The 136,703-nt window shown below is 51.4% G+C and overlaps 11 protein-coding genes and 1 long non-coding RNA gene across 16 annotated transcripts; 8 read left to right on the top strand and 4 right to left on the bottom strand.

Moving 5' to 3' along the window:
* Nucleotides 1-17,860: 17,860 nt before the first annotated feature.
* CAMK1G (calcium/calmodulin dependent protein kinase IG) lies at nt 17,861-28,267 on the top strand. The gene is made up of 12 exons (XM_068419481.1): nt 17,861-17,952; nt 20,087-20,215; nt 20,733-20,807; nt 21,584-21,722; nt 21,865-21,988; nt 22,560-22,635; nt 23,196-23,308; nt 24,360-24,438; nt 24,864-24,951; nt 25,720-26,150; nt 26,675-26,805; nt 27,830-28,267. Exons 1-11 carry the CDS (start codon nt 17,861-17,863, stop codon nt 26,766-26,768), a joined length of 1,440 nt encoding a protein of 479 aa, XP_068275582.1. The 3' UTR covers nt 26,769-26,805; nt 27,830-28,267.
* Nucleotides 28,268-28,927: 660 nt separating this feature from the next.
* Nucleotides 28,928-53,180, bottom strand: LAMB3 (laminin subunit beta 3). 3 transcript variants are annotated; one of them, XM_068419479.1, is made up of 23 exons: nt 53,058-53,180; nt 52,217-52,281; nt 51,582-51,736; nt 43,550-43,664; nt 43,301-43,374; nt 42,701-42,883; nt 42,254-42,317; nt 41,730-41,917; nt 40,984-41,107; nt 40,422-40,610; nt 40,173-40,328; nt 39,478-39,674; nt 38,457-38,568; nt 37,616-37,988; nt 36,966-37,126; nt 35,713-35,921; nt 34,408-34,611; nt 33,577-33,721; nt 32,114-32,321; nt 30,961-31,102; nt 30,407-30,583; nt 29,819-29,972; nt 28,928-29,340 (listed from the first exon to the last, which is right to left on the bottom strand). In XM_068419479.1, the coding sequence occupies exons 2-23, from the start codon at nt 52,263-52,265 to the stop codon at nt 29,204-29,206; spliced, it is 3,516 nt and encodes a 1,171-aa protein (XP_068275580.1). In that variant the 5' UTR covers nt 52,266-52,281; nt 53,058-53,180; the 3' UTR covers nt 28,928-29,203. The 3 variants fall into 3 exon arrangements, with proteins under 3 accessions (XP_068275580.1, XP_068275578.1, XP_068275579.1); XM_068419477.1 differs by having other exon boundaries at nt 40,984-41,104; nt 53,058-53,122; XM_068419478.1 differs by lacking the exons at nt 51,582-51,736; nt 52,217-52,281; nt 53,058-53,180 and adding an exon at nt 46,199-46,446.
* LOC137674252 (uncharacterized) lies at nt 45,815-49,010 on the top strand. The gene is made up of 2 exons (XR_011049808.1): nt 45,815-45,895; nt 48,427-49,010. It is a non-coding gene; the product is annotated as an uncharacterized lncRNA (long non-coding RNA).
* A 7,073-nt stretch (nt 53,181-60,253) lies between the features above and the next one.
* On the top strand, nt 60,254-61,330 carry G0S2 (G0/G1 switch 2). Its single transcript, XM_068419375.1, has 2 exons — nt 60,254-60,392; nt 60,706-61,330. The coding sequence occupies exon 2, from the start codon at nt 60,745-60,747 to the stop codon at nt 61,048-61,050; it is 306 nt and encodes a 101-aa protein (XP_068275476.1). The 5' UTR covers nt 60,254-60,392; nt 60,706-60,744; the 3' UTR covers nt 61,051-61,330.
* Nucleotides 61,331-67,476: 6,146 nt separating this feature from the next.
* On the top strand, nt 67,477-71,851 carry LOC137674118 (11-beta-hydroxysteroid dehydrogenase 1-like). The gene is made up of 6 exons (XM_068419288.1): nt 67,477-67,564; nt 68,171-68,301; nt 68,874-68,985; nt 69,631-69,816; nt 70,625-70,768; nt 71,342-71,851. The coding sequence occupies exons 1-6, from the start codon at nt 67,477-67,479 to the stop codon at nt 71,560-71,562; spliced, it is 882 nt and encodes a 293-aa protein (XP_068275389.1). The 3' UTR covers nt 71,563-71,851.
* Nucleotides 71,852-73,068: 1,217 nt separating this feature from the next.
* Nucleotides 73,069-76,122, top strand: LOC137674271 (11-beta-hydroxysteroid dehydrogenase 1-like). The gene is made up of 6 exons (XM_068419515.1): nt 73,069-73,156; nt 73,633-73,763; nt 74,350-74,461; nt 74,576-74,761; nt 75,302-75,445; nt 75,887-76,122. Exons 1-6 carry the CDS (start codon nt 73,069-73,071, stop codon nt 76,120-76,122), a joined length of 897 nt encoding a protein of 298 aa, XP_068275616.1.
* Nucleotides 76,123-76,981: 859 nt separating this feature from the next.
* TRAF3IP3 (TRAF3 interacting protein 3) lies at nt 76,982-90,907 on the top strand. 3 transcript variants are annotated; one of them, XM_068419231.1, is made up of 17 exons: nt 76,982-77,211; nt 77,393-77,518; nt 77,835-78,193; nt 79,441-79,555; nt 80,099-80,156; nt 80,374-80,398; nt 80,818-80,847; nt 81,108-81,203; nt 85,079-85,150; nt 85,417-85,557; nt 86,265-86,402; nt 86,654-86,789; nt 87,555-87,617; nt 87,697-87,756; nt 88,293-88,468; nt 89,755-89,868; nt 90,047-90,907. In XM_068419231.1, the coding sequence occupies exons 3-17, from the start codon at nt 77,891-77,893 to the stop codon at nt 90,128-90,130; spliced, it is 1,611 nt and encodes a 536-aa protein (XP_068275332.1). In that variant the 5' UTR covers nt 76,982-77,211; nt 77,393-77,518; nt 77,835-77,890; the 3' UTR covers nt 90,131-90,907. The 3 variants fall into 3 exon arrangements, with proteins under 3 accessions (XP_068275332.1, XP_068275331.1, XP_068275333.1); XM_068419230.1 differs by lacking the exon at nt 77,393-77,518; XM_068419232.1 differs by lacking the exons at nt 76,982-77,211; nt 77,393-77,518; nt 80,374-80,398 and having other exon boundaries at nt 78,104-78,193.
* An 87-nt stretch (nt 90,908-90,994) lies between these two features.
* Nucleotides 90,995-92,051, bottom strand: C27H1orf74 (chromosome 27 C1orf74 homolog). The gene has a single exon (XM_068419514.1). It carries the CDS (start codon nt 92,049-92,051, stop codon nt 91,236-91,238), a length of 816 nt encoding a protein of 271 aa, XP_068275615.1. The 3' UTR covers nt 90,995-91,235.
* Nucleotides 92,052-92,805: 754 nt separating this feature from the next.
* IRF6 (interferon regulatory factor 6) lies at nt 92,806-96,585 on the bottom strand. Its single transcript, XM_068419390.1, has 7 exons — nt 96,412-96,585; nt 95,288-95,492; nt 94,715-94,837; nt 94,483-94,629; nt 93,874-94,266; nt 93,340-93,458; nt 92,806-93,027 (listed from the first exon to the last, which is right to left on the bottom strand). The coding sequence occupies exons 1-7, from the start codon at nt 96,583-96,585 to the stop codon at nt 92,806-92,808; spliced, it is 1,383 nt and encodes a 460-aa protein (XP_068275491.1).
* Nucleotides 96,586-104,735: 8,150 nt separating this feature from the next.
* Nucleotides 104,736-108,223, top strand: GUCA1B (guanylate cyclase activator 1B). The gene is made up of 4 exons (XM_068419362.1): nt 104,736-104,939; nt 105,778-105,927; nt 107,363-107,477; nt 108,096-108,223. The coding sequence occupies exons 1-4, from the start codon at nt 104,736-104,738 to the stop codon at nt 108,221-108,223; spliced, it is 597 nt and encodes a 198-aa protein (XP_068275463.1).
* Nucleotides 108,224-112,294: 4,071 nt separating this feature from the next.
* GUCA1A (guanylate cyclase activator 1A) lies at nt 112,295-114,869 on the bottom strand. Its single transcript, XM_068419389.1, has 4 exons — nt 114,672-114,869; nt 113,490-113,639; nt 112,853-112,943; nt 112,295-112,455 (listed from the first exon to the last, which is right to left on the bottom strand). The coding sequence occupies exons 1-4, from the start codon at nt 114,867-114,869 to the stop codon at nt 112,295-112,297; spliced, it is 600 nt and encodes a 199-aa protein (XP_068275490.1).
* A 7,715-nt stretch (nt 114,870-122,584) lies between these two features.
* Nucleotides 122,585-135,100, top strand: C27H6orf132 (chromosome 27 C6orf132 homolog). The gene is made up of 5 exons (XM_068419480.1): nt 122,585-122,729; nt 126,877-126,992; nt 131,346-131,421; nt 131,767-134,635; nt 134,995-135,100. The coding sequence occupies exons 1-5, from the start codon at nt 122,585-122,587 to the stop codon at nt 135,098-135,100; spliced, it is 3,312 nt and encodes a 1,103-aa protein (XP_068275581.1).
* The last annotated feature ends 1,603 nt before the right edge of the window (nt 135,101-136,703 follow it).

Here is a 136,703-nt window from a genome sequence, read left to right as displayed (position 1 = left end):
ACATATAGAAAACTCTTCTCCCCTACCATATTCCCAAGAGGACTCACCTCACACTATTTCTTCCTGGTAGCGCAAGAAAAATAATTGTGCATTTCGCCTGTTTCTTTGTATAATGAAAGAACAAACATTTCCATAAGAAATCATTTAATGTCCCAAAACATCATTCCTCATTGAAATGAAACTTCACATAAGGGCAATTCTTCACTGTGGAAAAAACACTAACACTAGTGCAGGGTCTCTCTTCGCTACCATCTGCACAATATTAAAGATAATATATTGGCTTGGATCAATACTTCCCTGACTTCACCATCCATCAGCCCCCCCTTCGCTTGATAAAAGTCCTTCCATGTCACGTTCTCCCAGACTGATGAGATCACAGCGCCTCTTTCCAGCATGACTGATGGTGTGTAGATGTATAATTGCCCAATAAATCACACCCTCTGGATCAAAGATCTGAGATCCTCTGAGTACCAAGGAGGCACACCAAACATCATAAAATACAATAAGTTAATTAATTAAAGCAAGATTTTTACCACCTTTAGACAGGTTGAGTATTACTTGTCACATACAGATAATCCTGAAAGATTCAGCCAAAACCACCTCACTACAGAATCAGGGCCTGAAATTATAAACATTTCAGGGAAAGGACTGTGGCAGCAATATGGGCAAAGGGCTCCAGCACCCTACTGCAACACCAAGTCCCAAGAACAACAACAAAGACCGAAGCATCACTGTTATTCCATGCCCACACAGTGACTGCTTGAGGACTTCAAGCAGGGCTTCTAGCTGTTACGCATCTCAGGAATTCCATCACAAGAACAGACTGGGCAAGGCCAGGAAGAACAAGGCTGCAAGAGGTACATCTTGTCCAGTGTCTGATTTCCATTAATTGCCACGAATACCTGCTGGAGTCACCCTTTCCCTGGTGTAACCTCCCTGCACACAGCCCCGGAGCAAGCTGGGATTCCCAAGGTGCCTCTTCCTTTCTGCTGACCCTCACACTTGAGCTGCTCAGCATCCCAGCACTATGGAAACAAGTGTTCCAGTTTGTCACAGTGATGGTAAAAAAAAAAATGTGTTTCTGGCTGCTGTCTAGTGGACCTTGTGCAGGTGCTGTGGGCAGCAGTCACGGCACTGGGGCCCTTCTGGCCTCAGGTCACAGCAGTTTGCAGGGATAGGTGCTGATAAGATGCATGCCCTGCGCCCACACCCCAACAAAGCTTCCTAACACAGCAGCAAGGCTGTTTAGAAAACACATTAATTGAAAGATCACATTTCATAGCCACAAGGTGCAGGCATTATTTCAACTATTTCCGATAGAATTTGATACCATCAAAGCTTGAAGGAATTAAGACCTTCCTGGCAGTTCCCACCCTTGGCCCAAGCGCAAGCCATGATTCTCCGTATGCTCCAACTCAGGCTCGCACCAACAAGCACGTTCATCCGAGCAAGCGAAGCTGCAATCTGCTAACTTGAGCTCAGGAAAAACAGTAGTGCCCAGAACCCTCTGTTTTACAGGCATTTTATACCACAACTTTCTGTCAGCCCGGCAAGAGCAGGTATTAACATCTCTGTAACCTCTTGTACTAATTAAGATAGCAGATCTTTGGTATTCACCTCTACACTGGCTTCAAAGCCGAGCACTGACAGGTTGCTGAAGTGTTTGTGCATTTCAGTGAGTGGCCCTTGTAAAACAGAAATTATAATGAACACACCACAGGAAGCTTTAATAAAAGTGTGCAGTCACTACAAAGTGACTGGAACTAAAAAACCTGATCTAAGCTTTGGAAAGTAACAGGTGGGAACCTTGGTGCTATGGAAAGTAGCCACTGTTCCCAAACGCTCTGCAGGCACTTGTTAGAGACCTGGACACCCTGTCCAGGACCTGTCCTTTCTACAGAGCCACATTTAAATGGCCCCAGACCTTTTGCTTCTCCAGAGTCCACATCATATCACAAACAACCTTAAACACAGCAGTGGCTTCCCATAGACTCTGAAAAGAGAAGCCAAAGCAGTTTAAGGTAAACACATGAGCAGAGAGTCCATCTTCTCTGAGCTAAAGTGATTTTTAGAAGTACTTCAGACATGCAGACACATCCCCCATGTTTCAGTACCTAGCACATTTCTTCGCAAGTCCAGCCCAGACTTCTGCAGCAGGGAGAGATTTTTCCACTCCATAAGATCACAGGCTCCCCTCCTCTGCCAGCGACCCCTCCTCGCCCACACACCTGGAACAGGGCTGCACAGGCAGGAGCTAAACCCCCAACACAGCCCAAGGCTTTTGGATTCAGGCAACACTAACCAGGTCAGGAAGGTTTGACCCAGCCGTAGATGAGGTTTGAGCTGAAGGCACAGCCCAGCATACAGGATTGAGTAAAGTTTAAATCCTGAAAGCTGCTTAAGACTTAGCATTGCTATTTTTTGCTTGTCTGTACCTGGACATACTGTACCGATGAGAGACTAAGCACTTTCTGAACTTGCAGTTTGAGACACCACGGAGTTACAGGGAAAGGGAACTAAAAAAGATGTTTTCTATAGAAATATCACCAACTCTCTGCACAAGCAGCATAGGACACAGACAGGACACAGCTAAGGCAACAAGAAACATTTGTAAAGAGACAGAGAAACAAAGAGTGGGTTAAACTGGCAGGAACTGGAATGACTGAGGATCTCAGTGAACAAAGAGAAACCTCATTGCTTTGCAGTTTCTTTGGTTACATAAAACAAGTTTGGTAAACAGGTCCCTGTCTCATAGCCCCAAGACCAAGCACAAAAGGAAAGAGTTCCTGACTTCATCCCTTCTTCAGCTTTAAACAGAGAAGTTAATGAACATGAAAAATGTTGTGATTTAGAGAAAAACAATCCTCTCTTCCTCCAATTACTCACTCCAACAAAAAGGTTAAAGCATATTTCTTCCAAACTTCCCTAACTACACATTATATCTGTGTAGCAACCAGACACCCAGAGATAATGAAAAGGCAAGAAAACAAGAATAAAAAAGAAAATGAAAACACCAAATACCTTTTCATGTCCAACTTTTTCAGTCTTCCAAAGCCCTGAACTTCTCTTTCTCTTCTGCTACCCCACCACAGTCCTTGCTAAATAGGGTTTGCTGCACATGTCACTGGTGGAGCCTCGTCATTTTGATGCAATTCACCTTTCTCTCGTGATTCTGCATCTCCTTCACCTGCTGGGTCTCAGCCAGGCCAACCCTGCCCCAGAGCAGCTGAGTTCAATACAACTAATTTGGCCATAGAGGTTCATGTATTTGTACCTGCTGTCCCTGCTCTGCCCTTGGCAGAGATGCAGAATTAAAAAAAAACAAAACAAAAACAACACCAAACCCCCAAAAAATCATGGTGGGGGGTAAAAATCATTCAATTGGAAATTTCATTACTTTTCTAAACATCTCTACTGGATTTCACTTCATGCTAGTCTCTCCTAACTTAACAGCATACTTGGCCAACTTAACCTTTGAGAAGGTTTTTTTATTGATTGAGTGTTACACAGACATTTACATTTCTTGGAGGGAGGAAGAGGCAGGGAAGAAAATTAAATTACTTTGCTTAGTGATCTTAATTATCTGAAATAATTACCTTCAGTCAATTCTCAAACAAGAACTCTCTGGAGAACAGTGTAGTTTGGATAAAGAAAAAGGAATTGAGTCCAAAGGAATACATTTTGTAACTTATTTAGATATACCTAATTAACCATCTGAGTGAGGAATCCAATCAAAGCTTCTCCATTACACTTAATTATTAAAAGCCATTTGGGGGGGAAAAAACAAAAGGAGGGGTCTAAAACCACAAGGAGGGGTCTAAAAGAGCTCTCTATGACTCAAAGGATAATTTGAGCAAAGAACTGAACAAATGGGTGAAAGGAGAGCAGAAGTAAAGTATTTTTAATAAAAGCTGTTCATTTTCTAGCCAGGCCCCAGGAGAGGGACTTGGTAACTCTCATATTTTGTATACAGCTCTACACTGGAATAAGCACAAAGATTTTTAGGCTTCCCAGAAATGGGCAGAGCTTTATTAAGACCTTTTCGGGGGAATGCAAGGGAGACACTTTGTTCTCTATGCAGCAGTGGCTGACAGCTTGCAGAGACGTTGGCCGATTAAAAGAAATTATCCCTGTTATATTCATTACAGAAAGCATTAAAAAGTCCTCCAAAGAGTTTTCACATGGATTTGTGCATCCTTCTGCGTACCTCCCAGCCCGGAGAGCTGCTGAATGCTGATGAATTCATAAGGCAGAGGACAGTATTACTTCATTTATACGTGAATATATTTAGCAGGAGTAACCCCTTCCAAACATGTAATAGACTCCAGCACAGCGGGATATTCTAATTTTGATGCAGAAATTCCTTGTCTGCATCCCTGTGCTCCAGCAGCTCTGTCTCACCGTCCCATCGCCTCTCTCCACCTCCGCAGGAAGGGGCTGCGCTTGGGATAGCACGTGGGCGCCAGGGTGGATTCGTGGCTGGGCTGCAGCTGGCCACTGGCCACAGGAACATTTTTAATCCACGGGGTTTATTAGGTTAGCAAGGCCAACAGTCCACTGCCAACGCACCTAATGTCTCCTACAAATAACGGCGCTGGAAGATTCAAAAGTCTGAAAAGCACAGAGGAAGGATAAATTTATCTTACTTATGTTTTTTTCCTTCTAAATTGCAAGGAAATTCTTGCTGTTTATGCCTCTCCTGGTTCAGACAAAAGAAATTAGAAGGTTTGTATATAACTGTTGCTTTCCCAGAAAAAATTGTGCGTGCAGGATCATGCAAACAGGGGTGACGTGCCTGTCTCAAGGCCATTGGATGCATTTCTATGTCTTTTGTCAGATTCATGGAGAACTAAGACTGAAGACGACCTTACACACTCATCCAGCCCTTGCTGAGGTGGCATTAGTCTCTGCTGTTTTCCTTTCTGTAAAATAAAACTAATAACTCACTGCTCAGTGTGCCAGTTAATAGTTATAACATACTCCAGGTCCCCTACATGAAGAGTAAAACATTGGTTTTATGCAGCCAGGATAGTTCCTCATCACAGGTAGTTTCTCTCCTGAATTTCCTTGTGTGGAGAAGTTCAGCCTTGCTTGTTAGCCCCCAAGGTAATTCAAGGACTTCAAAGCAGGGTACTGTTTAAGGGTTCAATCAAAGCAAACAAACTGCTAAAAATAAATTGGCATTCCATCTGTTGCCAGGCAGGGAATTTAGTCTCAACAGTCAGGGGACGGGATGAAAGGCTGTAATAAACACCTTGAAATGGATATCTGAGAAATTCTATGGCCTCAGGAAAATGGTCTGGTTTTCTCTTCCTTCTCTTGCACAAAAAGTTTTGAAATTTATTTTTCCTAAGGCAGAGAAGGGAGCGTGGGCTTCTGCAGTATGGGGAGGGAAGCAAACACGTATCGAGCCTCGAAAATTAATAATGTTCAAATGAACTACTGCTGATAAACATGATTTCATTGGCAGAACGTGAAGCCCAGCCTGCCGGACTGTGCCTGCTCCCGGCAGCCGCTCGCCAAGCAGCGGGGTGAAATCTTATTCCTTAGCGTCCCGGGAAACTATCCCACATTCTGCTCTCTCCCAGCAGCAAAAGCCATTCTGTGGCAAAACCTTTGCTCAAGGAGTAAATATTTTGCAGATCTACAGCACGCTGATGGACTATAACATCTGCTATTGCTGCAGCAAAACATACGGTCCCTGGGACAGTCCGTTTGCAGGGGCAGAGGCAGAGCAGCAGCACCCTGCCCTGTGCCTCAGGTAAAGGGTACCAGAGAGCGGTTTGCAGAGAATCATCACTATTTGCTACAGGTACATCCAAAATACATTAAAAAGAGGAAAGGACAGCAATTAAAGTCATCTAAACTGAACCGTGTCATCCTGCCCGCAGCGGTGTCAAGAGCAGCTGCTCAGCAGGACCGAAACGCCAGTAAAACCTGTCCATCCCGTGTGTGGCCTGTGACTGCACCCCAGTGCCGCCAACATGGTTCATTTGGGGCTGATAAATCAAGTACAAAGTGGTTTGTGCTGAACAAGAGCACAAAGTAAAAACATGATGGATGAAGAAACAGTTTTCCTACTGCCTGGGCCTACCATTTTGGGATATCTCTGCAAATTCATTAGTAAGTTCTGGAAACTATCTTCCTTTTGGCAAGTGTCCCTCTTGTCCCCTGAGGAGCTGGCAGCCGCATCCTCCGGGATACTCACTGTTTGGCTCCTTACGCTGGCAGCGATCTGAACTAATATATCATATGTGATGGGATATATTTTTTTAAGCTGAGTAGGAAGGCAACAGAAAATAATAAGGAGAAAATGCTTTGCTAGGAAGTATCTGGTAGATGGGTCTCTGCTGTTCATCTGCTTCTCTACTAATTATCTACAGAGAATATTAACATTTTAATTCCACGAAACACCACGTGAGAATGATTTCAAGTCTGCATTTGCATGTACAGAGGCCTTTCTCTTCCAGAAGGACCACCTTTTCCTAAGAAGCCTGATTTGCCTGGCTCTGAATCCTGTGCCTCCTTCCAGCTCCCATCCTGTGTCCTTTCGCCTTTCTTTTTTGCCAAATCTGGTTTTACACTGTAACTCAAGAGAAGGCAGCACTCATCAAATCACCCACGTGCACACAAGAAGTACAAAATGTGATGCTGTAACCATGAAGCTTTCATATTAAATCCACCTTCACCTTGTGTGCCGGCAGCGCTGGTGTGCTATCACCACCACATACTTAAACTCTTTCTGTGATTTCCCCCCACGTCCCTATGAGAGATGCTTACAGCTTTTGCTGCGAGTTGAGCTGTGAGATTATTGTGAACCACAAGTTTGAAGTGAAGCTTTAAGGTGCAAAACAAAAAGGATCACAGCCAAGAAACCTATTTACCAAGCAAAAACAAAACAGCTGTTTAAACTCAGAAGAACCTCACAGACCAAGATCAGTGGAGCTCAAAACACACAGACTGGCTTAAGCAGAAAGAAAAAAAAAGTACTAAGTCCTCTCCAGGTCTAGAGCTGTTTGTGAGCACACGGGTGGTGGTAAGCAGGACGTGCATCTCCCCGCAGCGCGTGGTACTCGGCGTGCCAGCACGGCAGCCCCGAGCAGCATCTCACAAACAAATAACACTTTCATTCCTCGTTTTGCTCCTTCTAAGGCAGCCTCAGGGCAGTTTCTCTTTTACGTCTTGCACGCTGGTAGGGATGCTCGGAATACCCTGCGTTCCTCTCTGCCAATGCCAACCTGAAAACAGACACCTGACACCTATTTCTATTTCTTCACAATATAAATAATTAATGGTTTCATACCGGGAGGAATCAAATGGCACCAGATGACTCTGGTAATAAATCAGGAGAAAGGCAGGTGGTTTCTTGTCTGGCATCTCAAAGCTGATGTGCAGCTTTATGAGGAGGGAGGTGGCTCTGGTACAAAACCCATCAATATAAATCTCAGACGTTAGAAGCTATAGCACTTTTCATACCGGTTTTAAGCATTGTCATAATTCTGGTTTTATATGAAAAATCCTTGGCAAAGGGCTAGGCTAAGGAACACACCTGCACCACCCTGACTTGGGGGTTTATGTTCATCACTGTACCCTAAATCAAACTTTATGGCATTCATTGGGGGACAACTCACTTGTTGCCAGCCTGGCTAAAGAAAATTCTAGTAAATTGGATATTTGGGATTGGGAAAAATTGATCTAAAAATCACCTTCTTCCGGCTGGCTGCTAGGTAGCTTGGCTTGCTTTTAGACCTTAATAATAAGTAATAATTTTCACCACATTAATAGCTAAGCAGCTCTTTCATCACCGCCGTGCAGTCCACCCTGTCCACACATGTGTGCCCACGCGGGACGAGGGGACCCGTGGGGTGCCAGAGCAGGAACGTCCCCGCTGCAGGCACTGTGCTTCTGCGGTGGTGTGGGGAGCAAAGACTGCGAGTTTGGAAACCGCCCCTGCCCGAAACAACCGTGAAAAGGGTTTAGCTAAATAAAGGCTGCAAACGGGGGCTGCGCCCATCCGTCTGCCGACAGCTAGCAGCTCCCCGGGCACGTCGGCTCTATTCCCTCACCACCTTCTGCCGTTTTCCTTCCTGGCATGCAAAATCCCAGGGACATTCAGCACATATTTAAGTAATTTATCCATGTCTTTACCCAGCTGTTCTAGCCTTATTCTCTAACGTGCTTAGAAAACTTTTACTTCTGAGGCAGGGGGGGACGGGAAGAGACTCTGTCACCGTCTCGATTACCCACTTAGCTGAGACAGAGCGGCAGGTCACCTGAGCAGGAAACCATTATCTGCCGTGTAGACTGTCAAGCTTCATAGGAAAGAGGTGGGAAGGTTCCTTCTGACAAGAAGTGGTTTTGATTTAGTGCTGCTATAACAAACTGCATGGTGTGTCTAAAGATGACAGAATACCTGGAAGGCAGGCTGTTTACCCGTAAGGATACCGACCAACTCTTTGAACAGAACAGAGAAAAGATTATTTAACTAGGTCTGGATATATTCCCTGTGTCATAGCAGACACGTTAGCTGCCAGCAGCCATCCCACAGCTATTTCCAAATGGTCAGAAAACAGATATTCTGAATAATTACATCTAGCAGGATCCAGGCAGATAAAAATTTCTCAAACATCACCAACCAGGGTAATGGCCCCTTACGAGTAACAGCACCTCGGGAAATTACACTAAACCATATCTCTGGTCATCTTATATGCAGGTGAGTAAAGCAAACCCTTCCAAGTGCTGATGGTCAGCCAGGTCTCGTGGGAAACATGAGGACAATGTTACAGAGCTCCAACCAAGGGTACTAAAGTGCAGTTTGCGATTTCAGGCAAAGCCGGGTTTTATCAGTACTCCCACATGCCGAGAGATGGACTCTGTGACTGCTTATGAAATGTTTTGTCATCTAGCTTCCACTTTTCAGCAAGCTGATGAAAAAAAAGCATAAATCCATCAGACATGTTGTCTTACCAACTCCTGATATGTTTTGGCTACTTAGAGAGTAAGAGAAGTCTTTGGAACAGATGTGAAATTCAGATCTTGTTTGCTCACTTGTCATCACTCAAAAAGCAAAACAAACACTCCTGCTCCTGCAAAAATTAGCCCTCGTGTCCCGCGGCTCTGCCTCACCGAGCTGCGTGCTCACTCCATCTCCCCCGTGGATGATGGTTCCTTTCGGTCCATAGCCCGGTCCAAAGTTCTTTAAAACCTGCTGTGAAGCACCAGAGCAGCAGCGATAGCGAGCCCAGGAAATGTGTAAATCAGTCTATATCGCAATTGTGCTGAAGACATGACTTGTAAAAAAATATCTAAAATAACATCATACCGCACCAGGGAGCGAAAGGTAATCTAGAGACAGGCATGAAAAATGATTTTACTAACAACTTCCTATACACTGATGTCCCGCCAGTGTGTTTGTCAGTATTTTCACTGAAGTTCCTCTGCCTTGAGAGGGGTATTTGGCAGGTAGATGGAGCCACCTGCAAACTCTGGATAAACTGATATCCTGGCTGCTTTTGTGTTATTACAAATGCCCATTTTCTTTCTGATGCTTTAAAGCGCTCTCCAAACTTCATGATGTTTCTCCTGTGATACCACGGCCCCGGTCCCCAGCCGAAGCGCCCGGGGCGATCACCAGAGCGAGCCCAAGGTCAAGGAGCAGCAGCAGGGAGGGAGCCCAGATCACCAGGCGAGGCGGCCACGGGACCAGCCCTCGATGCATCCTCAGCACTTCTGTGGGAAGAGCATGGGAAATAAACCGAGACACGGACCCGGGCTGTCCTCGTCTGCGCTTTGCATTGGTTATCTCCATCTTTGCAGCGAGAGACAGTCGCTCCCTCTGCAGCTCTTCAAAGAGACGAGCGGTCACGGCCGTGGTGGGAAGGGGTGAACTCCTCAAGGCTTCACACGCATCACCAGCCAGCAGTCACTGTGATTTCCTGAGCCTCTCCTCCTCAGATGCACAAAATTAAGTTTTGCTTTTTATGGATGCATAATTAACCCCTCGAGTAAACATCTATTCAAACCTACATAATTAGTACTTAATTTTTCAAAAAGCTAACGAAAGGCCCTTTTAGGTTCCTAATTGGCTGCTACTTCCTATTAGCCTACTCTGAGTATGAACTATTAACATGGGAAATGCACTATATGGCAGGAACTGTGCAGACAGGGAACGCGAGGCTGAAAGCCGCCAAGCAGGATGGCCGAGCATCTGGGTGCACGATCACGTGTACCTCACGTGGCCTGTCCTCGTGCCATGCAGACTAAACGTGGTTCAAAAGTAGCCGTTCTTCAGTTGAAGAAACTCAGGTTCAAACCCAAACCCACAATGTTTTATCTTTAGGTCACAGGGTGGTTGTAAATTTTGGGATGGTCGTTTGTATAGCGGGTCAGGACTTGTCCCTGAAAGGCAGTTTTCTATGAAAATAATGGAAACGAGAGACGTGCTGGATAGAATTATTTAGGGGGAGATAATCAAGATGCAGAGTAAATATACCACTGTACAGCTTAATTGACAGCACATGCCTATCAGGAGATAATTGCATGATTCTTTAGCATTTTAAAATTAATGGTTACCACTTAGCTCCCAGGACCATAATTGCCAGGTTAAGAAGAATGTGCAAAACCTGCGCTAAGTTCTTTGGATAACGCAGTTACCAATTTAACCACTTCAGTTATAAAAATAAAGCCAGTACAAAAGAGCAACTCTTTCCAACAGAGAGAGCACAGATTCCAAGCAGCGGCATCTACTTCCACATCAACTCATTCCCAATCACACTATAAATAAAGGAACCTCCTTCTTTACACTCAGTGTCTGTTGTAAGGCAACAAAGGAAAGCAAATAACGCTTACAGATTCCACTTGAGAGGAAAACATTATTGAATTGCACATTACTTCAAGGAGCTCACCTAGAATAACACCTTCCCCCGACCCCCGCTCAGAATCCCAGCTGCGTTGCTTATAAAAGTCCCTATTTCTGTATTTTTCTCGCAGGCCCGGCGCTGGGCTGTGCTGCAGTGCTCTCTGCTGGCACCAGCCGGGGAGCTCCCGGGATGCTGCAGCTGAGCGAAGGCAGCGACGAGGCTGTCACCCCCGGAGCGGGTCCAGCACCTCTGGTGCTGCCAGGCCCAAGGAATTACGGTCCATGAGTCAAGCTCCTGGAAAACCCCAAGATTAACACCACCGGCTCTTTGTGTTTGCTTTCCCAGTTTATATTCACATTCAGGGTGTCACGTCTCAAAACTTCTCTGCTTGAAACCCCCTGTGCACTCACCTCCGCAGTGATGGCCCTGCTGCCCTCTTTGCCCTCTCACTGATGATATCCAGGAGATAATTTTTTCTCACTTCTTTGCAAAAGCTCACAGAAGTGTTCCATGTCCCTTCTCACCAGCGGATACCTGAGCTAAGCCCCACCGTTTTATTCATTTCCAAGGCAAAGGTCTGATGAACAACACCCAGGACCAGGATCAGTGATCTGACATGATTTTCTTTAAAATCTCCTTCGCACGTTGGTACCGGCCCCGCAGGGACGGGGCCAACGGCGCCTTTCAAACTCCTCTGCAAACGGGGGGAATTTGCACATTGTGCTGTTGGTTTCCATCACACCTCCTCACTTCTGATTCATGCCGTTAAAAACTAGATTGTTGCTTGCTCTGACTGTCTTTGGTTCATAACTGCTATTTTAACTCGAGCCCGGTGAGAGCTCAGCAAGAGTCCCTGCACTGAATTGCCTGTTGTCCTAGATTTCTGTCAGGCAAGGTCGAGAGTCACCATCTCGGCTGATTCTTTCCACAGCCAAGCACACAAGGGAACCTCTCCCTCTCGCTCCCACTGTTGGTGTTTTTCTCACTGTGTTTCTGAAGGCCAAACTCCAACACTGACGATGGGGGAACGTTGCTGCTCTCGCTTACTGAAGAGCCCTGCTCTGCTTTCTGTTTTTTCAGGCAAGTTTCTTCCTACTCCGAACTGGCGGCTGTTCCCAGCATCGCCCTGCTGCAGTCACGCTGCTCTTGTAGCACTTGCTGTAAAGGTGTTATAAGTCTTACAGAAAGAGCGTGACTGCCTTCCTCCTCTGCCCCTCTCACACACGTCCACCGGCCACCTCACCAGCGCTTTGGGGGGCACTGGGCTCTGCTGCGCGTACGGAGGTCCTTTCAACTGAATCTATCTTAAAATGCCCTCCCTGGTCCAGGCTGTCCTTCACTTCAAGATCAGATCAATGCAAATTCCACCAAAACCTAGCACTAAAAAAACCCTTAGCGTTCAAATCCACATCCAGAAATCCTGACCAAAATCCCCAACTCTATGGAGTTCACTGTGATGGAGTCCGGCCAACAAAGAAATGAAGAATATCAAACAGCCTCCGCCTTGGAACTAAGCTGCTGAAGAAAAAAATACTAAAGAAAAATAATGTGATTTTGTAGTATTGCCTCAGGGTTGATTTATTCCTGATATAAAACTAAACTTTGCAACGATGGGTACCTTTTTCATGCGTTATTCTAGATGGCAGTGTAAATCAACTGAGAGTACAGTCAGTAAAGCTGTTATTGCCATCTCTAAAAATCCTACACTATAGAAAAGATTCAAAGAATTATTAATATTTCCTACATTCATATGTGCTGTGCTTCTTGGGAAGGCACACACGCAGAGGTTTTGAAAGTCAAAACAGAGCCATTGTATGGTTTAAAATAGTCCAAAACTCTGGTGATGGAAATTAATCTCTGCTGTAATGATTTTTCTCCATGGTTTTGTGCCATCTAAAAATGGTGGCGAGCATCTCCCTCCCAGTGCTGGAGACGAGCGGGCTGGGGTGCCGGAGCACCCCGGTGGGAAGCGCTGTCCTGGTCCAGTCCCGCTCCGCGCCGTGTAGCCCTGCAGAACTCCCAACATCAGGCAAAAGAAAATGGGGCATTTTTTTTAATACCGAGAACTCATTTGTGTGATTAAGGCAAATTATATTTGCATTCCACGCAGGAATAGTTCCATACCGAACTGGGTCCTGGCGAGGAGCGGCTGCTGCACGCCGTGCCCCGCTTCCCCCAGCAGCAGAGCCGCGGCGTCGATTCCTGCCGGCGGAGCGCGGGGTTCCCGTGCCCGCGCCCCCAGGTACCGCCGCCGTTATTGACAGCGACGCGCACGCACACGCACGCCCACGGGCAGCTCCTGCTCGTGGCGATTTACTCCCGTGAAGCGCTGCCTGGTTACCATCACGGCGGAGCCATCTCCTCCTCCCCGCTGCCGGTGAGCGCCCAGGCAGGCTCTAATCCCCGCAGACCGTGGGAGCCGAGACGAGGAGCTGCAGACAGGAGTTGCTTTGTGCTGACTTGGGTAAGCAAAATATTATTTCCTTAAGAGCCATTTGCTTTTCCTGCCCATTCTGTGCAGTGAAGCAGGTGGGATTCTGGCTAACCTGTTTTGGTTTTTTTTAAATGAATTTTATCTGGTAACAGGAAAATACTGGAGGACCTCTCTGCACAGACTGTTAGTCTAGTGTCCTACAGCACTCATTATATCTAGCAATTTCATAGAGAGCTGCCTTCTGACATTTTACTTCAAAAGTATTTTAAGGAATCTGAAATATTTGCAATGAAATATGTGATTTTGCAAGTGTTCATCAAGGACTAAGTTAACACACTGCCTTTGAATCGATGGAGCAGTGGGATGAATACAAGATGTTTAATGTGGATTTGTTTTCAATGGCGAGCTCATGTTTTCATTTTCTGGTTCTTTTGTCCCTGAACACAGAGGCTGTCCTGGCAGTTCATTCATTCACATGCCAATTGCTTGTTTTGGTGTATTTTTTAAAGCAAAGCCCTTTGACTTTGTATTCTCCTTGTTTTCCGTAAACTTCTTTCTAATTCTAAAGGCAAAATCATGAAAGCAGCGTGTATCTCCCCCCTCCACATGTAACTTTGTCACAAGACTATTAATCATGTCTTACAATAATTTTGCTAATGCAGTACATCCATTCAGAAGCAGAGGGTCTGTCTGCAGATGGATTTGTTACTGTGAGATATGAAAGCGGAACAAATTTCTTCAGGAAATATTTAAGCAAGGTCATAATAACACTCATTACATTCTAAGCAATGATGTGTCCTTTGCTGGATCAGAGTATAGCTGCAGTCACGTTTATTGACTTAGTCTGTAGGAGAGCCCAAAGGTTAGACATTAATATTGAAACTACTTACTACTGTCAGCGTGTACTCGTCAGATTGAAGTCCTGCATATTGCTTGATTTGTTACGATGGGAGAGAGGGAGCTAAACGAATTAAAGCAATGTTATGTACTTCATTTTAATCTCCAAAGGTCTTTACCTACATTAATTAATGAGCATTTCCATTTTATTATACAATCTTAACTCACTACTGTTCTTGCACTGTCAAAAGGTGAATGGGCAAAGGGCGACCACAGACCCGACTCTAGATGAGGTGTTTAAAATAACGCATTTTTCAAGTGCGTATTGGTGTACCCTACCCCATTCTCCAGCCATGCATCCCTCTGCTGTGGCTGGAAAACGTGCCCACCCAGGCAGGGGATGGTGCACACGTGAATGGGGTGTCAGGAGGGATCTGAAAGTGTGTCAGGAGTGTCACGGAGCTGCGCAGACGGACACATCGTATGGCAGGAAAACCTGCCAGTCCGAGCTCAAAGCCTATTTGCCCAACTTCTGTTATGATGTTCTCTATTCCTGTGGAAAGGAAAGCTGCTTCAACTCAGCGAGCAGGTCCATTAAACCCTGCTTACCCAGATGCTGTGTACTAGCACTGAGCAAGGTCAGGACACTGAATAAACAGCAAAAACCAGACAACAAATCTATCGAACGTTGCATTCTCGCAAACTGCTGCGAAGTGCAACAAGTGGCTTACCCAGGTTGAAAGACAAAGCACAGACAAGTTCCCAGAGCCTGCACCAGGAAAGTCGCAGGTCCCATAACCCCGGCTGGACCGAGAGGTGTCTGCGTCCTGCACCAGCCCCTTCGCAAATACTTGCCCATGTACCAAAAGAGGAAAAAGTACTGAGAATAACGTGATCCAGAGTGAGGAAGGGGGAAGGTGGGCAAGTATTTCATCACCCGAGCACATATGCAGCTTTACATTTCAGGCAACTCAAATATTTCACTATTTTGCTCTCAGAATAGCAGCACTTACTCCCCTTCCTCGCAGAAAGGCGAGGGGAGGCAGGAAATGACTTGCTCGTGATGGCACAGAAGAACTGAGAAAGCAGGAAATCAAATACACGTGTAGGGAGTGAGAGATATTCATCCAGCCTTCCCTCCAGATACCAGCAAAGCCAAATGCCGTACACAGAGTGACAGAAGGAGGAACTGTAAGATGAACAGATGATTCACAGGAGACTAAAGAAAACACAATATACCTTCCTTTAGAAGCAAAATCCATTTTAAAAAGAAACTTGATGAATTCGTAAGGAATTAAACATGAGAATGCTCAGGGAGCCCAGCTTAAACGAGCAAACGTTGGGCAAATCTGACACTCGTGCTCGAATGGGCCAAATGCACAGAAGTGAGCGTACACGGCTCCGCTGTCACCTCCCGCCCGGGGGGACACGGCCACCTCTGCCCTGGTGCCTGTGCCATGGTCCAGCCTCCCCAGGAGGGACTCCTGCACCGCGCTGCTCTGGGGCTGCCCCCAAAGAGCTTGTGCCCACTGGGCTGTGCTTCAGCGCGGGGGCTGCGCAGGAACGGAGGCTGAAATACTGTTTGTCCCTGAGGCCAGGCTGACCTACTTCTGGTTTTTATTTCATATTCTTTGTTTGAGAGTAGGCTGGGAAAGAAACAGAGAGGTCATCTGAATTTTACCCGTCATTCGACATCACACTGGCATCATGCATTTGGTATTTGTATAAAGTGGATAAAACTCACCTTCCACCCGCAGTTGAATGTCTCTGCTGCAAACTCTCTTTTTGTGACATTCCAGATCTGTGCAGGTTTGGGATGGACAGGTGACTGCAAAAGAAAATCTCATTTTGGGGCTCAAAATACTGGCAGAAAGGTTTCTACTAATCGATCAGCATTTTTGTGAAGAACTTTTGATCTTCACTGATTCTAAACAGCAAGATGTGGCTGGGTTTTATAAGGAGTTGTGTTTCTAGGAGTTACACATGCATCAGAATCCAGAAGGTAAATAAAGGTCAAGCGCACGCTGGCCTTTGGTGATTTTATGGACTGAAGCCTTCAACTGTTTACAATTGAGTCAATTTTGTTTTCAATAATGTTAAATTAACCTTTAAAAAATCGTGTCAAGGAGCTCAAACCCCTGAAACTGCGCTAATTAAGGAGATAAACTAGGTTCAGGAGGAATTCAATATCTGAGCTGTCTGTCACGCAACAAGATCTTTCAGCTTTTTCTCTGCTTTAATATTTCTGCCTTTTCCAAACACTTATTTTTACACAAAAGTTTGTGCTTTGTCTTTCAAAGGCTCGGCTGTGTCTCACAGGCTTTGGGGCAGCCGTTCCTGCTCTCGAGAAGTGCAATGCTCCGCGTGCCAAGGGGATGCTCCACGTCAAGGGCGCTGCTGTCAGCACCCAAGCCCCTGCTGCCCAGGGATATTTTAAGTGCCGATAGTGTGGACAAGCCATGGTTTTTTATATTTTTTTCTAGTCTCAGGGCTTCCTTTTCACCTTCTAGGGTACATCCAGTTCTGTAACATTAGACCTCATCTCATTAAGAGTGCTTAGGTGTTTGTATAACATTTCACGCCTCCCAGACCTTGTGCAAGCTCTAATTCCCCCCCGCTCCGGTGAGCTCCCCCCAGGCTGACAGCGTTACTCTCCGTATTACAGCGGTGCTGTCCAGCCTGTGCTCTAAAGAGCTTAGCGATGGGGAGCTGGGGGACAGGGACCTGACCAAGGTCAAGCCGCCCGTGCGCAGCAGCACGTGTTTCAGAGGCACGGATCAGCCCGGAGTCCCGTGGCTGCGTTTACCCACAGACCAGATTTCCCGCAGTTGCATCCTCCAACGCCGGTAACGCGCTCAGCCACCGCCCCGCAGAGCAGGGGCGGCTCCAGAAAGCTGCGTTTTCTGCGCGCTGCCTTCGCCATCCCCAGCACACCGGGCGGGGGGCTGCAGGCGGGACCCCTTGCTCCACGTCTGCAGCCCAGAGTTATGCCATCAGGGCAGGGCACGGAAAGCTGGGCACCCCTTCGCCACGTCAGCGGCCTCCCACCCACCGGCACCGAGGCATCGCAGCCCCGCGAGAAAAAGGCGATGGGAAGGTTATGACTCAGAGCTAAAGCAATCTGTCAAGTAACAAAAATTAAAGACGACAGCAGTGCAAACTGTACGAGACAGATCAACAAAATGTTTTCTCTCAATTCCCCTCCCTGCAGTCACAAGCTCTTAAAACTATTTATTATTTGAGCGATAAAGCAGCTCAACTATAATCCGTCTCCATCACTAGTTGTACCTAACTTTTAATCCATTAAGTCATGGATGCTTTAGTTAAAATTAGCAACCCTTCAGCAGGGCTTTTTTAACTACTAAATAGGAAGCACAATATAAACATTTGTAATTGCCAACAGGCGCTAAATGAGTATACTGACAAGAGAGTATCACCATATGGTCACCAGCTCCTACCCAGCTGATCTGGTATTACACTGCACTGATGGCTGAAGCGGGACATAGTGGCAGGGACATGGTCAGCACGAGCATTTGTGAGTAGCAAAAGCAGCACAAAATTTCACATACCTGAAAAGTCTGACTCCTCTGACCAAGTAAACGCCAGTCACGGCACCCTGAATCCAGCTAGCTCCTGGGCAGTCCTGTTCTTCACACGAGCACCTGCCACATCAGTCACCTCTCTCCTCCTCCTCTTCCTCACAGTGTTCCCTGCTTCCACTCTGGAGGAGATGGGTCGCAAGGAAGAGGAGGACAGCAGCTGCTGGAAGAAACAGACAAACAACATCCGAAAAACGTTCATTTTCATGGAGGCCCTGGGATCGTAAGTACCACAGCTCCTCCTCTCCACCCAGAGCCACCTCTAGATACCGGCTTCCCAGCCCAGGGCAGCGACTCCCGTCCTGGCACTGGCCAATGTCACAGGAAAACATCCCCTCCTGAGTCAGGCAGCGATCTGGAGGTGAGAGGCGGGCGCTCCATCGCTGCTGCATGGTCTCTGCTGGTGCTCTGACCCACGGCTTGCGCTTGCCAAGCGGCACCAAAGCAGCCCCTTCCCACTCAGCCCCGGGCCATGGCTCCAGGTCAGCTCTGCCCTTTCCTCCTTTCCCTCTAAGCCTACACGGCAGCTGAGTTAAGTTTTTGCTCTTTTCCCACTGAGCACACTGGTCTGCTGCTGCTGCAAGGTCAAGCAAGGTCAAGGGATGGCTCTGGGAGAGGTATTATAATAATAAGTCATATATTTAGCTCATAAACCCTGACTCAGTTGAGGGATGAAACAAGAACAAGGATGTTCAAGTTGTATGATACTTCTCCATGAGTTAACAGCTTAATTTGCCTATTCATGCGAATGAGACAAGAAAACATTTCCAAAGGGGTGGAGGAGGAATTGAATTACCTCCACCAGCGAGTTCTGTCACAGCCAAATTTTCTGCGACTTTAAAACCCACGGCAAAGCTCCCAAAAAACAGCTACTCCAGAGCTGGGCGACATTTTAAATTATCATGTTCCTGGTCAGCCTCAGAAATTAGTTAAATTATCCAGCATCTTTCTCTAAAGGAATGAGGTTAGAAGCAGCTTTGTTCTCTCCTAGCCAACTTGTTGATTCATCATTTTTTAATAAGGGACATAATTATTATAAACTGTTTGGGACAGATATATAGAACAGATGCCCCAGCATCTGATTTGTAGGTTGTTCATTTCCTACTGTTTCGTTAATAGGAAAATTTAGTGTTACAAATTGGGATTTTTTCCCACACGCACTGCTTCAGCGAGCCAAAGAGTATAAATGAAGATCTGGGACCTAAAACTACCCGGAAACTTACTCTCACCTTCCCCCAGCACCCACAACTCTTGGATTAGGGACCTTAGTGAGGACATCCCTGCCTGTTCCCTGAGAGCTCTCAGGAGCTTGAAAGGCCTTTCCATGAAACAGCCTTCAGAGCTCAAATGGATAAAAGGAGAAAATGTGTGAAACGAGGAAAAGGTCCCAACAGCAACTGCTTTTTGGGCTGGACAAGAGAAGACCATTGCATACCCTTTACTGAGAGAAACAAAGATTGTAATCCACCTGTTGGGATGCCTTCCCAAAAATCTATGGGGATTTTTGTTTGGGTTTTGTTGTTGTTGTTTTAAAATGCATCCCTTCTGCCCTTGTTTATTGGGTTTGCTGCAATAGCATCCCAGCCAAGAAGGTGCTTCCACTGCGCTCACCTTCCTCGCTCTGCCCTCCAGCTCCCTGCAGGGCTTTGCAGACTCAGGGGCAAGTCCCATGTAACTGCCATCAATTAATCTGTTGCTCATTTGATGAGGATTATTGAGGACTGACCTGGCAAAGTATGCACTGTCACTATCCCGAGACGTGTTCAGCTGCATAAGACAAACCCTTAACAGGATTGTGAGCTTTAGGCATGTTATAAAATACCTGCTCATCGCCGCACTGGGCTAAACCCTTATTGGGAAGGTACAAGACACTCATTGTCACTTTGTGACTAAGGGTACGCAGGTATCACAGTGTCTGCAGAGAGGAAGACACGTTAGATGCTGAATGAAGACATTAACTGAGGTTCTCCAGTTGTTTCACACTTCAGGCATACAGAACATTGATTGATAGACCCAAACTGTGACACAATTAGGTTCTCCTTAGTGCTGTTTGGCTGTCTCGGTCCTCAGGGCGATGCTGAGCAGGGAAAGTGAAGGACAACTTTAAGACGATGGGGGCTTTGAGGAGACACGATTTGTATTAAGCAGGAATTTGGCCCCGTTAGCGTGGAGGCTGCTGATCTTTCCACGGGGGGGGATTGGGTGTTAACCCCAACAAGCCCCCGAGCCACAGACTGCCCCATCAGCAAGGTGGTTATCGAGACAGCCCCTCGGGGGCTAAAGTTCTAGCTTTACAATCAGCATCCCCTTAGAGTTCACAGCAGCAGCATTTACTGAAACACAACTTCTCTCTGCAGAGGTGCCTTTTCAGAAGTTTTCCTAGTGAAGCAAAGAAGCACTGGCAAGCTCTTTGCTCTGAAATGCATCAAGAAGTCTCCTCTCCTAAGGGACAGCTGCTTGGAGAATGAAATAGCAGTGTTGAGAAAGTGAGTATATATACATTGTAAAGCAGAACAAACTTTCTTTCCCAAGACGTGTGGCTCTATAGTAAGAATAATATAAAGAAATAAGTATTTCTTTTTAAAGAATATACAAATATTACTGTGAATTAGTAAATTAATAAAGTTTCTTCTCTCATTCCCCTGCTGGGTTTGTAACGCCAACAGCCATACTGCCCCAGAACTGTGGAAGGAAATAGCTGAAGCAGAGCAGTACTCAGGGAAAGGAGAACCAGAGTTAACGCTTTTGCAGCCCAAGTAACACCTGATGCAGAGCAGGCAGCTGCTTAGAAATGAAGAGCCTGGTCCTCCGCTGTTGGTGCCTGGTGCCCCGAAGGGAGTTTGCAGTCAACGATCCTCTGCCACGCAGGGCGAGGGAGATGAGCCACAAAAGAGCCCAGGGAACTTTCACTGGTGGTTAAAGCAAGACGACTGTTGGGTTTTCCACTTGAAAAGCCACTTTGTCCTTGCCAGGTTTGTTTCTGACCCGCATTTATCTTTGCAGAATAAAGCACGAAAACATTGTGTCTTTAGAAGATATTTACGAGAGCGCAACCCACTTCTACCTGGTCATGCAGCTGTAAGTATCAGCAGAGCCATTTCTTTGTGGGCCACAGAGGAAGAAGAGTGGCAGGACCAGGGTGATGCGCTGTATTTCAGCGCCCGCACACCGGAGCCCCTCACGTGTAGAAGCCGCACACACACGGGCCACTCAAACACCTCTCACTAACGAGGCGAGAGCCACAAGGTTTGAACTAACCCGGACAGTCCTCTTGCTGTCTTGGCCCGTGCTTATTTTAGCATCAAGTTTTTAAACCAAGATTAGGATCTATTTATGCAAATTAATTCATCACAGTTTAGCAGGGCAGAGACAGAAGTATTTCTAATTAAAGCTGTGCCACGCAGGGTTTCTAGAAATGAAAATGGGCAACACGTCAGCTGCAGAGACAGCAGCTCGCTGTGGGCATCAGCTCTGAGCACCCGGCTGCTCCTGCTAACTTGCAAATGTAGCTAAAGGAAGCAATCACACAAAAACACAGACCTGCTTGTGCAGCAGGGCCTGGAGCCAGTCCTGCCCGTGGTGCTGGATGCCTGCGGCTCAGACCTGCCGGGAGTTGCCCTGTAACCTTACCCAAATTCCCTAGGTTTACTGGTAATGCTGACTGACACCCTGAAATTGCACTTGAGAGTGTCCATCGGCCTCTCAGCCTCACAAAAACTGCTGCCCAAGGAATGGTTCTGCTGTAGGTGGGGTTGTAAAAGGACCAGAAAGTTACCTTGCCGAACATGAAAGCAAGATTACCTTGCTTTAATTTTCTTTACAGTCTTTTTCTTTCTGAACTGCCGTTTCCACAGGGTATCTGGGGGAGAGCTATTTGACCGAATTTTGGAACGAGGCGTTTACACCGAGAACGATGCAAGTGGGGTGATCCACCAGGTCCTGACAGCAGTGAAGTACCTCCACGAAAACGGGATAGTTCACCGTGACTTGAAGGTGAGACCTGTCCCTCAGCAAGAGCCCTGCCTCGGGGAGGTGGCGCCACTGCAGGCTTCACCTGCTCTGCCCCAGGACTTTTGGTTGTTTCTTTCCATTTTTCCACCACAAATTTCAACCTCTGAACACTCTGTGTTCACAGCCTGAAAACCTTCTTTACCTTACACCCGAAGAGAACTCCAAAATCATGATCACGGACTTCGGCTTGTCTAAAATGGAGCAGAACGGCATCATGTCCACTGCCTGTGGGACTCCAGGATATGTTGGTAAGCCAAGGGTCAGGAATGGGCTTGTGCTGGAGGAGTGTCTGGAAAAAAGGTTGTGCACATCCCGTACATTGCCTAGCAGAAAGAAAAAAAGTACATAATTATGTTAACAACAGCATGCTACTCACAGATGCACTGCGTGGACCACATGAAGACCGGATTACAAATGAGTGTAGAGACTGCAAAATCCCACGATCTTTAAAAGTACAAGGAAAAGGGTCATTTTAAGAGCAATACATTTCAGCATTAGTCATGTATTTATTGAAAAACTACAAAAATAATTTTAACACGATGGGATTTTGTTTAGTGTCTGCCAGGCTGCACTGGCTTGATGCACAGCTTACTGGTTAAAACCTCGGGATAGAGGCAGCAAGTGTCAGTGGTTCTTCCTATTCAATGGCATAAAATAGATACAAAAAGCACAGACCAACCTAACTGGTAAAGGGGCTGTTGCTGGCTGATTCTCTGCACTGGCACCTCAGAGGCCAAGCGTACAAGAAAATACTGCTTTTCCCAGTATTGGGTAATTTATTATTGCTTAGAATTTTCACCTGGTTTTGCTGTTCTGCAGCCCCCGAAGTCCTCGCCCAGAAACCGTACAGCAAAGCTGTAGACTGCTGGTCCATCGGAGTCATCACCTATATCCTGTGAGTAAGAGCAAACAACATCCCACTTATTTTTCCCTGAGTTTCCCAGCTCGTCCCTCGCTTCACACACCTCTGCAGAGCGGCAGTGCAGAGGCGATGCCAAGCCTCCCATTTTGCTGTGGGAATACAGCAGCGGTGTATTCTTCTTTTGCACATATTCACTGAACCATAGAAATGAAAGGGATGTAGGAATCAAGTACTAGAGCAGAGATGAAAGGAATCATATTTTCTCTATTATGTGCCTCATCCTATGCTTTGTTTCCTTTCAGTTGCCTACAAATACCATTCAGTCTCCCTCAGTACTCTTTGTTTCATTTCCTCCCACACCACGCAGCTCTGTACCAGCTGTGGCTTTGTCCTTTCAAGGCTGCAGTTAAGTTTTTAACTCTTTTCTGCAGCTTTACTGATACACTTAGATGTGAGGGACAGATGGATAGATAGAGCAGCCCCCTCTGTTACTCACCCACTTGCATTGCCCACACGTGCCCAGCCCTGCGGAGGAGCCTGTGCAGCCGTGGACGGCGGTGCTGAAGGACCGCTGGCTTTCTGCTCTCTTCCAGGCTGTGCGGGTATCCTCCCTTCTACGAAGAGACCGAATCCAAACTGTTTGAAAAGATTAAGGAAGGCACCTATGAGTTTGAGTCTCCGTTTTGGGACGATATCTCTGAGTCAGGTAAAGCACCGCGCTCCCTCCCACAAGCTGCCACCCAGAGCCCTGCGACCCGCGGGCACGAGCCTGCACCAGCCGAGCCCCCCTGTGCCCCCGCCCCCCCCAAATGCCCCTCGCTTGCCTTGGCAGGGACGGGGAAGGGTGAAGCCTTGAACTGAGTCACTGACACAGCAGCAAAGCCCCAGACGTGGGAGCTGGTTGCTCCCAGCACCGCAGTAGCAGGGGTGAGGGTGCCAGAGCCGAGCTGCACTGGCGGAGCTTGGGGTACTTTGCACCCTGCCTGTAACGCAGCATCCTTGGCTGAAGCCTCTCTTAGCGTAACTCTTATTTCCACCAACGATTAGTGAGCTCAGAGAGGGCTTAGGTTTCCCTTGGAAACAGGGGAACTCCAGGGGTTTTTCACCTTGTTTTTCTGTTTTGTTGGTTTGGGGTTTTTTGGGTTGGTTTTTTTTTCTTTTTTCTTTTCCCCTTTGCTTTTCTTCCCATCAGGTCACATTTCCTTACAGCAACACTGCGAGCCGTGTCAGCCACCACTGCACCCTTCCACCAGACTAACCGGCTTGTGGAGCTCGCCTGCACAGAGTTTACTGAAGCCAGCATCTTAGCAACATATTTTGAACATCAATCTTTTATACACACAAACAAAACTAGCAGGAGGTTTGTTAGGACTTAATAACAAACACCACAATCCTCCCTGCAAAAATTAAAAAAAAAATAATGGGAGGGCTGTAAGTGCTCTTTAGGGCACCTTCTAAATCTGCTCAGTTTTCACTTTCTGATGTTTTTTAGTTATTTTTTAGCCGAATAACTCAACTCAAATTCACATAATCTAAGCGTGATGTTTGGTACATCCCCAGTTAACACGTTTTCACGTGGAGCCCTTCACTGCAAACATCTCCCTTGAACGGAGTAATGAAGCGGTACGAACGCCTCCTTCTCGGGGCTGACCTTTGCAGTGTTCACCCACTAGCGTTTGCCATGTCCTATTAGGATCATATCTCGGAACAAGGAGAAAATAACCTTTTCTCTCTGCTTCTCCTCCCCTCCCGAACAGCCAAGGATTTCATCAGACATTTACTGGAGAAAAACCCGACCAAGAGGTTTACCTGTGAAGAAGCCCTGCGGCACCCATGGTGAGAGCGCCGGGGCCCCGGCAGCAGCTGGTGGCCACGGGGATTTACCGGCCTCCGCGTCTCGCTCCACGTGCTCGGTGGGAGCTGAGAACAGGGGTGTCTCCCCAGCCCCTGTTATTAACGTTACCGTCTGCCTCCGCATGGCCCTGGGTGTTTCTTTTCTGTGCACAAAGAAAGAAAATTATGAATAATTAAAGATGCAATTTGTGCATATTTGCCTCCATAAACAGAGGCAAAGAAGAAATCCCATCCTGAGCTTTTCCAAGCTTTGAAGTGTGTGTTTGTGTTACATTTTGTTGCTGTTTTTCCTTTGGGTTTAATTATTGCTGATTGAACGTACAAAGCAGTTAGCTGCCTCCAGAATGTGGCATGCCTTACAAATGCCATCTGCCTACGAGCCCATTTTCTTCTCTCCCCATCTGCAGGATTAATGGAAATACAGCCCTTCACCGTGACATATACCCATCTGTCAGCGCTCAGATTCAGAAAAACTTTGCAAAGAGCAAATGGAGGGTAAGTCGTTTGCTGGTGGGGGCCTGGAGCCATTTCACTAACAAATGCCAGTTGCTGCCATCTAGCAATAAGCAAGGCTTCAGCTGCGTGGGTAAGCACCCAAAGCTGAGATCCTCCAAGGGCTGCCTGAAAATCGTATGCAGTTACTGCTTACAGTATATTTGGACCAGTATTCCCTGCTGCAATGCACACTGGTAGATCTACCACAAACATTGCGCTAGAGTGGCCTCGCCAAGGAAGCACAGGGGGAGGAAAGGGTTATTGCCTTTAGACTGAGGGAGTGAAATTGGTGCTCCATCAGCAGATCTTTTTGGGAGCTTAATCCAGCTTTTCCTCCTTTCAGCCTTGAAGATAAATTGGTACTTCATTGATATCAAGAGTTTTAGTAAGAATTGAGGTGGAGAGAGGAATGCCATGGGAACCACGTGTATGATAGCATTTTAAATGCTTACATTCAAAATTCAGCTCTAGTCTCCGTTTCACACTGCGGGGTAATTTACAGCTGTTCCCTGATTTCCTCACGCAGAAGTGGCTGTAATCTTTAATAGCATCCGCAGTTTGCACTCAATGGAAACCGCGGTGTTTATGCCAGGAAGGAGCAGGTCCCACTTCCCAAACGCTGTGCAAACAGTCGGTGCTAACCAGCACAGCGCTGCCCGCCCTGCGCTCGCCGTCATCGCCTAGGGGTGACGGTCCGTGCGTCCCGCAGCACCCACCCAGCCTGGCATCACCAGGTGCTCACCGTGGGGTTTTTGTCTCCTTCCCCAGCGAGCCTTCAACGCCGCGGCCGTGGTGCACCACATGAAGAAGCTCCACATGAACGGTCACGCAGCGGCTGAGAGCACCCTCCCTGTCACGCAAGCCTCAGAGGAGTCCACACCCAACACAGCCACGGTGGCCACCCAGCCAGCAACACCAAACGAAGACGAGGGCACGTCCCTCCCGCTGGCCCCTGCGCAGGGCTGCCCAAACCCTCCTCCCACGCAGCTGGAGCAAGACACAGGAACGAGGGAAGGAAAGCCACAGAGCCACTCGGAGAACGGATCGCTGCCCGTGGGCAACAGCCCAGTCCTGCCGGGTAACCAGAACTCACCAACCAGAACTTCTTGTGGCTGCAGTCCAGCCTGCTTAGGGCATGAGAAAACAAAGCTATCCTTCTACTCCGAGACGGTGCTGCTTAAAAAATCTGCAAAATCCCAGTAGGTATCCAAGCCATGAGCCATAATTTCTAACAAAGTATATGGGAGTAACCATCTCTGGAAGGAGTTGCCTGGCACTTAAGTTGCCAGCCCCAGGTGGAGGTAGAAAGAAGGGAGGAATAAGGACAGAAGCAAATGTTTTGCCTGGCTGGATAGTGGTGCCCAGCCAAGTGGCTTCCATGCTTGTAGGAGCATCAGGTGAGGCACAGTGCCCAGGCTGCGTGGCAAAGCTCGCAGCGAGCTGAGGCAGCAGTGCTCACCTGCCACACTCCACTGGCTCGAGCACATTTGCTTTCCCAGCACTGCCATTGCCTCTGGTTAAAGCTGCTGATGCCAATTACTCAGCTGGCAAAGAGTGACTGGCCCCTGCCTTTGCTGCAGGGTTGACTCGCACCCAGCTCTGCTCTCAGCAGCTCATGTTCTTTGTATTAAAAACACAACTTCAATTCACCTGCAGAATGATCCTAAATATTGCTATTTCTGCTTTTTCTTCTTTCTCTTCTGATTCTTCCATTTCCAACCAGTCATTTCAAATCAGAAGTTCTTGTTCCAATGAAAACCGGTAAACACTCTTCTCACTGTGGCACTGGGCCAACTGGAGTTTGTTTGATCATGTGATGAGGAGGCAGCCACCAGGCTCCCCACATTGCCAGCGGTAAGTGCTCCACAATCCAATCACTAGCTGCTTTTAATTAATCCCATTATGGCATCAAAAAAACAGAAGGGCACAAATAGCAAAGTGATTGTACGTGAAATAAATTGACTCACAGTTTTTTTGCAACAGAAGAAGCCTTAACTAAACCATCGTTCAAAGAAATCATCTTTCAGCTTCTGTTAAGGCCAGTCCAGTGACTCTGAATCCAACTTTTACAATTACAACAGGGTTGCCCAAGGAGCATGTGAAAGGAAGCCAAGCACGGACCTGTCATATCAAACTCTACAATTATTCAAAGCTGCACACTGGGAATCACACTGGAACCAAACAGCTTCATCAGCTGGGATTAGGGCTTTTCAGCTGGCTCTCAGCTGTGACCATGAGCAAAGGGCTGACACCAGGCTGCTGGTCCACGGCCAAGCGTAGACAGGACATCTCTGCAGCCTGAAGGGCCATTCCCTGTCCCAGATTCGGTCCAGGCAGGTCAGTCCCAGTTGCTTTGTTACCGGAGAGCAGAGCATGGAGATGTTCATTTTGTAGGTGAGCAGAGTGCAATCATGAAAGTTTCATCCTGTTTGACCATGGCTTGGATTAATTCTGGACTAGCTAAATTGTTATCATTTGCACATTATATATGAGCAGTGAGGAGTATTGCTATTGGATCCTGCAATAAAGGATGTTCCTCAAAGGTGAGCACATGCTAGCACAGTTCTCCACAAAAGCTACATAGAGTGAGCTACAACCTATCATCTTTTATGGCACTCTCTATTGATGAGCTTATATGAACAGAACTGTAATGTATAAAGGATTAATACAAGAGACAAATGCAAGTAAGATCTACTGTAGGCTCCAAAAAGGTCCATTCCAATGATCAGTCATGCAGTAACCCTTTATAAACAAGGCACACAAAGGGATCTAAGCTGCTCCTAATGCCCATGCTGCTGCTTATTAACAGAGCACATTCTGAAGGTAGCAGTCTAGTGAAACAAAGTTCAATCCTCAATTGAAATTCTCTCTCTTGCAGAAACAGAAGGGCTGTTTTACTCTTTTCTGCACTTCAAAGCCAGACATGAGCAGTGCAAGCAAGAAAGGAGGCTGTGTCCCGCCAGGAGCAGGCAGCAGCGTCTCAGAGAGCAGCGACCCACTGGTGACGAGCGGCACGTTAGTCCCAGGAATCCATCCATGCAGTGACCTTGGGGTGTTTCTGGATCGTTAAAGCTGGGAGAAAGCACTTCAGCAAAGGAAAGTCCGAGGCTACTGCTAGCACATTCAGTGTATATTGTCCATACGACATCGCTCAATGCTGTAAGCTTTTGTTTTCTGTGTACTGTTTAGTTGACCAGTGCGTAACAAGTGCACTGCACAACGTGAATCCTATAAACCAAAGCCATGCAGAGTTTTACTCAGTGGCAGCTCAGTTATTTTTACAACCTGCATCCTGTCCAACTCCTTGGATTTTAGTCCCAGGCTTCGGCACTCTGAGGTTCAGCATCATCCAGCTGCCCAGGCTGCACGGTTCTCACCTCAGCTACAAACGGAGAGACAACCTGCTAGCAACCTCCATTTATCTGATAACAATCACAGCAAGGTGTAAATTCCCTGCTTCAAAGTCTGTAACTGCACAATAAATACTTGCTTAATAAAGCTGAGTTTTGTTTTGTAAAGTGCCTGTTGGTTATTCATAGAAATTTGATGTGGAAACGGTCTATTAAGCCCCTTCTAAAGCATTCCCCGTGCATCTGCAGACCTGCTCCCTCTGGTATTTTTCTGGCAAAGCATTGCATGGAAATAAGCAGATTGTGGCAGAAAGTCAGACCAGACATTTGACTTCAACTTTGACTGTGAGATCGCACTTCTCTTACTTGTATAAATATAGGTATGATATATAGATACGATGGAGATAAAATTCTCCATTTCTGTGATCTGGTTCTTTGAAGAAAGGTCTAGGAGGGAAGTACTGAAGCCATGGCGAGTCCTAAGGATTAACTGCAGCATAGATAAAAAGTTATAAAAGGCCCCACATGAAGGTTTTAATTGGAACAGTGAAACTCAGCTAAAAGAGCTTGAATTGGCTAAAACGAGAAAAAGAAATAATGTCTTGGTTTATAAACCCCTCTGGAAATAACAGCTTTGGGGATGTTTTTATTTGCAAGGGAAGATTGATGTCTCTCCCCCTTTTTCCTCTGACCACCGGCAGCTTCAGCCAGTCCAGCCAAGGTCAGCCCTCTCCAGAGGGCTGCTCCTTTGGCTCAGTGCAGCTATTTTCCAGAGGTATGGAAACTCAGTTTGCTAAAAATAGAGACATTAGGCACATGAGAACTCCAGCCAGAAAATGGGAATAAATATCCAAGTCCGTGTCTGCAGAGGAGGAAGGCGCTGCCGTTGGAGCGCGGGCAGCTCAGGAGCAGCTCTCGTAGTAGGCAACTCGCTTGTTGATGGCATCCCGGATCCTCCCAACCTGCTCCTCCAGACCAGACAGCCTGGCTGACTTGGACATCAAAGCCTTGTTGCTTTCCTGAATATCCATCTCTAAAGCTGAGGAGAGAGGGCAGGGAAGGGTTATGTGATGATCGGACAGGAGGAAGGCATCATGGCCATCACCCTCCCCAGCAGGTTGGGCTGAGCCTCCACCTCCCTCCTCCATAGCTCTGGTGGGGCAGGGAAAACAAATATCACCACCTCCTCCTGCGTTCCTCCTTCTCCCCCTCAAAAAACCCCAACACGACTGCTCCAAAGCCATTACTTTTGAATGCTTGAAAATAGAAGCGAGCGTGTGGAGGAAAACGCGGGCACATCGGCATCACAGGCAGGACGTCCCTTCCACAGCCAACCACGCACCCTTGCAGATTATAAATTTACTGGCACAGCACCAGCAGCTGCAGCCCAAATCTGCACCATCTCACTGCCAAAAGCATGTTGTCTTCCTCATAATTTCTCTCCCTCACCCCACTGGGAGTCAAAAGCCCTTCCCCAGCATGTGAGATTATTACATTGAGTTCACAGAGAGTCTTACTTTCCATCCTGAGCATCATGGCCAAAGTTTCCTCAAACAGAGCCTGTGCCTCCAGGTCGATGCTTTGCACCCTGCTGCCCTGCTCCCCCAGAGCCGGGCTCTGCTCCATCCTTCCCTTCAGCTCCGCGTACATTTGTTTCACTTGTTCGAAAGCCTGTGGAAAAGCAAGTAAGTAGGGTCAGGTGCAGGTAGGGTCAGGCAAATAGGCTGGGGGAAAGGGGATTTTCCAATGTTGAATCTGTTTCAAATCAAATATTAAATGGATGCTGCACTAGAGCTTTGCCACAATGTCATCATGCAAATGCATAACAGTTTGCAATGTACTCTGAAAGATGCCGGCAGACAGCGGTATGGAGATACAGCTGAGATAAGTCTCCAGCAAAAAGCATTAGGATTGAGAAAGGTCCTGGAAAAATTCAGTAGTGGGACACTGCATCCGATTAATAAGAAGCGACAGGACAACACACAAGCCGTGGCCTGAGCAGGAAAGCCTCCTCGCCAGGACACAGCTGGCTTTGCTGTGTGATGACAGTGGGGCAGCGGAGCACAGCTGTGACCCCCCGGCCGCGCCGTGCCCGAGCCCGGTACCTGCTGCGCGCTCCTGGCCTGCTCGCCCGCCTCGCTGGCCGTGCGCTGCGCGTCGCTGGCCCGCAGGCGGTTCTGCTCGGCTCCGCGCCGCAGCCGCGACAGCCCCTCCGTCAGCCCCTCCAGCTGGCCCGCGATGGCCTTCACGTTCTTCTCGGCTGGGCCAAGGACAGCCTCGATCTAAAAGCAGAGTGCTCCGCGTTAACAAGGAAACCACCTCCAAGCCCCACTCCTCGTGCTTTTTTCCTCTGCACAGGGACCAGCTACGCTGCTTGACGGACACACCGCAGGAGCAGGGTTTGGGCAGGGAGCAGGGACTGCTCCCCGGGCACCACAGCCCCAAGGCTTGTCTCAGGGGGCTCTGGCAGGGACCGTGGCTGGAGTTTGGAGAAGCACACAAGTAAGGCACAGCAGAAATAAGATTTTTACAGCAAAAGCTTCACCAGATTCCATTTCCCAGCTGCGCTGGTGCAGGACCCTACCAAACAGGGAAGTTTCAAAGGAGCAGCGAGCAGGGCACGGTATCGTTATTTGGGAAGTCACCGCACATCACTCACTTCATCAACGCGCTCCTGGATGAAGCGGAGGGAAGAGCCAGAGCCCCTGATCGCACCCCGGGCCTCCAGGAGCACCGCGTTTGCTCGGCGCAGGTTCCCAACCACCTCTTCCACGTCGCCCTCCACGGCATTTGCCCGGTTCCTGGGGAAACGTGGGGAACAGCCAGGAGTGAGCGTAGGTAACTGCAAGGGCTGGAAGTCAAGGTTGCAGAGGCTACATAAGGAAGCTTGAGAAGCAAGACAGGATCGTTACCGAGAAGGCTCCAGTCTCCCTCCCCCAAAAGCCACAAACCCGCACATCTGCACACACTGCACTCCAGCAGGTTTCCTCTCGAGAGGAGCGTTACTTCCATTTCATGCCCCCAGGCAGAGGAGACCAACTGAGAAGGGGAGAGAAAAGCCTTCCTTTAAACTAGAGACACTTATTTTGTAAGTAGTGCAAGAAAAAGCATGGAAGGGAAAGCAGTAACCACTGAACCAGTTTCAATAAATACTCTTCTGCTTGCAGTGGGACTATTCAGGGCGGGTGATAGAGCTCCCCGTGGAAAGCCAGACTCCCTTGTCTCATCACTTCTAGCAGGTTAAGCAGGTGTCAGACACTATCAAGGAGTTTACATACTTATCCTGCCAGCCTTCTGCCTGGGACATTGCTGCAAGTCAACATGTGACAGAGATGCTCCAAATTTGCAAGGACGCTCTGTAATTACTTTTTAAGGGACCCTGGGATAATCCTCCCAGCTTTCACCCAGAAAACAAATAGCCCATTTAATCTCCTCGTGCTCTCTTGTGCAATTAGGATGTAGGTCACCAATATCAAGTAATACCAGGGCAAGCCTGTCATCTCCCATCACAGGGACTCAAGATAGAGAAAAGCCTCCGTTACTTTCAGTAAAGACCTTCTTGTTCTAGTACTTATAACAAGATCTACTCTTGGCAGCCAGATTTCTTATTGGGGCACCAGGGAGGTGTCTGCAGAGATTGCAGACTCATTCTTTTAGGTGCTGTACGGGCACAGAAGATCCGAGGCTAATACTTCGTATTGTGCAAGTCGGCACAGCTCCAGCAGAGTGAGATTTCAACCCAGCTGAGAACCACCACGCTCACTCCGGCTGAGTGACCCTCAGCTGCCGAAAGCCCTTGAACCCCAACCGACCTGGCTTGTTCTGCCTCCTGCTGAAGCTGCTTGGCCTTGGCGATGTCCTCGGCCGTCTGGGCAAGTATGCTCTCCGGGCACTGCAGCTTAGTTGCCAAATTTTGGATCTCGGTCATTTTTCTCAGGACTGCAGCAGCATCCGTGGGGAGACGTAGGGAGAGAACAGACTCACTGATTTCCTGGATAGTGGCAGGGTCCATGTCCTTGTCTACAGAACAGACAGACAGACAGTATCAGACACAGGAGAGGGGAAACAGCTGCCAGGGTCCACCCTGAATATAATCCCCTTGAATTCAATGTACTTCTCATTCACAGCAGCAAAACTTTCAGGAAAGTACTGAAATGATACCTTTAATTTGGTGACAAGAACACCACGGCTAAGCCCAGAGCAGTCAGGTGGGCCTCACTGAGCAGATGAGGCTGTGTTTCAAGATGAGCTTTTTTTTATTTCACAAATAAATTTAATAAAACTGAGGAATCAGAGGCAGGCAAAGCCCAAGGGACACTAGCCCAGCGATTAGCTCAGAAATATCTTCACTCATCATTAACACCAGGCAGCACCAAGTGACCTGATTTTCTTATGCAGCTAATGCTCACGAGGCTCATTATGTTATTACAATCTGTCTGCGAACAATAAGTCATCCCATTGGTTTACAGGACAACGAGGAATTCTCGTCTGATTAATAGTCTGCTCCAGAGACTTGTCTGTTTATCTCTGGTCAGGAGTGTTGCCGGTAAACTTTTCTGCATCAGGTCAATGCCAACTGCAAATCCTTGGCGAGCACCTGCCACAGGGATGGGGTGTCCTCGAGCCCCAGAGATGGCACCAGGCTCTGCGGCAGAGAGCGGGACCCAGAGCAAGCTGCTGCCCGCGCTGCACACCCAAGACAGACTCCTCTGCAGCTTCCCACTTGTGTTAATTGAGTTCATTGTTTTAGAGGTAAGATCTGAGAGCAGTTCATGGGGGGATGTTGTGAGACCCCTCCACGAAGCCTGCGCACAGAAGGTCGAGGCCGTGCGGTACCTCCTGCCCCATGGACCTCATATGGCCCCTAAACGTCCCCAGAAGGAAGCAGACAGGTGACATCCCAGGGAAGTCGACACAGATAAACCAGCCAGGATTAATTTGGGTCGATCCGAACAGCACGGCCAAGCCTGCGCACGTCAGATGGCCAAACTGCAGCTCCTGACAAAGACACAGACTTTTGTACTGCTGAAATGTCTTCTCCGTTTTCCAGAAAACACCACCCAAGCCTGCCCTGCCGTGTCAGAGGATGTGCATTACCTTTGCTAAGTAAATACCCACGTGCAGATAAACTGGTTATCCGAGAGCTTAACTGGGGTGAGCTGTTCAGCTGCCTCCCTTGTACTGGGCTCTCATACACAATATCGCTGTCAAAATCAGTTTTGTCCATGCTCAGGTCCGTCTGCACAGAGGTGCTTTACAGCTCGCACAGCGCTACCTGACAAGAAGTTTCGGACTTGCTGGATGAACTGCTGGATGCGCCGGACGTCTCCTTCTATCTGCGTCCTGGTTACGCTCAGCTGCTCCACAAGCCGCCGAGTATTGCTCTGAATCTGATTCGCAGACGTCTCCGTCGTTTTAATCTGCAGACAACAATATCCCGATGGAGCCATTTCTTCTTGACCTGGAATCCCAGCAGCCCTACCCCAACTCCGAGTGAACCGGGCAAGGCACTTCGAAATTACACTGTACCCCAATTCTTGGCATGCCACTGCGTTAAAGGATGGAAATGTTAAAGATTGAGGGTTGGATTTGCAAAGGAAGCTCTCAAACAGGGGCAGTACTGTTTAGCTTTTTAAAGCACCTTTCCAATGAATTTTGAACAAGTTTGAGAACTCACTTTACCTTTGCAAGCAGCCGAGAGGCCGTAGGAAGAAGCTGCAACAGCACTAACACACACTCTAGATTGCATCAAGTGTTAGAGCAGATGCACCTGCAGATTCAGAGAGTTTTCAGCATCCCCACCCCTTCTGCCATTCAAATCCCAAACCAGGAGCAGGACAGGCTGCCCTGGGACGTTTCCAGAGCCACTCGTGTGCCTCCAGCTCTGTGGCTCCTGCACTGGGGGAAGGCAGGACCCACGCACGCAGCAGGAACCTCCCGCTCAAAACCCCCTGAATTTCTGCAGCTGTCCACAAGATAAGTCTCAAATAGATTTTGAGATTGGCTGTTTTATCACAGCTCACTCTTTCCACAGCTGCCCCCCAGGCTCTGCTGCCCGACACCGAAGGACCAAGCGCGGGGCCCAGCCGTCGCTGCCCGCACTCACCAGCTGCGCCGTGTCCCGGAGCCGGGCACTCAGGCTGCGGAACTCCCTGGCAGCCTCCCCGGCCGTGGCGAGGGCCCCCCTCGACAGCGGGACGATGCCGCGGCAGGGGCGGGCGGCCCCGCAGGCAGTGCCGTTGTCCCGCGGGCAGAGCAGCCCCTCGCACCGGGCAGGCGTGCACGGCTCCGCTCGGAAGCCGCCGCAGATCTGGAGAGGGAGAGAACGGTGGGGCAGCGAGGGCACTCGCCTTGGTGGTGAGACCTCAGTGCCCTCGGGGAGGCAAACCAGCACGTCCCAGGGGGTAAAAGTTCTGCCAGACCCTCACCGAGGGAGCTGGGGAACCTGCTGTGCTGGTGCTGCAGGGCACAGGGACAGAGCCAGCCCTCCCGACGGGGCACAGCCCAAATGACCAGAGACCGTGACGGTGCCGAAGGGCAGCCAGAGCTACTGCACACGTACGGCAGCACTGAACACCCACACTGAGACAGCAACACAAGGGCTGCATCTCCTCACCACCCCAAGCTGGAGCATAAACAAAAGCAAAGCAGGAGCTAAACCCCAGTGGCTCACGAAGAGGAACAGAGCACGTCTGCATGGAGCAAACGTCTCACTGACTCTCAGGACAGCAACTCTTCCCCTCGTGGCAGGGGAACCCTGTCCAACCTCCGCAATTTGCTGTGGGAGAGAGAATGGGAGGAGCAGCCCCTGCCCTCTTGCCTGGACATCAGTAGTTTTAATTGCATGGCATCGTGTAGAGTTACCACCCACCAAAGAGCAGAGCGCAGCAGGGGCACGCGCAAACCCAGTGCAAGCACCAGCACAGGCTGGTCGCTTGGGAATGTGCTGCTGCCCTGAAAAGCAGAGAGGGGAGGCTGGTGGTCTCCACAGCAACCGTGCATTAAGAGACACCGAAATGGATCTCCATGGCAATAACAACGCAGTGAAGGAGAAATAAAAGAAACCTCATCCAGAAATTAAGCGGGTCTTTGAGATACAAGAACTGACACAGGAGAGAGTCCTGGAGGGAAAAGTGTGTGCTGGAGGGGTGTGGTGGGCGATGCTTTGGTATCTGTGATCCCCACGCAAGGGGTGCTCAGGCAATTCTCCACTGATGTCCCAAAGCAGCAGGTTGCTTGGATGCCATTTACAAGTCTCTCTGGACAGAGACTTTGTCTTGTGCCATGCTGGACTGTTTGAGGAAAGATGCACGACTGCAGGGTGAGGCTTCTGCCTCCCGAGCGCTACAGGGCCCTCCTGAAAACTAGATGTGTGCACTGGGGGAGTCGTAAAACCCCCTTGTATATTCACCTGATTTATGACAGGAGTCAGGTTGGGAGATGAGGCTATCTCGCCCTTCAGGGTCAGCAGCTTGGAGGTGGACCCCGCGAGCCCCCCCTCCAGCCCCGCGGCGCTCCGGCGGCTCTCCCGGGACTCGGCCAGCAGCCCGGAGGCGCCGGCGACGAGGCTGCTGGCATTGGTGGATGTCTGGTAAGCAGATCCGATTGTCTTGAAGGCTCCTGCAGGAATAAAACCAATAAATGACACAAATGCCTCCGTGACTCATAAATGCAGCACAGCTACTGAAACGAAGGCACTGACATCCCTGCGAGTGGATGTGTGCACAGAGAGGAGGGAGGCACAGCCGGAGTGATTAGTCACTACGGCACAATGGAAAAAGCTCCTTTTATTTGCAGATGCCTTTCAGCCATTCCTTCAGTGAGCTACAGAGCTTTCCTGAAGGACTGAACTCTGGGCTGGGGCTAAAAGACAAACAAAACTAAAGCAAGACGACACGCACACGCTGATCCTGGGCTTTGCTCCGTGCAGCCCAGCAGGGCTTCGGCGGGGCAAGACAGGGTTCTCCAGAGCCCCTTCCCCGGCTCCCCAGCAGGCCCCACCATTGCCCCCAGCACAGCCTGGAAGGAGGGTGGGTCAGGACACGGACCTCTAAGCCCCGCTCAGCTGGGGAGGTGCAGAGCAAACCTGCCCAGGCAGCGGCCGCTCGCGCTGTGGGGAGGGGGAGGCAGCCACGAGGCACTGGGAGAGAATGAGCTGTAACAGGGGTATAATGGCAGCGCACCACCCGCATCATCACAGGGCTTAATTAGCTCTTCTCCTAAGCGCCTGGCAGGCACCTGGCTCTCTTCCACACCCCTCCAGCCCCTCCATCTGTGCACAACCTGCATTATCTCAGCTTCCTCCCAGGTTCAGTGACACGTTCCCAGCAGGGCTCCCCCGTTCCCACCGCTCCCGCTGTGCCCCGGCAGCAGAGCTTGTGCTGGCCGGGGAACGGGACCGTGGTGCCCACGGAGCGAGCCACCCTGCCCCAAAACACCAGGGCAAATAACCCGATAGGGCGAAATCCTGGGTCATGGACCAGAGGCTGGGTACAAAGCACCCCTCTCATTGGGGAGGGAAGATATATTTGCTGTTCCTAAGCTAACAGCAGGTTAAAAACTCCATCTCATCCACCCAGCTGGTGGGAAACCACCAGGCACAGTCACGTTGAGGTACATTAATGGCAGCAAATTAAGAGAAATTACAGCTGCAGCAGTCAGTACCTGACAGATCCGTGCTGCGGCTGGTTTCAAACTGTGTCTTCTTGCTCTGATACTGGGTGTTAGTGGTAAGCAAGCTGCTGTTGAGGGCTTCAAGCTCCCTCGATAGAGAGGCAGTCTCATCCAGAAAATGGAGGTCAGGATTTATCCCTTGGACCTGCTCTCTGGGAGAGAAAAAGCAGAAAACATGAATTCAAGTAGAAAAGCAAAGCACCTGTAGATGGACAGCAGGGCTCTCCCTTGCCAGGACGCTGCCAACACCCGGTGAGAGGCACCTCTGGGCCCGCAGAGCTGACGGCCGAGGACACGCGACGGCCTCGCAGGTTTGCGGAGGCAGCAGATGGGGCTGGGCTACAGCTCTCCCACAGCGGGCCAGCTCGCGGGGACCAGGCGTGCTGAACGTGCCCTGAGGATGCTGACCCTCCGGAGCCTGACCACCGGCCTCCTGCCTCTGCAACATCTTGCACAGGATGGGCACACATGGAAGTGCTGTTCTCTTGCACGCCTGGTCACCACGCGAGATTTTGAGGTACAGAAACAAAGCAGAACACGTGCGAGCAGCTCAGTGCGACAACTGGAGCGAGCACACAGAAAAAAGCCAGCACACCCTCCCGGCTAAGGGATGCACCCCACCAGCAGCAACCATCCCTCACCTGATGGCAGCGAGCGCGCTGCCCACCTGGGCCAGGCTCTGCTCTGTCGCAGGAGAGCGGCCGAGGATGCCTTGTGCCTGCTGCACGTTGCCCTCCGCCTGCGAGAGGCGGGGGCCGAAGCGGGACCCCCCGCTCCCCGGGGGCAGCCGTGCCGTAGAGTTGCTGAGGTCGGCCTGGCGCAAGCGCAGGCGCTGGATGTCCCCGTCGTAGGCACGGAAGCAGGGGTGGCACAGCTCGCAGCCGGGGTAGGTGCTGCAGTGGCCCCGCTCGCACTGGTCGCAGCGGGGGCCTGTGACACCCGGGCGGCAGAGGCATCGGCCCGTGGTCTTGTCGCACCCCACGTCCTCTGTGCCCTGGAAGTCACAGTCACATTCTGGGGGATGGAAAGGTGGAGAGATACAGAGATGAAGCCCACTGAAAGCAGGGAAAAAAGAACAAGTTTATATATATGTATAAAATGGGACCCTGTTAATGGGATGCCAACACAACCTGAAGTCCAACCCCGCCCGTCAGCCCCTGCAGCAGCTGGGAAGGAGGGGGCACACGCAGAGGAACAGGAAGAACCCCCAAGCCCAGCCGCTCACCCAGCCCCTGACCCTACAGGGCCAGACCAGCACGGCCAAGGGTCTCGCCCAAGGCTGCTGGGAGGGGACTGGTGGATACCTGGAGATGGGGCAGAGCAAGAGCGATTAACTAGGAAGTTGTTTCAGAGAGGAAGTTTCTCTTGCAAAATAGTGTGGGAAATGCCGATGTCGGGACACAGGCCAGGGGCTCTGACCCAGGTAACCCGCGATTTCAGTGCTAAGTGACACCAAGCCAAACCGAACTGGATGCCCCCTACCTGTGCACCCCACCCGGACGTCTCCGTAGTGCCTGTCTGGGCAAACCTGCTCCTGTGGGGCAGAGCACGTCCGTCCCGTGAAGCCTTCTCTGCACGGGCACTGTCCTGTGAACTGAGGAAAGAGAAATACATCAGGGAGAGCCGCCTCTGGACACTTCCCTGGGAAAGGCCTCCCTCGACGGCTCTTGAGCACTAAAGCCAGCACATGGACCATCTTCTCTACTCAGCCTGTGTCCCAGGACGCGGCCGCGCTGCTGCTGCCAGGCTGCAGGCTCAGCCACGGTGACACAAAGAGTCCCCAGACAGCCCAAGCGTCGCAAAGCAGAGTTTTAAGCTTTGTTTCAAAGACAAAGGAATCGCCCACAAGCAGCTGGTTTGCCATCTCAGGTCTCCTCCCTGCACTGAGCTTGTCTGGGACCTACCTTTGGCTCTTAGAACTTGTCATGGGGGTTTTTTACATTTAACTTTAATTTTCCCAGTTGTCTCTTAAGCCTGAAGTGACACTCATGCTTTTCATTGACAAATGAGGATAATTAACTTGCCTTGCCTGTGTGAAGATCTCTTATTAGGACTTCCTTACTAAATATCAGACCTTGTTAAAATAGCTTAATCTTGCCTCAGTGACTACCACCTTCTTTCATTTTCCCAAATAGCCCATCATAGTGTTTTCTAGGGAACGGGAAAAGGAAAATAAGAGCAGGACGTGCCAGGGAATGCACAGCCCTTTGTGGAGGCTCCCACGGATGGGTCAGGGCAACAGAGCTGCCCAACAGGTGGGTTTGATGCTCTGAGCGATCCCCGTGCGGTGCAGCCCAGCGGGGACACGGCTGCCCTGGCTGTGCAGCTTGGCCCCCCCGCTGCCCCCGGGCAGCCCCTCAGCAGCATCTGCAGAGTTGGGAAAGGCAAAAAAGGGAGCAAGTTTGCACGTGCATGCAGGAAAGAAGGCAGGAAAATGAAAAAGAAATATTGCTGAAATAGGCTGAATTAGCCCTGAGGCTGCCCAGGGCGGGCTGGGCGGTACCTGGTTGCAGTGGGGGCTGCGGGAGCCGCGCCGGTGGCAGCCGCAGGGCTGGCAGCCCCGGCCGCTCCCCATCTCCCAGTGCTCGGCCGCACACTGGTCGCAGTCGTTCCCCACCACGTTGGGCAGGCAGAAGCACCTCCCCGTCTCGTCGTCGCAGGGCATGTCCTGCCGCGTTCCCAGCCCGTTGCAGGTGCATCCTGAAACGGGGAGGGTTTTGTCATATTAAAATGGGTGCAAAGCACCAGCCCAGCATCCACAAAGCCAGGTCCACAGAAGCACCTTGCAGTCACCCAAAGACGAGCTCTCCTGTCCCCTCCCTCACACCCAAGCTCCACACAAAGGCCCCACACCCCTGCTCTAACACCTCACTGCCCCCTCAAGCGCTGCAGCAGGACTCAGCCACCCAAGAGGCCTCAGCACCCTCCGGCCCAGCCACACAGGCACTCAGGGAGGGGATACAGCCCTACACACGCCTCAGACTCTGCTCTCCCATGCTTTTTGCCAAACTTATACCTGAGAGAAGCCAAAGACTGAGGAAGGAGATCTATACGCCTTTGCAAAATGGGCTTTGTCTTGGAAACCCCAAATCAAAGCTGGCTGGGAACTGCATCCCTTTCGGGGCCACCGAGGATGCCGAGCGCAGAGGTGAGGCGGGAGCGCCCTGGGAAGCAGGGGCTGGTTTGGGGTGCACTCACCGCGGCACCCCAGGGGGTTGGCGTTGGACAGCTGGGCGAACCCCGGCTTGCAGAGGTGGCAGCGGTCCCCCTGCACGTTCTCCTTGCAGACGCAGCGCCCTGTCAGCGGGTCGCAGACGGAGCCTGGCACGGTGCCGTCCGGGTCGCACTCGCAGGCTGGAAACGTGCAAGAAACAGCACTGCTGAGGGGTGCGAGGGGCGGACGGGGGGGTCCGGGGAAGGTGCTACGGGGGGTAACCGGGCACTCACGCAGACAGGCTTCGGGATGGGCGAGATCTTGCCGCTGGTTGCGAAAATAGTTGGTTTTGCAGCGCTCACAGTTGTTGCCCTCGGTGTTGTGCTGGCAGTCGTCGCAGACGCCCCCGCTCGCCCCTCCGCTGGCCCGGTACAGCTCCGCATCGAAGTGGCATGAGGCCGAGTGACCGTTGCAGTTGCACCCTAAAAAAACCCCAATCAAACAGCCCAGTTTGTGCTGCGACCGTGACAAACCCCTCTGGCAGTGGCGGCTCTGGCACTAGAGGGTGCCCGAGGCTCCTGCGTGACACAGTGACACCCGCTGACCGCCCCAGGACCAGAGACAGCTCGGCCAGGGCTGGTGCAGCCCAGGGCATCGCCCGGCCGCAGCCCCGCAGAGCAAAGCCCAGCGTGCAAATGTGTCGGGGTGCCTTTTGCAGGGACATCTGTGCTAACATCCAGCCCCACAAACTGTCCCAGTGAAAGGTCTCGGAGCTCGCTCCCAGTCCCGTCACTCGTGGCTGGGAGGATTTGGGAAAGTCCTCAGGATGAGGAGAAAGGAAGGTACTCGCCGTACTCTGGCACTCGTGGGGATCGTCGTCCTCGGCAGGTGCCCACGGCCGGGCGTTGTAGAGGGCGGCGCAGCGGTCGCAGCTGGGACCGGCGGTGTTGTGCTGACACACGCAGTGCCCGTGGACCTGCTGCAGAGACAACGCTTTACCCCTCCTGGATGGTGGCTGCTTAGTTCAGAGCTTCATCCTCCTGATGCCTTCCTGGCACATGCTCCTGCCCCCGTGCAGCCCCCGTTCCCTGCGCAAAGATGAAGCTCCAGCACCCAGACAGGGCTGCTGCAGCACCAGGGACAGGCTGCTCCTCACCTGCAGTGACAGGGTGATTCCCACCACCTCTAACCACCTACTCAAAGGTGTTAGTTTTAAAAAAACTCACCTACTCACCTATAACTACCACTCTCAAAGTGGACAAGCATAAGCTGGGGACAAGAGAATCCCACAACAGCAAACAACCTGTGCTGGCAAATCCTCCTGGGCACGAAGGAGCCTGCTAGAACCTTCTACGTGTCCCCCACCCAGACAAGAGACCCAGTGCTGGTAGGAGCAGTTCCCCCAGAGCACAACGTCCCACAGCCACCGGGCTTCGTAACTCCTCACAAAGCCCCTCCACCTTCCTCCTGACACAAAAAGGGGGTTTATGCGGGGGTACCGCAGGCTGCTGTCTCACAGCCACCACCCTGTTGCTGCAGGCAAACTGGGGCGTCGTTTCCCCCAATTACAAGCAGCCTCGTAATTAGGCTTTTCACTTCACCTCGGTGCTCGCCGCAGCGTGTGGGTCTCCCGAAGGGGCACAGCGGTCAGCATGTCCGTGGCAGAAGCAGCTCCCCAGCACCCGCATCTCCGTCACGGCGTAGAAGGTGCTGGGCGAGTGGTAGCCCTGGCGCGCGATGTGGGGGAGCCCGGTGAAGTTGATCCGCAGGTTGGTGAACTGGCCCAGCTCTGTTGGGGACCAAGGAGAGGCGTGAGGGGCAGCAGGCGCCCAGGCACCGGCTGCAGAAGTGCATCGCGATTTGTGCGGAGGGCTCGGAGCAAGAGACAGAGGCATCGGCACAGAGAGCAGAAGTTGAGCCATCAGCAAGGAGCAAATGCTGCTCCCTGACACACCGGAGGTGCCAGGCAGCTGTCAAACACGCAGCTTGAAGCCTTGTTTGCCGAGGACCTACTCCCCCACGGGGTTACCCCAGCTCAGTGCTCCCCATCACCTGTAGGAAGAACCACAAGGTGCATCCTCCTCCTCTCCCTTTCTCAGATATAAAAACGAGGCCGTTCACTTACTATCAACGGTTTGGCTGTAAGAGGTAGTGATGGTAGATGCCATGTCTTGGACACTGAATTTCACCTGAGAAGGAAAAAAAAAAAAAAGTTAAAAAGCAGGAAATAGAAGGTGCTTTTCTTCTCATGCTCTGGGCAGTGCGTGTGCTGGACCTGCCTCTGCAGAACATCACTTAACGCTGGGAAAAAGACTTCAGAGTTGCTGAGAATTTTGCAGGAAGACCAACATACACCTCACAAAGCAGCAAGGGCTTTCTGCCCAGAGGAGCAAGAACCCTCCTGAGGACTCCCCTCAGCTCCATCCCTGCCAGGTGTAAAACGTGTTAAAGACTTCCAGGCCACCACGTGTTTGTGCAGCGTTGCACAGACCACCCGGCCCGAACCCAGGGTCACAGCGGGGGGGAAGAGGCACGCGTGGGAGTCCCTGCCACAGCACCCCACAAATCCTACCTTGCCCCCGTGCAAAGGGTGCCCCTGCAGCGCCTGGCAGCGAGCATCCTGCCAGCTCTCGGGGGAGCCCCGGGGGATGCCGGGGAAGGCGGTGGCGCAGTCCGAGGCCAGGTACTGGTACACCTCCCAGGTCTTGCCAAAGTCGGTGGAACGCTCGATCAGCATCGCGGCGGGCAGCGGCGACTGCAGAGGGGGAAAGAGGCACATCTGTAACGCCGTACACCCCAGCCGGCTCCTGCCCCGGGGTCTGGGGATGCCCAGCCTCCTCCCTCCAGGCCAGGTCTCCACAGGCTGCTAGAGCAACCCCCTCCCTGCAGGTTACCAACAACCTCCAAGTCCCCCCTCCCCTTGGCCAGCCCTGCTGCAGCCACAAGGTACTCATCTGCACCAAGGAGATTTTTCAGCAGACATCCATGGGATGGGAACCCACCACCCTGCTCTGCTGCTCCCAAAGCCCAGGGGAATGGCCATGAAAAACAGGGAAAATGGAGGGATGGGGCCCCTGGCATGCTTCCTATCAGGAGCCTGAAGGGAGCTGTGCACAGATCCCCACGTCCCACAGGGCCCATGTGCTGTCATCTGTGACCTCCTCACACGAACCCTGAAGTGGAGCAGGATGCTGCTGAGCTGGAACGCCTGGTCCACGTCCAGCTGCAAGGAGACGCGCTCGATGCCTGCGGGCACAGAGAGGCAGCTTCAGAGGTGCAGGCCGCAGCCTTCGGGAAAATAAACCCCTTATCTGCCTGAGCCAAGGCAGTTATTTCCTTCTTTCCTTCCAATCTATTGAACTCAACACCTCCTCCTCTTCCCCTCATGCCCAGGGCTTATTGCCCGGGGGGACCCACTCACCGTTCTGGGACTGCCACCAGCGCGCGTGCCCGGCGGGGGACAGGACGTTCTCCACGCGGTGGCCGCTGTGGGCGCGCGGCAGCCGCGAGTCGCACCTGCAGCATTTCATGCTCCACTGGAAGAGAAAGGGCAGGTGGAAGCGACCGTCCGCGCTCAGCCGGAGGGAAAGACCCTGCTGCGGACCCCGGAGACGAGGGGCCCAAGCGCAGCGTGGACTCGCCGAGGAACGAACGGCGTCAGTAAAACTGGTTTATTAGAGATCTGAAGAACCACGATCAATAAGACTAATGATATGCAGGACTCCAGGGGTCCCCTTCACGGCCCATTAAAAAACACAACTCATGGTTTTATGGACTAAAAACTAAAACCAAAATGCTTTTGACTACAACACACTTTTGGCAAACCATCAAAAATGCTTTTTTTTTTTAAGCAAAACCCCTGTTTTCCACAATGACACCACTCGATAGAAAGCGCTTTGCAGCTTTTCAGGACCAGTTTGCCTTTTCCACACAGCCGAGGGGCTGTTTGTTTGGGTGAACAGAAGGGCCTTTCTCTCCCACCCAAAAGCCCCGGGCGATGCCCGGCCCCGCTGTGCCGTCCCCTGGGCGCAGAGCGGGAGCAAACAGCTCAGCCGGCGACAAGTCAGTGGGTGGGAAGTCGAGCGGCTCAAAGTTCAGCCCTTCACTTGAGCAAGTAATTCAAGGAGCAAACAGAGATGCAGCACCGGGAATGTGTGGACGGGAGAAAGCAGGGTCCCTGAGGAGCAAACAATACACAAATTCTGACTAACCAAGCAACGCTCCGTGCAGCCGCTGACACGGGGCCACGGGGTGCGTGCGGCACGTGAGGAGGCTCAGGAACGTGTAGGAAGCGGCAGGAAGGAGATCGAGGAAGAGACGGGGAGCAGGGGAGGTCCAGACATGGGCCAAGAGGAGAGGCGGGCACAGGGTGGGCAGGTTGGGCGAGGGCCACGGCAAAACGGGGGGAGACCCCCAGGTGAGGCCAAGGTGGGGAAGGGCAGGGCAGGGGGGGGGTAAAACAGCAGGTGGTGACAGAGCCCACAGGGGACAGAGGAGACCCCGTCCGGAGCGCTCGGGACCGGCCACACTCAGAGCCGAGCAAACACAGAGGGCTGCAGAGAATGCTGTCCCGAAAGCAAATGTGATGTGAAACATTTCAACATTTTCAACTAGAAATTCAAGTTGTCAGGACGGCTCAGAAAGGTTGTCCTGGGAGGAAAGCGGGTTTGGGGGAGAGGAGGGGAGCGCGTCTGGCAGAAGGTCTAACAGCTGACACCGGGAAGGCAGCGAGACACCCCGCTGCGAGGGCTGGCAGGCCCCGGGGCAGCATGAGGTGACAGCAGAGCACGGGCATGTTTGGGACCCCAGTGATGAGATCAGCTTTCTGTGGCAGAGCAGAGACACCAGGGGACAAGTGACAAGCAGCACTCTATATCCACCTCTGTGCTAAACTCTCCCCATTCGATACTTAAACGAGCCGATCCCACCCCAGGCACAACCCCAGAGTTCCCTTTTCACTTGCTCTCACACAAAACCACACAAGGCCCAGGCTGCTCTGAGCAGAAAGCACTAACCGGTGCACCACCAGAGGCAAAGCTGCCCAGGGGTCCCCCAGCCGGGGCCGGGCTGGTGCCCGGGAGCAGGTGGCACACGGCGAGGTGGCCGGGCGGCAGCAGCCAGACGGCAGCTCGGATCCTGGGCTGCTTTTAGCTCCTAACAAAGCCCAGACCTGCCTCTGCTCTGCCCCCGGACCTGGGAACCCTTCAGCAGTTGGGTGGATAGTGAGTGAGGAGAGATCCTCACTTAAAACCGATCTGTTTCCATAATATTTTCCACAGTCTTTATGTTCTCTGTCTATAAATATCCCAGAACAGGAGTTGGCCAACTACAATATTTATAACAATGTTGCAGAGTAAGCAAACAGAGAACTCAAAATATATAACCATGCAATTTCCCTGGCTCTACCAACTCCTCCTGGCTCTGCCAGTAAGAATCAGAAATAACATAATCGGGTCCAGGCAGAAGAAGGAGTTTCAGATAATGACTACGGGCAGCAAATTGTCAGGAAGCCACAGGAATTACCCGCAGAAATAATCTACCAAACAATTCCCAATAATGATCAAACTTCACAACAGTTCTGCCTGTGATTAGCAAAGGGAGAAGGGCGGCTTTCTGCAAGGGGAAAGGTTAATCTCCGCTAAATTATTCATTAGGAGCGATTCACACATACTTATTAGTCCATTCACACAGGCAGGGACACAAATGCCTCCTAGTCCCGACAAGGACACCTTGGCAATGAAGCTGGGACCACACTGGAAATGAGGCTGTAAGTAAAAATGAAGCTTAAACTGTGTGAGACCTTCCCCATCAGCCCTGGGCTCTGCTCCCTGCAAAAATCTTTGCTGCTTTTTCTTCCCCTGCCCGCCCCCCCGCCCCCCCAGCTTTTAATTAAAGCTAAAATTAACCCTGGAAGCAAAATTCATTTCACATCCTTGGAGCAAATTGTGCAACCCCTCTATTGCACAAGAGGAGGATTTGCTGCTGCTGACTGTGACTATGTGTCTCAAAGTTCCTCGGGACAGAGGGAATTGCCAAAAACGACAGTTTTGGTAATTCACCCAGCACCCACCTTTCCCCAGCTCTCCTCCTTTTTTTACGAGCACAGCAACAGACTCGGTAGATCGCTCAGAGCTGGGCTGGCCAGGCACAGACCAGGGCTGCGGGAGTACGTGACAATGGAAACGAAGGGGTCACCCCCGACCCAGGTTACGGAGGTTCAGCGATTACAGGAAATTCCTTCCATCCTTTTCAAGGGTAATGCGGAAGGCAGTCCTTTTAGAGGAAAAGCCAGCGTGTTGAGAATGAACAGATTCATGTTTTAGAGATAAACGGTGGAGGGGAAAAAAAAGAAAATCCATGTATCAGAAGAACCAGGCACTGTAAAAGTGTCTGTACGTTACATCAGGCACCTGGGACACTTCTGCGCGGGGCGTGCAGGGACTCGGGCGCAGAGCCAGCCCTCCCCACAGCTCTGCTGCGGGCTTTTGCTGCTCTCCTCCTGCTCTGACCTTGTGAACCAGTTGCTGGTCAGCCTCCCATGCCTCCCCGCTCAGGCAGGGCCAGAAAACCACAAGCAATTTTAAGCTGATGGACTCAGACCAAAGTATTTTAAGTAGCTCTAGCTGCCATTTTAATATGAGTAGCGAGCCCTTGAAATGAAACCTTCTGGCATAGGTGCACAACCCAAAATAAACTGAAGTTATTCATCAGCAAAAATGGGAAACTGCTTCTCTCCAGTCATGAAATGAAGACCTGTCATAGCTGTGGGGACCTCGGTGGTCCTGCGTTTAACCCAGCTCCGTGCCAGCGTGAGGCACGGTGTCAGTCGGGTTCCTGGTACGCAGCCGCCCGTACGAGGGCCTTGCACGGTCTTGCACAATTAATATTGTATAGCGACAGCACTCACTGTTCCAAGTTTATTTGGGGACAATCTGGAAGGCCTAAGGAGTTTATACATATACAGAGAGATTGAAGGTTATTACGAAACAGGGTGGGCAGCAAGAATAAATTACCTTAGGAACAAAGGGACCTGTTAAAGCCATGTTATGCAATTCTCCATTCCAACCTGTTTTCATTCCCTGTTAGCACCAGCTGTAGGACATCGCTACACCAGGCTCGTGGGGCAGGGCTTGTCTTGCCTGGGAAGTGCTCTGGACATTTCCCATGGGAAACATGGGAGACATTACCCACGGTTATGTCGGCCTGGTTAAACTTCTCAGTGAGCAATTGATGTTTGCTAAGCTGGACTGTGCTTCAGTTTTGAAACAGAGATATCTCTCAGCCATAACATCTAATGTCACATCCCTGCTCGGCCAGCAGTGACACTGGGAAGTGAGCTCCAAGATTATGCTCAAAACCCAGAGGGCTCTGACCCTCAGCTCGGTTTTACCGCTGACCCCCAAATTCAGAGGCGACAGCAGAGATGGGAGAGAAGACACAAGCTGGACAAACGATCCAGTTATGGGGTTTAAGGAAATGAAGTTCATTTCTCTTGCTTAAAAGCAAGCATGTGGGTGCCTGTTTTCCTTACCCCGTCTGTTCTCACATCATCTCCCCTCAGCAAAACTTCATTTAAAATCTGCCAGGATGACAGTCTGCAAACCCCATACTGCACCAGCTTCCCTCCACACCCCGCACGCATCCACGGGGTCCTGTTGCCTCTGCAAGTTGTCTGCGAGGGAACGATGTGATGTCTCCCAGCATATGTGTCAATTTGCAGTCATGTGGCAAAAGAAGATATGGAGAAGGGAGGTGGAGGAGAAAAAAAAATAATGGGAAACAGGCTTTTTCTCTGCAAGTTCACTACAGGCAGGGACATATCCCTGCAGCAAAGAGCAGGGTGTGTCTGAATGCCAGAATAAGATGAGATAAGCACAGAGCAGCCCCATAGCACCTTCAACAGGTCTGGAATACAAATTATTCAGTGCAAACCCTTGACATTATGAAGCAATACCCCAAACTAGAAGCTCTGCTTTGAGCAGGGGGTTGGATCTCCTGCCCCATCCGACCACAATTATTTCACGATTTTGTGGATGCATTTTTCTGTGTAAAAGACTTGAGTTTGACTAATGACGTGGGTCTGGAAAGCAAATGAGCTGGGAGGCACGGCAGCTTTTCAGCGTGCTCTCCCCTGTCCGCACATGCCTAGGGCCCGCTGAAGCGCCCAGCAGGCAGCGTGTTTTGGATCAGTACTGAGCTCCCTGACCAGCTCATGCAGGAGGGCAGGCAGATGTAACCGTCAGACAGTAGCAATAAGGCAGACAGAAGCATTCGTCTCTCACACGTTCTCTTTCACAGACATCAGCCTGTATTTTTAGAAGCAGCCAAAGACAACTCAGTGCTGAGACACCACGGGGAGAGATGCTACAGACCAAGCCCTGCCAGGCAGCCATGACCTGTGCCCATCCACCAGCAGCAGGAGGAATCCTCTGCCCTGCCAGGAGCTCTCCTGCCCGACCAGCTCACGCTCCCTCCCACTCACTCATTCAGGATTAGGCTTCTCTGGTACCTCTCATCTGGATTCCTACCTGGATGACCCCACATCACCATGACAAAAGGGGTGATAAAGGTGACTTCCCACCCTTCCTTACTCATATCCACCAAGTGCCCATGAAAAGCAGGTGGGAGCAGGCAGAAAATCTTGGTCCTTTACCTTATGCAAACAACAATTTAATACCCAAAGTCTCCCAGGGCTGGGGCGTGAGGACCTACGTAGTCACCACACACACAAACTGCTCTGCTGTAGGATGCAGGAAACAGAGCAGCAACACAAGGACACCCAGCTTCGCTCCTCTCTTGCCTTTTCTTTGGCAAAAGATTTCACAGTGATGTGCAGGGCGTTTGGGACACTCTTCTAAATTAATAAAACAACCAGAAAAGTCTGTGACTGTCTTCTAGCTCTGAACATGTCTTTAAGCTGAAAGCACTGCACAAGCCCGGAGGAAACGCTCTCCCCTCCAGAGAAGCATTAACGTTGCTGGGTGCGAGCACACTGTGGAAGGTACCACTGCTTCCAGCAGCAAAGCAAAGAGCCGAAGGTGTGCACAGCCCCAGGCCAGGCAAGGGGACCAGGAACCTGCTAAGCCGCCTGAAAGCCACACTGTGCCTTCCCTGGGCTAGCGCTAGGCAGTGGGAGCTACTCCATGTTCCTCTCAGAGCACTGTGCTTAGCAGTTAAAGAAAGAGATGAGGGAGCTGGGCCTGGAATCACACCTCAGTCAATGAGAGTTTTTCCACACACATCAGCACCTTTACAACTCCAAACCCAGGCTCGCTTATTTTGCCTTTTTTTTTTTCCAGTTTCCCTCTTGCTTTTGCTTTCCCTGCTGACTCGAACAGCCATTTCCCAAGCGCTAAGTGATTTCCACCCCAGACCATTGGTCTGCCTGGTTTCCACCCCCCATCACTTTTCTAATCGCGGCTGCAGTCCCCTGTGCTATAAATGGCAATGCTGAGTGTCCCGCTTGGATTGGACTAGACTGAGCCTCCAGCCAAGGAATGGAGCAATCAGCTGTGCAAAGTATAAAGGTTAGAGGGATCTGGAGTGGGAGCAGACAATGGAGCAGAGGCTGCAATCGATGCCCACAGCGAGTGACCCACCAGAATTGCAAAAGAGCACCCTGGGGCCAGCCAGCCTGCACCCGCCAGCTGGCACGGGGGCACCCGCAGCCCGCGAGAGCAACCCCTCGTCCCATGCCCTCTGCTGAGACTGCAACACAGACTCCAGATCTGTACCTATTTGGCAAGAAAACAAGAGCAAGACTTGTAACAAAAAGAAGCTGTGAGACTCAATAAATTAAATGTGCTTACTTTTTATGGGATGGGAATAGGAAAATGGAGTCCAGGGCATTCATTTTTGCTTAAATTAGGGAAGTAGAAAAAGGGAGAAAAAAAAAATTAGGAAATGCTCATCACACAGGGATTTCTCCTGCCAACATAGGAGCTGGTATACTCCCAACTCCCATTAGCCATTACAGCTGCAGAACAGAAATAAGGGTCTTTGAGGAATTTGCTAGCAGTAACGAGCCATCTCTCATTGCAGTGAAGGATTGCATGTATGTAGGCAGTAAGGAAGAGGAGACCCCATCCCCAAAACTAGAACTGGAGAATCCAGCTTAACATATCAGTGTTATTGTTCCATGTCCATTTTAACCCTGGTACTTGTAAGGCAAGGTAAAAAGAATATGAAAACTGTTCGGTTTAGGGACTTGAAGACTGGAAGAGACTGCTGCAGTCTTGCTGCCTGCCTTCCTCCGCAGCACTGCCACGAGTCCTCGCTCACTAACTCTGCACCGAACAGATCATTTCTGCTCGGGTTATATCACAGACATCAGAGAGACACCCAGTCTCCACTTCAAAGATTACAAGTGATGCAGATGATCATGGCTGAAGGCCCATCAGAGTGATCTCTCAAGGTCAGGCAAAGGGCATAACAAGCCCACTCCAGCTGGTATCAGGACAAACAGCTTCATCAAGGTTTTGCAGACACTCGCTTCCCATAGCACAAGCCTCCTCTTCAACCAAAAGTCACTGTCAAAAGTCAGTGTTAAGTGAAGATTTCAGAAGTACATTTACGTACAATTTTCCTCAAGTATAAACAGAAATGGGGAAGGAAAAAAAAATTAAGCCAAAGCAGAAATAATTGCTTGCTTTTTTCCTGTCCATGGGCCACAGCACCCTTGAGAAGCAGCGGGGTTTGCTGGGAGGCGAGCGAACAGCCCTGCTCCCTGGAAGCAGCAAAACAGCTCCAACAAAAGTGAGTGGGAGCCTGAATGGAGGAAATGCCTGACTGCAACTGTCAGCCTGGAAAACAACCTGAGCAAGGACAGATGCTGCAGCCAGCCCAGCATCCAGGAGGACGCGATACTCATACCCATCCGGGCCAGGGAGCTGCTCCAGTTTCACACCAAGCAGCAGCTCCCAGCCATCCCTGAGCCCACAGAGGAGACAAAATCCCTCCAGCCCAGTGAAAACACTGTCTCTGTAACACACGCACTTACTGCCACATCTTGGCCTTCAACATGAAGAGAAATTAAAACCAAAGAAGGCTGACTTACTCAAGCTGGATTTCACCATAGAAAACACTGCTCACCAGAGGTCTGCCATTTCCTTTGCTCTCGAGCATCTCTTCCAAGACCCTTTTGGCCTGTCCTGCGTTGAACCCGCTCCCTTTCGAGCTCCTCCCACAGCAGTTACAGGGTTAACATTGCCAGACCAACAGCGAAAGGCTTTAGGAACTGCTCCCATCAGGGTCATCACCCCTGTAGCGTTTTCAGCTCTGTGCTCAGGCAGACTTATCCTCTAACTCTCACTCCGATTTGGTAGCAGCTTTGGAGCCCGGGTACCTGCAGCGGGCTGAACACATCCCTGCAGTAGTGTAGGCAGGACAGGATGGGTAGAGGCATTCGCATCCCTCCGTGAGGCTAGGAACGCGGAGGGAGGAGGCGAACGTACCTCTCCGTGGGGCGTGCAGTACGTTTCAGGCTTGGTGAGGCCGCAGGTGGAGGAGGCTCTCAGGCGATGGGCTCGTCCCAGCAGCAGGTCTCCGGCGGGGGGGTAGCAGGCTCCGTGGGAACAGGCTCGCTGGGCGCCCAGCGGCCGCGGGGCAGCTGGAACAGCAGGAACACAGGGCTTGGGGTCGTGTCAGGGTGGCACCCAGACACCAGCCAGCATGTCTGCTGCGTTCTACAACAGACCAACTACAAGATCGTGCTTGGGACAAACCTACAAAATGCATACGCCAAAAAGGACATAGTATTTTGCCCCTGAATTGCCTTCATTTTTAATAAGAAAAGGTACTTTTTAAAGAGCTTTGTACTAAGTTATTTCCGAAACTCTTCTGTGCCGTGACCCCAGTGTTTGGGCTGCAGGGATGATCAGTTCCCTGCCCACCATACTGACCAGCCCCATTTACCTGTAGAGCCGCCCCTATAGCTGGCTGCTCAGGACAGAGAGCAGCCTTTTGCCAAACACCAGCACTGTTATCAAATATCTGTCTCCCAGCTGCTCCACAACACTGCTACGACACAAAGCTTACATTAGTCAGCTTCCCCCATATCCTTTTAGAAACACTGTACAGTGAGCCTTACCCAGGAGTACAAATAATGCCCACGGCCAAAGCTGGCACCGAGAATCCATACCGCCAAGGACACGCCTAGGGAAGAAATTGCAGCATGAGCAAAAATGAGCAGAAAATGCCAGTCTAAAGCTCAGTTCAGGTCCTTCACATTCCTTCTTGGTTTATAGGAAGATAATTTTAATTGATCTACAATAGAATAACATAGGTGGAAAATAACGAGGAGGAAAATCAGATGCTCAGATTGTATTTGTTTGTTTTAAATGAACAAAGAATCCTAGCTTTTCATCTAACTCATGAGGCATGCACAAGATTCTCCTGAAGTGTCTAAAAGATTGCCCTCTTCCCAAACACTATCTTTGGATCTTTATGTTATTGCTGAGGTGAACCACAGGCACCAGCACAGCACCTCGCTCTCAGCAGAGCTGTGATTTCTGACTGCCCGGCTCCCGGGGGACATGGAGAAGCTGCAGCCCCCAGCACCCGGATCTGCGGTGGGCAGGGAGCTGGTGCCCACGCTGGGTTGCAATGGACGGCTAGAAAGGATGCCCTGAGGAGTGTGCACACACACGCACACACACCCCATACACACACACCCCTCCAGCCACGCTGCTCTTTGTTCTCCAGCCCCACCCTTTGCCCTGCACTTCCAGAATCGATTCCAGATCAAAACTCGCCAGCGCACGCGATGGCCCAAAGTCTTCTTCTACGGAAAGAACAAACCCGTAAAAACGCTGCAGAATAAGTGTCTGCTGCAGGGTCTCTGCGGGGAAGCCCTGCGAGAGCCCGGGGAGGGCAGAGCCGCCAGCGCACCCCCCCAGCCAGAACCCTCACCTGCCCTCCCCAAACCTCACCTGCCCTCTCCCCCGCGTGAGCACCGTCCCCCGTGTCCCACGCGTTGTTCGTGGCAAGGGCTCTCTCCCCCTGTGCCACCCAGCAGCCGATCCACGACCGGGAGAGCCCTCTGAGAGCTGGCTCTCTCCTCTGCCGGCTTTTAACACGCAGCTGCCTCACCTGGGAGAGTAGGTGCCTGTGGGTGTAGTAACGATAAAGGGAGTGATTCAGGGATCTTCAGACATACACACCCAGTTACCGTATAACTCATGACAGCTCCTAGACAGGGCGCACGGCCGCGGATTAAGTGACTTCAGGGGATGACGGCAGCGTGAACCAGCAGCTCTGCAGGCGACCAGCAAGCGAAAGCCCACCTGCAGGTACCCCCGCATACACTGGGACATCACCACGCCAGCTGCAAACCGGGTCCCCCCAGAGCCACTGCACGACTCGGCATTGGGGCGATGTACCCAAACGCTTACCCATCCTCTCAGACAGGTTTCGCACACTGCGTTTAGCACCGCGACGGCACGGCAGCACCGCTATCGGCGCCTCAACTTGATCGTTTAAAGCCTCATTAGGGATGTCCACGTGAGTTATAATCACACTGTGTATTCACATATCAGTCTGAAGGCGACCTCGAGCGCAGCGACCAGGCTTTGCAGGCAGACTCGGCCACGCAGCCCCTCTCCTGTCTCCAGCACTGGAATTCCTCAGGACACAAAATTACAAAAGATGAGCCCAAGAGCTATCTACAAAACGCAATCATGTGACGTCACCAGCTGGGGAAAAAGTCAAAGAAGAGTCAAATTTTTAAAGAAACATAATTCTTGTTTGTGTACCTAGAAAAGCACCAAAATTTCCACAAGAACTCTATTTATCACACCAGGATGGTTTGTAATACCAGCTTGGGAGTCTGTGGAAGACCCAGACCCCTGGCTGCATGCCCAGCTGATGAGGAGCCCTTCTCCCCTACTCCGGATCTAATCCAGAGCTCTCTTGTACTTGACACGTTTCAGTGGTCACTGATGCTTTACATGAGTATTCATAGAAACAGTATCATAAGTTGTTTTTTTTTTTACTGCACCAGCAAAGTAACAACATTTTAACAAATCTGTTTAACCTGCTGGCTGCCCAGTGAATGCAGCCGGGCAGCTCACAGCCCCAGCCACCGCCACCCCCTGCCCCACACACAGCACTCCTGGGCACCGCTCACGTGCTGCATTTCAGCTAAAACTCAGTTTTTCATCCTCAGAAAAACTTGCATCAAGCCATTTCCATTTACTTTACACTGAAATGACCCCAAAATCACGTCCTGTCCCATACTGGTCAGGGGCTCAGCAAACCATGCCAGATGATCCGGATCTTTGCTCCTGTTGCTTTGCTGCATGTGCTTCCTACCTCCCCATCCCCGCACCGAGCGACACAGGCGCGTGCAAGCTGAGGATCAGGAGCTCAGAGAAAGGGTACACACAGGGCTGGAAAAAAAAAATATTGTCCCTAAGGCTACAGTATGTGAAACATCGGCTCAGCTTCCGCCTCGCTGAGGTGCGCCCGCAGCGCTGGGTGTGCCTGCCCTGACCCTGTTACTGCTCAGCAATGCGGTAACACCACATTCCTCCTCCTCCCAGCCTCAGCTGGCAGCAAAAGGGAAGCGGGAGGAAACACTGGAACGTTTTACAGAGAAAGCGAGAGATGAGACGTGCCCCGAGCTGCCGACACCATTCCCGCACGCTGGCTGTGAGCGGTCTGCTGCGCAGTCAAACCCATCAACAGCATCACCTCGAGCCGTACCATGCTGACCACCTACCCCAGGCCCTGCAAGAAACCGCATCAAACTCCCCAGCTTCCATCTGGTGGAGTGCCTATGCTGAAAAAGTCAGAGGAGAGGAAGGTCTGAGCGATTTGGGTTTCTGCAAGGCTGCTGGGCATGGCATTCTTGCAAGCCTTGGCTGAATGTCCGCTGCGGGGTGCCTGTTCTGCCTGGTTTAAAGCCATACCCAAAAGCACTGGTTGCCAAACAGGGAGGCTGAGGCTGCTCTTGGAAAGACTATAAATGCCACTTATCAGTCCTGCCAGACCCTGCAATACTGGGCATTGCCACGCTCTGAAGTGGTGATGCCCCACCCCAAGTTACTGTAAAGCCTGGGACACTGCAGTTCTGCCACACAAACAAGGGCAGGACTGGAAAATGCTACTTCAGCCACAAGCTGTTCAACTGAATTATCCAAAATACCTCGATCCATCCTTTCCTCCTGCAGCCTGCCCCAGTGCCTTGCCAAAGCAAGGTAAACCATCACCTGGAATTTCAGGCTCTGCAAGTTCAAACAAGAACAAAAGCAGGGAAGAGTCTCATTGACATAATATCTACTGCAAATCAATAAAAAGGACAAAAGCAGCTGTAATCAGCTGGGTGCTCAGCGACAGCATGGCTCAGCACAGGGGATCCCAGACACAGCCCCATGCCCCTGATGGGACTCAGGCTTGAACACTCTCCAGGCTGTTCTCTGCCCACTTCACCACGCACAGATGACAGCATTGTCCTGAGTACTGGGGACAGAAGACGTGTTACAGATCGAGAGACATCAAGACAGCAGGGCCAGGTAAATACAGGAGACAGAATGGTAAAAATACACTTCAAAAAATATAAATGTTAGAGCAATCCTCTGCAATCAGTAGGAGGGACAAGAAAGATGCTCCCAGGACTTCCAGTGCCTTTTCAGTTTAGCCTATGGCTGCACCAGCCCGCGCCGAGCTGCGTCAGAGCACACAAGCCTCGGAGGGCTGGGTAAGACATTCCCTCGAAAACAAATAAACCTACGGCAGGAAACTGTGCCCTGAGTCATGGGACATACCCTGCCCTAACATAGTGTTAGAGGACACTACTCTGCTGGAAGCATCTTCTCCAGGCCGAGATGCCCGACCAGCTCCTGAGGAGCTCCCACTCCCCACCGCACCGTCACGGAGCTGCTGCCTCCTCGCACCCGGTGACATTCCTCTGGGCAGGATCATTTGAGCTCCTGCTCTGCGGTGCGTGTGTGTGATCCCCTAAGCAGCTTCTATATCCTGTCCCGGAGGTGCTTGTCAGAGGCAGAAAAGCTCCATATCGTGCAATCCTGTACCTGTGGCAATGGGCTGGCACCAGAAGGCCTTAGTGCCAGCGGTGAGCTGAAGGGGACCCTGTCCCTTCCACACTGGCAGCAGCCAAGAAAGATGCTGCAGGCTTGGTTTTAAGTTTCGGGTGGAAAGAGATCACAGCATTAAAAATATAAAAGCATCACAGGCAGCGGTACGTGGGTTTTGATCCTGCCAGGGTAAAATACAAGTGTTTTGCCCCATCTCTGCTCCCCTCCCCAAGTAGCATATCAGGCTGGAGCAGGTGAGCACAGCCCCGGTCCCAGACCACACCGCAGAGCTCACCTTGTCACGGACAAAGTCCGGCCTCACCCGACCCTTGTCTGCACACAGACATTTGGAAGATGAGGCAACACATCTTTCCACCTCAGCAGTGCTCCTGCCGAGACCCACCACGACGATGCTAGGCCAACATTTTGGGAAATGTCACCAAGAAGCAGAGGTCAGATAAGCGTTTTGTCTCAAGTTCCCCTCCACAACTCTGCAAAACCCAGAGCCACGGCCCGGGCTGGTGGGAAGGGATCTCCAGTGGCCATCAATGCCAAGGTGCTGCTCAGTGTGGGGCTGGCCTCCCAGCTAGGTCAGGATGGGCCCCCAGACACACAATTCTTGCACAAAAGCATTGTGTTAATTGTGTTTTAATATCTTCCTCCAAGGTAAATAATATTAAATGAAAAAAAAAAACCCTTGGATTCAGAATTTGGGTTCAGACAAGAGAACTCGGCCAGGCTACAGCACGTCAGCTGGATTGCGCCCACAGCACACTTGTGCCTGCGCAGACCAACTGTCCCGAAGATTTCTTGGAGCTTCATACGGGGATGCTCTGGCAGCAGGGGCTGGTCCTTACGCCATGGTCATTTCCCTTCCAGCCCCTCTCATGGCAGCTCTCCCCCCGAGCCACCAGCACAGCACGCGCCCGCGGCGTGCCCAGCGCCTGCCGTGCCCCTGCCCAGGACCAGCAGCTGCCCGTGGCCCCAGCGCCAGCACGGAGCTGTGCACCGGCCAAGGGACACAGCTGAAACCGGAGCCGAGCCCTGCGCTCACCAGCCCAGAGAGCCCCCCCCCCTCCAGCCCTTCTGCAGAGCTGGAGATGCTCCCCGCTCCTCCAGCACGTCCACCCACAGCCCGGGCAGAGCTCTCGCTCCCGGTGCCCTCATTCCCGAGAGCATCACCGAGGTTATCCCCGAGCACCACGGGCCATGCCAACAGCAGAGCTCCTCTGGGCTCCCGCGGGCAGAGCTGCCCAGAGCAGCAGGGGTTCAGTGGCTGCAGCACGGCTTCACCTGCACCCTCCAAAGCGATTTCAAAGCAGCTTTACCCGAGCTGGTGGCTCCGGCGCTGCGCATCGGGCACCGTTCGAGCTCAGCACGTGCAAAGCCGGTGAGCGGAGCATCATCGCCCTGAGCGGTCGCACGTCTCGGCCTTCGCCGGCCGGCAATACTGAGGTTAAGCCTCAGGTGCTTACGCTGCTTTGCAAATTCAGGCAGAGCTCTTCTTCCCAATGACGTTAAACTCATGAAGTTTTCCCAGCTATAAAGTCCGGTTTAATCAAAGTTGCAATTAAACCTGACAACCTCCTTGTGTAGACTCTCCTAAATAAGATTAGAAACAGCTAAAATTAGTCTAATTTAGTGTTAATCATTAATCCTTTTATCCATTCTTAATCCAATTTAAATGTCCACACAACAAGCTTGCACAGACTTTGTTACTCAAATTTAAAACAAAATTGAATTAAATATTATTTAATTAAATGAACACAATCTGAATGCTGCTATAAAAGGCATTTGCCACAGATTATTATCAGCTGCTTGGTTAACCCTCAAAATTATCCTGGGCTCTGTGCTCTCCCTACAGCTCCAGCTCTTAGTATTTGGGATTGCATAGACATCTCCATCTATATTTAATGAATAAGCAGTACCTTCCTAGCCTTCAGGTTGGAAGAAGAGACTTTCAAATATAAGGTTCAGGAGGAAAAGAAAATCCTGCCTCCAAAAAAATATTTTTTTTAGGCAAAGTGTCACGATTCCAACACTTCCCACTGACCTTTGTTTCTGGGATTGCGTACTGCAGAGACCCGCTGCGCTCAGGTGTTTGTGCAGGGCCCCACCAGCTCACCCTGCCCACGGCTCGCGGGGCTGGAAGGAGAGAGCACATCTCACCCCGCCATGCAGCCAGCCCTGGCTGGAGGTAGGGTGACCTTGAACTTTCCCTGTCTAATTGCTGTCTCCCCCAGCTATCTTTTCTGCAGTGGTCATTTGTCAAAGCATTGCAGGAGAGAAAAACAGAGCTTGAGTGCAGGAATCAGCTGCAACCTTTGCTGCCAAGTTGGCAGAGAAGATAAGGACCTTTTATTTAAAGAAAAAAACCCCAGACACTGAGGAGGGATAGACAAGTCTTTAGCAACTTTTACAGCCAGTCTTGCAATACAATTTCCTAAGCACATTCAAAACTTACAAAAAAAACCCCCAAGTTTTCCCTGGCAGAGTTTCCTCGGAGTGCTCTGCTTGCTGTGAATGCCCTCCCGCCCGGCGCGGGGGCTGCGGGGGGCAGCGGCGGGGAAAGCCTCCAGCCGCCCTCCGACGTGCGGGATGTGAGGAGTGAGGGGTGACTCACTGCCCCACGCGTGCCACGGCAGAGCTCAGCAAGGAAGGGACAAAAAAAAAACCAAACCACCCAAGAAATTCAAGCACAACGTCCCTCTGCGAGGCGGGCCGGCCAGTGCCCACGCTCCAGTGGTCAGGGAGCCGAGCAGGCAGGGCATTAACACCCGCAGCCCAGGGAGGGCAGGAGGAGAGGGGAGGAACACTGGCTCCAGCTTGCTTTGGGGGCTGCCTGCCCACCCTTTGGGCTGTGCCTTTCCGGGGTTTACGAGCACCCCTGGGTGCCCCTCCAGGAGGGTCAGCCTGGGGAGCCACCAGGCAGCAGCCTCCGTTACAGCATCGTTCACAAGGGCTCCCTCTGAGCTTTACCTCTTCCCACATACACCAACAGCTCCTTAAAAGTGCTGCTATCAACTCACAGGGTATTGTGATTTCTATACACTGCCCTGGCAGAGCAATCCCCATCATCTCAGCCACCATGAGAAGTCTGTCCGGATGCTATCATCTGCTCTGTGAAATCAGAAGTTGTAAATCCCAACAACGTCTTGTGGCTTTAGCTACTTCTCTAAGGTCAGCAGCCACTAGAACGTACATGGTTCCTCCAGCCGGAGCAGTATACGTGCACCGGCGGAGCCACGGGCAGAAGCAGATGATGTAACCTGCTGTATGTTGCTGAAGCAATGCTCTGCGGCAGCAAGCCAGGCAAGAAGTGTGACAGTGCTGCCTTCTGTTTTTCCCCAAAATGGAAATACGCTGTCCTTTGGGTGAATCACATGGAGCAACACTTACAACGGGGTGTTACAGAGTTTCAGCATCAAGTGTAGGAAAAGTGAAAATAGGGTCTGAACAGTTTGGGAACTTCCAGTTATTCTCTTATTTCTAAGAAATCAAGGTGCTGTCACACGCTGCATCTGTCTGCTTTCTAACAGTCCTCTTTGCCATGAGCCATCTATAGAAACCTTTAACAAATGTCTTCACACTTTGTCCTGGGCAACACCTTTGCTTTGCTTCACTGAGGCATTTTTTTACCCCCTTCACTACAAGAACAGGCACAGCAAGGCAAACCCATCTGTTTGGCTGAATCAGACTTTGCACAAACCCGAGCCCTAGATCCAAACACCGTGATGTTACGAGCTCTGGACACCGACCCCCTCCCTCACACCCGAGTACGAGCTCGATAAAGCTCCTACTAATACATTAAACACTTTTCTTACAGAAGCAGCCACGGAGCTGCATTGCAAGTGGAGCAGAAGATCCATGGCTCTGAAATCAGACTTCAGGACAATTTTTTTGGTGGGGGGCGGAGAACACGAACAAGTTTTGCCAAAAAAAAAAAAAAAAAAAGTGGTTTTTTTTAGCCTGGCCGGATTAAGGGCAAGAGCTGCCAAGGCGGCGGGGGGGCGGCCCGTGCTGGCGGCGTGCTCGGGGCACCGGGCCCGGCTCCGCCCGCCCCGGCGGCGATATAAGGCGGCGGCGGCAGCGACGGCGGCAGCAGCGGTCGGGCCGAGCCGAGCCGAGCCGAGCCGAGCCCAGCCCAGCCCACAGCCCAGCCGAGCCGAGCCCAGCCCAGCCCAGCGCTGATCGCCCCCTTCCCGGCCCCGCAGCAGCCGCCGCCTCTGGGTAAGGGGGTGCGATGGGGGGCTGGATGCGGGGGTGCAAGGGGATGCTGTGCGAATGCGGGGCCATGCGGTGGGGGCCCGGCTGGATCCCTCCACGTCCCCCTCGCCGCAGCCCGGCTCCGGCTGCGGAGGGTCTGCGCTGCCCGGGGTGGATGGGCTTTCCTGCAGCGAGCCTCCAGCACAACGCAAAAATCCCCGCTTAAAGCAGGGCCGGGGTGTCTGCGGAGAGCTTGGGCTGCCCGGAGGGCTCGGACCCCACAGGGAAAAGCAGCTGGATTTAACTAACGTCCCTCTCCCTCCCTCTTCTCTTGTAGAACTGACACCTTCCAAATCTGCTGCTGCTGCAAAATAAAATGGAAACCATGCACGAGCTGATCCCCTTTGCCAAAGAAATGCTCAGCCAGAAGCCCAACAGGAAAATGGTCAAGCTGTACATGCTGGGCAGCGTGCTGGCGTTCTTTGGTGTGGTCATCGGTCTGGTGGAGACGGTGTGCAGCCCCTTCACCTCTGCGGGGAGGCTAGAGGAGGAGGAGGAGAAGAAACCTGCCCCAACACAAGAGCAAAAGCTTCCCCAGAAACAGGAGGATTTGATCTTGGAAAAGAAGAACAAGGCGGCAGGGATGCAGAGGGCCCTGGTGATCAGACAGCACGCTTCCTAAGAGCCCCGCGGCTGGCGAGGTGCCTGCTGAGCAGCCAAGCTCCAGGGACTGCTGTCCTGTCCTACCCGGTGGTGGTGGTTCCAGCAAGAAGAGAGAAGGGGTGGCTGAAGGAGGAGACCGCAAGCGCAAGACTTGAAAGAAGTGAACGGTTATATTTGCTGCTGTGCAGCAGTGGGAAAAAATACCTTTTGTTGGTATAAAAATGTGCAAGATGCACAGCATGGTTTCTTATTTTTATTACAGATGCATTTTACAAAATCAATAAATATTTTATATGGTACCAGTGCTCTCCAGCTGCATTCATTTCAAACCCTTCTCTTACATATTTGCAAATAGGTTTCACTTGCGCCTCTGGCTTCTCTCAAGGGGTAGCTGGGGGGACCCAGAACAGTTGAGGGTGGTGGCTGCACCCTCTGATAAAGCCCCCCTCAGTGAGGCCGCTCTGGCAGCGAGGGGGGTGGCGTTCCCGTACCTCCAGCTCCCTTCCAAAATGGGCCAACTGGGGTGGGCAGAGGTGGGGGCATTTGTCTCACATGGGTGACAGACACATGCCCCAAGTTGGAGGGGGTTGTACTTCACGGGGTTATCTAGGTTTAATGGCACAGATTCGGGTCTCTGCCATGGCCATGCATGCCCAGAACTGTTTAAAGAAACCCCTGTCCATGCCCCAGCAATCCTCTTAACAGGCTACGGCTGCTGCACAGCTAAAGCTTAAAAGAAAAATCTACCTTTCCTGGGATCCTTCACAAACCCACCACAGACACCCAATTGTGCAGAATAAATATTAGCTTCCAGTATTATAGGGGTACCACAGAGGGAAGACCGAAACACGGAGAGACACGATGGCACGGTCAGCCTGGAGGGGTGGAAACAGGGATCCAGGCTTCAGGGCTGTACCCAGGGCACTGCCAGACTTGTGAAAGGACTTTAACCTATTTAAAAATCTTTCCTGGGCTTAGTAAGAATCTGTTGCAATCAGCACCATGTCGTGCTAGTCAAATAAACCCTCCAGACAGCCACAGCTGAAAGATCCTGACCACGCTACAGAAGGGAGGGAAGGGAAACAGTCCCTGCCAGTCACGACTGGGGCAGAAAATCCCTCTGTGCTCAACGGCAAAGCCCTGGCCAGCACGGCAAAGGTAGGAGCAGGCCACGCACCTTGCACAGAAGCGGGGAGAGGTACCAGCAATACGCCAGCTAAAAGCAAAACAATTGCTACAAACAGCAGGAGATTATGGAAAATGAACAAGCGCTGCCTGACGCCTGCGCCAAGCGTAAAGCTCTTCCCAGAGCTGCACAAGTTAAGATCAGAATCCGAAAACGTAAGAACGCAGCTGAAGTTCACCCTTACATTTGCATAACACATAACCACGCAATTCATTTTGTTGACAATTATTTCTGTCAGAAAAAACAGCAGCACATTGTGGAGGAGGAATCCTACCGAGTCCGCACAAAAATTGCTCAAGCTTCAAATCAAATATAAAGTAGCTTTTCCTCATGCGGAAAAGAGCAGAGTCCAATTAAATGAAAAACGCCTTAGAGAAATACTTCATTTAGTCCCTAACCAAGCCTTTGGTCTCTGGCAAGGCTGAACAATCCAGCACCTCACTGATACCAATGGAAACTTCATGGGCAAACATGAAAGAAGAACTCAGGCCTGAAGAAAGCCATCAGCTGATGAGTGTCCGTCGTCCCCCCCAGTACCAGGTTTAAGCAGGCTCTATGTTTGCAGCACAGCCTCAGGGACAGGGAAGGTTGACCTGGAATTCCCTGTGACACGCTTGGTGCATGGATAAACCAGGGACCTGAACGTCTGTGGCTATGTCAGGCATGAATATATTGCCAGGTCCGAGCTCTCGCACGTTACTGTCATTCAGAAGCATCGCTGCTGCGGCAGAGCTGAACAGTTGATAAATGGATTAAACTGAGATGAGAGCCATCCTTGTTCAAGGCAGCTGCAAACTCTGCCAATCACACATTAATTCCCAAGATTAGCCCTTATCTACAAGTTGTAGGTATCTTACCCTGCCCTATGGGAAAGGGAAAATGTTAAAAATGAGGAGATAAGGCTGGTCTCAAGCAGCCCAGCCTGCAGGTCCAGGGGTGACTAGGGAGCTCCAGACAAGCCCATCCAGGGCAACCTCCACCACTTCTGGGTTTGGAGCTCAGGTTTGTCTTCACACCACATATGTGACCTCCTCGCATCGTGCCGGTGCCCTGCTGCCCACACCTCTCCACGGTTATCCAGTCACGGGGTTTATGAGCTTAAAGCAAAGAGGTTTGTGGAACAATCAAAATAGCTCCTCCTAAGACAGCTAACAGGATTAGACCGCTAAACCACGCGCTGCGCCGGCAGCTCCGGAGACAACTTGGTAAAACCATGTTCTGTAGAAGACAACCTCCTGCCTCCTGACGCACTGCAAGCTCAGAGGTCATTACCGCCCACATGTTACCCCGAAAGATCAGCCTGGGAGGTCAGGCCTCTGCGTTACCATTTCCACAGCAGATTGCACTGGTATCAGGCAGGACCGGCTCTCTGCAGAGTGGCAAACTGGACACATATTAATGGCTGATTTTACCACAATGACCACATAAAGTCTTTTTTAAACCACACAATGATAAATTCGGTGTGCATGGAGGTTCATAATCCATTTAACATCACTTTAACTTTGATGAATGACAGACTGGCCAGATGCAGTAGATTAAAAGGCTTCAGCAATCTTCCCTGTCTTTAAACCATGGCCTGACTCCTGAAACCAGCCTCTTTCCCAGCCTCCTCGCATCTGTATTTCAACACCAGACAGACTGCAGAAAACCCTGGCCAATACAACTGCCACAAACACAACTCCACACAACCAGCAAACGGCATCCACACACACCAGCAACTGAGCACGGCGGAGTCACTCCAAAAGAATTGCAAAGAGAAATTTTAAGTACTGGGATATACCAGAGAGCACCCAGATGGAATAAGATGGACAATCAGTACTAGTAAGGACACCTCAGGCAAGCTACAGCTCAGAAGCATATGGAGCATTTAAGACTGAGTTAAACCAAAGTCCTGAGCAATGAGCTCTTGATGAGAGCCACGTGTTGCCCAAGGTATGAGTTAGATTGCAGAGCATCACATGAAGTTCATTTCTGTTACTCTTTTCCTTTTAAGACTGGTCTGAACCCAGTTTACTTTAACCTGTAAATGTGACATTTTCCTGGTGCATTAAATCCTCTGGAAAATTGCAGCTGGCATAAGATCTGGTGAGTATTTTTACCCATCCTGCAGCACCTCTTCAAAGATCTTATTTCAGCTTGGAGCTGTCACCCAGGCTTTCATCATACAGAGTTGAAGGCCACCTAAAAAACAGCAGCCCTCCCTCACAGGCCAATCGCTTCAAGGGCACGAGCCGAATGTCGAGAATCCTCCCTCGCTATTTGCAGTTTGGACTCTGGATGTTTTGAGAGATGCCAGGCTAAAATTAGGGGCCCAGATAAACATACAAGCCTCTGCCACCCAACACCAAGGGCACTGGGACCGTGGATAGCAGCCAAGACTTAAAGTAGCCACCATACCAACAATCAAATATCAAGGCAGCAATTCCTGATTTAGTCACGCAGGAAAAAATAAAATTAGTGCTTAGACATGGCTTAAACATCACAGTATTTTCTCCAAACTGGCAGTGAGTAGAAATATCACGTCAAACCAAACCCAGTCCTACCAGATCCAATCATCTCAAGTCTCCCTTGGGACGGAGAGTGCATTTTTCAGGAGCGGTGCAGCTGTGACAGCGATGGTGTTTGCAGGGTGTCGGCACTGCCCGCAGGCCGTGGCCAGGAGCCGTGGCGAGGCGGCGTGCAGCCGTGCTGGAAAACACACGCGTCTGTCACGGCCCCATAGCACCATGTTGATGTGCAGATCAGCCTAACGCAAACATAACTGAGGGCAGCCCTTTACAACAGTGGTATCTGCAAAGAAAGGAATTAAATCTGCACTCACGGTAAAGCGTGTTCGGAGAACTGGCTATGAGAAATAGCGTTTTAATGTCTACACGACAAAGGAAAGGGGGAGAGGGAAGGAAAATCCTCTGCACTTAACAAACATTTTATACTAGGTTGAAAGAAGCCAAATATCACTCAAAACAGGAAAAAAGAAGAAGTGGTATCCTAGTTCCTACCAAGTGCTTTTGAGTCCCTGAGCTGCATGCACAGACCTGCCCAAGCCCCAGCCCTGTCCCTGGAACGTGCTCCCTCCAGGCTGCGGGCACGGCAGGGGCTCTCCTGCAGCTCCTCTGACAATTTGTTGTTCAAACAAGTTCCCTTCACATCTTTATTTCCTTCCAGAGAGCTCCAGGCAGGATTAAATGAAGACCCTCCCCTGCGCAGAGCGGTTAGCACAACGCTGAGCACCACCCCTTGAAAAACACGGCTTCAAACAGCCGAGTGATACAGAAGCGACGTGCAGTGGGGGGACGCGTCCGGGAAAATTCGGGTGAAGCCATTTCAGAAGCAAGAGGCTGCTCCCCCGTGCTCCTGGGGCTCCATCTCACTGGGCCGGGGCTGGGCACGCCACCGGGCTCCCCTCTGCCAAGGCACGAGGGTTGGGCAGCGGTGGGGCCAGGACTGGCCTCATGGGCCGAGATCAGAAAACACTTCTCTGCAGTCACCTCTTCCTGCCCTCCTCTCCCTTCCCTCACTCCCCACCCCCAGGAGAAGGTTAAAAACAAGTTCTTAAGTTGCATACAGCAAAACAAACCCAGAAAAAGCTGCCAGTGGGAGTGAGGAGCAGCAGTGCCCTGGAAGGGGGACAGACAGCCGAGAGCAAACCCACATGGGCAGAGAATCGCAGCCAGATTCGGCAGCTCCTGCTGCCCCCGCAGCCCCCAGCCCTCCCGGGGCCCACGCCAACAGCCCCCCGCCACGCTTCATTTCCACACAGGACACCCTAAGTAGCACACACATAAATCTTTTATAAAAAGTTTATGTCCAAAACATTCAGTATTTCAGTCCTTTATTACCAGCTACTTTGTTTCACACAAAAACCCCCAACAAACCTGCACTTCTCATCAAACACCACACCAGTCGGCATCGCAGCATTTGGCTCTGTCCCCACGTCTCCCCGAGCTGACACAGAGCGAAGAGCACGATACCTTCCCGACACGCTTGCAGGCGGCGCACAAAGGTTGACAGTTACTGCTTTACTGCCGTATCCTAACGCCAGTAATCAATAGTATCTGAAAAGAGCCTCTCTCCCTGCCAGCAACACAGACAGGATCACAGCTGAAGAAAGGTTAATTAGTTCTTTTTTTTCGAGCCAAGGAATGAAATGGTTGCCCCATGATCATGACCCAAGTTCAAAGCAAAGGGAGGCAGGAAAAGGCAGAGAGACTGTCCTGGTGTTATCTGACCAAGTGTGGGCTGAGTGCTTCTTATCAGAGGGAAAGTTGAGACTGAAGTAGAAAGGCAGAAAAAAAAAATCGTAAAAAAAAAAAAAAATCATAAAATTGATGGCATTGAATTTGCTGCTGCGTAGACTCAGGGAGCTAGCGGATGTTACGTGGTGTTTCCTCAGACTATATTCACTTAGAAGAACAAAGCTCTTGCAAAACTCAAAGCAGGAACCACGGCAGCAAGGACCCTTATTCCTCTGCAGAAAACAACATTCAGTGTTTCGTTGCAAACTTCCCTGTGCCTGAACGGCCCCTTGGAGCTGGGGCGGCTGCACCCCCGGCAATGGGTTCAGCTCAGCCCCTGCTCCCTCATCTGCTCACAGGAGTAGGGAGAGGTGAAAAAAATAACCCCTGCCTCAGCGAAGCATTGTTGGAGCTGTCTGGGGGTGGTACGCGCTGCCGGGCCCCCGCTGCCCAGCATCCCGGCGGCAGGCAGCTGCCCCGGGCTGCAGAGCAGAGATGCCCCAGGGAGCACAGTGGCCCCCGCTCGCTCCCCTGATGCCAGACCCACCGCCTGACCCACCACGGGGCTTTTGGCAGCGATCAGACCCGGTGGCATCACCACACACACCCGTGCACAGTGCCCGTGGGAATAAAAGGCGACTTTAACCACCTGCGCCGGGCTGCCTCTGATGTTCTCCAAGTGAAACTTGACGCGGCTCAGCAAAGACACACCTCTTCCAGGGTGTTGTGCAAAATTCTGCATTTTAACGTAGGACAGGAAATATGAAAAGAGCCAGGCAGAACCCAGACAGCACCCTCGGTTAGGCCGAGGTGCGCCAGCTCCAGCGGGGAGCAAACCAAAGGGTTGGTCTCACTTATCCATGCACCCACCCGTGATTTTCCAGTGCTTTGGAAGCCGCAGTTCCTTCGCTAACAGGTTTTAAAGGATTGGCATTGCTGCTTCCCTCTGGAGCAGCTCTGCAGAGGGGTGGTTTTTTTCCCCCTCCCTTCTCTTTCATGCTTTATTTCCTGACTTCACAGTGGGATGGGTCGGTTCCAAAAGATTCTCATTCCCTTTTTGGGATTAGCTTTGGCCTTCTGGTTTTATTCAGCGAGGGAGAATTTCAAACCGGGTAAGTATTAAAAGTGAATTTGTCTTTAAGAAAAAAATATTAAAAGCCACATTTGAGTGTTTTGCACAGAAACTGTTCAGAGCTTGGACCAAACCACGTCTGAGCCTTTGTGTGGTGGCCGATATTGGAAAGTTGTTTTAACAAGGATTTGAAATCAAACGAGCAAGTAATATGCAGAAATACTTCTGAGGGAGCAGGTGAGGCAGGGGGGCTGAGAGGGATCTGAACACTTCGTTTTCCAGTGTGTAGCAAAATAATTTACAAACATGACTTAAATGTTGGATTTTAAGTTTTGAAGTGTGCACTTAGTAGATGATTTTTATTATAAAATAGTTGGGGTGTTTATAAGTTGTGTCCTGACTTGTGGAAAAAAATGCAGAAAGAGCCGAGCACTGTCCCTGGGTCACTGCGTTCAGCGAGGAGCTGCAGCTGCTTCTCAGCACAGCTTTTTTCAGCAGATGGAAGAGACGTCCTGGTGCCGGACGCTCTGTGCTTGCAGGCTCACTTAGCTTCCAATTAACTACTTACACCCGGGGCCATTATGGGATTTTATTTTATTTTTAAATAGTGTTTGGATAAATTAAATCCCTGTGCCTTGGTCCCCAGAGATGCTGAAAGGGAAGCGGGTGATTGTCACCGGAGCCAGCACTGGCATTGGAGAGCAGATGGCGTATCACCTGGCACGGATGGGAGCCCACGTCCTGATCACAGCACGGACAGAGGCCAAGCTGCAGAAAGTAAATGGCAAGCTGAGCACTCAGACGGGCATGTTCATGGCGGTGCACACACAAACATGCGAAGGCCATACATAGATGAATACACGCACATGTAATTGCCACAGCACAACCACCAGAGAGGCACAGTTACACTCACGTACGCACATTCGTGCTGCCCGGGGCTCCTGCACGCCCAGAAATCCCTCTCCTGCGGATACACGCACTCTGCATAGCACACGTTGGGATATTTGAACTTGCGTGGTTCTGTACACATATCCCCATACACACAGGCTCCCTCAGCACACACACACCCTCATTCCACTGCCGTGATATACAAGCTCCTGCTCACCCTACTCGCATGCAATTCCAGCACAGACTGCGCCGATCAAGAGCCAGACTGCCCTGGGTAACGCATTCACCAAAGGAATAACTTTTCAGGCTCCTTTTGAAGCTCCAAACATACTCCTGAAACTCCAAACTGCTAGTTTAAGGCAGGGACACATCACAGGGACCACAGACACCCTCTTTTGCTACCGTGCCAGGCTCCCCGGGGCAGGGCAAGGGGTTTCTGACGCCTGGTGTTGGTGCGGCAGGTGGTGGAGCGGTGCCGGGAGCTGGGAGCAGCCTCCACGCGCTACGTCAGCGGCACCATGGAGGACATGGCCTTCGCCGAGCACGTGGTGAAGGAGGCAGAGACCTTGCTGGGTACGTTCACAGCCTGCAAAGGAGCGGCGGATGAGAGACACTGCATCTCTCCTCAGCCACGCTGCTTTTTGCCACATGCCCACTAAAAAAAGCAGGGGAGATGGAGATGGGGCGAGACAGGAGAGGTTTTTCCCTAATCCTGCCCAGTGCAGTCCCACTCCTCCACCCGGCTTCATCGCTCCAGCTCAAGCTGAACTGCGCTCTCGATTTCAGCTCTGTGCCCTCATGACATCCTGTTCCAGTATCATAATCCTGGATTTCACCACCCCCAGCCGCTGTGGGCTGAAGCCATCCATCAGGCCCGCGGTGACACATTGCGGTCATGGGTCACGGCTGCGGAAATGCAATGTTTCAACTCCGTGCTGAGCACTCCCCCTCCCGCCCCGAGCCCACAGACAACTCAAGGGTGATCTCCCTTGTGCCATGGTATTTGTGTTTTGAACCAGAAAAAAGAAAAATCACAACCAAATTTTTACTGGCAGCCCCCATCCAGACTATATGCCCACTCCAGAGATGACAGGCCACAGCTCCAACCCAAAAACCTCATTTCTTTTGACTGCATTTATTCTGTCCCCAGGAAAGGCTCTGCTCTGGGGGTTGTAGCCCTCTCCCACCCAGCACTAATGCCTGCTCCTCTGCTTGCAGGAGGCCTAGACATGCTGATCCTTAATCACGTTGGCACATCATACTTCGGTTATTTCAATGGGGATGTTGAGCACGTACGAAAGCTCCTGGAGATCAACTTCCTCAGCTATGTGGCGATGACCACATCTGCCCTGCCCATGCTGAAGGAGAGCGAGGGCAGCATCGTTGTTGTTTCATCCATGGCAGGTGAGTGGGGAGAGAGGTAGATGCCATGGGATTCAGCCAAAAGACACCACGGGCTGATTTTCACAAGCAGCACGCAGAGACACCAGGCATCCTAAAGGAGCCATACCTGCTTAATGCACCCCAAAAAAACTCAAATCCAGATCTTTTTTGCATTTTCTTGATGGACTTTGTTCTCTGATGCAATCCAATCACCCCTGCTGGCTTTTTGACCAGCCCTGTAGTTAAACCCCACACCCTGGTGCTAGGCTCATTAGAGCAGCAGAGCTCACATACCCCCAGTTTTATGGGGAAGAGTGGAAATGCAGTAGTTTCTCACTGCAGTGGATCTCTGACCATTCATCTTGGTTTGGTAGGTCAAGTTCCTGCTAATATTTGTAGAGTGAGTTATTGACTGACTCTATTCACAAAAACATGACTCCACTCTAATAAATTTCTGTTAAGTCAGGAAACTAAATTACTAACAGATGTCTCACTCACAGCCAGTATGTTGGTTAGTCTTATGGTGATCAGCTCAGCTCAGCTCAGTAGCCAGAGACAAGAACGTGAACTTTGCTCCATCTCTCCCCTCTAAGGGTTTCCTAGTTCCTGCGGGTTGCTCATGCCCTGAGACATGAGACATGGTGTTGGCCTCAAGACCTTAAAAGAGCTGGAAGCTGACGGGAATATTTGTAATGTTGCTGCTCAGGTGCCAGGATGACATTGCACTAACAGTAAACTCCCTTTGGGTAAAATACTCTGTAGAAGAGGAAAACGGAGGATTGGGCAGAGCAGCTTTCTATGCTATAACAGAACTTCACTCTGTGTCCAGGTAAAGTCGGGTTTCCCTTTACGGTCCCCTACTCTGCAACTAAGTTTGCCTTGGATGGATTTTTCAGCTCCCTGAGGCAGGAATTCAGCCTTCAGAGCATTAATGTTTCCATCACACTCTGCATCCTTGGCTTCATCGATACTGGTAAGATCAGTGCTGGCTGATCTGGAGCCCAGCATCACCTTCCCAGCTGCTTACCCTGCCCTTCAGCTCCCTCTGCCACCGACTCTCCCCCTTCACCTCTGCCGCTGCTTTTCCTCCAGCCCTGCTGTGCATGCGAAACACACTCTGGGGCATCCTACCTCTCTTCCACCAAAAAACAGCCTCAAAACTAATTCCTTTCCCCCGGTACATAAAACCGGCTACCGCACATGGGCTGGCGCAGTGTAACAATTAGTACAAATGGATGTGCCAGCCACCTACCTCCCATTGATCCCATCTATTGATGCAACAAGGTACGGGAATGCAAGTACATGATTAGCTGGAGGAGTTCGGCATGCGTCGGGCAGCGGAGAGGAGTTTAGTCTCGTGAATTTAACTCTGTTTTGATGTGTGGGCCGATATGCCCCATTGTAACCACATTTTGCACGTGCCGCTCTCCCTGCTTCGCGTTAACCCAACGTGACGGCCTTCCTCGCCCCCCGGGCTGGCTCCTCGCCCCCCGGGCTGGCTCCTGGGCCCCCCGGGCCCCCCTGCTGACGCCCCGTGCCCGCGCAGAGAGCGCGGTGCGCGCCGCCGCTGACCGGCTGCTGGTGTCGCCGGCGCCGCGGGAGGAGTGCGCGCTGCGGATCCTGCAGGGGGCGGCGCTGCGCCGCCGCGAGCTCTACTACCGCTACGGCTCCACGCGGCTGCCGCTGCTGCTGCGCGACTGGGCCGCCGAGCTGCTGGACTACCTGGTTAGGAGCCGCTACCGCCCGGACGGCCGCCGGGGGGACTAGCGCCCCGCCCCGGTACCGTGCTCGTGACTAGGGGCGGCCCCGGCTCGGGAGGGTTCCCCGGTGCAACACCCTCCTCTGCCGGCGGAGACGGGCCGTGCAGCGCGGGGACGGGCCCCGCCGCCGGGCAGGACCCGCTGCTGGCGCTGGGAAACGATCGCCTGCGTGCGGGGATCGCCTCGCCCGGCCGGGGCTGGGGCTGCGGGCACACCGTGCGGCCCGGGGCGAGCTCCCTGCAGCCGCAGTGTGCCCTCTGCTCAGACCCCTTCCCTGCCCCAGACCAGGGAGAAGTAGGAACAAACTAATTCTCAAATAAAAGTTACTAACCCACCCGTTTTGTGTCCTGTGGGGTTTTTATCCGCTCCTTCTCCATTACTAAGTGCTGCTGCAAACAGGCACAACTCCACTGACTTGCCTTTCACAGGGAAGCTGAATCCTTGCGAGCTTTGCGCTGCTTCCCTGACTCTGGCAGCGGTGCCCAAGTTGATGCATTTACATCTAACCTGGTTCTGGCCATTCCAGCACCAACTGTCACCTGTCCTGAGACGAAGCAATGTGAAAGCTCCCCAGACCCTTCCCACTGAAGCACTCCCCAGGATCGGTTTGCTCCTCACTTTCTAAAGGAAATCAGGAACTGGCATTTCTGTTCTCCTGCTCCCAAAATCACCTACACAAACCAGTGCACATGGAGGGGATTTTGCCCTTTAAACTTTCTGTTTCAGAAAAGTTATTTGCAAACCCGTTCACCATATGCCCAGGCAGACGCTGAGCAGCGCAACATACAATGCTTGTGAAAGCTGAAGATCTTTATTATTCACCTGTCTGGCTCTTTTACTACCTCTTGCAATCAGTGGATTCCTCAAGAGAAGAGTGCGATTTTTAGGTATAAGAGCCACCCAACAAACTGTCACGATTACACCAATGGTGATATCACACAGGATAAGCCAGAAGCACCGATAATGGTCTAAAAACACAAGGTTTGCCAGCCCTGCTCTCTCTAGGTATTCCTATGAGCCTGCACCACGGCAATCACTGCTGATCAGTAAATCCTTGTGGCAGCCAGCGAGGAAGGGAAGCGTTGCCTCAGTTAGACGTGGGGTGGAGAGAGAGAGAAGGATGCCCATCCCATGGAGGTCTGCACTGAGGGGCCACAGATGTCCCAGCTCTAAAGGCAGCCACCAAACAACACGCCCACAGCTCTAGGGAGCAAAAAGCTTTTCAGCACCTTCCCTGCAATGCCCTCAAAACCACACCCAAAACTCCTGGCAGGACACGGGTGCGAAGGGACAGCCTAAAGTCCAAAGTTACGCTCTCCATTAGGTTAATGTTTGCTGAATCACAGGAAGCACAAAGAAAAGGCCCAACAGATACCAGCAAACTTGTGCAAGACAAGAATCAGTTCAGAACTGCCAGCACTCCCCGCCCTGTTTACAACCTACAGACGCACCCCCTGTCCCGCAGCCAGAGCCCTGGAGTTCCTCTCGCTCCTGCCTGTACTCTTGCAGAGGGATGGGTCTGCTCCTGAAGGTTTTCGTCCCCTTGCTGGGGCTGGTGTTGGCCTTCTACTTTTATTCAGCACCTGAGAATTTCAGTGAAGGTAAGCCATTGGAAAACCACGCTTTGAAACGGCAATCAGCGAGGCTGCTGCCAGAGCTGCAGCGTGTGCCCACGCAGAGCACAGGCTGTTTGAAGGGCCTTTCGACGCGCAGCTGGAAGAGCCCAAGCACGGCAGGGCTGAGAGCTGGGAGGGGAGGGCAGGCAGCACCCGGTGCAAGGGGTCAGAGTACTCTGCGCCGCGCAGAAAAGCTCGTGGGATTACACTGGGGTCTACCAGTAAATGTTTGATCTCAGTAAATGATTTCTTTGGGAAACAGGCAGTGATCCACTTAAAGCATTTAATCCTTTTATTAGTCAGCTCCTGTCATTTCCAAAAGCCGCTCCCAGACCAGGGTGGACGCAGAGCTCAAGCCTCGCATGCACTCCCCACCAAACAGGGATTAACGACCAGACTCCAGCCGGGGTCTGCACGAGCGGGGCAGTGGCTGGCTCTGAGCTCTGCACCTTCCTCCCCAGAGATGCTCCGGGGGAAACGGGTGATCGTGACAGGAGCCAGCAGTGGCATCGGGGAGCAGATGGCGTATCACCTGGCACGCATGGAGGCCCACCTACTGCTCACGGCTCGGACGGAGGCCAAGCTGCAGAAGGTAAGTGACAAGCAGGATGCACCGGGCTGGCAAAACAGATTTGCAACCCAGAACCCCACAGGTGGGTAGAATGCAGAGATCCACCCCAGCCTGGGCACGCGGGGATGCCAGATGCCCTACAGATCCACCCCAGCATGAGCCTGTTCTAACACGTACACTCCCCACTGCAACAAACTGCATTTTCAATGGTGACAGCAGGGCACTTCTGTCTCCGCAGTCTTCAGCTGTGAATTCTGATCTCCACCACCAAGGACAACACTAGTCTGCCCACGTCCTGGTCTGATCAGCCCTTGTCCTTTCTCAAAGTCTGAACTGATTTTGCATCCTATGTACAACACAATCAAAATTAAGCAATCGTATTCCTATTTATAAATACTAAATATTTGGCTCAGATGTGCCATTGTTTAACTCTGCAGCCAGAAACATTTCTCCGAGCAATGTGTCTCCTCCCATGAAGGGAAGAGGGTTTCCATCAGGACAGGGAGATTTGCTGCCCATCTGCCCCAAGACAGCAACAGCCTTCATGGGACAAGGGGGATCCATGGAGGGGGGTCCATTGCCAACACCACTCTCTCTGTCACCGCAGGTTGTGGAGCGGTGCCTCGAGCTGGGCGCTGCGTCAGCCCGCTACGTGAGTGGCTCCATGGAGGACACCACGTTCCCCGAGGTGGTGGTGAAGGAGGCTGAGAACACCTGGGGTAGGTGGTGGGGAGCTGCCCCTCCTCACTCCCCAACACACCCCATGCTATGTTTTGGGGCCATCCCAGCCACCAAGAAGCTGGCTGTTAATAGTGACCATGCTCTGCTTCCAGGCGGCCTCGATATGCTCATCCTAAATCACATCGGTCACAGCTACTTCAACTACTTCAATGGGGACGTTGAGCACATACGAAAGCTCCTGGAGACCAACTTCCTCAGCTACGTGGCGATGACCGTGTCTGCCCTGCCCATGCTGAAGGAGAGCGAGGGCAGCATCGTTGTCGTTTCATCCTTGGCAGGTGAGCACACAAGGGGCCAGGCACTCCCTGCCCACGTCCCCTCCTCTGCTGCAAGGGATCCCTGCTGTGGCTCTTCTTCAAGAGACAGAAGAAGGACCATAAGGCAGAGAGCCACCCTGCTGGGAGCAGCATGAGATTTATATCCTGGATGCACAATTCAAGTCCCCTGGGGGATTTGTATTCCAGGCCCTCTCCTGCTAGTCTCTTTGCACTCACTAATCACCTCCACGCATTGCAGTCCATGGTACACCGCTGCAGGTTATGTACGTGGCTACACATTACAGATGCATTTGCTATACGTGGGTATATATGCAGGAATACAAGAACAGTATCACCCACAACTGAAGGTACTTCATGCCATCGTATGCCGTGTGTTACATTTTAAACATTCCTGCATTTGTTTATTTCTCTCAAGCATTCATGACAGCTTACCACACCTAAATCACAATATTGTAGCTACTTGAAGGGCAAGAGGAAGGGAGAGCCTGCAGCCTGGTGTCTGCCCAGTACCCGAACCCTAATATTGTGTCTCTGCTCCAGGTAAAGCTCCTGGCCCATTTGCTGCTCCCTATTCTGCAACTAAGTTCGCCTTAGACGGATTTTTTAGCTCCTTGCGACAAGAATTCATCATAGACAACACCAACGTCTCCATCACACTCTGCATCCTGGGCTACATCGACACAGGTAAGCTCAGCGTCGCTGAGGCCCCACGACTCAGGGCATTTCCAGATAGAGCCAAGCCAAGCCCACCACCCGCCCGCCGGCCCCAGGCTGCTCAGCACGCTGCTTGACCACCACGACTGGACCCCCCGCCTGCGGTGGCTGTGCAGTTGTGGGAACGGGACCCCAACTCTTTAACAAGTGTGGCCTAAAGGACTCTGCTGTCCTTGCAGTAAACCCAGGGGAAGTGGGGATCCCATCCTATGGTCACTCAAGAGGCGAAAAGGAATGGGAAGGACATTGCTATAATTGTTACTTATTTTAACTATTCTAAGCCTCGTTAAGGAGGTCTGATCCCCAGAGTCTGTTGGTTTGTCAGATGAAGCTACAGACACCCTGTCTGAGCCGGTGGTGCCTGTGGCAGCCCCTCCATCTGACCCTGCCCCTTGCCTCCCATCCCTCCAGAGAGCGCTGTGCGATCGGTCTCACATGCCATCCGGGTCACGCCGGCGCCCAAGGAGGAGTGCGCGCTGGAGATCATCAAGAGCGGGGTGCTGCGCCAGCGGGAGCTGCACTACCCGCCCTGGACAATGGGCAGCGTGCTCCTCCTCCGGGCCATAGCCCCCGACTTCCTCGACTCCCTCATCAGAAGCAGCTACAACGTGGAAAACATCAGAAGAGCACAGCCCACGGGGCAGTGAGCACACCGGGACACCCTGGGCCAGACAGGAGGGATTTGGGCATTAATCTGGCTACTTGGGTGCCCTTTTCCATGCCACTGGGGCAGCCCCATGCTGATGCACCCTGGCAACACAAGACAGGATGCATCATAAGCCTAACACAGCATTGAAAACGTCTTTTTTAGTAATGAACTTAGCAGGATCTGCGGCCAGGGTCCTGCACACCAGCAGAAGCGTGCAGGACACTTTCCTGCTCAACCTCCAGAAACTGTCCCCCCACCAAAAGCCACCGAGGCAGCGGTGCTGAGCACTGCGGGAAGGAGCTGAGCCACGGCCCAGAATGAGGATTTGGGCCCAGCAGCACAAACCGCCCAAAGCCACGAGAGGGGCTTTGAACCGGGAAATTTTTTGTCACATATCCCTTCTAGGCTGGTCTCTGTAAAAATAAATCCTACGTTACTTTACAAGATCTCTGCTTTTACTTGTGTTCCCTTTCCACGTGCGCAGGCCCAGAGCCCTTATCAGCGCCCAGCTGGTTAAACCGACTTCCCTGCATGATTTGCATTAATGCAGCTTTCACTTCCCTAAATATCTTAATGAATTTTTGCCATTTGTGACCTCTCCTCAGCTGCCAATACACACTTTTTTTCCTTTTCCAATCTGCAAGAAGCCTTAAAATAATAGCAATACTGTACTTCCCTAAGTCTCGATTTCTCTACCCCAAAGCAGCTCAGGGAGACTCAGTCACCGAGTGCCACAAGCAGCTCCGTGAACCAGCGCTCAACCTCCTCGTGTCGGACACTGATAAAGGGAGATGGCCCAAAAGATAATCACTAGCTCTGCTTAGAGAGAAGCTGGAGGCTTTGGGGTCCCAAGATAACCCAGATCCTCCCACGAGCTGGGCCCCTGCGCCCCGCAGCCGGGCTGCGAGCAGGGACAGGAACCGGGGCTCGGCTGCGGCTGCAACATTTCCTGTTCCACAGAGCGAGAGCAGCAAAATGAGGGGGTTGGCACGAAGATGGCAGCTGGAGCGTGTTCGCGCCCGATAACCCCCGGCTCAGCCCACTCCTCTGCGGCGGTCGAGGGGTAGGACGGGACCCCTCGGGCCAGGTAAGTGCCCACGGCGCTGGGGCTGGCAAGGGCTGGAGGGGAGCAGGGGCTGCTGCACTAAAGGCAGCAGCAGGCACCTTCTTTCCTCTTTTTTCACCCCATTCTCAGCCTACACGACTGACACCGGGAGGCTGTAACATGAACTGGCAAGAACCACCTTTTTTTTTTGTTTCCCTTTAAGTGTAACAGCTTGGAAAGCAAAGATAAAGGACATGTCTGTTAACTGGAGAGGGTAATTTGGGGTAACAGAAGGAGGAAATACAGTATTAGCTTGTCAAGAAGGCCTCAACAGTTTGCTCAGTGGGGGGTGAGTAATGGACCGTGTATTTCTTTAAGCTTTACCTGGCTTTAAAGCACATTTTTGGTTAACCAAGGCTATTAAGAGCTGTCGTTGGGATGCACAGTGACAGGCTGGGCAGCGCCGGTGGGAGAGGGGCTGAGCTATTCCTGATGGGAAGAGCTGGATGAGCAGGGACCAAGCAGGACAAGTAGCTATTGCTCAGCTTTCTCTTTAACTGATGCAGAGGCAAAGGCCCAAATACACTCAAATGAACGTCGGTTCATTTAATCTTACAGATAATTAGTTTTCACTCAGATTGTGTCTTTTCCCTTGGTTTCATCAGGACAGAGGACCTCGGAGCGGACGGGGCAGTCACAGAGGAGCAGAGCTGTGCCCAACATGATCAGCCGGCCCGAGAAGGCACGGCCGCGGCACAGGCGTGCGAGCGAGAGCTACGATGAGAAGTGCGAGCGGCGGCACGAGACGCGGGAGAACCTGCGGCGGCGGAACAACGTGACGACCTGCCGCCGCCTCGGGAGGGGAGCGGAGGAGCCCTCGCAGAGCCCCCGGCAAAGGGAGTTCCTGAGGAGGAGAAACCTGGTAAGCGTTACTGGGAGGACACCGCCGAGACAGGAGCCTGAAGCACGCATCCCCCCGGACCTCTCCTCACGGGTAGAGCTGAGACCACCCGTCCTGCTCCAGGTAACACCAGTCCCCACACCCCAAGCGCAGCTCAGTGCTCTGCCTGCTCCAGCCAGCACCCACTAAAGCATCTCCAACCGATGGCAAGGGCATCCAAATCAAAGTACAGCCAAAAAGTGAAAATGCACCAACAAAAACGTGCATTTCCTTATGAACTGCAGAGCTGGGCACGGGTAAACGCCGTCACCTCCCTCCTGGCAGGCTCCTCTCCCGTTTTCCAAACCGTGAACCAGACAGAGGTTTTCCACCATTCCTCCAAGTACAACCCCACACTTTAGCTGCCAGATTACAGTTTTGCACTTCCACAAATTATTTTCGCCCTTAAAAACTGAGCTCTAAACACCTGGCTTCCCTCCATCGCCTTCTCTGTCAGCAGGAAGGGTGCAGGAATTAGGAGGCTCCCTGGTATGCATCACCTACCCTGTGCTGCACAGCGAACAGCAACCCAGAGGGCTTGTTGCCTTGAGCAAGATCTACAGGAAGATGCAATGCAAAATACCCCAATCAGATTTCCTTCTAAACTTATATCCCGTGCAAAATGAACAATCCCCCTGGTACGTTACAAGTTCATCCTGGGGGCTTCACGAAGCTACGTGAGCAGAGACATTCGAGCACGAGATGACTTAGAAACACTGGCACTCCCTCCAGCTCCCTTTGCAGCATGGGAGTATGCAGAGCAATTACCCACCTCCTGCTGCCGTTTGGTTCACTGGGTTTAATCACCTGCTAGACAGCAGGAATCTGGAACAAGTATTTACATGCACGTGGCCCATGCATGGTGCCTTCCCCATTTGCTTTTGCAGAGGTAGCAACGGGCGGAGGCTGCTGGGGCAGAGGGGCGATGGGGCCAGCACCCCAGCCCCAAGGGAAGCCAGTGCAGAACAGGTACCGCTGCTCCAAGGCGGTCAAATGGTAGCAGAGACACAAGCCAGGACCCATCTCCCTGACACCAAAAGTCCTCATCTTTTCCAAAAATATCTCAAGACACTTTGGGGGGGTTCCTTGTCCTGTTCTGATGTACAACCCCTCCTCCCCGAAGCCAGCAGGTTTTCTCCCACAGAGCTCTGGAGCTGCTGCAGCCAAAGCAGCAGATCCTTGTGGATTTGCCATGGTTTCTTGGCATCTCCTTGATGCTCTTCACCCAGTCACTGGAGGCACAAAGCCCGACCCAGCCACAGGCCCCCCCCCCTCCATTCTTGATGGCCCATTTTGGAGAAATGCTGATTTGAGCTGCCCTCTCGTTCCAGCACCCATGGAGCTGCCCCACGTTCCCCCCTGCACACTCCCCGCTCAGCCTCAGCGTCCCCCTCGGCATTTCAGCACAAGCCATCCCCAGGCGAGGTGCCTCCATGAACACCCAAGGTAGGTGAGGGATGCTTGGGTTTCCCAGCACAACAGCACCAGGACATTTCCCTCCCACCCCTGTCTCCATGGAGCAGTTTGGGATGCAAGCTGGTAGCTCTCCTCTAGCCGAGCTCCCCTGCCAGCAGCCCCACACCGGTGCCAAGTTTTACCATCCCAGTCTGAGTTTCCCCCACAGACTGCAGGTGTTAAGAACATTTTTCCTTTGGAGGGATAAACCAGCCCAGCCCATGGCTTAACCACCAGTGCTGCTGAGCAGATGCTCTGCCTTATGGTTCCCCTGTAAGTGCCCCAGATTATCCGTGAGGCTGGGGGCTAACTTCAGTCTGCAGGATTACTTAACTTCCACCTCTCTGTCCATCTGAGCAGGACTCTCTCTGCCTCTTGTCCCTATCGAGTTGTGTTACTGGACCCTGTTTAAACAGCTGCTCTCCATCCTAGAAGCGATGCAATCTCCGAGAGCAGAGATCAACACCCAAACAGAACTCCGCAGCCCCTGGGACAAGGAGGGATCAGTCACATCCTTCCGCTTTGCTTTCACAGGAACCCAGACCCTTACAAACCCAAGCGCAGGAGTGAAGGACTCAAGCCAGCAGACAGAGTAAGCCGGTCCCCCCCACCTCCCTGGGCTGTAAATTCGGATACCCGCAGGGCAGCCACCTCCGACGCCCAAGCCCAGACGTGCTTCACCTCCACCCAAGCTGTCGCTGTACAAATCCCCAACTCTGCCGGGGCTGGGGAGCGGCTGGTGTCCAGAGCCCCGGACCGCCGCAGACCCCGCAGAGCACTCACCTAACGCACTGTCTTTTTCATTTTAGTTGTGGAATAGCAGTTTTAAATAAGGTAAGCAAAACATGGATAATAACAAGCCTTGAACTCCTGCAAACGAAATCAGTTCCCAAACTTTCTGACCAGGACAGTGACTGGCACTAAGTTTCTATAATTTCAAAAAAATGACTACACTGAGAGAAAGGCGCTTCTGTCCCATGGGTATCACTGTTCTCATTCACCGACTGCCCCGATTTGATACGCTACATGGCAAAGACGCCCTAACGCCAATGCTGTAAGTTGCTGCAGAAAATATTTTTACTTCCCTGGAAAAACCAAACAAGCGAAGGCCAGCAGGCTCTCCTCCTCCGCCCAGACTCGGGCTGTTAACTCCAGTTCTACTTCAAAATATTTGGATTTTGTAGCCAGTTCACAAACTGTTCATAAACACAAACAATCCTACTGTTTTTAAACATCTGCACTTTCCCTTTCAGGAAATGGTGCAGCTGTCCAACTACCTGAAGGTAGGTACCAAACACGATGTACCCACCAGGAAAGCAGGTCTTCAGTCAGCACACCACCACTTTTAAAATTATGATTACTATTAGAGAGTAACGTACCCAATTTTAACGTGGCCAAGAAAGCCTACAGACAAGCCACTGAACCCAAAGACCTCTCTGAAACTCCCCAAGCAGAGGAAGCCCTGACCCTGAGCTAGAGGGGGGGCCGGGCTGTCCCCACGGGCTCCGGGGTCCCCACTGACCGGCTCTCCCCTTGCCCGCAGGAGGCCCTGCACCGCGAGCTGCTGCTCAAGCAGAAGATGGTGATTTTGCAGGAGCTCTTCTCCACGCTGCTGCAAGCGTCAGAGAAATCCTGGCAGGTACCAGAGGCTATTGCTGCCGGGGCTGGGGGGAGGCTGTGCCTCGGTGGGACTGGGCTTGTGTGCAGAAGCAAGAGCACCCCATGGGTCTCTCTCGGAGCTCAGCTCTAGCTCACCTGCTTCGGGGCTTCACAGCCGTAGAGATGGCACAGGTTTCAAATGCAACATGCTCACCCAGCAGACAAGTCATTGCACAGAGCCGTTCACCTGCAAGTAGCTGCTTGCCCTGCCTCTTTCCTTGCTGTCGCCTTTCTTTTTAGGGAGGGTTGAACACAAACTCAGAAGTTAAGGGGCTACTTTGCTTGAAGTTTTTCCCTTTTGTCCCCCAAAAGATTGTTACAAAACATGCTTTGCTTTCTGATCAACAGGAAGCATAAAGCCCTTTTCGTTAAAGAAAAAGCAAACAGAAGTGTGTAAGTGGGGGAAAAGATGGAATTAACCCAAACAACCACCTTCCACCACATTTTCTTTCCTAGTCAAAACAAGTTACAAAAGTTTTGAACTGATTTTTTTTTTTTGGCCACGATAAAAGCATTAGCTGCAAACTGACACATTCAAGTGCTGGCAAACACCACGGTGAATGGGGGAAAAGACAGACTGTTTCTTAGTCTGGGACCACGATGGCCAAAAACCCCCACGCAGCACACGCAGCCTTCCTGCCAAGCTCCCGGCCACCCAGTCTGCCCCTCGCTGTGGCCCACGGGGACATCCGCTGCCCCAGCTCCTTTCAGGGACATACCCTGGGCCCCAAACACAGGTCAGGGGACCCATACCACGATGCTGTGGCACACCTGCTTAGTCTTAGGTGCTCTGCCGAATCCTGGCCCTGCATCACGCTATTTCCCCACAGCTCAAACAAAATCCTCTGGGCAGCACTGAAAACCAGGGCCCATTTTTTTTTTTTGCTTTCAGGAGGTAAAAATTAAGGTGATGCATTTTATGTAACATATGAAGTGTTTTATATAGGATTATTAAATCAAATATGAATTCACAGTTCATTGTGCCATTAAAAAAAGTGTTTTGAAAGTTCTGTTGGGGCAGAAAAGTGAGTGATTGGGTGAGACGGTGTAGAAAACTTGTGTTAGATGTTCTGTGGTTAGAAGCTTCCTCCTTCACTTGCTGCTTCTAATATAATACGAGCAGGAAAAAACACCCTGACACACTCTGCAGGAAGCAGCCATGAAACCTCAGATCAGAAACAGGTGGGTGCACTTTGCTTCTTGCTATCTCTGCTCCAGAAGGGAGACTTTCCTGCTGCCTCTCACATTCAACCTTTCATCGGACTAAAAATTAACTTGCTGCTGGCACTGGAGCCAACGGGGCAAAGGCAGCAGATGCTGCCTGCTTGGAGGGAGGCAGGTGGGGGGCAAGGGGCTTCTCTGGGAGGTGCTGGCCAAGGGATGTACAGACAGGTCCTATACCTTAATGCTGTGCTATGGAAACCAATGGGTGGTTGCCCATTTCCAGGCCCAGGTGAGATGCCAAATGCTTGTTGCAGAGGATTTTGGGTTTCACAGAAATGTGATCACATACACTTGAACGATGCAGCAGTTGCTGCTGAAATGGCCACCGAGTCATTTTTGAGATGCTGCTCATGTTTGTGGGTGCTTCTGGTTTGATGGAGCAAGCAAATACTTCACAGGAGGATTAGGGTGTAGTTAAAATGAGGGGATAAAGCATTTGGTTCCTTCCCCCATCCGCAATTTTACTTCTAGGTTACAGACAGCTTCCTACCACAGGTCTGTACCTTAAATCCCTCAGCTGTTGTAAAACTTGCTTAGCTGATTGAAAAATGCTGCTATGATGAAGGAAGCTAAGTAAGTCTCAGTTATGATTATTAAGAGTAATTAGTTTTAAGCTGTTCCCTTCTTAAAGAAGATAATTGCTATTTTAATATACTTTCTTCCTTTCCTGACCTCTGAAGTTGAGCCTGACTTTTGGAAGTACTTTGCAGCTCTGCAAGTTTAAGCTCTTTGTCATTTCCAGTGCGATACTACTACTATATGGACTTATTTTTCCAGCACAAGCATCGTGTTTGGAGAAACCCTGGAAGCCTTCCAGAAACAGAATTTGTTATTATTGCTTTAAACCAGCTACTTAAAGTGACTAAGGGAAGGAGTATCAGAGATTTCACTGATCACAGGATAACCAAGACACTACAGCTGTCAGCCAAAAACAGTTTAACATGCTTATATGGCAATTAAGTGACAGCGGTAGAGAAATGCAGAAGAGAGTTTGAGAAAGGTTTTGGAGCTGCCCATTCAGGTAACCTCAGATCCCTGAGGACGAGGGCTACAGGGATTCAAATCCGGTATTTGCAAGAGCAGGCGTATTTTGAACACATTAGCCCTGATCCTTTCCCCCGCCTGGCTCTCAGTAGGTGTCTCTGGGCTCTCCAGCCAGGCGCAGTGCAAGGATCCGGGTGGTGTTCAACCGGTGGCACTGGAGACATGGCAGAAGAGAGGAAAAGCCACCACCAGCTGATCCTGGGGGCTATAGGGTGCTGGTTGGCGTTTTGTTTAGTTGTGGGTGGGGGTTTTGGTTGGTTGGTTTTGGGGTGGTGTTTTGTTTTTTTTAAAGCAGCCCCTTTCACATACATGATCTTCAACACAAAGGCTTGACCAAGATTTGCTCACATAACTTTTCTGGTCAGAAGCATCATTTCTTATGGCCTCCCATGTACGTGCACATCCTCACTCAGCCCTCACTGCCATGCCGCTCTGCTAACAGCCCCAACAGACAGCTTATTCCATTTAGGGAAATCCTTCTACTTTGTGTTCTTTTGCCAATTTATGAGCTGCATCTCCATGAAAGGAGTTTGCCAGCACATCTCTGCTGTCACGCGTAGGAAGAGCCCGGTGCTCTGTTGCCTTGTACTTTGCACAGTCACACAGCCGTATCACCACCATCCTCCAACGTGAACCTTTGCAGATAGCAGAATAAAATAAACTGCAGAGGAAAACTAGGCACAGTATTTCACATATAAAAGTGCTTTTCAAAATTCCACCTACTTTCTAAGAGGACAAAGCCTTTGATTCTTTGTACCAATAACTGAACTGGGAAGATTTAGTCTTTGGGACTGTAAACTTCTGTGCAAATGTAAACAGCGCTAAGACACCAGAGAATCTGGTTTTGCTCGGGTCTAACAGCTATTCCTGTAACATCAAGGAGTTGCTTTTTCAGAGACTTGACTTCAAACAGCAGTAAGCAGAGAGGATACCGGCATTCTTAGTATCGGTGGTGGAAAAACAGCCTACGTGAACTCTTTGCTAGAAATTTTATCTGAATTTGCATGCAGTCTGGTTTCACAAAACCTAAGCAGCCTGACTAACACGGAGAGATGATAATAAGGAAAATGAATCATCACCGTTACCCTCTGTCCCCCTGCCCAACTGCTAGATGTTGCAACACAGACCCAACCTATTTTCTAAGGGAACCAGAAAGACAAGCCCTTAGCACCAGCTGGAGCTTTCGGCCAGAAGCGCTGCAGGGAGGAACCACGAGCCAGGGAACAGGGCTGTGCACAGGGACAGGCCACAGCTACGCTTCTGTCAGGCCCATCCAGACTAACCTGAAGCCCCCTCGCTCTTAACTTCTCATCTCGCTGAGAGTACCTGCACTCAGTAACCAGTGGAACTGCCCCAGGAGAATTTTTCCATGCATAAGTTTTACTTCCCCCATATTCCACTTATCCTGAGATCACGAAGGGTTTATTTGAACTCTAAGCATTGAAAAGACTTTGACCAAATTTAGCCACAATATTACAGATGAAGAAAAGGGAGAAAAGGAATCAAAACCCAAGTTAACAAAACATTAGAGGCATATTGTATAGTTCATGATTCCACACATCAGTTCTGTTGCTTTTCTCCCCCCAGGGTCAGCTGAACGAAGATAAACTGAAGTGTAAACTAAGGGCGCTTGAAAATCAGCTGCAGGCCTGCACCCAGGTACCATCCAATTGCTAAGAAACAAACATGGGGGAAGAAAGGCACGAAAACAAAATACTGAACCATGTAATGAGGTCGGGTCTCAGTTTCTAGAGCATCTGATTAGATATGGATCTGAAAACAATTTTTCCTCTTTGCTGAAGCAATGCTTCACAGCAGATCAGCAGTAGCATTTACGCACTCCCAGATTTGCTAATATTCAGGCTGAGCAAGATGAGGAATATGTGAGATAAGACCCTTCAAGCACTTTAATTCCTCCTTTAAAGAGTTACTCAAAGGAGTGTGTGAAGAAGATCCTGATAGAGATGGAGGACCAGAAGCAGACCTACGAGCAGAAGGCAAAAGAGGCTCTTCAGAAGATGCTAGAGGACAAACTCCAAACAGAGCAGCAACTGCAAAACTCTCAGGTAAGCAACAAGTTTTACACCTGGCTTTGCTTTAATCTAGTCCGACTGTGACAAAGAGCCCCCCCATTCCAGGGAAAGGCAATGAGCTTACCATTAGTAACAAAGACACAAAAATATCTTTTAAGCTACTGAGTAAAGTCCAAAGCGGCTTAGTGGCAACCTGTGCTCATTCTGTGGGCCATACATCAGGTTATTAAAAACAGCACACAGCTGGGGAAATACACTGCTGTTCGGCAGTTTTAAGTGTAATCCCTTCTCCTCCACCATCCCTTCTGCCCATTCCCTGCTCTGCATACATGGAGAAACAAGCCACACGGAGACATCCAAGGCACGAGGTCTCCAGAGACTTTCTGGAGTGGCTCTTTTATATGAAAATGGATTTTCCCCAAGAGGTATCCTGTGGTCAAACCAAATTGCTAACTGGTATTTTCAGAACGATAAATAAATTGTATTCCCAAGATTACCAGCTTTCTAAACCCTCCCAGCAGCAGAGGAACCCGGGCTCCCCAGCGAGCCCTCTGCCCATGTTGGCTCTGTCCATCAGATGGCATCAGCCCCGCATGGGTGGTTGTGCTGGAGGCAGCTGGGCTGCCCCAGCCCCAGCACAGCCCCGCTGATGCAGTGCTGTGCGTGGGTCAGGGCAGCCTGGCATGGTCCCACCAGGCTGTGGGCCCAGCCCACCCGTGGGTCCTTGCTCTCCTCCCCAGAGAAGCCTGGCAGCAACAAGAGAGGACCTTGCCTTCTGGAAGGAGCACTACACCACGCTCAAAGCCGAATTGACCAAGACGACCACAGCACACAGCGAGCTCGAGAACAGCTTCCACAATTTGCAAAGCAAACTGCAGGTACATTAGTTCACCTCAGGAGCAGCATCCATAGGAGTTTGTGTTTTCCGATTTGCAAGTAAGAAAGCCCCCAGGTCATGACCACTATATAATAAATCCCTTTGGTGAAGCACAGCGGTCGCACACGCAACTCAGTTCTCAGCTCAGGGCTGCCTGTTGTTGCCAGAAGGATGGCGAATGCCACGTGCTCGTGGGCTGCCCATGGCGTGGTGCCAGGGGTGGGCTGATGCCGGGGGTCTTCTCACCCCCAGCGAGCGGAGGCGCAGGGCGAGGAGCTGCGAGGGGCCCTGCACAGCCTGCAGAGCGAGCACGCCGCGCTGCACCGGCGAGCCAGCGCCCTGCGCGAGGACAACGACCTCAAGGCAGAGCACATCAGCGCCATCGAAGGTACCGGGTGCAAGGGTGGGCGTCTGTCCTCCAAATGAACAGAGGACGTAAGGAATATACTCTTAAAAGCCTGGTCCTTAAAGCCAAGCGCACACATGTGCAAAGGACTCTCTCTGAATGTGCTGCACGTCTCAGCTTGCTGGGAAAGCCTCTGGTTTCCAAAGGGCTCCTGAAGTTATTTCCAACTAGATTAAAGTACTTCAGAGAAGTCAAGTGACTTTTCTAGAAGAAAGGACAGAATGGGAGACTGGGAAAAAAGTCAAAGATGAGCCCACAGCTTTGATAAGGGCTTTTGCATCCATGTCAGACCCATCAAACACAGCGATGCAAGCCCGTTCGGGTGGCGAGGCAGCACCACTGGCTGAGGCGCTGCTGCACGGTGGTGGACATCACCGGCGTATACATACATGCTGATAGTGACTTATAGTACCTGTGCAGGTAGAGGCAAGGAAACTCACACATACTTCACATGGCTATTTTAAAACACAATTAAGGAAGAGTAAATGGGTGGCAGTTCTATTTTCATAACAGGTCTCACAGGAACAGCTTTAAAATAAACTATAAATTAATAGAATGTAAGGCACGCTAGAAAAAGCTGCCGAAAATGAAAGGGCAATTAACAGCTAAAAATCACATCCCTTCAGAGAAGAAAGTTCAGCGTAGCCAACAATATCCACTCCGCTTTACACAGGTGGAGAAAGTTGCCATCCTTGCATAAAGATGCACAGAGATTCACATCAACCTTTTCTTCTCTCCTTATTTCAGATAAATTGCAAAAAGAACAAAATCAGAAGGTAACACTGGAGGCAACAATCAGCCATTTGCACAGTGAGTAACACAAAGACATGCAAAGTAAGTGACCCGTGGTAGCACTGGGGACAGTAACAGTGGCTTTTTATGTTCTCAGACCTCATGCAGAACCAGCCCAACGAACGGCAGAGCCAGGAGGCGACGGTGCAAAGGAAAGGTCAGCAAACTTTGTAACTCCCACCTAGCCCTCCTCTCACTGGACACAGGAACATTAGACGTGATTCTAGGAGGAGTCTACATTGGTTTAGAATAAAGGATTATTTTAAAGCTGCACAAAACGAGCTATTATATTTTGCCAGTTAACATTAAAACATAAGTGTATTTATGATGACAAACACTTTAAAAAAATAAATGGATTTCATTGCAAATTCTACTTCAGTAGCTATGCCATTTTTTTCCCCAAACAAAATACATTCCAGTTTATAATTGCAATTACAGCTGTACTTAAAAAGTAATAAAAGGCATTTTAACTCTCCCTCCCCTCCATCTCTGGCAACTACTTAGAAATATTCCTGTAAAGATGATTAACTTGTAGCTACAGCAGAGGCAGGCCTGTGATAACTCAGCTCCTGTGTCCTCTGATGGGTGCGTAGCATGCAAACATTATCTTTAAACTGTACTGAGTAAAGAAGATTTCAAGCAAACTGAGAGCCTGGGGACCTGTTTCTCATCGGAAGCCTGACTGTTTTCTAGACCACGTTTCCACCACCCAGACCCGACCTCTCACTCCTGCCAAGGAAAAACAAAACACTCTGTTAGAGGACCCCAAGGAGGAGGAGGAGGAGGAGGAGGAGGAGGAGGAGGGAGAAGAAAGTCTGAAAGATGAGATGCAGAAAAGGACATCCCAGCTTACAGCAAAGGAGAAAGAGGTGAGGAGGCCACAAAATCGCAGCTGGGACTGAGCTACTGGTGCAAGTGCTCCAGCAGCAGCACAACACAACACACCAAAGCTCCTGGAAGTAACCTAAGCTCGGTATCTGCTGGAAGGATTACCTCTGCTGAATTTTAATTCTAGTACCAGTCTCACCTAAACCCCCAACGCAGCATCTGCGGGCAAGGGCAGCGCACCAGCAACCTGGCACCCGGAGCTGTAGCCTCGGAGCCCTCTCCATACAAACCCATTTCTGCTCTCGTGGGCAGGCGAGTCTCAGCAGTTTCACAGGGAAAAGCCAAAGCCACACTTTAACAGGTGAAACCCTGAGCACAAAGGAAGGAGAGGAGGAAAACACTTGCAAATAACAGGGCCTGCTAACAAAAGCAATACCCTTACAACTGGGCTGCAAAAAATTCAAAGCTTTCCAGCCTCTTATACACTCTTTCCCATCAAACCGTGCCCTCTGCCAACCAACAGCCCCACAGTTCTTACAGCACTATTCCAACAGCGAGGATTTATAAAAAAGGATTTATAACTTACTGTAGCAGAGCTTAGAGCCACGCAGGAGAAGAGCTTGTCCTCCTCACCCCCACTGGGGAGGGCACCGCCAGGCATCATCCAGCATCACCTGGGCAGGGTTTCGTAAAGCACAATCACAGCAAGAGGGAACAGCTGGGGGGGCCCAGCAGCCCCACGGGGGCTCTGGCAGCCTCCTGCCACAGCCGCTGCCACTAATGCACCGCTCACCGGGAGGGCAGCGCGGTCCCACGCCGCAGGGCCACGCAGGAAAAAAGGTGCTTCCTGGGTTTTGGGGTTGCGCAGCACAACCAAAGAGCCTGTCCCATGTCTCAGAGGGTTTAAAGGACTCTGCAATTGCTCTCACAGTCAGTGAAATGCACAATGAATTTCTGAATGAGAGGCAAACCCTGCCACAGGTTTGCACTCCGTGTCTTCTTCCTGACCTGCATGCTTCTATGGTCATAAAAACAACTCTTGCTTCTTTCTCTGATGTGATGTGAAAGACGGCAGCAAGGCCAAGCAGGTCACGGGGTGGTCACAGACCGGGCACGGCCTCTGTCACCACATGCCCAGTAACACTGAGATCTGCTCTGTCCCCTACAGGTACATACAGACATACAGGTAGCAGAAGTGAAAATCCCCCGTGGCGGCAGTGCCGGTGCACGGGCGAAGCGCTGCAGCCGCTGCGGGAGCCCGGCCAGCCTCGGTGCGTACCCGCACGAGGGGGTCCCTCCTGCTAACGGCCCCTCGTTCTGCTTGCAGTGCGCGGAGCTGCGCTCGGAGCTGGAGGCCCTGAGCGAGGAGTACCGCTCCTGCCTGACCAGGCTGCGCCAGTGCCGCGACGAGCTCAACCACTTCCAGAGCAAGCAGGCAAAGGTGGGAGGTGTTCCTCGCCCCAACTCCCAGTGCTGCCAGACCGGGGCTGCGGATCGGTCTGGGAAAAATTCCCGTTTAGTTGTGCAGGGCAGAAAGATGAATGACATGTTTGCTAGGGGTGAGACGGGAAGTTTCTTCTGTCCACCAATTTCCTAGTAACACTTGCTTCTCCTTGCAGAGACGGCACGGTCACTGGATCCCTCTCCTGGTGGCAGTGGTAGCAATGGCCATAGCCACCTTCCTCGCAAGTTACAGACCGTGACAGACCTTCTCGATGACTAACCTCACTGCAGGAACTGACTTCTGCTTCACCAACAGTAATGCGCCCTGGCCGCAGTGCGCCTTCTGCTGTACCTGAGTGTTTGTTTTATATCCTGAGCTGGTCTCGCTCCAGACAAACTCCCGCGGCTCCAATAAATGCAGGGAGATCACCCCTTCCCTTGGCTGCTTTGGTCATTCTGCTCCAGTTATAGTTGCGCTGCCCAGTCCCCGCAGCGCTGACGGACAAAGCCACTCCAACCGCCGCTGCCGGGGCTCACGCAGGGCAGGAGGGACGGGGCATCCTGTGCTCTCGGGATCTCCCCTCCCTGGTTTTCACGCCTGGCGGCTGAGGGGAGTACAAAATTCTGTTGCTTTATTTATTGCCTCCCTAAATGAGAGGTATTCGACCCTGGCCCATCTCTACTGGTACCTGACAAAGATACCCAGCTCAGGGAGGATTTTTAGCACTGTCCACGTCTGTCCTGAGCAATTTCTCCACCTCCTGCCCACCGGGCCCCATTCGGCCCACCGCTCTTCTAGCCTGTCTCATGGCCAAGCGTCCCCACAGCCATGTCCGCTTCCCTTTCACTGCCAGCACCATGTTCATTCGACAGAGACAGGGGTTTGAGCCCCTTTGGAGCTGCACTGCGCAGGTTTTACAGTAGCACTTGCCCCTCGTTCAAGCGCAGGCTCAGCTATGAGGTGGTGCGCGACACCACACGTCGCACGAGTAGGAATATGATATGGAGCGTACAATAAACTTCACAAATTCAAAATACCGTGGTGTTCAAATTTTGTATTAATCCTCAGCTGTTTGCAGCAAATAAATATACCCTGGCTTTACAGGGCACACTCTGCAGTCTGAAAGGAGGCTGCAGAGCAGCTGTGAGTGCGTACGTCCACACACCGGTCTTCTGGTAAGTACACGTATTTGATTTGCAACTGGCTACGAGGTCGGGGGCCCGAGATGGTCACAATTCAGCCTTTGGTGCTCAGGGGCCTCTTGGGAGAGCCTCAGTGTGCCACACACACGGGAACTGGATCGCTTGCCTCGGTCCCTGATGCAAGCGAGAAATAGGCCAAAATGTCTTGAGTTTGTTCGTGTTTTACAAGGCAACTGCTGGAAGAGACACCACCTCGCTCGTCACGCAGAGATCTACAAAGTCACTCTGTGCACTGAAGGCCTCCTTCAGCTCATTGCACCAGACATCCAGCACCTCCTTCAGCTCCACGCAGAGGCTCTCCGGGATGCTGAAGGAGTAGATCTGGACCCTGAGACCGTCCTTTATCCTGGGGCAGGAGGCCTGGACCGTAAACACCCTCAGCGGCGTCAGCGCCAGGCAGTTCTCGGTGCCTTCCTCTGTGGTGAAGGCGTATGCTGCCGGGTAGCCCAGCAGCACCCCGACGATGGTGCAGAGGTTCCAGCCCGTGGGGACAACCTCGCTGGAAGACACGGGGCCAGCGCTGGTGGCCTCAGCGGCCCTTAGGTGGGCGAGGAGGGCAGCAAGGTGGCCCCTGATGGCCTCGGCCTCCACTGGCCCACAGAGAGCCGGGCACTGCCGCCCCGCTGAGACATCCATGAAGGGCGCAGGGCGGGTGCGCAGCACAGCCGCCAGCCTCCGCCGGGCGAGCCCTGGGTGCAGCAGCAGGGCCGAGCCCTCCACGCCCAGCAAGTGCAGGCGGTGCGGGGCCAGCCCGGCCTCCCTTAACCGGGCCAGGTACCGCCGCAGCTCGGCGGGGCCCGCCGCGCCGCAGTCGTACAGCAGGGCCGGCTTCAGCCCCGCCGCCACCGCCAGCACCTCCCCGGCTAGCTGCAAGGCACGGGCCGCCGGCAACCGCCGCCGCCGCCCGGCCCCCAGCTCCTCCCGCGCCGCCGCCACCAGCCGCGGCACCGACAGAGCGCTGCCCGCCGCCGGGCCCATCGCCGCGGTGCGCTGAGGAGTCACCGCCGGGCCCCGCGCTTCCGCGTCGGCCTCCGCGCTTGCGTGGGCGGGCACCCGGGGCGGAGCGGCCTTCCCGGGCGGGACCCAGCCGCTCCGCCCCACCTTAGGCCTAGGCCCCCGCGGCCTCGTCACCCAGGAGGAAGTCACTGCCCATCGGCCTCAGCCAGAGCTTGGGGGAAACAAAATGGGGAGGGCACAGCACAGAGCCATGTCCCAGCTTTCCGAGCTGTGGTATTCGGGTGCTTTCAGCTTCGCGTGGCTTCTGAGGAGGCGCAGAGCTATTTATTTTAAATATATATGTGTGTGTACGTTGTATATCTGTATACAGAAAGGTCAGCCTCGCAGCTTGCAGCTACAGAGAGAAATAAAAATAGACAATCTGATATTTTCCAGGTAGTTTTAATAGAGCACATATTACTTTTTCTCCCCCTCTAATGATCCAAGTATTTATATACAATGTATCAATAGTGGATCAAAAAAAAAATATTACAGAATTGAAAATCTGATTTATACGTATCGGTTGTTTAAGCAAACAGCTGAAAATGGCAAAGGAGCTAGAGGTATTCCTGTAATCCCCTCTGTTTTAAACACCTCCAAAACAAAAGCAGACTGCTGAAATTGAATCAGATTACCAGATTTACAGATTTTATTCAGATTTAGGCAAGGCACTCATTAAGAAATAACTTTTCTGTATGTACAACATCAGAAGCCACGGGGCAAAGCGAAGTGTCTGTCACTGTGCTGGGAGCGGCTGGGCCATGTGCATGGCGGGGGCCTGCATGGGCCAGCCGTCCTGGTGGTTCTGCAGCAGGCGGTACAGCTGCTTCAGGTGAGCCACGATGTTGTCCTTGATGTCGGGCGTAGAGATCTGGAGCCGCACGCTGCCGCTGTCAAAGGAGCGCGTGAAATCACCCGAAAACATTTCATAGATCATCCGGGCCACAACTGGAATGACCTGTTGAAGAAGTAGTCAGTTGTTTTAGCCTCACAGTCACACAGCACGCTCCTGTTATTCCGCAGGAATCCCCTACCCTGGATGCAGGGTATGGTTTCCACAACAACCTCAAGCGCACTCAGACCAATGCGATTGGGCACACGTAGCATTTGTATTTGCCGTGACAAAACCCACCAGCCCTACTGGGGTTTCCCAGTGTCAGCAACCACGACAGAGAAGAATGGGTCTCTGGTATCTGTGGGCATCGATCCAGAGCCAATGCACTGGTCCCAGCAGGGCTGGCACGGGTCACTTCAGAGCCTCAGCTCCTACCTGAACCACAATCAGCTTCCTCTCCCTGGGTTTTCCGTCAGGCCATTCTTCTCCAAAACAGAAGTAGATCTCATATGGTGGCTGTTTCTCAATTTGTCCTTTCTGATGCGCAATCAGCTCTAGGAAGAAAAGCAGAATGCTGCAGGGTTGTCCTCTCTCAGTTAGAAAGCTCACCACATCCCACCTGATTATTCTGTCCCAGGTCTTACCTACACACCGTCCTTTGCCAGAGCCACCTCTTACACATACACAATTACAGCTTATTTCTTGCACTCAGAAGAGTTTTCTTTAAAAGCAAGGCCCGCCAATGTTTTTCAGAGCATTAAATGAGTGCACATTCACTTTCTTCTGACGCACACCTACTCCATGTTCCACTGAAGTCAGGGAAGCAGTGGCCCCTACCCAGGCTCCATGCACGAGCAAACTAATTGGTGCATCCAGGCTGATCCCCAGTGCAGACCACCCTTTCCAGTAGTGCCACCAAGTGCCCAGACCAGCATTCAAAGCTATTTTCCAGAAGCAGAAACTACCTACCGCTTAGGAAGGTTTCCAGACAGAAGAGTTTGACTTTCTTTTGCCTCTCAATCAAATTTGGTGTGGTGGAGGATGGCGCACAGGGACCAGACCAGTACACCTTGCACTGGCAGAGCCGGACAGCGTAGATGGCATGGCCACTGACCTCCAGGATCAGTCCCCTGTCCATAACATCCAGCAGCCGACTTGTGAAGATCTTCTGCCTTTCATTGGTGATTTGCTCTGTTCCTGGAAACTTTACCTGCTCCAAACTAATAGGCCCAAAGAGCTCTTCCTGGTCTGGCATAGGACCCAGCTCTCCGTAGAAAAGTCTGCATCCCTGCGGGTTGCTTACAGTCGTCGTCGGTCCAGTCTCCTTTCCTCGATATTCAAACTTGATTTCTAGGTCTGTCACTGAGAGAGAAATGGTCAGTATGGCTTTTCCTGGACTGTTGCGTGTACTGCATCAGCAGTAGAGACACACCACGCAATCTGTGCTCAGTCACAGGGATGTTTAATCTATACACAGATCTCCATGCTAACAAGCAAACAGCAACAGGAAAAAAGGCAAAATACCTTTTTTTTTTTTTTAAGTACAATGACAGAAGCACTACAAATCCATATACATACTTGGCAGAGAGCTGATCCAGAGCTCAGGGCTGCTGAAGAAGTCATGCTGCAGTGCGGTTGGGGGCATTTCCATATCTAGAGGTTCATTCTTAGGCCACACAGCTTCAGGGCTGCAGTTTTCTGCACTGGCTGGAGCCATTGGAGAATCTACAAAAAGGAAACAAGTCTTCAATAAATGAAGATTTTATCTCAAGCAAATACCTTCACTAACACATTAGTCTATGCCACCAACCATTGATATTAAGAAATGGAAATGTCTCTTGAATAGGGACATGCTGAGATTGATTCAATTCTTCCTCCTCTTCATCATCAAGATCATTATCCTTTTCATCCCACGGAGCTGAGCCAGTGGAACCTGCAAACAAGCACATCCTTGTGGGTAGCTGATCAGGTGAAACACAGCAAAGCACTGCTTGAAAAATGTAATCTTCACCTGGGCCTTGCACAATATTGGAAATGTGTTTGTGTATTTTCTGAATATAAGTAAAAAAAGGAAAAATCTGATCTGTACAACGTACTATTTTCAGTTTAATATATAAATTTAGAAAGCTAAGGATACACAGAAACTATCACCAACATTGGACTGTTTAGCAGAAAACATGCAACTGTGTACAGCTTTATTAATTTTAGTACAGGTACTCTATGGTTCAAAGTCATCTTAGTTTAAGTACAGCCGCGCTTACACATGGCAGCTGCTTTCTGCTGCACACAAAGGCAGCTTGAGAGTTAATGCCACAGAGGGAAAGGAAATCTCCTTGGACGAACGCCTGCTCCATACCCAGCCCTGTGTCAGCACGGCCCTCACCTGGATTAATGATTGATCCCTGGGACTGCGGGATATCGCACACTTCATAAATTTTAATAGGATTCATGGGCACCTCCTTGGTGCCATCATACATCAAATTAAATTCCCGGCTTTTGTTAAGAGCACATCGGAGCTGGGCTTTCCACTTTGCAGGGTCTGGCTCATCGACTCCTTCCTGGTACTTTCCCGTTTCCACAGCCCAAGCCTGGGGACAAAGTACACTGTGCTCAGTCCAGCCCTCTCAACAGAGCAGCTTTTATCAGAAATCAAACTTCCAAACAAATTCACTGTGAAAACCTTCTCTTGTAGAAGTCTTAACTATAGCTCTTCTGATAACAGGAACAGAAATTCCCGCTTTAGTAGCTTTTCCCATTAAAAGAAGGGAGGGCTGGGGGGAGAGATTTAAATCCAAATTTCCAAAAACCATTAGCAATTCTGAGCCTGCACCTTCATATAAGTTAAGAAAGTATAAATTGTACAGGACTGTCCACTGAGTTTTTCTCGGTGTCTCAGGTTCAATAGCAAAAGTCGTTTTTGACAGTGAGCCACAGCCTGCGTAGGAGGAACGGACTCAGTTAATACGGAGCGGAAGAGCAGCCACAGACATCCAGTGGCCCTCACCCTCTCCCTCTCTCACCCCAAAAATCAGACTATCAGTCCGAGATCCCTCCAAGGCAGCAGTCAGAAATTCCTCAAAGGAGTGTAGGAGTTATAATGAATCCCTTGGGATAAGAATATTAGGGACAGCAGTGATGAGTATTGGAAGTTTGTGGTAGACCTGTTAAGATTTATGTAACAGTATTTAATGGTTTGCTGCTAAGAACAAGCCAGCTACCACATCCTAAACCGAGCAGGTGAAGCAAATAGCAGCAAAGTTCCAGAGTCCATGCAATTAGACATCGTCAGGTCTTGGGTGGTCGGAAAGGGTTAAAGAACTCAACACCGTTTCGGGCAGTGCCAAGCTTGGCATCCAGGTGCACAAAGTGGCTTTTCTGAGGTCAAAGAAGTAGGACAAAATGTGCCTGGAAACAGCTACTGAGATGCTAGGCAGCTCCTGGGCCAACAATTCAACCCTTTGTCTCTGTTTAAGAGCCGTGGTATATCCAAGCTCTCCCCTCCCTCACCTTGAAGATGGTGTTCTCCTCCTCGTGCTGCGGGCTGTGCCGAGTCGCGTGCTTCCAGGGGATCTGAAACCGCTTCGCTTCTCGGTTTAGCCAGATAAGGCCGGGATACATACCGCTGTCTACCTGGGCTACCAGCCACGGCTTCAGGCGAACTCTTCGCGGGTGTAACGCCATGGTCTGCAAAAGACAGGGACAATAGCAGACCAATAGGCTGGTTGAGACTTTTATGCTTAAAAAAAATAATAATTTCATGAAAAAAGACCCTATGCCATGTTACTGCTGTTGTTTGTTATGTTCCTCCACATTGAAACCACTAATGCAGATTCAGCTAGATGACTCTTCTGCCAGGAGGAGTGACAAACACATCACGAAGCGGGGACTGTAATTGTTCCAAGAACAACAACTCACTATTGAATATTCCAGTAAGCAGCGATGGCGCATTATTTACGTTAACTGAGCGCACGGAGGGCGAGCCCCAGTCAAACCTGAGCTGTAAACGCTGCACAGGAGATAAAGCCACAGACAAGCCACAGCAAGAACAGGCAGCAGAATTTCAAAAGCCTCCGCGTACGCCTTAGCGAAGGGGCCTATCTGATCGAGTTCTTCTTCAGTCATGTCAGACTTGCATCCAGGAGGAGAAGAACTATCAAGGGCTGAACCAGAGGCTTTTGCCCCAGTTGAGGTCAAAGTGGAAGCATGAGGCTGAAGTGACAGGGGCTGTTTTATCAGAGACAGAAGTTCCTCTGAAAGTAATTTCATGACTATGCTGCATTCAGAGCATTCATGAAAGTCATCTGCAAACATCACTGACCTATAATAACCAGGATGTTTATCCAAAGGACACGAACTGCAAGTCTGCCTGCACTCGTGCTAAAAATCGAGTGATGTTGACTTAATGTTTAGGCTTTTTAAAAAAACAATGCTGCAGTTAACTGACCAAATCTGTTGTTGTTTAAGTAGCCTGATGTTGCTACTACATTTGCAACCAACCAACAATATTTTTCTTGTGCAGAACAGATACAAAGCCAAACAAACAAAACTAATGACTGTCTGCAGGAAGAGAGCATTTGGTATCTTTAGATTTTGGGAGGGGACTTTTACGCTACACGTGTGCTTAGAAGGTGTATCTCCCGTATTCATTTGTAAATCTTGAAACAGATGTGAGAAATGACAAATATTCCCATGACTAAAGCAGTTACAGGATAAGTAAAACCTTTGCCATAAGCTCTGAATACTGCTGCAGGAGTTGCAAAATGTGTCTAGTAGCAGAGATAGAGGAGATTAAAAAATCCTATCCAAGAACTAGTCTAGGAACAGGTTTTATTTGTTCAAATACCTGCAGATCCCATGCAGATGCAAGTGTTCACACAAAATTAATCTGAACACAACTTATCTGTTAAGCAAAGAAAATGTTCAGATTCAATTGCAAATCATCTTTAAATAATAGTTTGAAAATGTGCTTTGTCAAGGACCCGGGGATGTTAGCAGACTGCTTCCAAGGAGCTGCAAAGGATCAGAAAGCAATCATCAAAATCATTTTTGTGCTTCTGACACTCTGCTGTATCAGTTACCCATTTCGAAAATCCTATCAGAATGAAACTTTCAGTAGCGTGTTTGCAAAGACACAAAGTCCAGGTTAATCCTGGACTTAGAATTGAGACCAAAACCAGGTATTGATTTTCCTTGCGAAGGAAGAAAAAGTGACTTTTCATCGTAACAAAGAAATCCTAACTAAAGCTGGTTTCCACAATCTCTTTTACACATAACTTTACAAGCAGTCCCCTCTGCCTCTAATAACACACACTGTGCACACACACATTTGCAAGACCAAGAGCAAATTCAAACCCACACACCAGGGAAAAACATTCCTGCCTCTCAAACAGGACACCCTGGGTCACGTGGAGGGTGCGCTGGCGCTGCCCCACGAGGTTTGAATTGTCCCCCGGCTCACAGACGGCGTCTGTCCATACGCCGCGTTACAATGCTTTATGACCTTTTATCACCAATGACTTGTTGACACGATAACCGACAGCAAATCAACTTGAATCCCAATGCTCCGCTCAGAGGGTGAGTCAGCCTCTTACAGCCTTCAACTTCGATCCCGTGGGGTCCGCTAACGCCAGAGGCTGCTCTGAGCGCTGCAAAGGTGGGAACGTCTTCACGCTATTGACTGGATTTGCCAAGGGACACTTGGCCCTCACTCAAGCCTCCTTGGTGCACATACCCAGGAATCCTCCAGTTTGCTTTAGTCCCACTCAGACTGGCTGGTGCAGGGGGGTAATTAGCACATCCCTGTGCTGCTAATGCATTTCTGGTCAGTGATGTAATTATTCCCTGTACCCCAATTATTATTAAGTTGCATGTTTTTCCTTGGAGGGGAGACATTCACCCCAACAACTCAAGCAAACCCAGGAACGAGCAGGCATCCTGGAGCCGCTTCCCTGATGGCTGTAGACAAGTGACCAAGGTCAGGGACAGCCCCAGTTAACTGTGGTGACTCTCGGGGCTGCGGCACGGTGCCAGCCAGCGTAACAACACACCAGGAAAACACGACCTGAAGCCTGTCTCAGCCTTGCTGCACAGATGCTTTCACTCTCCACCTGCACGCCCAAGTGTATTCAGTGTTCTACCCTGCTCATGAAGCCTCTCAAGAAGGATGGGGTCTTCTCTGGGCTCATCGCTGCGATACCACAGACCTCATTCCTTGCTCATTACCTGTGTTTGATTACTTTGTCCTGTATTTAGTGGATTTGTATCCATTTTTTCAAAGGCAAGAGGCTCAACCCTTAACATTAGTGTTCCCACAGAGAAACAGGCTGAATTTTCATCCAATTGTCCGACACTTAATCACCTCCGTACACGGGGAACCTCCAGCTCCCACATTTCAGAGATCTGTACGTCCCTTTTCTCACAGCCACCCGTGCTCCCCAGCAAGCAACACGCTTTGAACACAACTAACTCTTACAATTCACAGTCCCCGCGCCCCAATCTGGTAACCTCAGCCCTCTGCCATGCCTGGGCAGCCCATGAAGTTGTAAGGGGCACGAGTTGTTACAGGTGATTTGGGTTCTGGGGGTGGTAACAGCCGTGGGTGAACGGGGCAGGGGGGCAAATATTACCCCTGCCCTAACTCTAGGCCTCGGTTTACGCCAACTTGAAAGACGTAGCCTAGGGCTAACGCAGCGCGGGCGCGATGAGGAAAGGCGCAATAAAGAGACATTTTCAGCCGGCTTCACCCTCCCGGCTGCCTCGGACCCGTCGGACCGACCCCCCGCCCCGCCCCGGCGCCCCCCTTCCAGCCCCGATGGGGACACGGGGACGCTCCGGCCGGCCCCACGCCGCGAACCGCCCCACGGCCACCCGCGCCCCTGCCGCGGCTCAAACCAACCCCCCCCGGACCCCGCTCACGGGGAGCGGCGAGGAGCCCCCCGCGGAACGGGGCTGCGCGGTGCCGGCGGGGCGCGGCGGGGGCCGGGCCGGGCCGGGCCGGTCCCGCCGGGCAGCGCGACCCCCCCCCCTGCCCCGCGCAACTTACCTCTCCGGCGGGCGGGGGCCGGCTCCGCGCCCGCGGGGGCTCTCGGCCGCCCCGCGGGGCCCACGCGTGGGCGCAGCGGCGGGGCGGGCCGGGAGCGGGCCGAGGGGAGCGCGGCCGGCGCACACTCAGCGCCCGGCCCGCCCTCACCTGCCCAGGTGCGCGGGGCGCAGCCGCGCCGCGCCCGCCCCGCCCACGGCCGGGGGGGGACGGGGCTCCGCTCCGCGCCCGCGGGCTGGGGGGGGCTCCGCTCCGCGCCCGCGGGGCTGCGGCACCGCCGGGTCCCCTCCCGCCGTCCCACCCGGGGGTCTCACGGGCAAGCGGAGCATCCGCGCCCCGCGTTTTGCCGCGGCTCTTTGCCTTGTTAATGGAATATTCAGGAAAGAAAACAAAACAAAACAGTTCCTGGTGTCCTCGCGGTCCAAAGCGTGTTCAGCGCGGCACGAAGGCAAAACTTACAGTCAGCTGCGAGTCACGCAGAGCCACGGGCACGCAGTTTTCTCTGAAAAGAGTAAAAATGTTGCTGTCGCCTCCGCCGCCGCCCGCACACCCGCCTCGGGCTGCGCGGGGCTCCGCGGCATCGCCCCCCGCCCGGCCGCAGCCGCCCACCGCGCTCCCCGCCAGCCTCGCCTTTCATTTCTTCCCCTCGTAGGTGGGGAACCGTGACTCAGTGGTGAATCTTGGTTTCAAGAGATCACACAATACTTTACCATTCAGTTTCAATGAACCAGAGAAAAAACAGTGGGAATTTCCCTCGTCCTTCCCATCATGAACCCTATGGATAGTTCTGAATCCCGGTTTTGGAAGGGCTGATTTACACCCAAAGCTCAATCCTATGCCAAGACTTTGGAACCTTGCAAAATTTTAAAAATCTTTACACGCAAAGAAAAGGTAATTCTGCATTTTTCTTGGAAAGTTTGCCTTGTAAGAGAAATATTCCAGGCTTCGCTCATTTCAGGCTTCATTCATATAATAGGCTTCTACCTGTTAGAGGTAACATTTAGCAGGAGTTTGTCAGCACATAATAAAATCTTTCTGGCAGTGAACAAAAGACGATAGATGACACTCAAATGTTAGTGGGGGTTTTTTTTGCGGGATAGCACTGCAGTGGTGAGGTTTAGATGTCTTTGGCTTGTTGTACCTGATAAGTTGTGATATGCGAAGCAAGGGACAGTTGCTCCTGTAATACCATCGACCGTATTGTTATTCCTGCTGTATAAAAATGTGCAACGGTGTGGCCGATTTGGTGAGCAACTGGGAAGAGACGCACAGAGAGGCTGGGCTGAACTCCCAGCCGAAGTATGAGGGATCTTTGATCTCTCCTCAAATGCTGTTCATCCTCCCTGCATTCCTCCTGGCCACGTGTCCCTGCCTGGCGACGGGTAAATTTAAGGATGCTTCAGGTTTGCTTTCCTTTGTGGTGTGGTGCTCAGGGAGCTTTGGAAGCAGACACCACCGACAGCGATGCTGCACACCCACCCGCACGCCCCGGGCTGTCTGCGATGGAGGGCTGGGAGCAGCCCCGGGCAGAGCTTTCCTCTTTCTAGGCCCACTGTAAGGACACCCGAGATCGCCCAACCCATGAGAGCGGTCTTAGGGCAGGTCAGGGCTGGGGTAGTTAAAATAATGGAGCAATGCAGCAAAACTACTAGGAAAGGGCCACTCCAGCGTGGGCGAGGGATTTAGTCTTGCCTCCAGTTTCATTGAAGCTGGTCCTTTCACACCAGGCAGCTGTGCCTGCCTGCACGCTGCCGCCGTTGTTCCAGCCTCTGCTGCCTTCGCTGAGCAGTAGTGCAGATGCCAAACAAATGAGTCTTCCCAGCCCTCTGCAGGGTTTGTTTTTTTTTTTTCCTCCCCTTGAGTTTCTACCAGCCTCTCCTGAAGCATGTGGCAGCACGTTGTGTTAGTGAACTGATGGGAATACGCTGTCTTTTTCCATGCTCTTGGCTGGGAAACTCTGCAGCTTTTGAGCTGTATAGGTGATAATCTGGGGATAGCTCATTAGGCAGGACATGTAATCAGATGTTACCTGTTTGCAACTAATCATCCAAAGTGTTCTCTCTGACATCATGTACAAAGCATTGATCAGAACCCTTCAGGCAGTTAAATAGAACTAACATCTTTACTGTCGTGTTTTCTAGAAATGATTCTTTTTAGTTCTCTCTGCTTATGTTTACCTCTACCTGCATCTTTTTTGCAAATCAAATGAAGAAATCCTTTGGCTGATAAACTGCACTTCATAAAGTGACGTTCTACTGGCTGAGAGACAGCAGCTCTGTCAGTGCAGTCTGCAGAGCACACACTTTGGATGATGAGAGTATATGCAGAGGAATTTTCATACCAGGAGCTATGGGATTTAATTTATTTCAGTGCCAAATTAACATCAGTACTTTTATCAACACGATTATATGTCGTGATACCTGCCATAGCACCAGCTAGGCGTTGTAACCAGGTCTCTTGCAGTCCTTTGTTCCTAGCTGGAAAAGACTGTAGTCATCAAAACAAAGGGGAACCATTTTCTCTCCTGGGAACACATCACTAAATTCCCATAAGGCAAAACAAAATTATGCAATGAGGCAAGACAATGTCCTGGGCATGTGGAGTCTTGTTGGGTGCTCTCAGCGCTCACATTCCGGCACGCAGCCTTGGTGCAGGAGAGCAGCACAAAATGGTGGAAGGCTTCACACCAGCACCCGCAAAACTCCCCAGCTGTGCTGCAGGGAAAGCACGACAAGCTCTCCCCACCCCGTCCCAGCAGCAGCACCTCTGCTTCTTGAAAGCTGTTTGTGACCCAGAGAGAGAATCCGTGCCCTTGCCAGATATTAGCCAAAGTGATGCAACAAATATCATTGAGAGAAAAAGCTATTTCTTTATGTGGTACATGTAACCGAGCATGGGGAGATGGAGAATGCAACAGAACTATTTTATAAACACCACAGTGACCATGGCTGCCAAAGGCTGCTCTCTAGTAGGTCCAGCTAAGAGACAAGTGCTGGGGGACAGAGCCAGGCTGCAGCATTTACAAAACAAAGGATTGAGTTTATTAATCGTGTTGCATTCTTCTAAGCACAAAGATAAGCAAATTGGATTCCTCTACCTTGTTAGATAAAAGCATCCCTTTTCATTGAAAGGGAGCAGTCAACCTTTCTGGCAACTCCTCTGGTCCTTCCCATCCCTCTCCATACTTCTGTACTGCCTATAGCCTCTTCTTACTTAAGACTCTTCAGTGAAACCATGCCTTGCCTGGGTATCCTTAGTACAGAAGTGCAAAGTTTTAGTATGCTCCTGCAGTACATATATATACACACACACACAATACTGCAGATGGGTTACTTACTTCAGAGCAAACCCTGTTCTTACAGTACAGTATGAATTGCTGTACTATTCTGCAGAATCAAATTTCCAACTGATTCTTAGCTGGTGTTTTTTTACATGAGAAACTCTTCTTTCCAAACTAATGGGAAAAAAATGTTCTAAAAAAGTGAACAGCTTAAATCCTTCTAGGCCTCAGCATTATTATAATAGGGAGTCTATTGTTTCCTGCTAATACTGCTCCAGTCCTCTTAAAAGGAGAATCCTATCTAGACATCAGGCTGGCTCAGACGCATTTATAGCTACGGGTCATTGCTTTCCAGCTGACTCAGGTAATGGCTGGATTCAGAACACCTGGTGTGATACGGATAAAAGCTGGTGGCTCCAGTCAGGGAAGGAAAGAGCTGCAGGTTGTCTGCAGAGGGGAGGGTTGGTCTCTGGTGGTAGGAGGCTGGGAGCTGTTGGGCTGCGCTGAGCTATGCTAGAACAGAAGGAGGCTGGGGTAGAGCTGTGTGTTGTATCTGTAGTAAAAGTGGTAAGTGGTGTTTAGCAGTAAGGGTAAGCAGGAGGGGTATTTCAGTGGATAGGTACAAAAGGGGAAAGGGAATAAGGAGAGCTCAATGCTTTAAAAAGTAGGGAAATAAAATGTTCCTGTTATTTTTAACTGTGAGTTTTAAGAATGAATTGTGAAAATGAGAAGAATACACATATTTACATCTATGTGTATTTATTAGTTCTCTCTATCATTTTGTATAGAGAGAAGCCTATAGCAGACATTCAAATAACTTTATGCACTAGCAGGTTTTTTTCATGTGAGTGGTGTTAGCTGTATGTGCTTATTTTTACAGGATTTGTTGTAATTGTTTGTTACTATGCCCTATTTCACTGAAATATATCCTCCCAATGCAGGTAATACATGCCAGTACTGAAAAACTAGTGTTAGGGAAGCTCACTTACAGTCCCTTTTTCCCCTAGAAAAACTACAGTAAAGTGAGTGGGGTTGTAGGTTGTATGTAAAGGGAACCTTGCCTCACAAATTGTTTGACATGAAGGTGTTAATGTGCAGAAGGACCCTGAGCCTCTGGAGTCTGCTCCTAAATAGGGCACAGCTCAGAACATCTGAAGGTCTCTGTGACTCATAGGTGGGAATCTCCTAATGATCTTAGTTATTTTTATATGTGCCTGATACCATATGCTATACTGCCCTAATGCAGAGAAGCAACTCTATGATCAGCAAGTGAGTGTGCAAAACGGTGGTGGTGAGAACTGTAAGGGAGAAAGAGGAAGAAGAAAGTAAAACACACAAAAAAGGTGAAATAGCAAGAGACAACATTAATGTAAAATAAAGGCACAAGACAGCGAGAAGAAAAAGAACAAAGAAAAAGCAACTAAAGGTGATAAAAGGACAATACAAGCAAAGGACTTTGGCAGGGTTTTCCTTTTGTTCCTTCTTTTTTTTAACCTTGATTTACGGAGAAAAATGGGACAGCAGTTCACCAACGCTGAAGGGGAGCAAGGAGAGATTGATGTTGCTGAATTGCAGGAGTGGTATAAGAAGTTTGTGGTTGAATGTCCCAGTGGGACCCTCTTCATGCATGAGTTCAAGCAGTTCTTTGGGGTCCAGGATAACCGTGAAGCAGCAGAGTATATTGAAAACATGTTCAGAGCTTTTGATAAGAATGGGGTAAGTGGTGAGGAGTTTTTACAATTATGTGTCTAATAATTTGTATGTCTGTCTGCTGTAATTTGGAGGTGGTTTAGTGCAGTTCTCCCCCTGGCTACTATGCTTCATGAGACTAAGGCAAGGGCGATGGACCTGCTAAGGCAGGAGAAGAGCACATACTGTGCCACTCTGTATGGGCTGTTATGGATTTATCCTTTCCTAAATCTGTACCCAAAGTAAGGACAGAATGTTCCCTTGGGGGACTAAGGATGGATTAAAAGGTTGAAATTTAGGCAGTTACATTTTGAGACAGTGTTGTTGAAAAGATCCTCAAATAGCCAAGGTTGCTACATGGGGAAAAAAAATATTTATGTCTCATGCTAGAGTGGGAATTATAATGCAGAGAATTGCTATACATTGGAGGAAGTGTATATATGCAGTGTGAACAGGTGGCATGTAACAACATATTGATTTTAGCTGCTGAAAAGTAAAGGAATGCTGAACAATTCAGACATTCTGGTTTTGATTCCCTGTGCTGTGTTTGTCATCAGACACCTGGGAAAAGTGGGCTTTCTGGTTTAGTAGCAGTTCATGCATACCCATGTATTGGCACAAAAGATAGCGTAATACTAGCCTGTGATATTTTAGATAGTCAAAAGAAATGCAACACAGTTGCACTGATCCTCATCTGCCTCCCCATCCTCCCTGTAATCTGTGTTGTCTTGGGGTATATAAAGTGGAAAATAAACAGCTGTCCTATGGATTATATTTTTTGGCAGTTTTTATCCAGGTGTTGTAAGCAGCTTTCAATCAACTGTACCCAGTTAAGTGCTGTTCAGCTGCTGTTCTGTTTCTACAGGATAATACCATTGATTTTCTGGAATATGTGGCTGCCTTGAATCTCGTTTTAAGAGGAAAACTGGAACACAAGCTGAAGTGGACATTCAAAGTATATGACAAGGATGGGAATGGCTGCATAGATAAACCTGAGCTGCTGGAAATTGTTGAGGTAAGTAGGCATTGCCTAATCACTGATTTAAGCAATCACAGTTCTTTGGCAATGTAATGATGTATATGGGTTTTGTGATAATCAGGTTTCAAGGCAGCTGTGGGCAGTGATGAAGTGAAAATGCCTGACCTTGGTGAAAGGGGCATGTGCTCAGTGGTTTGGGGACTGGTGGGGTGGCTGAGGGACCAGTCAATCCCACTGTGGGCAGCCTGGCCCCTGCTGCTGCTGTCCAGACATGCAGCAACCAGGTGCTGTTGTGGAGTTGTTGTATCTCTGCTCTGCTTTTCCTTTCAAACTTTTTACACCAAGATTCATTGCACTGGCCAGTGGAAGAGGGTTTCACTCCATGCCCCTTACAGGAGCCAAGTTTCCTGCCTTAGTAGCTGGTGAGAATACACTGCAAGGCACAAATCAGTACAGATGTCTCTTTTGTAATTATTCCTTTCTGGGTTTCTGTTATGTTCTGCACTTAGTTTTAATTACTGACTGTGTGAAGGTGTGAGAGGATGCATGTGGCTTAGCAGACAGTCAGACACAGGGTGCCTGGGTTCTTACTGCTGCATAACTTTAGGTAAATACCTTGGTGATTGTGCTGGTCACCTCTCCACCACAGGTGCTGTTACTCACCCTTGCACACCAGTACTTGTGAGGCTTAATGGTCATTGAATGTCTTAGGATCTGAGGTGAAATGCAGTATCAAGCAGACATCAGAAATTGACCCTGTGGAAAGCAGGTCTTTTTGGCTGGGAAGTGTGACCAGCTTGTTACCTGTGCCACCAGTGCAGGTGTGGGAGCACCTGGGGATCTTGTCTGGGGCAGACTCAATTATAGCTTTGAGGTCAACCAGGAATTGGCCTGAGCTGTGTTAGGCCCTTGCTAATCCCCTCTCTGGGAAGACTTCAGACAAAACCCTTCAGCCTAAGGAGTGAAGTTAATAATGAACAGGTGGTTGTCATGGGAAGGAAGAGATAAAATCTGCCCCTTTCCAGTGACAAAGTGAAACAGAAACTATGGGTCAAAATATATGGTAATACAAGTTTGATCTCACATCTTGGGCACAAGTTCCCCTGGGAGAGGGCTGGGTAAATCCAGATGTGCCTGACCTCAGATGCTAGAAAAAAATCATACTCAAAAGTCAGATGATTTTCCGTCTGTGAAACTCTTGCCTTGTTCTTTGCAAAGGAACCCTGAGGTCTGACCAATACGTGTAAGGAAAACAGGAGGGCAGCAGCTTCAAAGAGCAAATGAAGTAATCTACAGTGTGTGTGAGCATGAGGTCGGAGGTTTCATTAAAGGTCTGGGGCTGTTGAGTGGCAGATCTTTCTGGAAAGGTTGAAACTGCAGCCTTTGTAAAAGACCTTTACACCATTGGGAAGATAATGGAGTTCACTGCTTTTCATTTTCCAGTCCTCCTAATCTGTGAACTTTTTTTCAGTCTATCTACAAGCTGAAGAAAGCGTGTCGGGTGGAGGTGGAGGAGAGGACTCCATTGCTCACGCCGGAGGAGGTTGTGGACAGGATATTTCAGCTAGTGGATGAGAATGGGGATGGTAAGTGATCGATGGCTCAGATTGCGTTCATGCGTAATGAGAAGTTATCTGTGCTGGGCAGGCTAGCTTTAATTATGTCTATCAATAAATCACTTAGGACTATTATGTTACTCATATTAGACACATTGGGTTTGGTTCTGGTCTGTTTGTTAGAATCAGGAATAACTTGGTGCAGTAGGAGGAAATCATCTTCATTGTTATTGTAATGTAAAGTACACAGGGGTCACTATTCTGTCTGGGTTTTGATGCCACACAGATCTCATTCTCAGAAAGTCCCCAGTAGCCAGAGCATAGGTCCCAGTCCCAGCACAAACAGCCTGAGTACTCAGTGGCTCCATTCACGTCGGAGCTTGCAGGATCGGACTTGCAGGAGAAGCAGGCTTAAGCTAATGCAACAATTTGTTAGCCCAGGGGATGGGGTAGGTGTGAACGCGTTGGGTTACAGTGTGGTGGTTTGTCCTAGCTGGCCTAAACTATATAGGGAAATGAAGTATGGCTGTTGTCTTATTAGCATGTTTTCTGAAACTCAGATGGCTTTTACTTCTTCTTGTTGTCCTCTTGTGTCTTATCTGACGTGTTTTGTCTCCCTATCTTGTGTTGTCCTCATCTCATACACAGGGCAGTTGTCTCTTGACGAGTTCATTGATGGGGCCAGGAAAGACAAGTGGGTGATGAAGATGTTGCAAATGGATGTAAATCCTGGGGGATGGATCTCTGAGCAGAGGAGAAAGAGTGCTTTGTTCTGAGAGAATTCACTTTTGATACTGCTGAAAATGTGATGCTGACTACAACTGTGGCTCTCTTACCCCAGGGTGGTAGTGGCTTTCCTTTTTAATGCAATCTCAGCATTCAGATGAAAACTTCAGTGGTTTAAGAAGCCATATCTCAATCTAAAACCCATGCGCTGTGTACTGCTGGTACCCAGAGACTATTTTTGGCCCATGAATAAGTCTGTGTACACGATACCGTGTTTGCCAGCTCTGGTTTTGGGTTACACCCCAAGGAACAAACTTTTCATGGCTTCCTGCAGCGGATCCTGTGCGGGGTTTAATTCTGATGACAGATGGGATTGGGAAGGGAGAAATCCTGATGCAGTGGTACTGTCTCCAGTGCAGACTAGTGTTGGCATCATTTGTGCCTGCAGAGATACAAACACATGGAACCAACAGTGACAACAGAAGAGGTGCTCTGACAGGCTTTACACATGCAGGATGCCTGTATGCATATTTAGTAGATTATACTGCTATTAATGTAAAATTATTGAACACCAACATATCACTATCAAAAATGAGAATTGGATTACGAGGGGTAGCCAAGACAGTACACAATGTTGAGGAAAATATAATGTGTGGGCTGTAACTCCTTACATCTCCCTCCTGGGGACCAGAGTCTGCTCCTTGTTATCTGTTCAGGGACCTGGGTTTCTGTGGGGCTGGAAAAGTGCTATTTGCAAGCCCTGAGCAGCGGTAGGAATTGCACATCTTGTGAACAGCCACGTTTAGAGGACAGATTTGCACGAGTGTGATTGTGCTCCTTTGGAGCCCCTGTTCCTTACTGAATCACCACTCTAGGACAGCTTTTCCTGACCTGTGGAGACTGAATGAGCTCAAGAAGCTCCAGGACTTTCATGGCACTAGGAGAAGTTTTGTGGGGAAGGAGAGGGAAGGGAAGAGCAGAGTTTTGCTTGGCAGTGCCTCTGCAGTGAGAGGATTAGTCCTGCTTTATCGACAGGACCACAGAATGGAACAAGTGAAGAAAAATCTGAGTGAGTTACTGAGGTAGTACAGTGGTTTTACACTGGACTTAATTAGCCACAGACTACAGATATAAAACTTGCACAGGTTGTAGGCTGAGCTCTGCCATTCTCATGGCTCACTCATACACCTATATATGTATGTGTGTGAGGAAAGAGAATTTGAGCTGAACCATTATTTCAGTTCACTTTTATTGGATTATTGGCAAGAAAAATTTTGCTAGGAAAATAACATGAGTTTGTCTGTTTTATTTTATTTTTCCCATGTGATCAATGGGCCAAGTCATAACCATGAAAAGATTTGCAATCCTTCCTTTGTGGCCTTTAATTATGACTGTAGTATCTTTCATTAGTTGATTGGTTTGCTGGTTTGTGGTCTTGTCAATTTAACTGATGTTTAAATTCAGGAACATGAGGAAGTATTCAGGATAAGACACAGTCAGTGCTAGAGTTCAAATCCATGTACATTTCCCCTTCTAAAGAGCCTTTCTAAGAGTTCTCTGTAAATACACGCTGCCTTGTGGCATGCTTACGTATCAGAGTAGATTAGGCTTCTAGCTTACACTGCTGCAAGGCAGCTCTTTAAAGCTCATTGAAGTCAATAGTTTATCAGCCAAAGATCGGAAAGAAAAACCTTACTTCTGACTTGAGGGCCTGGAAGAAAAGATTTCCTTTACTGATCTTACAACTTGTGGACAAATGTTTTCATGATAGGATACAAATCTCCAATTCCTTCAATTTCAGCATCTCAACCAACATAACACATTCTATTTCTGCTTTGTGCACAATTTTTAATCAAGTGGGTGTTTATTTACTATAGTTGCATACTGCAGTTTTACTTAAATGCTTTAAACTCTCTGGTTCTGTTCACCTGGACAGATGAGGCAGGGAAGGAGCTGTTTGGTGTCCCCCACACCGGCAGTCCTCTGCTGGGGTGGTAGAGGGCATCCTAACACTGAGCACTGGAACAGAAGTTGGTAGAAATTTTGTAACACATGGATTTAATAAAGAATTATTTATTAAAGTTCTGTTTTGTAGTATTTATTTTTCACTTGGAATGAAGGTGAAGATGTGTGTAAGCACCTGAGTATTGGACCAGAATTGTAGCCTTTAAGACTGACATAAAGAATTTAAGGGAGGTGTTAAGTGTAATGCAAACCTGGGTAAGACAAATGTAAGGCAGAGATGGTGATGCTATTGTAGATGCAGACTAGGAAAGGAGTATCTTCTGTTTAACTTCTATGTAATGATGGTGGAAAGCTTGTGTATAATTAAAAAAAAATATTTTCCAAATGGAATTTGAAATAGCTGCTTACAATAAGGTGGGCTGACTGCTGCAATGAGATTCTCCTTGAGCCAGGGAGCCTTGGAGAAGGTTAGGGCTTAAAGTGAAGTGTAGGAAGCAGCAGCAGGACACAGGATGCCTGCACTTTCTCTGGCCTGGGCAGACCTAGGAGAGAAGTGGTGCACGTGGCAGATAGCACTTGTGTTAGTGCTGGCATGACCCTGTGGAAATATTGTTCCTCTTATCAATTGTGTAATCTTTTGTCAAGAAATAGCAAAGTGCTTTAGTCTTAGTCCTATTTTTAAATCCATAGGTATAAACACTTTGATCTCTTCCCAAGATCAATTCAACATTCGCATCAAGCTGTTGATGTCAGACACTTTGCATAATCCATTTTTCCAGAATTACAGCCCAGCTAGAATTGGATTTGACTGATCGGATTTCTTTTTAGTCTAAATCGGGAAACAGGATGGCTTGGAAAAGGCAAGCACCATGTGATTTTTCTGAGCGTCTACCATGTGCTCTCATGTTTGATGCCTCCAAAGTTGTGTAGGACTGAAGGTGAAATAATCAGGTTGGAAAGTTGAAGGTGAGGCTGTTGCTGAAGGTGGCTGATGGGGAGAGGCATTGCAGCCCAAAATACTGTGATCATTTACTGGGATTCTGCAGCCTAAAATACTCTGAAAGGTGCATTCCCAGGGAAAGCGCTGAGCGGTAGAAATAATGAGGCTGAGAAGGAAAGAGAATAATTACATCTGACTCCGTGCTTAGCCATGCTCTTTGTTTGCCTGCACACCTGATGTTCTGACAGGGCAGGGTCACCCAGGGGCAGCTGGGGGTCGGTGGCTGCCCAGAGGAAAGGCTTGTGTCCAGGTCATTCCTGAAGCACCAAGGTGCAGCTTCCCCTTGAAAATGTCATGTTGAAAAACAGAGTGGCCATGCCAGGACTTACACAGCCCTGTGCTGATCGCTATGGGGACTTTTTGTGGGTGGGAACAGAGGTGAGAGGGAGCTACGGGGCTGCCGCACAGCCCTCTCCCCCCACTCATGCTGTTCTTGCAAAAGAACTGTTTTAATGAAGCCAAAACAAAGGTTTCTGCACTTGTGTGAGACAGGTAATCTGTCCTGCTGGAAACAGGATGATTGATTGAAAGAGAGAAAAAGCACAACCTGAAATAATCTTGTAAAATATCTTTATTTTAGTTCACTATAACATGGGAAGTACAAAAGCTTCCAGGTAAAACACTGTGAAATGAAAAAGATGCACAGAAAAAATGGTCAGAGAGTTGCATATGAATTGCAAACATCCTGTGCGAAATAACAAGTCTTTCAGCTAGGCAAGAAATCCTTCCAGGCCTCCCTGGGGGTTTTGAGGCTCTCGGGGTGTTCTCCAGCGGCATGGCACGATGCCGCTGCCCTGCCCGGGGAGGCCGGGCTCTGCCCGCTCCGCTCGGCAGCGATACCCAGAGCCCGGGCACAGCGAAGGGCCCCGCGGCCCCGGCAGCAGTCCCGGGGTTGCTGTGTGCTCCAGCGTGACGAGGTGCCATCGCAGCACCCCCACTTTGCAGCAGCCTTTCACCAGGCAGGGCCAAGGCTCCCCCGACCCGTCTGCCCGGGGAGCAGCACCTTCAGAGCAGCTCCTGGTCCCTGCGGCAGCAGGACAGTCCATCGCTGGTCGCACTGGTGCTAGGACAGCTCACCAGCTCCCACAGCAACACGTCTTGTTTTAATAATGCGAGGGGGGAAGAAGCAGAGGCGAAGGGAAGGCGTCCTGGGAGCCTACTGGGCAGCCCCCGCCGCCTGCTCCGGCTCCTGCGGGTTCTTCCCGTCATTCTGGATCAACCGGACGATGTGCGTCAGGTCCAGGCTGCGCGTGAGGATCTGGAGAAGCATCTCATCCTTTTGCACACCCTCCAAGAACTCTTCCAGGGAGAGTTCACCTGCGAGAGCACATCAGAAAAGTGCTGTTAAATGCTGCAGCCTCTCTCCTCCCGCCACCGGCAGCCTCGGAGCAGCCCCCCAGGAGTTGCCCGGACTATAACACGGGGCCCTTCCTGAGGTCCTGGTGTATGGTACCCCCCAACCCCCATCACAGCTAAGCCCTGTAGATCCCCACACTGCCAGTATGACGAGGAGCAGTTTGCAGTGTCCCCTCAGGCTGGCTGCAGCCCACAGCGGGGACTGGGAGCTGAACCTTCACGGAGAGCCGCTCCTGCCAGCTCTCCCCATGTCCGGGTGTTTCGGGACATGCAGTGCCTGGAATTGCTCTGGCAGAGCGAACTGCGGGTAACGGGGAAGTGGGAGCAGTATTTGGCATTGCATAAGAAAGTTCCTCACCATCTCCATTTATATCAATTTTGTCAAACACCATGTTTGTGAACTCCTCAGCCGTCATCGTTTCGTTGCACCGGTTGATAGCTCGAATGGCCTGGAGGGAAAGAAGGACCCAGGGAAGGATTACTGAGCATCCTGCAGGCTTGTGTATCCATTGGTACAAGGGGCTGAGTGACTGGACAGGAGAGGCCAAACTTTTTTGCAGGCAGTTAGGTTCTGAAAGGAGTAAGTCCTTTCTAAAAAACTGGAGATTAAAATCACTTAAAAAGGCAATCAATGCATTAGAAGATTAAGTGGGCATGCTGGGATAAGCCAGGAGCCGTTCACCTCTGGGAAGCCTTAGATTAAATACAAGTGCTTATCTCAGCCCGGGTTTCAGTGGATGTGGTTAAACAACCTGAGAAGACAAGGGGTTGCTGCGTGTCGGAGCGCGCAGGTGCCGCGGGGGTGTGGGGTGTTCGAGGCAGGTCCGGCCAGGGGGGCCAGCCTGGGGGAGGACTGGCAGAGGACAAGCAGCAGGTTTGGCCAGTGCCTGCTAATTTACCAGGGAGTTGTCTTTTGGGTTGGGATGTTCCTGTAACCACCTCTCTCTACCTACGTTTAATAACCATCGTCTGTGAAAGAAGCTGAGCCCACTCACTTTGATGATGTTCAGCAATTCTCCCCGGTCAATGCAGCCGTTCCCATCCACATCGTAGAGCTTGAAATACCATCGCAGCTTCTGATCCACCTTCCCTTTCAGGACCAGGCTCAGAGCTGCCACGTACTCCATAAAATCCATGTAGCCATCCTAAAAGCAGAAGGTTAGAAGCTAGATGAGATTAAAAGCAGAGGGTCAAGCAGTAAGTGATTTTCCTGGTCACTTCTGGAAGTCCCCGCTGGAAGACATCAGTGTGTGGCCACCACCTTGAGAGCAGGGGCTTGGCGAGCAGCAGAAGCGCCGGGTGTGGGTCCCCTGCGTGCCCACCAGTTAAAGCCAATGCACTGTACAGTGAGGGCTCTGCGTTGATCCATGCAGAGCCGTTATCTGTTGATAACGAACGGACTCGGTGTGCGTACCTGGCCTGGGGACTAATGAAGCCTCAAAAGCCAGCCTCCACTAGAGCATTTCGGTGGCGTGCACCACTGAGATGCAAAACACTTTGAAGGAAAATGGTACGTACGATAAACCACGGCAAGACTTTGGGAGGGAATAAGCCAGGGTTTTGTCGATGAACAAAGCCACCGTGCCACGGGGCTGGTTCAGGAAGAGATCATCTGCTTTATCCCACTGCTGCGGGAGCCAGATTAGGTATAAATAGCTACTGAGCCCCATTCCCATAAAATCTATGAAGCTGTAATGCATTTACAATTTAAAACAATAGAAAACCAAACCCGATATGTTCTGTGAACTGTAGCTCGTGCCACCCTGCACGGCTCAGGAGCTCGCCGCTGCTGCGTGAATGCAGCACTTGTTCTCACGCAGCTCGCTCATTCCTTACTGTCAGAGCATTCGATGTTTAAGGTTTAAAGGGCACTTCATTTTAAAGGGATCACAGGCTAGCAGATAAAACCCCACTGTTTTAATAATTTAAAATTAAAAGGGAAATATCAGTTCTGAGAGAAGTCTGTTTTCTCTCAGAACAGTCAGCAGGTGAGGAGTTTTTGCTGACATTTTTCACCTCATATATCTGATTTTACAATCGATGAGGCCAGAATCAGACCGTACATACTCAGATACACATCTGTATTTGCGTACACCCAACTACCCCCCACACAACCACACGCTGGGAGCAGAGCACGGCCAATCCCGCGCAGGCTAAGCAGGAAGGACAATATTTACCTTATTAAAGTCAAACGTCTCAAACATTTGCTCAATATATTTGTTCGCTGCCGGACTCAGGTTTTTCAAGCCAAAAAACTGTTTGAACTCATACAGGGTGAGCTGCCCAGAAGGACACTCCGTCATGAACTTCTTATACCACTGGTGGCATTCGGTGGTGCTCAGCTCCTCCACGGCTTTCCCGTCCATGTTCCCCATCTCCACACCAAGTGCTGGTCACTTCGCAGCCAAAAATGGATGTTTGCTGAAATTTGAGGGCTTGCTTTTAAATTCTGCTTCTTGCCTTTAAAGTCCAAATGGCCCCAGCACCACAGGGATCACAGTATCGGGATAAAACGAGCTGCCTTTTGCGTGGGCTGTGCTGATTCAGTGTTGGTGGTGATGGATGCAAAAGACACCTCTCCCCAGGAAAATTCAAGAGCACAAAACCCCTTCGGACAAGAGGGTGACATTTAAGTACCCAGCAAATCCCTCCCTGGCCAATGAGGCTCAGGGGGTGATGGGCTCCTGCCAGGCATTAAGAGTTCAGGGTTAAAATAGAAAGGAGGTAAAATGGGAAAGTCTTGCAGATTACAGGCGCAGCAGGAGATTATGAGGGTGGAATTTTCTCTGTGGTGGTGTAATCTCCTAATCCACTTCATTTATGCTTTTGTGGGGGGTCACATGAGCAATAACTTTTGCGCCAAAATCAGGGTAAGAAGAAAGAGCGAAAACCGCTCAGAAGTCTCCGTGCTGTTACTGTCTTTTTGGTTCCCCTTAGTCTTACTGTGGCTGGAGGATTTCCAGACAGGGCTGTCAATTCAAGCCTGAAATTCAGAGAGAGGGAAGAACCGTTTCAGCTCCTGTAAGAGCTGCTACATGAGGGTAAATTGGGTGTGCTGAGACAAACATAGAAACATAATTGCTTTGAATAGTAAAGCTCTAAGTGCTTTAAATGCAGACACCAGGTGCTATGATGATCTCCCGGGGAAGCTCCCTCTCCACCCAGCTGCTGGGTCCCCGTGTTCAGCCTCTCTGGTCCTGCCAGTTGAGTGTTTCTCCCACCAAATTGCCCCACACGCGGCACGTCCTGGGAGCGTGTCCTGACCTCTGCACTGCCAGAACTCAGCCGACGCCAGTGGAGTTGAATGCAGCTTTGATTTTCATTTATGATGAATTACCATGAAAAATTCTCCATGTAAATATGACCAAAACCAATGTTGTTTTTACTCTGACACCCAGCATTCAGAGACGGACTGGGAGATAAAAAAGCATATCCTCAGAAAGCAGCATGGGCTGGATCCCGCACCAGTAACAGTTTAACGCTCGAGCAATGCCACCTGCTTCAGCAGAGTTATTCCTAATTTACTTCAGTGCGGAAGCAATACCAAGCTCTGCAACACACGAAAGTTGGGCTCTTTGTCTTAAAGTTGTCAGATATAAAAATATAAGTGTTATAGGGCAGACTCTCTGCAGGGGTGACTAAGAACAACGCTTTGCCTGTGTCTAGGAAAGCCTAGTGAAAGAAGGAAGATGTCCTTTCAAAGAAGGAGCAGAATTTAAGCTCAGATGAAGAAGCTGGCAAAACCTCCCCAGGTTTTGTGGCATGTGCTAAGGCCAGGCTGTGCAGAGCAGCCTGGCTGGGTGGCCGTTCCTGCAGTGTCGTGCGCTGCTGGCACCCGGGGCCGCCGTGTCACCAGCTGGCAACGAATGACAGGACAAGTCAGACCGGGATTTTAGAGCAAACCCCACACTGCGTGTTTTCCTGGGGAGCAGTGACACAGCCTCCCCACCTCGGCTCATGAGCTCACTGCTCATGAGTGTCCCAACTCGGACACTCGATGGGAAACTGAAGTCACACCGGTCACTGGTTTCATTGCTTGGGCTTTATTGCTCTGAACTACGGCTTCGTGCCCAGGATGGGTCTCCATCTCACGATGTTTGCACTGGGGACGTCTATCACCTTCTTGGTGTGATCGGTGTCCCGGTGGAAGCGGTACCCGCAGGTTGGCTTCTGCGCAGTGTAGAAGGGGTTGTACGAGTTGGAGCAATTTGGTTTATAGAAGAGAAACCTGAAGGAGTCAGGCTGGCGGCCCCCAAAATGGGCGACAAAAGGAACGAAGTGACGTGCTGGAGACTGCTGGCTCGCTGGGCCGGGTGGCATGCAAGGGACCTCCCGCATCACCTTGGGCTCCTCCGTTCCCTTCGGTCCCTTGCGGTCTTTGCCAGGGGCTTCTGCTGTTTCAGCCACCTGTGGAGCAAAAAAGCCAGACAAATGCAGTGCAATCACCCCACACTTTGCCATCCTCATCAGTGCTCAAGGCCCTGAAGCAAGAGTTGTGTACTGGTGACCAAAAAGCAGCAAGTTAAACAAACCAGGAGAGCTTATGGAGTGCCAGCCTGCTTACACTCGCTTCGAGGGCAGTCAATATGCCCTATAAATGCTGAGAAGACAGGTTTGTACATTTCTTTAGCTAAAAACCTAAGGTGGTGTTACTTAGATAAAGTGAGTTTAAAATCAAATGATGTGCTGGAAATATGGAAGCGACTTAGTGAAAATAAACCCAAGTATACTGAGGGAATGCACATGACGAGACTTGAAGGACTTGATTCTCTCTTAACTCGCGTTTCAGTGCAGAGTGAATATAAAGTGCTTCCCCATTTCTGTCGTTCCCGCTGTCAGTCTGACCTGGCTCACCCTCTCATCACTTTTGGGGTTTGCTAAGTTTTCCTTCAGCGTTTGGCACACAAGACCCCCAGTCCCAGATCAAGGTCTCAATTATAATAGCTATAAACGACGGCGACATGCGCTCCTTGTAAAGCCTTCGCCAAACCACAGCCATGGCAAACCAGCCATGAAAATGGTTCAACCCAGTCTGACCCACAGGACGCAACGCGGCGTGTCAGTGATGACAGAAACACACCACCACCCTTTGCAAACACAGCCTGGGGCATCAGCTCAGCAGCTCCCGCTCCCTCTGCAGGTACCTAACGCTGCCCTGCGCCTCGCACTGCCCTGCTGATGGCTCTTGCCATAACTCCGAGTGGGTTTTTCCCCCCAGAAACACGAAGGGAAAACCAGGGTTGTTGACTCTTGTGATGCAAGCTCCTCCTTGTCATCAGCTGGGTCACAGTCCTGAAGTCTTGGAGCAAAGTCAGAGCCATCGCCCGTACGCACGGCACGGGGGACCAGGGACCACAGAAACAGCCCATTTTGCCCATGGTTTGCATGAACCCTTTGCAGAGGAGGTGGTGTGGACGCGTGCCCCAAGACACACGTGGGGCTGACGTGTCACCCATGGCTGCTCCAAGGCTGTGCTTGAGTGGGAAAGTATCTCTGCTGCTGTTATTTAACCATGACTCAGTTATCTTGTTTTCATTGATGACACCTCTGTGCTAATGGAAACTGGCTCTTCCCCCAGCAATTATCCGATTTACTCCTGGGCGTCCTAAATAAACGCTTTGCTCTCTGGCTTTATTTTTAACCTTGCAAAGAGGTTTCCTAGTTTCCGTGATGCCCTGGCTTACTTGGTGCTCTATTTCTGTTCCCTCTAGCTGGCTCGGAACACCGGCTCCTAAACCTATTAGGAGGGGGACACCTGCAAATAGTTTTGAAATCTCCCTAAAGCCTTTGAGGGCAACGACCAGATCCCCACAGGTTCGCCGCCTCTTTTAGTCACTGATTTCCCCAGCACAGCTGCTTGCCCGATGCCTGAGAGGCTCCGTTGCTGGAGCTCAGGACAAGTGTTATTTCAGCAAGGAAACGTCAGTCCATTTCTTCCACAGGGGATAAAATAATGGAATTTTGACTCCTGAAGAGCAGATTTTGTACCACACCAGTCACTTCAGCGTGGCTGTGGATCCCTGCTCTGAACACACTCACATCTGCTCACAGACATGCTCCTGGCCTTTCTCGCTTTGGAAGATAAGAGACAAGTAGGGACACGACTGCGTTGCTGCAGCTGCACCCACCCAGCGCGGAGGCATCCGTGTTGCTAAAGCAGTGCGGTGGGGGTGCGGAGGCGAGGCCATAGTTACTTTGAAAACCCAACTGCCAAGTCATGGAGATGCTTTCGAGATGTGCAAGCCTTGCATGTGCTCGGCAACACAGGGCTGACGGTCATTTCCAGTGACGGGCAGGACACCGTGCCAGGGAGTGCTGAGCTTTGGGCTTTGCTCTTACAATGGGGTTCATCTGCCCTGGGGGTTCCTGCTCATATTCTGGGGCATCTAAAGCTTGGCAGAAACATCCTTCATGCCCGGGTGAGTGCACCTGCTTACGTGATCACTGTCTTTGAGGGGAAGGACCAGCTCAATGTCCACGGTGCTATTTATGGCACTGCCAGAGCTCTGGGCTTGAATTAAGAGTCCCACATAATCCTATTGCATTTAGTCGTACGTTTAGAGATCCCTAATGCCTCTCAGAGGGGATTGTTTTCTCCCAAAGAAGATTCTCACAGGTGGGGTTGCAGAGAGAAGCCTGACTTCAGCGATCAAGAAAGCCCAAAGGGTTGCGATGCCCGCCCCAGATGCAGTGTTCCCCCGTGCGACTGCCGGAGCCGCGCCTGGCACGACAAGGGTCCTCCAGCCCCTGCCCGCGGGAAGGGGACACGGCGAGCAGGGGACGTCAGCCCGGGGCTCTCACCTGCAAGGCCGTCTTCCCTGTGGGATGGCCGGTGTGCGGGGCCATCTGGAGCTGAGGCTGGAGGTGGTGCCGCTGGGGTGGGCAGCCTCCGCCGTCAGGGCCCCCGGGGCCACTCGGGGCCATTGTGACCACCGCAATGTCACCGGGTGGTGGCTGTCACAGGGTGCCCAGGCTGAGCAGGGCCACTCAGGGCCATTGTGACCACCAGATTGTCACTGGGTGGTAGCTGTCACAGCGTGCCCGGGCTGAGCAGGGCTCCTGGAGCAGAGGGTGCGGCGGAGCGCAGGGGCTCGGCCATGGAGATGAGGAGGGTGCTGTTTCTCCTGGGCCAATGGGACAGGGAAGAGTCGCACCCCGACGGGAAGCACGGCTGCTGCCTGCCCAGCCGGAGCCCTCAGGCTGCTCTGCTGGCCCGGCCACCCCACCGACACGTGGCCTTGGCAGCGGGGACCCGCTCTCCCCTGTAGACACGAGCTGTTTCTCTTTCCATGGGTGTCATTTGCTGTTCTGCAGCCACACACGGGGTTTCTCCTCCCATCCCTCCCTCGGGTCCGACTGGAAGCTGCGCTGCACAAGCACTTTGCACACCTGCGAGCGCGGCAGGGCGAGATCTGCCTCTGCAGCGTGCAGCTCCTCACGCTGATGCGAAGGCAGATTGTTCTGGGGTGTTTACCTGTATGAGGATCAAAGGCAGCCTCACACTGCGGGGTGTTACATCATGTGAGCGGTGCTCACATGGCTATTTCTGTGCCATAAAACCTGCTGGCGATCTTCCAAGTGCTTTCCCGTGCTCTGTGCCCAGCCCAGCCCACCTGTCCCTTTAGCTGTGTGGCCTCTGTCGCTCAGGACATCGCGGTGGGTGGCAGTCATCCTCCCTTAAAAATACAGCCCAGCCACCAAACTGGGCATCTTTTCTGTGTCTTTTGAGTTTGCACTTTGCAGAAGTCAGCCTGCCGAGCACCACACCTAGCACGCTCTTGTGGCTAGTCCTGGGCTTTTTCTGCTCTTCTGGGGGTAGGTCTGTGCTTTACTGGGCGGTGGAAGGTAAAGAACAAGTATTTTTCATCTGGAACAAATGCAGGGGAGTGCACACATGAGCTCTTGCAGACTTGTTTGGCAGCTTGTATTCACTGGGATAATAAATTCATCTCAAAACACACATCCCTTCATGTTGTGAGGATTATGTTTTCCTACGCTCACCACCCAGGGTGAGGCAAACCCATCGTTGCTGGGGCGGCACGGGCGGGTACAGCCCACCACCCCCGGAGTGCACGGGTGCTGCTCTGGAGTCCCTCTGCCCCGGGGCCAAGGAACACCTCGGGAGCGACTGTCTGGGGGCTGAATCACACTTTCCCCTTCCCGCAGAGCATCCCCACAGCCCTGCGGCCCCTTTGAAGCCTCTTTGGTGTAACGACATTGATGTGGGACACCTTCGTGCAGGAGCCCAGGCTTTCTCACTCCACGGGATTTTATTGGCTTCTCTTCTTAAAATAGTTCCTCTTCTCCTTCCCCTTTTCCTTGCCTTTTTCTCTCTGTATATCCCGTTCAATTTGCTCAGACTGTGAATATCAGCGAGCACGTGAGCCTTGCCTGTCTTGCAAAGATATCGTGTCCTTTGTCTTGCCAGTAGTGAGTGGGTCCTTCATTTCATCCCGTTTCTGCTTTGCCAGTGCCTTGTCTCTGAACGCCTGGGGCTCAGCGGGGTGGGATTGTTTCCCTTCCGCATCTCACACGAACAGCGGTTCAGATAACTGTCAGGAAGGGCGCGAGCCCCACTAATTGCAGGCCTTGAGCAGGGCGCAGAGCCGCTGCTCCTAGCGAAAGGGATGTGGGTGCAGGCTGCCCTCGGAGCCTCCCCGCCCCGGCCGGGACAAGGATGGAGCTGCACATCTGCAGACCAGGCTGAAGGCTCTGCAAACTGTCTTAAATAATTATAACCCCGATAGTACAACTACAGCATTGAATCCACGTGCTACGACATTTTAACTCTTCTTTCCCCCTGTTTGCCATTCACGTTAATTCTCTTTATTTAAGTGCAGCCGGACAGTTTATGCTATGTTTAGATTTTCCTTTTGAAATATCATAACAGTACTCATTTTGCATTGTTCCCAGGTGATTTGATGTGTTGCCCTAATTTGCACTTTGCAGCAAGAAAAAGTTGTGAAAAGCATAATTTCAAAGTGATTAAGTGAGCGATGATATTTATCACTGAAAAAAGATCTGTATGATTTTGACACTCCAAATGTGGTTGGAAATAGAAATAGGTATAAGACAGGATGATCTTACCCTGAAGCTGTGTTTCAGAGTTAATGTTTCGACAGCTATTTTGGGTTTAAAGTTCTCCAGAAATCCCAGCATTTATTAATAGCCAATGTTACTCATTAACTCTCAGTTTTTACTTGCATGACACAGAAAATTGTTGGCAGTGCTGGACACTCACTTTTGTAACTGCAACAAGAAATGATTTGGGGTCAAGTCCCAGTGTCTTTAAGCTTTTCTATCAAAAAAATCCCAAACCCTAATGACAGGCGGGTCGCATCGGTCAGGGGGATGTTTCTGGCGGTGCATAGTCCCACTGAAGCCAGCAGGGATCTGCAGAGGGGCTCGTATGCGTGGAGGAAGGGGCTTTACTGCCTAGTAAGATACCTCCTAAAAACTCAGTGTGGATTTGCTTCCTCGCACACACACGGCAGAGGGAAAGGATGGCACTTCAGCGGCCCCTGGCTCTGGCTGACATGTCCTTGTATTGCCAGGACACCTGCAGACCTCAGAGAGGAGTTTCAGGTCCCAACGCGCTGCACAAACGGGTGCGCAGAAGGTCTTGAGGCAGGGGAGCCCAGCCCTCGGGCCAGGCCTGTGGCAGCAGGGGAATACACAGATCAACACGGGAGACAGCGAGAGGAAGATCAAAACTCTCACAACTGAATGCTCAGTGTGTGACCAGCTCGAAAAGGCGGATAGTTTGTGTCGCGTTGGGTTTTTAAAGGGGAATCAGATGTTCAGCTGCATTTACAGCGCGGACCCCGCCGACCCTCGAGGTTATCTTGTCTTGTCTCTTGTTGCAGCAGCGCCGCTCCAGGGAAGCCCCCGGGGCCGGCGCTGCCCGGAGGGACCCGCGGGGGCGGCTGCGCGGCCCGGGGCTGGCGGGGCGCGGCCGGCGGCACCTGGGCGGAGGGAGGGCCCGGGGGTGGGGCCCGGCCCGGGCCGCCCCCGCCCCGCAGCCGCGGTGGCCCGGGCCCGGCCGGGATGCGCGGCGGGAGCGCGGCGGGCAGCGCCCGGCTCCGGCACCATGAAGAAGCATCACTCCGTGCAGGGCACCTTCAGCCGCCTCTTCGGGAAGCGCCACGCCAGCCCCGCCGCCGCCTCCCTCTTCGCCACCAACCCGCCCTGGATCTTCACGCAGGAGGTGACCTCGGACAGCGCGGGCGGCACCGGTCAGTACGGCCCCGTCCGCCCCGCAGCGCCGGGGGGAGCGCGGTGCGCGGCCGGGCAGGGGCCGGGGAGCGGCGGGGGCTGGTTCGGCGCCGGGCGGGGGCGGCTGCGGGGCCGGGCGGCAGGAGGGTGAGTTTAAGCCCGCAGCTGAGCAGCCCCCGAGCCGCTGCGGAGGGGGCACAGAGCCCGCACCGGTGCCTGAGACCAGCTCCCTGCTCTCCCGGGGCCGCAATCGCTCCGGGAAGTTAAACTTGGCTGGCACCAGCTAAAGCAGGCTGATAAGCAGTTGAGAATCTGTTTTATCGCTTCCAGTAGCTCTTTCCCATGCCATGCTTCATCTGTTCCTTCCCAGGTTTTAGTTACTTACTTGTAAACCTGTTTCTTGAAGGACTGTGTGCGAGGGGGGAGTCGAGGGTTGCATATTCCTCAGCATTTATTTGTATTTCTTTGTGGTTTTAATTGCAATACTGTGCCCTGGAGGCTCATGTAGGAGGGAGCCAAATAATGGAGCCAGGCAGATAAAAGCAGGTTGTGGCTGAAGTTTGGTGGCTGTAAGAGTCCAACAAACACTTCCAAGCTTAGAAATGGAAGCGCTGCCTGCTGAGCTGTGCAGCGTGAAGCAGTGTCCATGAAAGCTATTGCAAGGTGGTTACACCCTGCAGGCCGAGCTGGTGAAACTGAGATAAAATGAAAATGTGACGGAGAGTTTCATGCAACTCTTAAACACAAAAGGAAAATTGCTGATTTCTAACTGTCGTAAATCTGAGGAGGATTCAAGCTTCTCTCTGATGTGGTTTGGATTTAAAAAAAAAGTCGCTGTGTCTGCTTATTACAAGCCTGATTTCCGTGGCTGCAATTGCAGTACAAAGGCATTCCTTTCAGGTGTGGGGAACTGCTGTGCGGATCAGCTTGCAAAGTGAAAGCCAGGAGTCCTTGAAATCTGAGCGTAAATAAAAGCTGTTGAATCACTCCGTAGCATCCTCTTGGCATTTATATCATTAATTTAATTCGTGTGGGGTAGTGTGACACACAGAAGCTGAGTGACCATGTTCGGAGCAACGCGTGCTGAGGTGTGGGCTTGTCGCGAGGCATGGTGTGCTCACAGCTGAGCAGTCCAAGGGGCAGACTTCGTTGTACCTTGATTTCCACAGTGCCACGGTCTTACCCAGTGCAGGCCCATCCCTGGCCCTGTTTCTTGAATATTTGCTGCATAGCTTCATGCTGTGGCTGCTGCCAAAAGGAGTCCACTGCTTCTCCTAATCCCCACCTTAGTTTTTCATACAAAGTAAACACAAGTTAAGCAACGTCGAATGGGTGTAGGTTTGCATGTCACTGACTCAGAGATTCCTGAATATAGTGACTGATGCCGCCTCCTCGCTGGGAGCTGTGGATACCCCGGCGTCAGACCTGCTACGCCTACTCCAGGTGATGCAACGCCGAAGCAGGAAGAAGTTCCATTACCTGTGTTGCAGATTGCTTATTTTACTTCCCATGACTGAGAGGACACAAATGTCGCCAGGACAGACTAAAGTCAAAAAGTGGCCAAAGCGCAGTGAGGGCCAGCCGCTTCCGACAGCCTCCGAAGGCGTGTTTCCTGATCCCTCCTTCCAGGAAATGAAGCTGGCAGAGCACAGGTCTTACTGGTGACAGGCTCTTAGCAGGCAAGTCCTGTTTATCTAGCAAAGAAAACACAACTACAAGCACTTCATTTTACTTTAATTAAATGCTTTCAGGTTAGCGATGCTTAGTAATCTAGGATCAAAGACCTTGTGATCTTTAATGCAGTTTCTCACCAAGTTTACCTCGTGTCTTGTTTAATATAAAACTCTCATCATTTCAAGTCCCTGAACCACTCTATCACTGCTCCACAAAGCTGTCTGAATCCAAACTCTCATGTTGCATTGGCCTTAATTCTTGCTGCTTACTTGCTGAATGGGGGGCCTCGTCCAAGGGGTTATGCCAAAATAATAACAAATTGCTGGTATCTCTGCTGTCCTCGGGGACTCCAGCAGCTCCTCCTTGGCGCTTGGGCCCCGCACAGGCAGGGAAGGGTTAAACTGTTGGTAGGACCACACAAACTGAAGTGCAGGCTAATTAGTATTTTTAAAGCTGAAGAAAATGTCCTTTTCGTAAAGAATCCCTTGTAGTGGGAGGAGCTGGGGATAAGGGAGAGGAAGTCGTGACTGACTGTAAGGACAGCAATAGGATGATGGATACTCCTGGGTGTATCCCAGGCTAACTCATGGTGTAGTGGGTGGGAGAAAGGAAAAGCTTACGTGCTTGCTGGACTCAGTGGGTATGTCTCAAGGTTATGCGGAATTCACCTGCCTCCAAAACCATAACTTCAGCAGCGGCTGTGGTAGCTCGTGCCCAGCCCCTGGTGTGGTCAGGTTCGTCATTCCAGGTGTTCATGCAAGTGCTTTTCTTCTGCACGAGTACACATGTGCGCGTTTGCTCTCCTCTTTTTTCACTAAACTCGGTGTAAAGCTGTTTTCTTGGGAGCTTCTTGCCTGATCTCTGCCTGTCCAAGGAAGGCTGAGACTTAGTGACAGCCACAACTACCTGCCATGGCAGTCTGTGAGGGGTTGGGGACCCCAGCTGGGGCAGCGAGGGGCTGTGCAGGAGCAGGGGCCAGCGGGGACGCTGGCTGGGGCCGTGGCAGCGGCCAGTTTTTGCACGGGCTCAGGCAGGGACCCTGGGGCGCAGCCGGCTCCTCGGGCGGGCAGTCCTGCTCCGGTGAGCATTGCCCTCGGGTTTTGGAGGCTCAGAAATGCAGCCCAGCCCTTTTGCCTGTGTGCAGAGCTTACACAACCTTCGCCTTTCTGCTCCTTGGCTTTTAATTGCTGTACGATACTTGACAGAAACGGTTTCTGTGCTTGACGCTTTAGCGTGTGGTCAGGTTTGGGCACTGCTTCCAAAATTTTAGGGGTGGAAAAAAAAAAAAAGCTGTTTACTTCTTGGTGTTTGTGTTTTGGGGTGGAGGGGGAGGTTGTTTGCTTCTTCCTTCTCACTGAAACCACTATCGAAGTGTGTTAGGTGGGAACGCTCCGGCAGTTTTCTCTCTGATCAGAGCCGTGTTGCTCGCTTTCCCCCTCCTTCCTCAAACCCTCGTATTTTCTTTAATGTTGGTCTCCTTGGCTACGAATTATTTGTGTATCTCCTTCCAGCCAAGGTGGGGTTTACATGCTTCAGTGCTTCTGCTTGTTAATTCATGCTGTTAATCAGACACAAAGAACGTAATTAAACTAATTTTTATGAGCTTTATTCACGGTCAGAAATAAACCGGCCCAAAAGGTGTGGTTCAAGGTAAAAGCACAGGGCTGGGAACCGGGAGTACCTGATGGTTTCTCCTGCTTGTAACACCGGGGCTCAGGGACGGCCTTTCTGCCACAGCATCTCCATTCATGGTGGTGTTTCGTGGGAAGGCAGTCAGAGCCTTTCTCCGTGAGACAGGCTGAGGCGTGAAAGTGGTGTGGCAAGCACGGTTTGTCCTCCAGTGCCACCTGCGCTGGGGTCAGACACAGATTGCTCCAGCCACGCGCAGAAGGATGCTGCGGGTGCTGGTGGTGTCTGTCCGCAGCAGGGAGGGCGGCTGTGGCACCTCCGTCCTGCTGCCCTCGGCCACAGGCAGCAAAACACGGAGGGGAAAAACCTCCCTGGGAAGCCCCTGCGTGTCCCGTTTCCATCACGGTGCAGCGAGGCATTCCCCTCTGCTCGCCCTCGTCCTGCTGGGCACCAGCCAGAGGGCAGCCAGGGGCAGGGGTGCCTCCGCTGTCCCTCTCCACTGCATAAGTGACAGGAACCTGTTGTCGTGACAGGGCCATTGTCGTGACTGAATGAAGAGCCTGTAGTTAACCCTGCGTTTTGATGCAGCCGCTCTGCGGGAAGGGTCTCTGCACCTTGCAGATGTGTGCCAGGGCTGCCAGCGCCTGCCCAGGGGTCCTGCTCACCTGGGACCTTTCTCCTCCCATCTTCAACTCCGCTCCAAAACACCCGGATACTCCTCAGAATCTGACGGGTTTTGCCCATTCCTGGGAGCTGATACAGCATCTTCTTCACAGCATTTTTTAAAATCAGGTGGTGACCAGTGTTGTTTTTCGTGTTGCCTTGAACACGGTGCTGCTGCTAACAGTCTTCTCTTCCCCCCAGGTGATGTGATTGAAGTGTATTATGGTGACAATCGCTTTGGGACAATGACCGACTCTGGCACAGCAACGCTTAAACCTCGTCCGAGAGTCCGGCCGCTGCTGACTTTCTTACCCCTGGTGAGTATCTGGCTCGCCACTGGGATTCGTTACGGCAGTGTGGGTAACTGGTGCCCAGAACCAGCTGGGCTGGCTGCTGCTCTCATCCTCCACCCGAGGGAAGAAAATAAATGAAAAGCAAAACCACTCTGTAATAATGCTGGATATGAGGGATTAGGAGGTGATCTGAGTTCAAGGCTTGTGTTGGACACAGGCAAGATAGTCAGGAGAGAGACGTAAGCATCATCAGACTTGTCTTTTCAATTAAAAAAAAAAATTGCTGAGCATGTAGATGACAGATGTGGCTTGCACTGCGTTTCATCTAACCGCTACTGGCGGTATCTCTCTCTGGATCAGGCATGTCGCTGGAGAGAGCAACAGCAAAGCCGTATCCCAATTACAGCAGGGAATGAGGCAGCAATGCACCAGGTGGCTGTGCAGGGGCTGATTTTCCAATCTCTGCATGAGGGAAACCATTCCCTGCCGAGCTGCCACTGCTCCAGCAGCAGCTGGATGCAGGGACTGGAGCTACAAGTGCCAGCGCAGCAGGACCCAGAGGTGGCTTTAACCCAGCTGGGACTCCAGGAGCCGCACGTGCTCGTTGCTGGCTCCGATGTTGCCGTGTGCGCTGGGGGAGCTTTCCTCCCCCGTGTCACACACCTTTGCAAAGGCCTCATCCCCTAAAAAACAGAGTGAAGCGTGTGATTGCTCAGAGATATTTTGGGGATAGCAATAGCTAAATCTGAAGTGATACGCACAGGTCACTGAAGACAGTAAAACACTTAAAAGCCTTTGGTCTTGACAAGGAATCTGCTCTGAGAGCGAGGGATGTTTTTCCTTGTACACCCTTGTCCTTCAGAGCAGCCGTCACCTTCAGCAGAAAACGGGCTGGTCTGCGGTCACCTGGGTATGATTAGGAGTCAAGGGGGTTGTGCAGGTGTCATTTGGAGGACAACTGGCAGGGGAGAGGGAGCTTAGATATCTATTTGAGGGCGTAATTAGGAAGTTATGGGGTGACACAGGTTCTACAAAGGGGTTGTGTGCTCTGTGATGCCTTCTGAAAGATCTCAGCAGGTGAAAAACCTCGCCTGTGCTCCCAGTGGGGTAACGGTGGGACTGGAGCCTGGGAAACCCCTCTCCAGTCGCACCGGCTTGGGTGCGTGACCACAGCTGGCATCCCCGTGTCGTCAGGTCTTTAGAGTGTAACTGGCCTCTTGGATATTTTTTTTGAGCTTTCAAATGTTTTACTAGTGGAAGTGTGTGTGGTAGAGGAATAAACAGCACAGATGTCCCTGGGATGAATCCTAAGGGCCGTCACCCTGGCCATGGTGCTTTCCTGCTGCCGCAGAAGCACGGCCAACCCTGGGACGTTTTTCCCCTTAATTGCCCTCCTGAGGGTCCCTCTCACTGTGCTTCTCTTCCAAGAGTAACAGGTTTAACTGAAGAAGTTAGTAGGAATAAGCAACGTTTTTTAAGGACCGGTCTGTGTGGGATATTTGCATTATTTTGATTAGGTTTGATGATGATTTGATTTTCTGCTGCCACATACATACTTGCACTGGGCTGTTCTGCAGGTCCCGCCTTAACCCTTTCTTTCCACCCACCCGCTCTCCGGTTCGCAGCTGCCTGCGTAGCTGTGAGTCAGGAGGGGGCACACACCCTGCCCAGCGGGGCTCCTGGGTGCCTGCAGCCCTCCCCGCACAGAGCTGCTTCCTTCCTCGACCTGCCTGGCCCTTGGCCACCCCGAGCTGAGTCGCAGCAGGGATTGCAGGAGAGGGGCTTTGCTGCCAGCCTCTTGGGTACCACCACGTCCCCCTGCACAAGGACCTTGGGGGTAGCTCTTCATATTCAGAGAAACCCTTGGCCTCTCTGAGCCCCCAGGATGCTAGGCAGTTATATTTTGGTGTGTTTTTTTGTAACAGGCAGCCTCAAACGTAGTTCACTTAATGGGTGGGAAATGTGGGCTCCCGAGAGGCTGGGGGGTCTGGGGACCGTGGGGACAAGCAGGCTCCCCTTCTCTGGGGACAGGGGATATCTAACGCTGTTCCAGCGCTGAAAAGCGATTCCTGGTGGTTGCAGTGAAAGCTCCCCACATGGGATCCTCGGCCCACGTAGGTCTGATGGAGGCACCACAAACTGGAAAGGCAGGTTGCCCACACCACCCCCGGCAGCTCCGGATCAGCTGGAGGTCTGCGGGGCTGGGCACACCCCTGGCAAACACAGCACAGGGAAACAATCTTTTAGTCATCTCTGGGGACTGGCAGCCTACTGAGATGCTTTCCATTTTGGAAGCAGCTCATGACGTGAGGATGGGTGGATTTTGAGAGAGATGCTGAGCGTTAGCAACTGCAACAGAAATTTTTAGTGTGAAACAGGCTTGCCCAGTTTTTGGGACCTGTTCAAATGACACGTCCAAAATTACTACTCGCTTACGAAATGCGGACTGTTTCCTCCAGCTTTGCATAGATCTCTTCCGACTGCCATTCCTTTCTACTCCTATCCAAACATCTGATGCATATGTTGCTTTTAATTCAGTGCTCAGACATCTTTGTTTCCCTGTAAATGAGCAGGTATCCGCAGTGTGCTCTGGAGACGGGCAGCAGTGAATTTCCATAGCAAATGGGAGCTGATGGCCTTTTTATCTTTGTGGGTTTTGGTATCTCATTGCTCTGGACAATTTCATTATCGGCTCTTGAAGTGCCTCTTGTTTAGCCTTTGTCCTCCCTCTGGCTTTTAGCTGAAGTTAAGGATCTTTCCTCTGCCTTGTATATCTTTGGGGTGAGTAAAGAGGTCTTAGATGAGGCTATAAGGCTCACCTAGGCTGATGTTTTGCCACTAACAGATCTGTCCTAATGCCTCAGCAGACCTTGGCTTCTCCGTCAGCGCAGAGGTGTCTGATGGGTTGTGCAATCGTGGGAATGTGAATTCCCATTCACTCTCTCCTGGCTCGCCAACAACTGGCTCATTCCCTTGTGGTTATAGAGGATCTTTGGTCATCTGTGGGTGATGGACTTTGCAAGCAAAGCATGTGTATTTTCTCACTATTCTGTCAAAACCTGGGGGATTCTGGGGCTCTTCTGAAGGAGCCCAGGCTGCTGCTGTTGAAGTCAGCTCTGCCCCAGCAGCTCCTGTGTCCTGACCTCCCTAACCCAGGGCTGTGGGTGATGTTGATGTGCTGTCTGCACACGGATGGGGCTGGCTCCATAAACCCAGCCTGACCTTTGATCAAGGAGACTTTGGAATCCTATAGCAATCTCTTGTAAAAATAGTGATAATGCCAGTGAAAGGCAAAGGGCACGGGCTCAGTCGTTATCTAGGCTGTCGTATGCAGAAAGCCCCTGCACGGAGCGGTGCAGACTGGTGGTAGGATAACGTCTCCTTTGCACAAGGGGCTGTTAACAGCTAATGCAAACAGGCACCTGGAGCCTGGGAACGGGGTGGGATGTCCCTGCCCGTGGGTCTGCGAACTCCTGCTCAGGGAGTGTTCCCTCCTTGCTATGGGTCTCTCCCAGCGCTGGTATGTGAAAGCCCAGTCCACTGCCCCAGCCACGTCCGTGCTGACAGCCTGATGTTTCGGCCATGGGTGCACTAGTGTACGTTTCGTGAGCAGCTCCGGGCCCTCCGCAGAGCCACCTTAGCCGTGAGTCACTGGGGGAAGGAGAGGCTCCCCGCTGCCGAGGCAGGAGCCCAGGGCAGCCTCCGCGTGAGTCAGCGCGCCGTGAATATCTCACGGTGGGTGGCTGTAATTAGCCAAAGTGCCCGAGCTGTAAGCATCCTCGCAAATGTGTAGGCTGCTAAATTGCACAGTCCTGTACCAGCTAAATGCACTGCTGGGTTTTCAGCATGAATGTGAAGGGAGTAATTGCGAGTGAAACGCAAACCACGCAAGTAGCAGTTTTCCCCAGAGTCTTCAGATGTGCTGGTGCCAGTTTCCCAAAAAGCTGGAAGTCTGTGACTTCAGTGCGGGGTGTACGTGACTGCGGCGTGGGCTGGCAGTGCTGGCTGGAGAGCAAGACCCACAAAACCCGTGGGAGCTGTTAAATTTGCTTGGTACATGAATGCTGAGAAACTAGTGCTGCTGATCTTGGGCTGAGGAGCCCTAAGCTTAGACGTGGAGTAGCCGTGCTCCTCTCCAGCCCCTCTGCACCTGACTGGCACAGGGGAATTGTGCGACCTCACTTCACTCATCCCCTTCAACCCTGTCAACAGCAGCTACCGTAGGGACTTCCATGTCTTGGAAACAGCACTGGACCCCGTCAGGCTTCTGTTTGTGGAGACAAACTACCATCTATACAGGCTAGGGCCAGCTTGTCAGCGCTTTGCTCTGATACCCCGGGCCTAAAACTGACAGCTCCATCTTCTCAACTATTGCAGAATGCCCAAGAATCCCACGGGGTGGCTGTGCCAACACCGTCAGTGCCAGAAGACTTTGAGGAAAAAGCAGCTCTCGGTAAGGGATGTTCTCTGCTGAGTCCTGGCCGGCACTGAGTGCTCAGCGGTACCATGCCCTCAGGGAAGGAAGCGTGCGTGTACCAAGCTCTGGAGCAGACAGTCTCATCATGAGATTATGCATGCTAAAATTGAGTCTACTATTAATTATTTTGTGAAGTCATTGAAAATGAATTCATTTCTAAGGGGTGAGGCACAGTGGCTGTTAAAGTTCAGCAAACTTTAGACGGCCACTGAGCAAAACAAACTGGCTTCCCCGGAGGAGGGTCGGCCAGGGGCGATGCTGGCCGTTGCGGTGCTGATGGAGAAGGCACTCACACCGCTGTGCTCTTGCTCTTCCTTGCAGGCTCTGGCTCCCAGATCAATGGGAACTACCGCATGTACAGCTCGGTGGGGGACCTGCGCCCACAGGCTCTCGAGGGGGATGACCTGGACGAAGACATCCCTCCGCCACCATCAGTACCCCCGCCACCCCCTCCGACAGCACCAGCACCTGTGCCACCACCTCCAGCCTTGCTGGTGCCTCCACCACCTGAGATGCTGCCTCCACCACCACCACCGCCACCTGAGCTGGTGCCACCACCTCCTGCCGTGGCACCGCCGCCACCTCCAGCCTCTGCCCTGTCCTCTCCTGGCACACCATCTCCTCCAGACTTCATCCCACCAGCCCCGCCGGGTGCCTCGCCGCTCAGCCGGGCCCCAGCACCCTTCACCACCGGCATCTCCAAGTGGAAGTCCGAGACAGTGCTGAACACGCGGCAGGCGGATGCCGAGGGGCCGCTCTGCCCTGCCGAGGTGGGGGTGCCGGCTGCCCCCGGCCCGAAGGAGAGCCTGCAGCCCAAGCACTGCCCTGAGCCCCACCTCACCTTCCCCAGGTCCTTCAAGGTGCCCCCGCCGGCCCCAGCCCGGTCCTCCTCCATCCCCATGCAGGAGACCCAGCCTGCCCAGCCAGAGCCCTTCCCCAGGCAGCCCCACGCCCGGCCTCCCCTCCCGCCCTGCTTCACCATAAGACCTGCGGCCAAGGCTCACGCAGGAGGAGAAGCCGAGCAAAGAAATTCCCCTCTGAGACAGGCTGTTAACAAGCCAGCTGTGCTGACCCCGCCACCACTGAGCCCCAAGCCGGGACCAGGGCTCGGCCAAGGGATGAATCCTGCTGGTCGCCGGTCACCGCTGCCGGGCTCCGAGCCGAAGGTTCCACAGCCAAAAACAGCCGAGAGAGACGCTCCTCCAAAATCCGAATCTGTCTCTGCAAATGACCTGGACCTCCCCCCTCCGGACTACCCGACCTGCGAGGACGACTGGAGGGATGCCAGCAACCTGAGCAGGCTGCGGCACGAGCTGTCCGCCCTCCTGCGCTCCCCACGGAGGGAGGAGAGGCTGCCGGAGAGGCCGGCTGCTCCCCGGCCCACGGACGGCAACGCTGACCACGCCAGCAGCCACGAGCCCAGCCTCAACGGGCCCCAGCTCGCCGGACCTGCCGGGAAGGACACACAGTCACCCGCGGGAGGGGAGAGCGAGAAGAAAGAGGTGCCCAGGGGCCCCCCCAGCGCCAAGGGGGGCTCTCCCAGCACAGCACTCCCCACTCTGGAGAGCGACCCTGCCACGCAGAGCCGCAGCGTGCTGAAAATCAGGAACGAGCTGGAGGCTGTGCTGTCCCTGAAGAAGGAAGGGAAACCTGCCCTGGGGCTCGGCAGCCAGAAGCAGGGCACCGAGGACGGCAGCAGCACCCCATGTACAAGGAAGAGCCCCCCTGACCCGGGTGACTCGGTGTTGCCAAAACTGGCCCCAAGTCCGCTCCCAGCACCAGCGGCTGCAGCGGAGAAGGATGAGACAGGGCCCAAGGACCATCCCGCTCCTGCCGCTAGCAAGGCCACAGAGAACCTGACCCCTGCTCCCGGGTCCCTCAACAGCAGCGTGAGTCCCCCAGACCCCCCTCAGGGACCAGCGGAGGAGCCCCCTGCTCCCACCCCCTCCTCGCCCCCCGTTTCTCCCACACCAAGCCCAGCACTGCAGCCCAACGCCGCCATCTTCCAGTACAAAGTGCACCGGGCTGGGGCCGGCTCAGCCCAACCGCCCTGCACCCCGAGCTCGGCTGAGCCGCCGTGCCCTGCCAGCCCGGCCAGGAGCCCGCCGGGCGCCTCTGGAGCGGGGCAGGAGGAGGTGCTGATCCACCCCGTGACGGGCGAGCGGGTGGAGCGGGGGTCCCCCATGGCGCTGCTCCTGGCAGCCCGGCAGCGTGCCCAGCGGGGCCGGCAGGGTGGGGAGGTGGGAGCCGCGCCGTGGGCGAAGCTGCCCCCGAAACTCGGCAGCACCTCATCGGGCACCACCTCCACCACCTTCTACCGCCACGAGTCCAAGCCCTACTCCTTCACCGTGGTGCCCCGGCCGCCCGGGGCAGGGACAGGACAGAGCAAACCTCCATCCTTCTCCAGCTCCTCGGAGCAGGGCCGGGACGCGCGGGCAGTGGGCGAGGGGCAGCCCTCGAGCTTCCCTGGGCCCCGGCGGGCCGCTGCCTCCAGCCTGCTGCGGGGCCTCCTGGAGCCCGAGCAGCCGAACCAGCCCAGCCTGCCCCGCCATGGGCTGCCCAGGGAGGAGGAGGAGAAGGGGGAGACGGCGCTGGACTACGGGATTATCCCCCCACCCCCTGAATTCAGCAACGAGGTGGACGAGGCCGAGGGGCCCCTCCCAAGTCGGGAGGAGAACCGCAAGTGCCCCAGCTTCCCCGACTGCAGCCGGGGCTCGGAGGCGCCGCGGTATTTCAGGTGGCCGGGCTATGGCCGTGGCTATGGGGGTGGCCACGAGCCGCCGGCCCCACTGCCCTCGGAGCCGAGCAGGAGGAATGGCGACTGCGTGCCCCCGTACCCAGACTACAGCAGCTCCGCCGGTTACTTCGGCCGCTGCCCGAACCCCCGCCCGCTGATCAAGAAGCGACTGTACGTCTCTGAGCCCGACAGCTCCTACCCCCGGGCAGCTGCAGCCCCCCGGGGCACGGGGGCCCTCTCCTCCTACAGCCCCGGGGGGTACAGCTCCCCGGCCGGGGAAGGGGCCCGCCGCCTCAGCTCTGCCCACAGGAACGGCCCCGCGAGTGTGCAGGGCCGGCGGACATCCATCGATGCCGCTGGGAAAGCCGCGCCGTACGGCAGCGCCGGGGCTGACGCCAAGTACAAGGGGCAGAACGGGGATTTCTCGCCCGCCAGCGCGGTGGCAGCCGGCAGGTACGTGCTCCCCTGAGCCGACCCTTTCCCCATCCTCTGTGTCCCTTTGACAGCCCTGAGAGGAGTCGTTGCCCCTTGGCTTGTGTGGTGCCGCGGACGCCCCACTGTGCTCGCTCCTGCCTGGGGTCTCCTCCCACCGCCCCGGTCCAGGAGCGCGGCTGTGGCATGGCTCCTGCCCGATCCCAGCCGTAGCCCCTGGCACCCATCCCCTCTGCTCCCTCTGTCACTGAAGGAGACGCGAGGTGACAAAATTTGCCCTGCTCCACTAGAAAAAAAAAAAAAAAAAATCATTGCAATTTTGAATAAAAACAAAGGGTTTCCTTGGCTTTCAGTGACTTTCCACTCTGTTTTCCCTCCAGACCTGCCCACAGCAGCTTGCAGTACAGCGGACCCACCAACACCTTCACGGTCAGGCCCGGGGCACGGCAGCCCATCTCCTACACCTACCAGAGCGGCCACCGATAGCCTTGTCCGCAGGGCTGCTCCCGCCTTCAGCTGGGAAGGGCTGAGGAGGCGCCTGGGTTGGTCGTCTCCTTCTCCACGGGTGCCAGGGATGGTCCCAGCCCTGCTTGAAACTACTGACGGAGAAGGCGGGGAGCAAAGCTGGGACTTGGGCTCTTCTCAAAAGACTGTCATGGAGAGTAGTTACTACAGAGGACCGGCTGCTGTCTTGTTACGTGAGCAAACACGGTTTTCCTTCTCTTATTCCCCCCCCGTATGATTTTCAAAATTGCAGCCTGATAGGTCTTCTGAGAAAGCCAAACAACATCCTTAGTTGTCTTTAAAGAGCATCACCACTGGAGAGATTGTTTTCGGTTTGTTTTTTGAATTGGTTTAAATCCAACACGCTTGGGAGTAGTGAGAAACCAACGGGGAGATGTGCATGATGGAAGCAAGCCAGCGTATAGCGAAACGTAGGGGAATTAAAATAAGAATGTGAGGCCAATGGGACAGAAATAGTTTCAGATGTCTGGATCCTAACTTCTTCTGTCCCCACCTCCTTCAACAGCCTTGAGCAAATCGATTATGCCGATGCCTTAAAACCAGCTCCTGGCTCTCGGTGCCTGCCCTGCCGAGCCGGGGCAGCTCTGCCGCGAAGGCCTGAGCCCCTTCTCCAGGGAGCAGCTGTGGTGGGGTCAGCAGCTTGGGGAGCACGGGCCCTTGCTTTCCTGTGCCTTTTGGTCACTGTAGATGTTTCTGTTGGTAATTATTCCTCATGGAAGAAGGGCGTGAGGCCTGGGTGGATGGCTGTAAAGCACTTTGGAGATGTAAGACATGGAGCAATCCTTCTTTATCAGCTGGTGGGTGTCAGCGACTCGCCAAGGTGCTGTGCTGTGGTGCTTTCCTCGAGGGCTCTCTGGCCACTTCATACCCACATAAACCCCACCTCTAAAGGCTGAGCCACAGAGTCCTTATCAACTGTTATACTGAGAGTTGGCTTCAGTTTGTCTGATTTGGTGGATTAAGAAGCTAAATGTCGGTATGACTGTGGGGTACTTGATGCTCCTGGTGCGTGGAGCATCTGCAGTGACCCACCTAAGGGAGCCGGCTCCCGCTGTGTCCATGGCGCTTGTCTGGGTGCTGGTGTGCGTGAAGCCTGTCCCCGCTGCCCGGCAGTGCCTGTCTGACGGAGGTAGCGATGGCTGTGCGGTGGGGTGGGAGATACGAGTAGCCTTAAAGAGGGTATTTTATACTACAGAGCGAGCAATACAGCTTCACGATAGCTGACCAAGGTTTTGCATAGCCAGCTTCCTGAAATTAGGAATAGATAATCTTCCTCAGAGGTAAACTTGCTGAAAATCACTGTAAGATAAGTGTAAAAACTTGTAGAGAATGTTTTCTAATCACTGACAAACTAAAAGCACTTTTGAGACATTAGTCTACTTCTATGGAAAGCACTTTCTGTTCTCAATACCATACAATATCGTTAGCTCCACTCCAGCTTATCCTGCGTTACACGCACGTGTGCATGTAAGCAGATTTTGTTCTACAATTCAACTCAAAATTCAGTGATAAATTTTCCTTCTTGGTGGAATTTTCAGAAGAGTTATCTTGATGTTAATGTCAT

Source organism: Nyctibius grandis, chromosome 27 (genome assembly GCF_013368605.1).
Source record: "Nyctibius grandis isolate bNycGra1 chromosome 27, bNycGra1.pri, whole genome shotgun sequence".
NCBI classification, from domain to species: Eukaryota; Metazoa; Chordata; class Aves; order Nyctibiiformes; family Nyctibiidae; genus Nyctibius; species Nyctibius grandis.
This window is presented reverse-complemented; position numbering and strand designations above follow the sequence as displayed.

Excerpts from the sequence above, each read along its gene's own strand:
- TRAF3IP3 (XM_068419230.1), top strand. The coding sequence starts at position 77,891 with ATGATCAGCCGGCCCGAGAAGGCACGGCCGCGGCACAGGCGTGCGAGC. Across the intron at positions 80,848-81,107 it reads AGCTGTCCAACTACCTGAAG|GAGGCCCTGCACCGCGAGCT; the intron begins GTAGGTACCAAA and ends CCTTGCCCGCAG. Across the intron at positions 87,618-87,696 it reads AACAATCAGCCATTTGCACA|ACCTCATGCAGAACCAGCCC; the intron begins GTGAGTAACACA and ends TTATGTTCTCAG.
- C27H6orf132 (XM_068419480.1), top strand. The coding sequence starts at position 122,585 with ATGAAGAAGCATCACTCCGTGCAGGGCACCTTCAGCCGCCTCTTCGGG. Across the intron at positions 131,422-131,766 it reads TGAGGAAAAAGCAGCTCTCG|GCTCTGGCTCCCAGATCAAT; the intron begins GTAAGGGATGTT and ends TCTTCCTTGCAG. Across the intron at positions 134,636-134,994 it reads AGCGCGGTGGCAGCCGGCAG|ACCTGCCCACAGCAGCTTGC; the intron begins GTACGTGCTCCC and ends TTTTCCCTCCAG.
- GUCA1A (XM_068419389.1), bottom strand. The coding sequence starts at position 114,869 with ATGGGGAACATGGACGGGAAAGCCGTGGAGGAGCTGAGCACCACCGAA. Across the intron at positions 113,640-114,671 it reads AGACGTTTGACTTTAATAAG|GATGGCTACATGGATTTTAT; the intron begins GTAAATATTGTC and ends TTCTGCTTTTAG. Across the intron at positions 112,944-113,489 it reads AATTGCTGAACATCATCAAA|GCCATTCGAGCTATCAACCG; the intron begins GTGAGTGGGCTC and ends CTTTCCCTCCAG.
- CAMK1G (XM_068419481.1), top strand. The coding sequence starts at position 17,861 with ATGGGTCGCAAGGAAGAGGAGGACAGCAGCTGCTGGAAGAAACAGACA. Across the intron at positions 21,989-22,559 it reads TGGGACTCCAGGATATGTTG|CCCCCGAAGTCCTCGCCCAG; the intron begins GTAAGCCAAGGG and ends GCTGTTCTGCAG. Across the intron at positions 26,151-26,674 it reads AAAAAATCTGCAAAATCCCA|TCATTTCAAATCAGAAGTTC; the intron begins GTAGGTATCCAA and ends ATTTCCAACCAG.
- GUCA1B (XM_068419362.1), top strand. The coding sequence starts at position 104,736 with ATGGGACAGCAGTTCACCAACGCTGAAGGGGAGCAAGGAGAGATTGAT. Across the intron at positions 104,940-105,777 it reads GAGCTTTTGATAAGAATGGG|GATAATACCATTGATTTTCT; the intron begins GTAAGTGGTGAG and ends CTGTTTCTACAG. Across the intron at positions 105,928-107,362 it reads AGCTGCTGGAAATTGTTGAG|TCTATCTACAAGCTGAAGAA; the intron begins GTAAGTAGGCAT and ends ACTTTTTTTCAG.
- LOC137674118 (XM_068419288.1), top strand. The coding sequence starts at position 67,477 with ATGGGTCGGTTCCAAAAGATTCTCATTCCCTTTTTGGGATTAGCTTTG. Across the intron at positions 67,565-68,170 it reads GAGGGAGAATTTCAAACCGG|AGATGCTGAAAGGGAAGCGG; the intron begins GTAAGTATTAAA and ends CTTGGTCCCCAG. Across the intron at positions 68,986-69,630 it reads GGAGGCAGAGACCTTGCTGG|GAGGCCTAGACATGCTGATC; the intron begins GTACGTTCACAG and ends CTCTGCTTGCAG.
- LOC137674271 (XM_068419515.1), top strand. The coding sequence starts at position 73,069 with ATGGGTCTGCTCCTGAAGGTTTTCGTCCCCTTGCTGGGGCTGGTGTTG. Across the intron at positions 73,764-74,349 it reads CGGAGGCCAAGCTGCAGAAG|GTTGTGGAGCGGTGCCTCGA; the intron begins GTAAGTGACAAG and ends CTGTCACCGCAG. Across the intron at positions 74,762-75,301 it reads TGTCGTTTCATCCTTGGCAG|GTAAAGCTCCTGGCCCATTT; the intron begins GTGAGCACACAA and ends TCTCTGCTCCAG.
- LAMB3 (XM_068419479.1), bottom strand. The coding sequence starts at position 52,265 with ATGGATTCTCGGTGCCAGCTTTGGCCGTGGGCATTATTTGTACTCCTG. Across the intron at positions 38,569-39,477 it reads GCAGCCCCCACTGCAACCAG|TTCACAGGACAGTGCCCGTG; the intron begins GTACCGCCCAGC and ends CTCTTTCCTCAG. Across the intron at positions 29,341-29,818 it reads CATGATGCTCAGGATGGAAA|CTTTAGAGATGGATATTCAG; the intron begins GTAAGACTCTCT and ends CTCTCTCCTCAG.
- IRF6 (XM_068419390.1), bottom strand. The coding sequence starts at position 96,585 with ATGGCGTTACACCCGCGAAGAGTTCGCCTGAAGCCGTGGCTGGTAGCC. Across the intron at positions 94,838-95,287 it reads GGGATCAATCATTAATCCAG|GTTCCACTGGCTCAGCTCCG; the intron begins GTGAGGGCCGTG and ends GCTTGTTTGCAG. Across the intron at positions 93,028-93,339 it reads GGAAGCTGATTGTGGTTCAG|GTCATTCCAGTTGTGGCCCG; the intron begins GTAGGAGCTGAG and ends CTTCTTCAACAG.
- G0S2 (XM_068419375.1), top strand. The coding sequence starts at position 60,745 with ATGGAAACCATGCACGAGCTGATCCCCTTTGCCAAAGAAATGCTCAGC.
- C27H1orf74 (XM_068419514.1), bottom strand. The coding sequence starts at position 92,051 with ATGGGCCCGGCGGCGGGCAGCGCTCTGTCGGTGCCGCGGCTGGTGGCG.